The sequence below is a fragment of the Podarcis gaigeae genome (assembly GCF_964106915.1).
Source record: "Podarcis gaigeae genome assembly, chromosome: 1".
Classification (NCBI taxonomy): domain Eukaryota; kingdom Metazoa; phylum Chordata; class Lepidosauria; order Squamata; family Lacertidae; genus Podarcis; species Podarcis gaigeae.
This window is the reverse complement of record NC_139678.1, coordinates 3,096,638-3,205,475: the sequence shown is the minus strand read 5'-3', so window position 1 is coordinate 3,205,475 and position 108,838 is coordinate 3,096,638. Positions and strand designations below refer to the sequence as shown.

The 108,838-nt window shown below is 47.7% G+C and overlaps 3 protein-coding genes and 2 long non-coding RNA genes across 7 annotated transcripts; 1 reads left to right on the top strand and 4 right to left on the bottom strand.

The window, feature by feature from the left end:
• The first annotated feature begins 3,409 nt into the window (after positions 1-3,409).
• Positions 3,410-5,018, top strand: LOC310851750 (small ribosomal subunit protein uS14). Its single transcript, XM_083754425.1, has 3 exons — positions 3,410-3,566; positions 4,477-4,576; positions 4,875-5,018. Exons 1-3 carry the CDS (start codon positions 3,505-3,507, stop codon positions 4,881-4,883), a joined length of 171 nt encoding a protein of 56 aa, XP_083610551.1. The 5' UTR covers positions 3,410-3,504; the 3' UTR covers positions 4,884-5,018.
• A 1,122-nt stretch (positions 5,019-6,140) lies between these two features.
• On the bottom strand, positions 6,141-7,977 carry LOC310851757. Of its 2 annotated transcripts, XR_014567811.1 has the most exons (3): positions 7,597-7,977; positions 7,199-7,517; positions 6,141-6,672 (listed from the first exon to the last, which is right to left on the bottom strand). It is a non-coding gene; the product is annotated as an uncharacterized lncRNA (long non-coding RNA). The 2 variants fall into 2 exon arrangements; XR_014567810.1 differs by having other exon boundaries at positions 7,199-7,977.
• A 705-nt stretch (positions 7,978-8,682) lies between these two features.
• On the bottom strand, positions 8,683-14,280 carry LOC310851737 (uncharacterized protein). 2 transcript variants are annotated; one of them, XM_083754404.1, is made up of 4 exons: positions 14,194-14,280; positions 12,100-12,928; positions 10,915-11,044; positions 8,683-9,387 (listed from the first exon to the last, which is right to left on the bottom strand). In XM_083754404.1, the coding sequence occupies exons 1-4, from the start codon at positions 14,274-14,276 to the stop codon at positions 8,684-8,686; spliced, it is 1,746 nt and encodes a 581-aa protein (XP_083610530.1). In that variant the 5' UTR covers positions 14,277-14,280; the 3' UTR covers position 8,683. The 2 variants fall into 2 exon arrangements, with proteins under 2 accessions (XP_083610530.1, XP_083610531.1); XM_083754405.1 differs by having other exon boundaries at positions 14,062-14,196.
• Positions 14,281-20,030: 5,750 nt separating this feature from the next.
• On the bottom strand, positions 20,031-22,058 carry LOC310846436 (small ribosomal subunit protein uS14). The gene is made up of 3 exons (XM_083742899.1): positions 21,826-22,058; positions 20,452-20,551; positions 20,031-20,183 (listed from the first exon to the last, which is right to left on the bottom strand). The coding sequence occupies exons 1-3, from the start codon at positions 21,885-21,887 to the stop codon at positions 20,175-20,177; spliced, it is 171 nt and encodes a 56-aa protein (XP_083599025.1). The 5' UTR covers positions 21,888-22,058; the 3' UTR covers positions 20,031-20,174.
• A 10,949-nt stretch (positions 22,059-33,007) lies between these two features.
• On the bottom strand, positions 33,008-83,497 carry LOC310845035. The gene is made up of 2 exons (XR_014564431.1): positions 83,416-83,497; positions 33,008-33,301 (listed from the first exon to the last, which is right to left on the bottom strand). It is a non-coding gene; the product is annotated as an uncharacterized lncRNA (long non-coding RNA).
• Between the last annotated feature and the right edge of the window lie 25,341 nt (positions 83,498-108,838).

Genomic DNA, 108,838 nt, shown 5'->3' with positions numbered 1-108,838 from the left:
TAGAGAAATTGAGCAAATTGGCACGTTGATTTTCTATGAATTTTATAGATTTTAGTCCCTTTTGACATTGACAATTGGAAATAAATTGATATATTGTAGCAAAGAAGGTGAAGAAGACATGCCCCCCCTTCCGTATCAGTGATGAACCTCTGGAAGCAATGGCACAATCCTGGATGCATAACTTATCACTGAGAGATGTGCCAATCATTGCTTATAGTTGAAATATTGTTTACAGCCTCAATTGCGGGAATACTGATGTTGATATCTTGACTTCTGCTTGCTTCTGTATGGGACAATAATAATAGATTGTTGAACTGCATTGCCCTCTGCTGGAATCCCAGGTAAGATCAAAGCCGTATTTCCATCCGCAAGCCAGAAGCAACAGGGAACTTGTACGTCAGCCATAGTGACTTCACAGAATGACAGAACCGTACAGTTGGAGGGACCACAAGGGTCATTTAGTCCAACCTCCATCCTAAAACGCCTTTAACACCTGACATGCATGTTTTTAGGCCCCATTCTATTCTATTGATTGTAATTCATTTTGTTGTTTAGTCGTGTCCGACTCTTTGTGACCCCCTGGACCAGAGCACGCCAGGCACTCCTGTCTTCCACTGCCTCCCGCAGTTTGGTCAGACTCATGCTGGTAGCTTCAAGAACACTATCCAACCATCTCGTCCTCTGTCGTCCCCTTCTCCTTGTGCCTTCCATCTTTCCCAACATCAGGGTCTTTTCCAGGGAGTCTTCTCTTCTCATGAGGTGGCCAAAGTACTGGAGCCTCAGCTTCACGATCTGTCCTTCCAGTGAGCACTCAGGGCTGATTTCCTTCAGAATGGATCGGTTGGATCTTCTTGCAGTTCATGGGACTCTCCAGAGTCTCCTCCAGCACCATAATTCAAATGCATCCATTCTTTGGTGATCAGCCTTCTTTATGGTCCAGCTCTCACTTCCATACATCACTACTGGGAAAACCATAGCTTTGACTATATGGACCTTTGTTGGCAAGGTGATGTCTCTGCTTTTTAAGATGCTGTCTAGGTTTGTCATTGCTTTTCTCCCAAGAAGCAGGAGTCTTTTAATTTCACGACTGCCGTCACCATTTTATTCATTTTACACCATTTTATTTATCTTACACCATTTTTATTCATTTTACACTGTTTTTAACGTCTCAAAGATTGCTGTTACCTGAGATGGGACCTTATGATGAAGAGTAGGGAAGTAATAACAAGCAGGTGGATAACTTCTTAGTGACCCCACCTAGCAAGACGGGACTTAATTACAGGTGTGTGTCTCTTAGCAAGGAGGTGGGGCAGAGTGTCTCTCAGGTGCTGTCAGGAGCTGTGTCTGACCAAAGGACTTTCAGAGGCACTGGCCATGGGGCTAGAAGCCGGACTGGTGATTTTGCAAATGCTATATCCAGTGCTTTCTTCTTCTTGGGGGGGGGGGGGGCTCAATGGTACGCAGTACCGGCACCAACTCTTTTTTTTGTTAAAAAGTGCAACACTTACTGTAACATCTTCATGGTGAGAACCAGCACCTCTTTTTTTCCAGAAAAAAGCACTGGCTCTACTTCCTGCATACCAGCCAGGTTCCTTAACTGCATCCTTTTCTTCCGCCTCTCTTGTGCTTGTACCTCGCGCTCATTAAAAAGAGACCAGCCCACAACGATGTCTGTCAGCTTTACCTCTAGTAATGCATAATCATCCTGAGAGCGCAGTGCGCCTGGCAGATTGGCATCCAGTAGACTAGAGCAAGAGCGATTCTCCCTGTCCATGCACAGCTTTTGCGCCTCCGGAGCGCCGGTGCATTTATCTTTTGCATTTATGTTTCACAGGGTGTGAAAGAAGGGCTTTGCACCTTTATATGATATGCATGTGTGCTTGGGCCCGGGTCTTTTGCCTCACCATCCCCACCACTGACTCCCTGATGCTACTCAGCTTAAAAAAAAAATTGTCCCCGGATTCATTGACAAAAATCTGGTAACCATACCTTAAATCGCTCTCACAAAATATTGGCAGTCTCTGGGATTCCAGGATGCACCACGAAGACCAGGGCCCTGCAAGGGTGATGATCAGGGGTGATGGGACTTGTAGTCCCAAACATCCGGAAACCAGTTTAGGGACAGCTTCAATGGACCATGTCTGGGAATCGGAATATACATTGTGGGGGATCATGTTTTCCCCCATTTCTAAATGAAGCTGAGTTGCTCATTTACCCTGTGATTCCACTTCTGGAAGGGCTTATCTGTTTCCGCAGCTAAAACATCCTAAAAGCATCTTTCTTCCCACCTTCCTATGTCGGAGCGCTGCTGCACTGACCCCTGCTGGCGGCTGGGGGAAGTGCGCGCGGCCCGAGCGGCACTTCCTCGCTCTGGCCAGGAGGAGGCGGTCGCGCAGCGCAGGAGCCCATTGGGCTGTGTCCGGTCAGTGGAGAAGTTCTTTGCAGAAATGCAGCCAAGGAAAACAGCCGCGCAAACTCCCTTTCCCGGCCAACACTCCCCCCCAGCCCGCTCCCTCCCCGAGATCTCCGGGCCAGCGGGGCCCGTCGCTGTTCCTGCGGGCCGAGGAGTTCCTGCAAGCGGCCAGGGACCCAGTGTCGTCTTATCCGGGGAGCAAAGGCAGGGGGCGAGGTCCCTTGATGGAATCTATGCATTTGCCCTTGATAGAATAAATGCATTTCTTTCTGCAGCGTCTCTCTCTGAATCGCCCCTAATAGACAAATGTTTTATGATTATGATTTCTAGCAGCAAAAGAGTCTGTGTTTGGCTGTGTTGCCCGGCGAGGCTGCAGCGCCTCTCGCTCTTCTGATTGCCTTATTAATAATATTATGATTATTACTATTTGAATTATCAATAGAGTCTGGGTTTGGGTGTGTTTCCCCGGCGAGGCTGCAGCGCCCCTCTCTCTCTCTCCCCCACTTGCCCTTATTATTAATAATAATATTATTATGATGATCATTATTAATTCGGGCAGCAGCAAAAGAGTCTGGGTTTCGCTGTGTTGCCCAGGTAAGGCTGCAGCGGCTATTCACAGGCGCGGTCCCACTACTGATCGGCACGGGAGTTTTGACCTGCTCCGTCTCCGACCTGGGCCGGTTCACCCCTCCTTGGGCAACCTGGCGCGCCTCGGCTCCCCGGGGCTCGCCATATTGATGCCGAACTTAGTGCGGACACCCGATCGGCATAGCCCACAGCAGCCCCGAACTCCTGGGCTCAAGCGATCCGCCAGACTCAGCCTCCAGGAGTAGCTGGATTACAGGCACGCGCCACCGCGCCCGGCTGGGAAAGGCCAGCCCACGACAGGCTCTTGGCTCGGCGCGCCCTGACGTCACGGGAGAGGGGCGGGGCGGAGCTCAGGCGGGCGGGCGGGCGGGCGGGGGCGCGGCGTCAGGGAGAGGGGGCGGGGCTCGGCGGGCGGGCGCGGGGCACCACGGGAGAGGCTCTTCCTCCGCCAGCGCGTGCGCAGTGGGGCGCGGCCTTTCCCTCCTCGCCAGGCGCCGAGCAAGATGGGGCACCAGCAGCTCTACTGGAGCCACCCGAGGAAGTTCGGCCAGGGGTCCCGATCCTGGTGGGTGGGAAGGGGGGGAGGGAGCGGGGGGGGGAGAAGGATTAGGAGGGGGGGGAGGGAGGGAGGGAAGGAGCCCCGCCGCCACGAGGCGCCTCAGGGAGGGAGAGAGAAGGAGCCCCCACCTCCCTCCGAGGGGGACTGAAGCGTCTGAGGGGAAGAGCGGGGAATATAGGGAGGGGGGGTCCCTCCTGCCCCCCCGTCTGACCCACAGGCCTCTTCCTCCCCCCAGGCGCGTGTGAGGGAGGGAGCCCTGCCATGAGGCGCCTCAGGGAGGAAAAGAGGGCGTGGGGGGGGGGAGGAAAGAAAGAGCAGGCAAGCCCGGGGGGTCTTCCTCTGAGGGGAAGAGTGGGGGGGGGGGTCCCTCCTGCTGACCCCCAGGCATCTTCCCCCCCCCAGCCACGTGTGAGGGAGGAAGCCCCGCTGCCACGAGGCGCCTCAGGGAGGGAAAGTGAGCGAGCCCCCCCCTCCTCTGGGGCTCTATGAGGGCGGGGAGAGAAAGGGCAGGCAAGCCCAGGGGGGGTCTGAGGGGCGCTTCCTCTGACGGGAGGGGGGAGTATGGGGGTCCCCGTTTCCCCTGACCCCCAGGCCGTGGGAGGGGGACGGAGGGGTGCCTCCTCCGAGGGGAAGAGGAGGGATTAAAGGGAGTGTGGGGGGGTTCCTCGTGCCTCCTCGGGTGACCCCCAGGCCATTCTCTCTCTCCCCCGTGGGAGAGGAGCGCTTCCTCTGAGGGGTGGGGGGAGTATAGAGAGGGGGCTCCCCTGACCCACAGGCCTCTCTCCTTCTCTCCCCATTCCCCTCTGTAGGAGGGTGCTGAGGGGGCGCTTCCTCCGAGGGGGGTGGGAAAGAGGGGTCCCCGTCCCTCCTCCCCACCCCCGGCTGACCCACAGGCCTTTTCCTCTCCCCCCCCCAGCCGCGTGTGCTCCAACCGCCACGGCCTGATCCGCAAGTACGGGCTCAACATGTGCCGCCAATGCTTCCGCCAGTACGCCAAGGACATCGGCTTCATCAAGGTGAGATGGGGGGCAAGGGAGGATGGAGGGGCTCAGGGACGGGGGGGGGGGCGCTTTTCTAGGGAGAGAGGCCAGCGAGGGCCATCAGCTCTGCTCCTTGCGCTTGCCTGAGCCTAAAAGGCGGGCAGAAGGAGCGAGGAGCGAGTTGCTCCTTCCCCAGAGGAGAGCTGCCCCAGAGTAGAAAAAGGGGCCTTTGGGTCCTGGCAGTCTCAGGCCCAGAGGAAGAAGCCGCGGTTTGGGGGAACTCCAAGAGAAAGTCACACTAAAGGTCTTCGCTCTTCTCTCTCCCACTTTTCAGCTGGATTAAACATCTGTCCACCCACCTGAAGAGGACGGCAAACATGGAAGCTGCTTCGGCCAGTTGAGACCCTCTTGCCCCACATAAGATGCTTTTGTGTACAGAAAAATAAAAATAGGGACTTGTTTGCCCAGATTCTCAAAATCTGATGTGATGCTTGTGATTTCACATAGTTCTATAGTCAGAGCAAATAGCGCTTGGGAAAGGAGGAGATGGCAGGGGTTGGATCCAGCACCCAAAAGGGGCCTTGTCATCTTATGGCCCACATCCATGGTATGAGCAAGGATTTGTTCAAGAATCTGCACTTTGGATCTCCATGTACGCTCTTAATTTTTAAAGCAAATGGGGTTTCTTTAAAAACTTAATTCATGGTTTGGTTTATGTTCTCTACATGCTTCACCTTTGTAATTGTTTTTAGGATACATAGCCTGACCAATTTCATGTTTTCCTTCTAGGAGCCACTTTTTAAAAATGGTTTCCTGTGATGGCATCCAATATTTTTCAAAAGGAAGCCTTCCATTAGATGCCCATTTATAATAAATAATAAGCATGCTTCCTTTTGCAGCAGACATAGTAAAATTAAAATGATACAGAAAAGATAGGAATAAACATACTTTGCATATTTTTACATGGTGAAAAATGCAAAACCAGCTGGATTATGTCAACAACCATCTTCCAAATAAAATAAAAAAATTCCTTCCAGTAGCACCTTAGAGACCAACTAAGTTTCTTATTGGTATGGGCTTTCGTGTACATGCACACTTCTTCAGATACACACCTCTTCCAAATAATATACTCCCCCACATGTATAAAGTTCTTTTTATTGTTATGACCAAACCCACACTCCTCATTACTTGTTTTGTATGCCATATGGGTTGTATCTTACAACTGCTTAAGCAGAGCAGGCCCCTGCTTTGGCAGCAGGACTTTACTCTTTTGACAATGTTCCCAAGCTACATGGCTTAGCCATGGAGTATCATATGGCTCCTGTTAAACAAAATGGATTTGTAGAAAACATTTTCTGCAAGTGGAATATTCCTGGTTATGTTCCTGGCATCTAATGTTCAAAAAACGATCTTGTATAGAATGGCTCAGAAAAGTAGGCTGCTTTTGGAAACCCACTTGGAATGAGCAGGAGCAAGTGAGATGGTCCAAATATAAATGCTCAAATATGTGTTCAATTTGTAGATGAACACTGCTATAGATCTCAATTTGTAGATGAAAACTGCTATAGATCTCAATTTAAAGAAATTGTTCTCCTTGTAATTTAGAATGAAAGTGTGTTTATTCTAGTTTATAGCTGGGAATATAGAAGAGGAAAACACACAACCTAATCAGTAGGAGTAAATACAGTGATAATTACATAGTTATATACAGATGTTACTAGGTAATAGGATGCTTTAAAATAGCATCAAACGATCCTAGTTTACAAGTAAAAAAGCTTGGAAACACAACCTTAACTACTGATAAACAAAAAAGTTCATCCCTAAATTCATCTAAACCCAAATCAATATATAAAAACGAAGCCCTGCTGGATCTGACCCGGGGCCCCATCTAGTCCAGCATGCTGTTCTCACAATGAGATTCCTCAGTGGGAAACCTGCAAGCAGCACCTGAGCACAACAGGTACACAACATTCATTATCCCGACTTGTGGTATCCTCTTTCTGATCTAGTTTGCCCCTTGCTTCATTGTTCCGTCTTGGAAGCAAAAATTCCCTTTATTTCCTTGGGCTTGACTCTTTCTGATGAGATGCTATCCGGTTTCCCCTCGTTTCTGATCTTCCCTTCACCACCTGCTGGAATAGAGAGAGAAACCCAGTCAGAGGCCAAGGGGGAAAGAAACAATCAGTTCACTTCTAAATGATGTGTGTTGGTGAGTTGTCTTGGCCTGAGCATTCCTGCCATCAAAAGGGGGCAATTCACAGCGTTTCCCAAATGATGCTCTTCTAGGCAGCAAGCTGTGGATCTGTCTATCCATCCTCTTGCCCTTGGATTCTCCTTTAAAAGGATTGCTCCTAACTCTTGTACCCAGTGACTCACCAGACTCTTAACTAGCCTGTACATGCGTCTCAGGGTGCCATGGGTCATGGACATAGCCAGGAGGGGCCAGAGGGGGTAGCTGCCCCCCCAATCAAGTACTGTAACTAAAATACTTAACTGACCAATTGTGTTGCAAATAACTTGGTTTTAAAAATTCCTGGCTAGGTCCATGTCAGCAGCCTATTTTGGGTGTATCATAATGGAGGATTCAGTAACCCCTCTGCAGAAGCCTGATCATTCTCAGGTCATCAGAAGGATCCAAATGCACATTGAAAGAGCTACCTGAAAATTTCTCTCCATCGTCCAGGCCACAGGCAATTGCAACTTCTTCCAGGTATGAGAGCTGGTCAGTTGGGGGAATTTGAAGTCCTTCTTTGGAGAAAACAAATACGTAAACCAGTCATTTCAACTAATTCCCATTAAAATAAAATGGTCAGTGGTTCCATTCCGGGTTCATTTACCTGGGCTTTGTTGGTGCCTTTGCTCCAGAGATGGGATCACTCAGTTTGTGCTGGACCAATGAAAATGCCCCTTCTGGAGAAGAATCAGCTGTTTTGTAGGAGACAACCCACAGTCCCCCTAGTGACTTAAGGTTCTAGATCTAATCCATCACCCTCTTGAGCTCTGGCCCCCCATGTGCCCCCTGGGAAGTTCATTCCCATCAGAGAGTGCAATGGGACTTTTCTTCCTGCCCCCACCCCAAAAACTGGCTGGGGTGGTGGTAGGGAGGAGAGATCATCCCATCGGGCAAACAGAAATGCTACTGGAGTGAGCGATCTCCTTAGTTATGCTGAATACATCCCATAGAAATTATTGGACCTACCGTACTTAAGTCCATTAATTTCAATGGGATGGATACTCTGAGAATCAATTGGTTGGACACAAAAATAAATAACTAAATAAATGCACAACCTTCTGCCTCTCCAAGCAACCTTAGGAGATCCCTGTCAAGAGAATGCTCAACTTCACATCCAGAAAGCTTCCTGGTAGAGTCAGATACTAGTTCAGTGTCATCTCCCCCCGCGATTTCAGAGAGGGTCTTCTCCAGCCCTCCCTGGAGATGCCATGCTTTCTCTGCCTAACTGATGAAAACATTGAATTTGCTCCACTGCAAATGCAGTGACCGCTGGCTTTCCCTGTTGCTCTCTTCGTCTTATTGGTGTGATTCTCTCTCCTTAGCTCAACATGAAAGGGACGTGTTTAAACTATAAGCTGCCTTGGCTGAGATTTTGAGTAAAGGCAGTATTAAAAGAAGAAGAAAAAGCAAGGGGAGTTTTTAAAGAAGGAATGCAACTGAAATTATTTTGTGTTTACATTTGTCTCCTCCTTTTTTTCACATAACATACAATACAGTCTGTAATATTGGTCTTGCACTCAGAGCGAGGCCTCACTTCATAGGTAGCCTGTGCAATCGGATGCAGATGTCTTCATGCAAAAAGCAACAGCACTCTTGCCAGGGTCGTTCCCAAGCGCTCAGCATCTGCGAGCGAATGATGGGGAGCAGCCAGCGCACTCACAGTAGTGCCCCCCTCACCCCACGGTATCTTACACCTCATCAATGCACCCAGAACAGTTCCAAAAAGTCCTCTGGGATTTCTGGAGTTCGTGGAATCAGAATTGTAGGAAGGGACCCTTAGGGTCATCCAGCCCAACCCGCTGCAACACAGGAATTTCTGTGTCCTTTTCTGAAATATTCCTCTGAAAAGTATTTCTGCGCGATCCGTGGTTTCCTCCTGTGTGCACACATGTCACACCCACTTTGCGCTTTCAGCTCGTGCTGAAACCCTCCCGGCTTTTCCCGTCCCCCTGGTGGATTTTGTGGTGCTTATTCAGGTTGGCCCTCTGGATGAAGCTCTTCCCGCATTCCGCGCACTCGTACGGCTTCTCCCCGGTGTGGATCCTCTGGTGCCGATTGAGGTTGGAGTTGCTGCCGAACCTCCTCCCGCAGACGGGGCACTTGTGAGGCTTTTCTCCCGTGTGGATCCTCTGGTGACGGTACAGGACGGAGCTGGACCTGAACGTCTTCCCACAAGACGAGCATTCATAGGGCTTCTCTCCCGTGTGGGTCCTCTGGTGGATGATGAGCTTAGAGCCGGAAAGGAAGAACTTCCCACAGACCTGGCATTTGTGGGCTTTGGCTCCCGCTCGGCGGCTCTTGAGCACGCTGGAACCCGGGCTGAAGCTTTTCCCATAAGCTCGGCAGGTATTCCGCTTCTTCCCTGTGTCCACTCCTGCCTGGACAGTGGTCACAATGAGGGCTGTGTAATCTCCCCCATCAGGTACAGATGCGTCTCCATCCCCTCCGGGGTCAGTCCTCAGCTGGCCCTCAGGCCTCTCCTGACTGGCGGCAGCATTTTCCTGGAAGCGGCACTGGGGAACCACCTCTTCCGCTTTCCACAGGGACACCCCTGCTCGGCCCGAATCTTCCGCTGTGAACGTCTCCCTCTCGTGTGCGGCCATCCATTCTTTGCCTGAGTAAGAAATGAGAGAATCCCAAATGACTCTTTCCCTGCGCTAGAGAAAAGAAACAAGAGTTTTAAAGCAGAGGAAATATAAAGGGTGGAGAATCAGAACATTAGGGGGAGGCAGTGTGGTGTAGTGGTTCTTGCGACAGAGGGCTCAGCGTCTTCGCATAGAGAGTGTTTCAGTCTCTTTTGCTAATAAGCCTCTTTGCTATATTTATTACTGGAGGCAGGTTATTGAGCCTTGCTCAAAATGACATTGTGAGCCTTGTGAGGCTATAGAAACTTACAGAGTTTAATAATGCCTCTCATTCGGGGGGGGGGGGGGGCTGGAAGGGTCTCAGCTTCCTGCAGCCTCACGATGGAGGTTGTTAGTCCGATAAAATAGCAGGGTGGAACATAAATCACAGCTTTGAGAAGAGCTCTAATAAAGCATTAAAAGGTAGAACGGGGAGGCAGATAAACTGGTGCCAAGAGATAAATTAGCGTAAATCTTGCCTTCAGTTAGGGAGTAGACAAATTCACCTCCATCTTGACCGGAACCCAATCTTCCTAGTGGTTAGCGTGATGGGGCAAAGGACCTGGGAGACCAGGGTTCAAATTTTCCACCCCACTGGGCCATGAAGCTCACTGGGTGATATTGGGCGTCATTCACTCTCAGCCCAAACCCAGCTCACATGGCTGTGGGGATTAAATGGGGGAGAAGATAACAGCGTATGCCATTTTGAGCTCCTTGGGGGGGAGTGATATACAAATTTAATAAGCAAACCAACAATAACATGACCCATTCCGTAGGGGGAACAGCATTAGCAAGCTCACAGAAGGGAGTTGAGAGAGGCCCAAGCAATCTTTAGGTTTTTTACCTAAATAACTGCTGGACGTTTGGTTTAATGACGTACGCCTGAGGTATGTACCATCCTGCAATTAAGTTACCCGCCTCACAGCTACTCAGAGCAGGGCTTCAAGTATGGCTGCTCCTCTTCTGCGGAGCAGCTTTCCTGCTGAGATATGACAGGCACCAACTATCTGCACATTCCTGAAACAATTGAAGACATATTTGTTCCTACAGGCTTTCCCAGTGAATGAATGAACAAATCTTTGCCACAACGCCGCCTCCTCTGTATTGGGCTTGCTTTGTTTTAAATAGACCTGTTTGCAGTTTTGAAGGCAGCCCTGTTTAGGGAAGCTTTTAATGTTTGATGCATTACGGTATTTTAATATTTTGGTGGAAGCTGCCCAGAGTGGCTGGGGAAGCCCAGCCAGATGGGCAGGGTATAAATAATAAATTGTTGTTGTTGTTGTTGTTGTTGTTACACCAGCAATTATTGCATTGGTGAGGATAACAATGGGAGCCACCAGAGAGAAATACAAATTGCATCGAGAGAGTGTTTTTTCAGGGCACTGTCTCCACCTCCCACCCTTAGAAACCCCGGAGAGCCTGGATATTGTAATGGCAAGAGCATCTCCTGAGCTTTTCTACAGAGAAATGAGGAACTCAGACCAGCAGGAACTGGGGCGCAAGGCACCCCTTCTTACCCAACTTGCTGGCTTCCTGGTCCTCCTCCTCCTCCTGCTTTGTTTCAGCGCACAGGGGCCCCTCCTGCTCCCCAACATCAGGAGCAGTTTCTACCTCGGAGAAATTCACAGCCACCACCTCAAAGGCCACCTGCAAGAGCAGCAAGGAAGCCTTTCAGAACAGGGACCCCCTAGATCCTGATTCGCTATCCCAGTCTCGACTTAGCAGCCACATTGGGGGCTCAGATAGAGGCTGCCTGTCTCCATGAATTCGGAATCTGATTGTCGCCCGCCCACAGCAACTGGCCCCCAGACGGAGTGGAGCTCCAGCAGGACAGAGCAAAGGAACTCCTGGAGGCTTTCTGCCTGGGGCAATTGGCCAGGGGGAGGCCACAGAGGGAAGAGCAGGACCCTCAGGGGATGCATCTTCTAGCTAATGCAGAGGCCTCTCTGGGCAACAGGTGATGGGTTTCTCCAGCCTGCTCTGTGGGTGTGACTGAGAGAGATGCACTTGGGCAGAGAGAGGGAGGAGTGTGCAAGAGAGACAGAGGTACAATATGTGAGTGTTTGTAAGAGAGGCTAATGCTCGTCAGCGGTCTTTACATGCTGCATGTGTGTGTGTGTGAAATCAATATTGTGTGATGTCCACGGTCAGGACCAGCAAAACCTGGGTGACTGAATGGCAAGCGTAAGATTGTGGGTGAGAGAAAGAGCAATGACTATATTCTTTCTGGGACGCGGGTGGCGCTGTAGTCTAAACCACAGAGCCTAGGGCTTGCCGATCAGAAGGTTGGCGGTTTGAATCCCCGCGACGGGGTGAGCGCCCGTTGCTCAGTCCCTGCTCCTGCCAACCTAGCAGTTCGAAAGCACGTCAAAGTGCAAGTAGATAAATAGGTACCGCTCCAGCAGGAAGGTAAACGGCATTTCCGTGCGCTGCTCTGGTTTGCCAGAAGCGGCTTAGTCATGCTGGCCACACGACCAGTAAGGCTTTCCTACCTATATCGGAAGGAAGGGAAAATAGGAATGCAATGCAAACTTGAGCATCTAGATTTTGCGTGTCCTGTTATTTACTATGTGGGGCAACTGTGAGGGTCAGGCCAGGCCAGGCTGTGGGCACAGCTGTACCCAAAAACTAGACCTGGAGGGTGCGCTTTCTGGACCCAGATCCTTAAGTCCCACCGCAGAGGAACTTTGCGGAGAAATCACCTGGCTTCCGTCTCCTTCGGCCCCTTGCTGCCTGAGCAGAAAGTCCTCCGCCAGGGCCACTGCCTGGGAGCAGGTATCGGGGCCCCGTTCCCTCACCCAGCCCTGGATCTCGGGCGGCAGGACGGTCAGGAACTGCTCCAGGATCAGGAGCTCCAGGATCTGCTCCTTGGAGTGCCTCTCGACGGCCAGCCACTGGTGGCACAGCTCTTGGAGCCGCCCATGAACGGCCCGGGGCCCCTTGGCCTCCCCATAGCCGAAGCGCCGGAAGTGCTGCCGCCGCCTCTCCCGGCTGAGGGCATCTCTGCGCAAGAGGGCTGCCTTCACCTTCCCGTAGTCCTCCCGGTCGCTGCCCTCCAGCAAGCCAAAGGCCAACGCGGCTTCTCCTTGGAGGGCCGGCAAGAGCTGCGCCACCCACTCCTCCCGGGGCCAGCGGCAGGCGGAGGCCACTTGCTCAAAAGAGGCCAGGAAGGCCTTTGTGTCGCCCCACGGCGTGGGCTCCTCAGGCTGGGCTTCTGGGCCCTGGCAAGGGGGCTCCACCGTCCTCAGGAGGTCCTGCCACTGGGATTCCCACTGGTGGGAGAAGCCCTCTTCCGGCTCCTCTTTCACCAGCTGCGGAGTTGCTTTCTGAATGGATCTCATAGCTTCCGGGGGCTGCCATCTGTCCTCCATCTTGGGTTTGCAGTCTACAGTGTCCTGGTCACTTCCTGCCCCCTCCGGCGCCTCCTCTGGGGCACATCCTGTCGCGGCGTCTTCCTCCATCTTCATCTTCGCCAATAACTCCAGCAGCTCAGGAATAAACGACAGCAATCTGGACAGCTGCGCTGAGCACCTGTCAAGGAAGAGGAAAGGCAGAATTGGAACAAAGGAGATGTCAGCCTCCAGAAGACCCTTCGCCTTTTATTTCTAAACTGGCCATACAGCAAATAACATGGACATTGTGCCTGCTTTAGTGGGTTTCCGAAGGATTTTTTAAAAAACCCAGCCTATTTATTTTGTAAATGCACCCAGAACTTTACCTAACTACAGTCTCTTTTCTGCTGTTTGAGCTCTCAGAGTGAATTCGAAAGTAAACCCAAACCCAGTGTCAGTCATCTTGGGATCCTCAGGTTCAGGAGGGGCTGAGGATCAAAGCGGAGAAAAGGAGGTGAGAATGGCAGTAGTTGATAGGTCTCCTGTGGATGAAAGGTGAAGAAACCTTCCAGCTCAAATCCCTCAAAATCTTGGCTGCGCAGAATAAGATGGGGAAGATGAGATCATGAAGAAGAGGCTCACCCACAGCAACCAGCTGTTGCCTCTCCCGTTGAGGACTGCAAGGGCAGATGGATGCGCCCACTAGGGTTCTGGGCATGTGTCTCCCGGAAAGCAAGGGCTCTGATCGGGGGGGGGGGGACAGGAGGGTGCAGAGCTACCTCTGCTTTGCCTGGCATGGAGGGCGGGTCCTTCTGAGAGCGTGCCAAGCTGCTTTCTGCCGAGTAAAGTCAATGGTCTCCCCCCTGGCCTGCTCAACCTGCATGAGATGCATGGGTCAGGGCCACCCCTAACCTGCCCCTCTCCATGGAGATGCCTTTCTAAACACACACCCCACACCCTCTGCCCTGATCTTATTTAATCTATTTACCTTTCAGTACCACCCCATATCCGTAGGTCTTAGGGTGGTTCAGTACCCAATAACCCTCCCTCCGCTTGCATCCCCATAGCCAGGGCTAGCTGGACAGAGAAACAGCCCGTCTCTGCCCCCCTCCCTTCCCACCCCAATGGGGTCCCCAAGGGCCTAGATCCCTCCCCTATCGTTGCAAAGCGCCCCCTCCCCAGACAAATTCACTGATGCTGCACAGCTGCATCTTACATGCGGGGGGGGGGGTTGCAAGAAGGGCTGAATGGTGTGGGGGGGGGTCTTGCAAGGACCTGGCCACCCTCTGTCCTTCCCCCCCCCCTCTTTGCAATGCATCTCCTGCATCTCACCTCTGCACGTGCCCCCCCCCCCTCCTCCCCGGTCCGCCTCTTTCTCTGCTGCTGCGCTATTTAGTAGCAAACCTTCTCCATCGACGGCTTCGCATAGAGATAGGAAAACTCTAGAGTCACCGCAGGATTTACTGTGTGTATTTCTTTTTGTCTGGGGCTGAACTTCCGCGCTCGTTTCCTTCCTTCGCCCCGGAACGGAAGTGAAATCTTCCCATGGAGAAGAATGGAGAGATCGGAGACGTCTCCACGGCTGCTCTTTGTGAATGAATGAATGAATGAATGAATCTTTATTTGCGTCAGCCAGCGGCCATGGCAATAAAACAACAATAGGATATGCAAAGAATAGAAATTTAAAAGTCAGTTATATAAAATGCATTTTAGGGTTTTGAATCAGTAGTCAAAAAGTGCATTTTGTTCTGATTGCCCCAGCTAAAAACCTTGCAGAGTCCTCTTTGGCCTGCGAGGGATTTCCCCCCTTCTCTCAACCCTTTGCTCTGATCTCCTGTTTCGTATGCTAATGCTGTTTATTGCTTCTATTATCTTAACAATTATTTCCTCTTAAAAATTTTTGGCTTGCAACTTTGGGAGACAGCAGGGCATTTAAATGATCAACATAATTTATTGCCTTGCGCCCAACAGCAAAGGCAATGTAGGAGTATTGAGCTGTGATTCCTGCATTGCAGGGGGTTTGGACTAGATGACTCTCTGGGTCCCAACTCTACGGATATTAATCACGCTCAAAATGGGGCCTGTGGAAATGAAATGAATGGGTGGCTTAATTGGGTATCACCCAGTAATTTTTAGCATGGTTGGTACTGCACAGTATCACATCCACACAGAAACAAGAGGCAGGAGCTCATGAACGCGAGTTGTTGAGAGGAATCAGGAGTCAGGAGAGATTTGCTGCTGTTCTGGTCCAACTTGTGGGCTTCTTTCTGTTGGAGTGTCTGACTAATGTCAGAAGAGGATGGATCCAAAGCCAGAATTCTCTGCTCTTCTCTCCTGCCTGATCATGGGCTAGTTCTGCACCTGTCTGCAGCTGTTTCAGCAACCTTCGATGGCATATTCCATTAATGGATGCTATATTGACTTGATGCTCTGCCTTTAAATCCAGCTCTGGTCCCAGCTAGAGGAGGGTATAAGGATGTCTTGGAGCTGATAAAGTCTTTTATTTCTAGGCAATTCATAAAGTTGGCACAGGGAGCTATTTTTACCTGGCCAGACACAAACTAAAGATGTTACGAGAGGAAGTGAATGGAGTACTATTTTCAGAAGCTGAATTTAAAAGCACTTAGGAGACTGAAGGCCCCCCCAGCAGCAAACCATCATTCACCTATTTATTCATTTATTGCATTCATATCTCTCCTTTTCCTCCAAGAAGCTCTAGGCAGTGTGCATGGTTCTCTCCTATTAATTCTGCACAACAACTCTGCGAGGTAGGATAAGCTGAGAGAAAGCAATGACCGGCCCCTGAGATCACCTTGTGTAGTTCATAGCTGAGTGGGGGATTTGAACCCTGGTCTCCCAAGTCCCAGCCCGACTCTCCAACCATTTGGCCACATTGGCTCTCAAAAGCACCCCAAAGATCCCAAGGCAGTTCACAAAAGCAAAACACCTAATCAAATAAAAACAAACCAATAACCTCCCTCCCACAGATTTAAAAAGTCACAGATTAGCAGAACATAAAAGCTGCCTTATACTGAATCAGAAAATTCTGCTTTTCAACCTTCTTGAGTCCATGGCTCCCTTGACCTACTCCATTCTTTCTGCTGCATTCCTGTGGGGCTTAGCAGCCCAGTTAGGCCACCCCCTTGCCTCACCCATTTTTGAACACCCTTGTGGAGTGTTCCCTCAACCTCTCCTCTCCCCTCTGGGCAACCGCAGCTTCTGCCACTGGTCTTTGAGCTGCCCCCATCTGCCCCAAAGAGTGGCACCTCCTCACACTGCCTCACAGGGGCCTGGGAAGCAACCCCTGGCCAGCCCCAGAGGCACCTTTCACCTGCAGAGCTTGTAGCCAGGGCTGCTGCAACACACAGCCATGTAAGCCTTGGGGAGGCAGAGACACAAGAGGGCATCAGAGGAGGGAGGGAAGGAAAGAGGGACAGAGGCCAGTGTTGCCCACAGCACCCCTGACCATCCTTCAAGGCAACTGAGGGTGCCACGGCACACAGGTTGAAAACCACTGAAATAATTGATCTCTCTAGCACAGACTGGCTGAAAGCAGCTCTCCGGGTTCCGGCAGGCCAGGACTTGAACCCAGGACATCCAGCTTCACCCCCTCAATATGTGGATTTCTAGGGAAGACTCCCCCAATCTGTGGCGAGATTGCCCTGGTGAGGTCCTCCAGCGCAGTCTGGTATGGCATTCAGATTCGGAATTTTTTTTTAAAATAAATATTTATTAAAGTTTTTTGATACAAATGCACAAATAATAAACAACATTGCTTATATCAAAACGTGGTTTCATCATTTCTTTGGACTCCCTCACGTCTCCCGCTCCCACTTACATCGTTAAAATGTTTTTCCAAGCAAATTATCAACTTGTTTACAATCTTGTATCCACTCATTTAAATACAATCTAGCAATTCTCCAAAAGGTTTGTGTTTCCTTTAACCTCACTTATAATCAAATTCAAATCTAATTTAGTGGTGGCCAATTATTTATAATCTAGCATCCTTCTTAACATTCAAACAAATTACAATGTTTTTGTAAATACATCTTAAATTTCTTCCAGTCTTCCTCAATCCTCTCTTCTCCCAGGTCTCGGATTCTGCCAGTCATCTCGGCCAGTTGCATATAGTCCATCAGCTGCATCTGCCACTCTTCCAGTGTGGGTAGATCTTGCGTTTTCCAGTTCTTAGCGATAAGTATCCTTGCTGCCGTTGTTGCGTACAGAAAAAATGTTCGGTCCTTCTTTAGCACCTTCTGGCCGACAATACCCAGAAGGAAGGCCTCTGGTTTCTTAGTGAAGGTATACTTAAATACCTTTTTCAACTCATTATATATCATTTCCCAGAAGCCCTTCACTTTAGGGCAAGTCCACCAGAGATGAAAGAATGTTCCTTCATTTTCCTTACATTTCCAGCATTTATTATCAGACGAATGGTATATTTTGGCAAGTTTAACTGGGGTCATGTACCACCTATACATCATTTTCATTACATTTTCCTTCAGAGCATTACATGCGGTGAAGTTCAGCCCAGTGGTCCACAACCTTTCCCAGTCCTCAAACATAATGTTATGCCCAATGTCCTGTGCCCATTTTATCATAGCCGATTTAACCGTTTCGTCTTGTGTATTCCATTTTAACAGCAAGTTATACATTCTAGATAGTACCTTAGTCTTAGGTTCTAGCAATTCTGTTTCCAACTTCGATTTCTCCACCTGGAACCCTAACTTTCTGTCATTTTTAAAAACTTCTTTAATCTGAGCGTAATGTAACCAGTCTCGCACTTTATCCTTCATTTTCTCCAAACTCTGCAATTTCCAATTGTCTCCATCTTTTTCTAATATTTCCCAATATTTTGGCCATTTGGCCTCCATATTGGGTCTTTTTCAGGCCTTAGCTTCCAGAGGCGAAAGCCACCTCGGAGTCTTGTTTTCCAATAAGTCTTTGTATTTTATCCAGACATTAAATACTGCTTTCCTGACAATATGGTTCTTAAAGGCCTTATTGATCTTAACTTTATCATACCATAAGTATGCATGCCAACCAAAAGCATTGTTAAAACCTTCCAAGTCCAACACATCAGTGTCTTCAAGAAGTAGCCAGTCTTTTAGCCAGCAGAAAGCTGCGGCTTCATAGTACAGTTTTAAGTCTGGCAGGGCGAAGCCCCCTCTTTCTTTCGCATCAGTTATTATCTTAAACTTAATTCTGGGCTTTTTGCCCTGCCAGACAAATTTAGAAATATCTCTCTGCCACTTCCGGAAACACTCCGTCTTGTCCACAATTTGCAGTGTTTGAAACAAAAACAACATCTTAGGCAATACATTCATCTTAATAGCAGCAATTCGGCCTAGCAAAGAAAGCTTCAATTTTGACCAACTGTCCAAGTCTCTCTTAATTTCAGACCAACATTTTTCATAATTATCCTTAAATAGACTCAGATTTTTTGCTGTTATGTTTACCCCTAGGTACTTTACTTTTTTAACCACAGTTAGTTCTGTTTCTCTCTGAAACCGTTCTGACTCTGTATCTGTCAAGTTTTTCCCCAACACCTTGGTTTTCTGTTTATTTAGTTTAAATCCCGCCACCCGACCAAAGTCTTGAATCAGTTGTAATACTCTTTTTGTACTAGATTCTGGCTCCTGCAAGGTCAAAACTAGGTCATCTGCAAAAGCTTTAAGTTTATATTGTTTCGCTCCGACCTGAATCCCTTGCACCAACCGGTCCCCTCTAATCCTATTCAAGAGCACCTCCAGGACCGACAGATTCGGAATTTTAGTGGTTCAACTGGCATTTCATTGCGTTTTACAGTTTCTTTACCCATTCATTTTAGCACCTGCAAAATGCATTTTCCTTGTTACTGACTCCCCCCAAGTTTGCATTAGAGAAAATGGCTTCCTAGCTGCCTTGAGTTTCAGCAGGTCTCATTGCTACAACTCCACCGCTTAAAAATTCTAGATGTACATACATAGAAAAGGGGATATAATCTCTCTCTCTCCTGCCAACTACTGGCTGTTGCATAGATCACCTTATCAAGATTCAAACTCATGTCTGGAGGATATAAACCAGCTGGGCAAAGTGGCTCTGGCCTATAATTCTAGCTCCTTTGCAGGCTGAGGCTAGTAGATGCCTTGAGCACTGTGGGTCTATGGTCAAGTGGCATGCATGCTCAGGCTACCCTTTGGGACCTGAGGGGTACAAGGTTGAAAAAAGAAGGATGAAATCATGCCAGTCAAGAAACTTTGCCACACAAAATGGCAGTCCCATGTGGGGAATGTTATCTATAGTGAAACTGCAAGTGGTTTCAACCTCTCTTGATGTAAAAACACCCACAACAAACCCCTTTAGATCGTACAACAAATCTGCTTTGTAAAATTGGCAGCAATTATTTTTTAAAATAGAAATAAAATATAAAGCACAAAAACTTGGGAATTTAAACCTTCATTTAGATGGGAGTGTGAAGCTGATTAGGAAGACAACTTCCACCCCTGCGTGAAGAAAACAGGACCTTTGAAACCTATGTCCTGCACCCAACCTGACATTTTATAAACTTGCTGAGGTGACATCCGTGCTGCATTGCAGCTCTCCTGCTGAAGAACCCAAGAGGAAGTGAGGGCCAAAGACACCATGCTTCTGAAGTCAATTTGCTGGAAACAGCAGGAAGGTCCTGCTTAAAGGATTCCCATAGGTGCCAGTTTGCCCATGGTTAGGGATGCTGCCACTAACCAGCTGCAGGACTCTTTTATGTTGTTATGAAAGCAACAGGGTACAAAAGAATCAGGAAACAGGAGTCTTTCTGTAACTAAGACTCCTCTTCAGTTAGGCCCCTAACTCATACCATGGATATGAGCAGGCAGCTGACAAGGCCCCTTTTGGGTGAAGGAAAACATGAAATTTGTCAGGCTATGTGTCATAAAAACAAATTCAAAGGTGAAGCATGGAGACCACTAATCAATTGTTTTAATTTTGAGAACATAAACCAAACCATGAATCAAGCTTTTAAAGAAACCGCATTTGCTTTAAAAATTAACAGCGTATGTGGAGATCCAATGTCTTTATGATCCTGTTTGTTAATGCGTAATATTTCTGTATGGATCTAATTTGTGCAAGTAATTTCCACAAAAATAGGGATGGGAAAATTAAGTACAGATTCTTGAACAAATCCTTGCTCATACCATGGATACGGGCCATAAGATGACAAGGCCCCTTTTGGGTGCTGGATCCAACCCCTGCCATCTCCTCCTTCCCAAGCGCTATTTGCTCTGACTATAGAACTATGTCAAATCACAAGCATCACATCAGAGTTTGAGAATCTGGGCAAACAAGTCCCTATTTTTTATTTTTCTGTACACAAAAGCATCTTATGTCTGGCAAGAGGGTCTCATCCAGCTGAAGCAGCTTCCATGTTTGGTATCCTCTTCAGGCCCTTTCTGCGGGTGGACAGATGTTTAATCCAGCTGAAAAGTGGGAGAGAGAAGAGCGAAGACCTTTAGTGTGACTTTCTCTTGGAGTTCCCCCAAACCGCGGCTTCTTCCTCTGGGCCTGTGACTGCCAGGACCCAAAGGCCCCTTTTTCTACTCTGGGGCAGCTCTCCTCTGGGGAAGGAGCAACTCGCTCCTCGCTCCTTCTGCCCGCCTTTTAGGCTCAGGGAAGCGCAAGGAGCAGGGCTGACGAGCGCCCCCCCCATCCCAGAGCCCCTCCATCCTCCCTTGCCCCTCATCTCACCTTGATGAAGCCGATGTCCTTGGCGTACTGGCGGAAGCACTGGCGGCACATGTTGAGCCCGTACTTGCGGATCAGGCCGTGGCGGTTGGAGCAGACGCGGCTGGGGGGGAGAGGAAAAGGCCTGTGGGTCAGCCGGGGGTGGGGAGGAGGGACGGGGACCCCTCTTTCCCTCCCCCCTCGGAGGAAGCGCCCCCTCAGCACCCTCCTACAGAGGGGAATGGGGAGAGAAGGAGAGAGGCCTGTGGGTCAGGGGAGCCCCCTCTCTATACTCCCCCCACCCCTCAGAGGAAGCGCTCCTCTCCCACGGGGGAGAGAGAGAATGGCCTGGGGGTCACCCGAGGAGGCACGAGGAACCCCCCCACTCCCTTTAATCCCTCCTCTTCCCCTCGGAGGAGGCACCCCTCCGTCCCCCTCCCACGGGGGAGAGAGAGGCCTGGGGGTCAGGGGAGCCCCCTCTCTATACTCCCCCCACCCCTCAGAGGAAGCGCTCCTCTCCCACGGGGGAGAGAGAGAATGGCCTGGGGGTCACCCGAGGAGGCACGAGGAACCCCCCCACTCCCTTTAATCCCTCCTCTTCCCCTCGGAGGAGGCACCCCTCCGTCCCCCTCCCACGGGGGAGAGAGAGGCCTGGGGGTCAGGGGAAACGGGGACCCCCATACTCCCCCCTCCCGTCAGAGGAAGCGCCCCCTCAGACCCCCCCCCAGGCTTGACTGCGCTTTCTTTCCTTCCCCCCACCCCCTCTTTCCCTCCCTGAGGCGCCTCGTGGCAACGGGGCTTCCTCCCTCACACGTGGCTGGGGGGGGGGAGGAAGATGCCTGGGGGTCAGCAGGAGGGACCCCCCCACTCTTCCCCTCAGACCCCCCCGGGCTTGACTGCGCTTTCTTTCCTCCCCCCCACCCCCTCTTTTCCTCCCTGAGGCGCCTCATGGCAGGGCTCCCTCCCTCACACGCGCCTGGGGGTGGTAGGAAGAGGCCTGTGGGTCAGACGGGGGGGCAGGAGGGACCCCCCCTCCCTATATTCCCCGCTCTTCCCCTCAGACGCTTCAGTCCCCCTCGGAGGGGGGTCCCCCCCCCCCAGAGGGGGGTCTCCCTCCCTTTCCCTCCCTGATGGCGGAACTCCCTCCCTCACACGTGGCTGGGGGGAGGAAGATGCCTGCCCCCCTCCCTATATTCCCCTCCCCTCAGACCCCCCCCGGGCTTGGCTGCCCTTTCTCTCTCCCCCCCCCACCTCGCCCTCATAGAGCCCCAGAGGAGGGGGGCCTCCTTCTCTCTCCCTCCCGGAGGCGCCTCGTGGCGGCGGGGCTCCTTCCCTCCCTCCCTCCCTCCTGCTCCTTCTCCCCCCCTACACCCCCCTCCCTCCCCTCTTCCCACCCACCAGGATCGGGACCCCTGGCCGAACTTCCTCGGGTGGCTCCAGTAGAGCTGCTGGTGCCCCATCTTGCTCGGCGCCTGGCGAGGAGGGAAAGGCCGCGCCCCACTGCGCACGCGCTGGCGGAGGAAGAGCCTCTCCCGTGGTGCCCCGCGCCCGCCGAGCTCCTCCCCCTTTCCCGTGACGTCAGGGCCTCTCTTCCCCCTCTCTCTGCTGCCGGCGCGCCTGGAGGAAGAGCCTCTCCCGTCGTGCCCCGCGCCCGCCGAGCTCCGCCCCCTCTCCCTGACGCCGCGCCCTCGCCCGCCCGCCCACCCGCCTGAGCTCCGCCCCGCCCCTCTCCCGTGACGTCAGGGCGCGCCGAGCCAAGAGCCTGTCGTGGGCTGGCCTTTCCCAGCCGGGCGCGGTGGCGCGTGCCTGTAATCCAGCTACTCCTGGAGGCTGAGTCTGGCGGATCGCTTGAGCCCAGGAGTTCGGGGCTGCTGTGGGCTATGCCGATCGGGTGTCCGCACTAAGTTCGGCATCAATATGGCGAGCCCCGGGGAGCCGAGGCGCGCCAGGTTGCCCAAGGAGGGGTGAACCGGCCCAGGTCGGAGACGGAGCAGGTCAAAACTCCCGTGCCGATCAGTAGTGGGACCGCGCCTGTGAATAGCCGCTGCAGCCTTACCTGGGCAACACAGCGAAACCCAGACTCTTTTGCTGCTGCCCGAATTAATAATGATCATAATATTAATAATAATAATAAGGGCAAGTGGGGGAGAGAGAGAGAGGGGCGCCGCAGCCTCGCCGGGGAAACACAGCCAAACCCAGACTCTATTGATAATTCAAATAGTAATAATAATAATATTATTAATGAGGCAATCAGAAGAGCGAGAGGCGCTGCAGCCTCGCCGGGCAACACAGCCAAACACAGACTCTTTTGCTGCTAGAAATCATAATCATAAAACATTGGTCTATTAGGGGCGATTCAGAGAGAGACGCTGCAGAAAGAAATGCATTTATTCTATCAAGGGCAAATGCATAGATTCCATCAAGGGACCTCGCCCCCTGCCTTTGCTCCCCGGATAAGACGACACTGGGTCCCTGGCCGCTTGCAGGAACTCCTCGGCCCGCAGGAACAGCGACGGGCCCCGCTGGCCCGGAGATCTCGGGGAGGGAGCGGGCTGGGGGGAGTGTTGGCCGGGAAAGGGAGTTTGGCGGCGGCTCGCAAGCCCCTTCTCCCCGCGCTGGGCTGCATTTCTGCAAAGAACTTCTCCACTGACCGGACAGAACCCAATGGGCTCCTGCGCTGCGCGACCGCCTCCTTCTGGCCAGAGCGAGGAAGTGCCGCTCGGGCCGCGCGCACTTCCCCCAGCCGCCAGCAGGCGTCAGTGCAGCAGCGCTCCGGCATAGGAAGGTGGGAAGAAAGATGCTTTTAGGATGTTTTAGCTGCGGAAACAGATAAGCCCTTCCAGAAGTGGAATCACAGGGTAAATGAGCAACTCAGCTTCATTTAGAAATGGGGGAAAACGTGATCCCTCACAATGTATATTCCGATTCCCAGACATGGTCCATTGAAGCTGTCCCTAAACTGGTTTCCGGATGTTTGGGACTACAAGTCCCATCACCCCTGATCATCACCCTTGCAGGGCCCTGGTCTTCGTCGTGCATCCTGGAGTCCCAGAGACTGCCAGGATTTTGTGGGAGCGATTTAAGGGCATCTGAAATGGAGGAGTTGTAGTAGATGAACTATCTTTGTTGCCCTTGCCAGTGGCGTAGCGTGGGTTGTCAGCACCTGGGGCAAGGCAAGTAATTTGCGCCCCCTAACCCGTGGATTTGCGCCCCCTAACCCTAACCCCCAGATGTTGCGCCTCGTGCTGCCGGCCCCCCCTGCACTCTCCACGCTACGCCACTGGCCCTTGCGCAGTGTCAGGTACTGAGATGAATAGGATCCAGAATGCAGCAGTCTGATTGGTCCTAGAATAATAGGATCCAGAATGCAGCCTTCTGATTGGTCCCAGAGCAATAGGATCCAGAATGCAGCAGTCTGATTGGTCCTAGAACAATAGGATCCAGAATGCAGCAGTCTGATTGGTCCCAGAGCAATAGGATCCAGAATGCAGCAGTCTGATTGGTCCTAGAACAATAGGATCCAGAATGCAACAGAATTGCTAGAACCAAAGACTAAGGTACTATCTAGAATGTATAACTTGCTGTTAAAATGGAATACACAAGACGAAACGGTTAAATCGGCTATGATAAAATGGGCACAGGACATTGGGCATAACATTATGTTTGAGGATTGGGAAAGGTTGTGGACCACGGGGATGAACTTCACGGCATGTAATGCTCTGAAGGAAAATGTAATGAAAATGATATATAGGTGGTACATGACCCCAGTTAAACTAGCCAAAATATGCCATGTGCCAGACAATAAATGTTGGAAATGTAAGGAAAATGAAGGAACATTCTTTCACCTCTGGTGGACTTGTCCCAGGGTGAAGGTCTTCTGGGAAATGATATATAATGAGCTGAAAAAGGTATTTAAGTATACCTTCATTAAGAAACCAGAGGCCTTCCTCCTGGGCATTGTCGGCCAGATGGTGCCAAGGAAGGACCGAACATTCTTTTTGTACGCAACAGCAGCAGCAAGGATACTTATCGCCAAGAAGTGGAAAACTCAAGATCTACCCACTCTGGAAGAATGGCAGATGCAGCTGATGGACTATATGCAACTGGCTGAGATGACTGGCAGAATTCGAGACCTGGGAGAAGAGAGGGTTGAAGAAGATTGGAGGAAATTTAAGACTTATTTACAAAAATATTGTGATTTGGTGGAAAGTTAAGTAGGATGTTTGATCATAAATAATTGGCCACCACAAAATCGGATCGGAATGGGATGTAAAGTGAGATTAAGAGAAATTAATTTACAGAGGATTATATTTAAATAAGTGGTTATAAAATTTGCAAATTAGATGATAAATTGCTGGGAAAAAATCTATGATGATGAAAATGGCAGCGGGAGATGTGAGGAAGTTCAAAGAAGTTATGAAACTCTGTTGAGATAAAAGAAAGGTTGTTTATCTTTGTACTTTATTTTGTAAAAACCCCTAATAAAAAATTTATTAAAAAAAAAAAACAGAATGCAGCCTTCTGATTGGTCCAAAGGAGCCACTCAATCCAGCTCCAGGTGGAAGCGAATCCGGAAGTGAATTGGCCTACAGGAGAATCCTGGAATCAGCCAATCACGTGGGGCCCATTGTGTAAATAATGTAAATAAAGCAGGCATTTTGGGGGAACTGGCATTCCTCACTACTATGAGCTGAATAAAGAGCATGAAATCCACTCTCGACTCCGAGTATATTTCACACAGGCATCCCTAAACTTGGCCCTCCAGATGTTTTGGGACTACAACTCCCAGGGATGATGGGAATTGTAGTCCCAAAACATCTGGAGAGCCGAGTTTGGGGATGCCTGCCCTTGCGTAACGAATCCACTTTAGAGAAAAGGACCAGGGAGGGAAGTGATGGGAAGGACCTTCAAAAGTGGGGTGGTGGCGGAAGAAGGATGAGTAATGGTTCTTCAATGCATAAACACCCCACAACCGAATCAGGATGAATTTACATTGCAGAATAACTTCCCCATGAAAGAACTCCAAAGGAACGCTCAGTAAAAAAAATGGAGAATGTCTAACCTCTGCTTTGTGCAGGCAAATGAGTGCAGTTAAACTACGGAACTCTCTTCCACATGAGGCAGTGTTGGTCACCAACCATACCTTTAACTATACAGACCTTTGTTGGCAAGGTGATGTCTCTGCTTTTTAAGATGCTGTCTAGGTTTGTCATTGCTTTTCTCCCAAGAAGCAGGCGTCTTTTAATTTCATGACTGCTGTCACCATCTGCAGTGATCATGGAGCCCAAGAAAGTAAAATCTCTCACTGCCTCCATTTCTTCCCCTTCTATTTGCCAGAAGGTGATGGAACCAGTGGCCATGATCTTTGTTTTTTTGATGTTGAGCTTCAGAACATATTTTGCGCACTCCTCTTTCACCCTCAATAAAAGGTTCTTTAATTCCTCCTCACTTTCTGCCATCAAGGTTGCAGAATGTAGGCACCCTATATATAGAAAGGAGCAAACCAGTGATATTTTAGGGATCAGGCTAGCAGGCGGGGCCCATGACTTATATCATAGAAGCCTACACAACACAAAACACTGTTCTGTAGGTTCTGTTTTTTTTATTTGTTTTTTATCTTATATTTTGGAAATGTACATCCAGGTTTTTTTTCCTTTTAATTTTTTTGGGGCCCCCAAGAAAGTGGGTCCCTAACCTAGAGCTTGTTTAGGTAAAGAGACCCCTGACTGTCAGGTCCAGTCGCGGATGACTCTGGGGTTGCGGCGCTCATCTCGCTTTATTGGCCGAGGGAGCCGGCGTACAGCTTCCAGGTCATGTGGCCAGCAGGACTAAGCAGCTTCTGGTGAACCAGAGCAGCGCACGGAAACGCTATTTACCTTCCCGCTGGAGAGGTACCTATTTATCTAATTGCACTTCATGCTTTCAAACTGCTAGGTTGTTTAGCTTACACAGTGGTACCTTGGGTTAAGAACTTAATTCGTTCCAGAGGTCCGTTCTTAACCTGAGGTACCACTTTAGCTAATGGGGCCTCCCGCTGCTGCCGTGCGATTTCTGTTCTCATCCTGAAGCAAAGTTCTTAACCCGAGGTAATATTTCTGGGTTAGCAGAGTCTGTAACCTGAAGCGTCTGTAACCTGAAGCGTCTGTAACCCGAGGTACCACTGTACTTAAATCTGGCACTGTTTGGAATACAGTGGTACCTCAGGTCTTCAGGTCAGGATGAGAACAGAAATCGCACAGCGGCAGCAGGAGGCCCCATTAGCTAAAGTGGTGCTTCAGGTTAAGAACAGTTTCAGGTTAAGAACAGACCTCCGGAACGAATTAAGTTCTTAACCCGAGGTACCACTGTACCAGTTTCTGAAAACCACAAGAAGGGAGGGGCTCTTGTGCTTCGGTCTTGCTTTGTGGGTTTCAGCCACTATGAAAACAGGATGCTGAACTAGCCATTGGCCTGATCCTGCGGGCTTTTCCCATGATTAGGAGGTCCATAGTCACTGAAAAAATGAGTTACGTGGAGGCATTTGACAGAAGAAAGAGGAAGACCATCGCATTGTAGAGTTGGGACCCCAGGGAATGGTCCCCTATTCCAGCCCCTTGCAATGGCTTCATCCAGGTATTTGGGGAGACAGTACCAGGTGAAAGGGGTGGCAAGGGAATGAGGCATAGCTGTCAACTTTTCCCTTTTCTTGCGAGGAATCCTATTTGGAATAAGGGAATTTCCCTTAAAAAATGGGAAATGTTGACAGCTCTGGAATGAGGTCGGAATCTTTGGAGGGAACAGGAAACCTCAGAATAACTGGGGGTGGGGGAATGGAGCAGCCAAGGCCATAGCGTGGATCCGACCTTCTAAAATCCCTTTGTTGTTGTTGAGTTGTTTAGTCGTGTCCGCCTCTTCGTGACCCCCTGGACCAGAGCATGCCAGGCACTCCTGTCTTCCACTGCCTCCCGCAGTTTGGTCAAACTCATGCTGGTAGCTTCGAGAACACTGTCCAACCATCTCGTCCTCTGTCATCTCCTTCTCCTTGTGCCCTCCATCTTTCCCAACATCAGGGTCTTCTCCAGGGAGTCTTCTCTTCTCCTGAGGTGGCCAAAGTCTTCAGGATCTGTCCTTGCAGTGAGCACTCAGGGCTGATTTCCTTCAGAATGGAGAGGTTGGATCTTCTTGCAATCCATGGGACTCTCAAGATTCTCCTCCAGCACCGTAATTCAAAAGCATCAATTCTTCGGCGATCGGCCTTCTTTATGGTCCAGCTCTCACTTCCATACATCACTACTGGGAAAACCATAGCTTTAATTATACAGACATTAGTTGGTAAGGTGATGTTCCTTACCTGGCCCCTCTTGCCCCCACCCCCTGATCAATAAAGCCTAGGAATAGTTCCGGGAGGTGCAGTCAGTCTCTCCCCCCGCCCCCCGGCAGCATCTTAAACACTGCTTGGCCCTGGGATCTCGCACGCTCTGCGCTTCTGCGAATCGCTTTCAACAGCCGAATCAATATTCCGTGCAGGGTAATACAAACAGTAGGCTAATGGTCAAATCACTATTTTAATTTAAAACAGAGGAAAAGGAGACATCTATTATCTGTGGCAATAAATATTCTGCAGCCGCTGCGTGCTGGGTTAATAATCCCACGGACGCATATGTTGAACTGAAATTAAATGAGATCATCTCAAGAGGGAGAGTTTTTTGCTTTGATCCTTGTGCCGGATTTCCGAAGGTAGGTGGCAGACTTGTCACGCGGCTGAGGATGCTTTTTGGCTTCAGCATGGGGGGGGGGGCTTAAAAGGCCAAGGCCTTTGGCCAAGGCACAGTCTGACCCCCTCCTTCGGTAATCCACATAGAACTCTAGCCCAATGGTTGCCATTAATATGATTCTGAATTTATTTTAGAATGTATTTCAGTTAATTGATTGTGATTTTATGTAAACTGTGTTACTTTCACTGTTGTTAGCTGCTCTGAGCCCGGCTTCGGCTGGGGAGGCTGGGATATATATATAGGGAGGCATCCATATATTTAATTATTTTTATATATATATATATATATATATATATATATATATATATATATAAAATAATAATTAAATATATGGATGCCTCCCTTCTTTGGGGCTGCAAATGGGCAGCTTCGGGTTCAGTTAAGGGAGCCATAATGATCAAGGTGCTGGAGCAACTTTCCTAGGAGGAAAGGATTCAAGGTTTGGGGCTTTGTAGTTTAGGGAATCAAAGAACTTTAGTGTTGGAAGGGACCCCGAGGGTCATCTAGTCCAACCCCCTGCAATGCAAGAATGTCAGCTCAAGCATCCATGACAGATGGCCACCCAAGCTCTGCTTAAAAACCTCCAAGGAAGGAGGGTCCACGTGGCTGATGGAGAACATGGTTGAGGGAGGTGCATTAAATAAAAAGAAAGTGCTTTTTTCCACGTAGCAAAAAGTTAAACTGTGGAACTCTCTGCCACATGAGGGAGTGATAGCCAGCAACTTGGATGCCTTCAAAAGAGGATGAGACAATTCATGAAGGTCTGGGCTCATGAAGGCTAATAATTAATTAATTAATTAATTAATAATAATAAAATTTATTTATACCCTGCCCTCCCCGGCCAGAGGGTGGCTTGTTTTCTGCCTGTCAAGATCCCTGATAATGTTTGCTGGTTGCCTTATTCTTTTGAAATTCCTGAGTTCTTGCATCCATTGTCCCAGACCTCCCTTATTCCTGTGAGAAGGCTCTCGATTTACAGGGTTTGAAGGATTTGGCAAGTGAAAAGAACTATTGGGAAAGGTTTTCCCAAGATACCGTATTTTGCGCTCTATAGGACGCACTTTCCCCCCTCCAAAAATCAAGGGGAAATGTGTGCGCGTCCTATGGAGCGAATGCAGGCTCCCTGGCTTCAGCAATAGCAACGCAAAGCCTCCAAAGCGCAGAGGGAGCGCTCCCTCTACGCTCCGGAGGCTTTGCGTTGCTTTCGCTGAAGCCTGGAGACCGAGAGGGGATGGTGCGCACCGACCGCTCTCACTCTCCAGGCTTCAGGGATAGCTGCCTGAAGCCTTTGGAGCGCAGCGGGAACTCTTGCTGCGCTCCGAAGGCTTCGGGTTCCTTTTGCTGAAGCCGGGAGAGCAAGACTCTCCTGGCTTCAGCAGAGAGGGAGAGCTGCCCAGCGCCCCTCAGCCAAGCGGGAGGAGAAATGGAAGGGGAGATTTTTTTTTTCTTGTTCTCCCCCTCTGAAACAAGGTGCGTCCTATAGTCGGGTGCATCCTATAGTGTGAAAAATACGGTACTTTCTTCTACTGCAGAGAAAATATTTGGGGTCATTTAAGAGGACCAAGATGGCTTTGGGATCGCTTTGTGAACTAAAATAAAGTGTCTTTTTCCAGGGAATATTTCCTAATTTTTGAAGGGTGAAAGATTGGTTTTCTGGAGCGTGTGTCCACTGTGTGTGCACCATAACATTTGTGTAACACAATGCCTCATCCGTCTATGTTCTTTTTCAATTTCCTTTCCCTCTGATTTCGATATTTCGTTCTGTGATCAGGCCTCCACCAAGCCACTCTTACGATTCCAGGAGGCGTGTATTATGAGCAGCAGGCCTGGCAGAAGGTGCTAAATTCAATCCTCAAAGTATCGTAAGTGTGGGAATGTTCAGGGAGGCAGGAGAGGATATATTGTTTATTAATATCCTTCCTAACTTGCACTAGCAAGTTCTATAACTTAGCAGAGTTTTACATTCCCCTTTTAAACGCACAACTTCAAAAAAGGGGGGGGGGAAAGGGTTCCCGGATTCATTGAAAAAAATCTGGTAATCATATCCCACCTGCCCTTCGGCATAAGGTTTCAGGCAGGATCCAGCAATACAATCCTAACTCGGGTAAAAACAGGTAAAAAGGGATAATATTTTTTTAAATACATATAATTTTTATTCATTTTTAAACATATTAATTGTCATACATACCACAAAATTTCACATCTTATACAATCTTTTTGGACTTCCATCAACACCTCTGATGACCCCCCATATTTATCATTTCTTCTGCATTTCTTAAATTCATATTGCCTTTAATTATCTTAACTAATCTCTCCCTTTTTAGCCAGTTATGCAATAGTTCAAATTATTCACCTCACAAAACTTCTTGCAAACCTACAAATGTAATCTGGTCATCACAATTACTTTTCAAATAGTCCGTAAATTTACACCAATCTTCTGTGAATCTCTGGTCCCGCCGGTTTCAAATTCTTCCTGCTAGTTTGTCTAATTCTGCATAGTCCATCAATTTCATCCTCCAATCTTCTTTCGTCGGTAATTCTTCTTGCTTCCATTTTTGTGCCAATAATATTCTTGCTGCTGTCATTGCATATAAAAACAGCTTACAGTCCTTTCTGTTTATATCATCTCCTACAATGCCCAGTAAAAATGCTTCTGGTTTCTTAATAAATGTACATTTCAACATTTTTTCCTTCTCATTATATATCATTTCCCAGAAGTTTCCCACCTTTTTACATTCCCACCACATATGATAAAATGTTCCTTCTTTTTCTTTACATTTCCAACATTTATTGCTTACCTTATACATTTTAGCCAATTTAACGGGTGTAATATACCATCTATACATCATTTTCATCACATTTTCTTTTAAAGCATTGCATGCAGTAAATTTTAAACCTTCCTTCCATAATTTCCCCCAATCGTTCAGCTGTATATTATACCCAATATCTTTAGCACAATGAATCATAACTGACTTTACCTCCTCATCCTTCAAATGCCATTCAAGCAGCAATTTATACATTTTAGACAAAATTTTATATTTTTTTAAAAAAGGGATAATATAAGATCTAAACGGAACCCCAGCCATTGATCTGATCACTGCATTTTGGACTGGTGGACGTTTCTTTCTTTCTTTTTAAAAAGTAGTTTTTATTGAGAATTTCAACATAACATATTATCAAAACTTATCATCTTCTTTTCATCCCTGCCCCCATTTTTCCCCCTCCCCAAAAAGGACTGGTGGACATTTCTGAATCGCCTCCAAGGGCAGCCCCATGCGGAACGCATTGTAGTAGTCCAGTCTGGAGTTTTGCCAGAGCCTGAAATGTGAACCTTTGCGGTGCTGGAAGCAGGTTCTCTGAATCCAGCTTCTACTGGATTGTCCAAAAGGCCTGCCTTCGCCCCACCCTCCCCCAAAATGTGTTGCCTTGATGTGCCTGGATAACAAACTTAAGATAGTAGAAATGGAAAGTCCCCAGTTTGCTGCGGCTTTGCAGCCGGATAACGCCTTTCGGCAAAAATGTTTTTTTTTGTTTTGCTTCTGGGTTGTCACCAGACATCAGCGAGTCTTTAGTTCTCACGGGTTGTTTGAAAGGGTGTATTCATCCCCGACAACATTTATTTATGGCAGGCAAGAAAACCTACTTAAATCGCATCATTTCCATAACTGAATATTTATGGCTGCAGCGACTGGTTGCCGCTCCTTGATTAAACTGAAAACCCTTCACTCACTTTATATAAATGTTTACTTGTCGGGGACTAAAAATTGTCTTTAAACAAACTTGAAATCAAATTACGGTAGGATTTTTTTTTTTTTAATGGGGTGGGGGTCGTGTTTCCAAAAGGGACTGGTAGAAAAGAGCGAGTTCGATTATGTGCATGCAAACTGGCCACTGAGCTGCAGTTTATTTCAGTCACGCCGGCTTGATAGAGCCTACACATTCAGGCGCAGTCTACATCTGAACGAATTCCCAGGCCCCACAAATGGCCCAGAGATGCATTTTAAATAAAAGGACACATTCTACTCATGTAAAAATACGCTGATTCCTTGACTGTCTGTGGGCCGGTTTGAGAAGGCGATTGGGCTGGATCCAGCCCCCGGGCCTTCGTTTGCCTACCCATGCACTAAGTAATATAACCACACAATAAAATTGAAAACAGCAACCATTAATTGATTGCGCCCTTATTCAAAATCCCATTTAAAGCTATAGGTTCCCAGAAAAAACTAACTTATAGGCACGAGTGTGTGACACACAGATATAAATATATGCTGGGATCTAATCTTCTAGCTAAAAAAAAGAATCTACAGGAAAGAACATTGCATGGAAATTGTTTTTACTCATTCTTACTAATGAAACGATAAGGGCGAAGGAAAATCATAGCATAAAATATTTGTATATATGAGTACATGCACAAATTTGTATGAGAATCAATAGCTGTTACTAATAATTGACTACATTGTGACAACTCAGAACCACAGATACAAACAAACTTGACTCAAGACAATAGCTCTGAAAGCGATAAATTAAAGAATGAATCCAGCATCAGAACAGTGTAATTTGTACATTTACATTTGTAAGCCATTGAGAAATATGTGGAATAGAAAAAGGTAATCAAGGACTATATGACAGAGAAACTATAGGGTGCTGATGACAAACATAATTTATTCTAAATATTATTTCAGATTCCCTCCTTTCCTCTATTTTCTGTTGCATCTGTCTTCTTTCTCCCTGCCAGCTGGTCCCCATCGCATTTTCTTGTAATAAAATAATCAAATTAAAACACAATGAAGCCACAATTAAAATGACACTTGGAACCCATCAGACAATACAGTGGTACCTTGGTTCTCAAACGCCTTGGTTCTCAAACACCAAAACCCCGGAAGTAAGTGTTCTGATTTTTGAACTTTTTTCGGAAGCTGAACGTCTGATGCGGCTGTCGGCTATTGTTTCTGGGGCGCCTTCACCAATCAGAAACTATGCCTTGGTTTTTGAACATTTCGGAAGTCAAACGGACTTCTGGAACAGATTAAGTTTGGCGCTTTTGTTTTTGCTATTTATTTTGTTTTTGAGGCTTCTTCGGTTCATTTGTATTGGTGACTGTGTGGAACCCAGTTCAGCTACTGATTGATTGATTGATTGTGTGATTGCGGAAATGGATAAAAGCCCCCCATCCAAACAATGACTATAATCAGTGCAGGCCAATTCTGAATCCACACGTCCTTCCACAGTGGGGACGTTGGTTTCTGGGCGGGAGTTGATCATAGTGAGGGTTTGCCAAGCCTGCCTTCCTCTTAGGACATTTCTCCCTTGAGTCCTGAGTTTGAGCGTCTTCAAAGCCCCTGACACCTTTGGTCAAGGCTGTTCTCCAACTGGAGCGCTCGCAGGCCAGTGTTTCCCAGTTTTCAGTGTTTCTACTACATTTTTTAAACATTTGCCTTGAGACAGTCTTTAAACCTCTTTTGTTGACCACCAGAATTACGCTTTCCATTTTTAAGTTTGGAATAGAGTATCGGTAGTAGCTTTGGAAGACGAGAATCAGGCATCTGCACAACATGACTAGTCCAACGAAGTTGACTGCTTCTTCAAGTACACTGGTATTAGTTCACCTGTCTTCCCAAGTGATGTGTAAAAATTTTTGGAGACACCATTGATGAAATCTTTCGAGGAGTTGGAGATGATGTTTATAAGTGGTCCATGTTTCACAAGCAGACAGTAAGATTGGTAGTACAATAGCTTTGTAAACAAGTGTTTGGGTTTCCCTGCACATGTCCCAGTCAAATTGGGAGTTTCCTGTATAAGTATTCTTAGAAAGTCATTGGGGAGAAGAGGGCACTGCCCTCTGCCATCTTCAACCTGCCCTCTGCCAGCTCCTCACTTACCTGTTCATGGCCAGTCTAGGAGTGGCCCCTCTCTTTCTCCTCCGTAGCCTCCATGCTGCCCTTGCAGATTCAGGAAGGAGAAAACCTGACGAGGGCCTGCTTGTCATAAAATAATCAGTCTCACGCCAGAATGGATTGAAAGGGCCTAACCAGCCTCAAAGCTTAACTGCTCAAAAGCTGCTGCAGCCCAACATTTATTATGAACAGTAAAAAACTTACAACATTGTATTAACTCTGCAGATAAGTACAATACCATACATGGAAATCACCCCATTATCAGGCTACACTATGTGGACCAATCTATGTGGCCTAGCATGAGGTGTTCATGCGCTGATCATGCCCAGCACAGCCTGCCCTGCCAAAAGGTCAGGCTGCAGTAAATTTCCACCCATGCGCCCATTTTACTACATAGGCATTAACAACCATTTTCCTACAAAAGCCGGAATTAGTTAGCTGTGGTGCGTCTCATCGCCTCTGGTGCCCCCTGCTGCTGGGCTCCCTGCCTTCTGCCCTGTTAGTCCCAGAGGGCACAGCAGCCACCTTTCAAATCACCCCCCATCATTCTGCCTGGACGCCAAGGTCCAGTGCTGAGGGCCTTTTGGCAGTTCCTTCCCTGTAAGAAGCAAAGCTACAGGGAACCAGGCAGAGAGCCTTCTCGGTGGTGGCGCCCGCCCTGTGGAACGCCCTCCCACCTGATGTCAAAGAGATAAACTGTAGCACCCTGCTTGTGGTTAACGCTTAGCTGGAATGAAATATTCAACGCAGCAATAGAGAAATTAAAATAATAATTTATTTGTCAGACAAATAAATGAGAGGCACAGTGGTATATGGTTACCAAGCTCTGGCCTGGCCTCTTGCCATCCTGGCCAGCACTTATATTCCCTTAATCCAGCCCCCTTTGCTCCTCCTGTGGCTGCCTCTGTCCAATCAGCCTGGTTGAAATTCCTATTGGCTGTTTGGTAGAACCAATCACAAAAGATACACCCACAAAAGATACACCCACTTCCTTGCCCTTATAAGGGAGACAAAGAGCTATATATAAATGACAAATAAGTAATAATATATCTTACATGGAATCTTAATTACCAGCTCACCTCTTGCCCTCCTTGCCCTATTGCCTTCTAAAACAAATGTTTAATCTTACATTTTTATGTTCAACAGATGTCAAGGATCTTGAGTTTCACATCAATATTGAAAGATTTCCTTCATTTGAAAGTTTCTAAACAAATGCCTGACAACCATATATATCAAGAGTGCTTGGATGGCGTCTTCTGTCTAGCAGGGGGGCTAGGCTGGTGGCTGACTTAATTTCAGGATAAATACAACTCTTACAACCATATGAAATAAGAATCTAGCATTCCTTAAATCCTTTGCATAATTACATTTAAGCCAATATATTTAAGCTAATATATTTCATTCACTTATCATAGGTAGCCTTTTAAAAGAATAAAGCCTTTGTAAAGTAAAAAGGAACTCAGTAAAAAACAGCTTTTAAAAAGAAGCCTCTTCAGTTTACACCTCCCCCCTTTCCCCCTCCTTTCCCAGCCAGCTAGATGCTTCTCCCATTAGCTCTTCCCAACAGCTTTAGAAAATTTCCCAAAAATGCTCTTTTTTCTTCTAGCCAAGCCAGTTGCCTTTTTCACTGCTCTTGGCCTTTCAACCTTGGAAAGAAGATCTGGCTCATTTTACTGAGAGGCACATTGGTATTATTTTACTATTTACCCTTGCCTTTAATTGTGTTTTTTCAGCCTTGGGGCAGCATATGTAATTCTCCCTTTTTTATGACTTTGAGAATTGTTTTTCTACTATAAATCAATGGGGCCCCCTTGTCTTAGGAGAAAAACCTCTTGCCAAGGTTCTTTCTGCCTGGCATGAAACATTTGAAAATCCTTTTTTTTTAAGCTCATTTTTAAATACAAGCCTTGATTGCAATATATAAGCTTTGATAAAAAATGCAGGCTTATGATTAGATGCCTCATTCCCCCCTTTCAAGCTCAAGGACCTTCATCCCAAGTGTCCTTGATAGCTTGACCTTCATCATATTCCTGAGGTAAAGCTCTGTATAGGGCCATGATATGAGGTAGAGTTTCATTTGAAACCATCTTGCTAATTGTACTTCTAAAACATGAAATGATACATGGCATCATACACAAAACCATTACCACTACTGTCAAGAAAAACAAGCAAGACAATAGTATCCCTTTGAGTCCTGTGACATTAGGTAACCAATTGGTGAGCCATCCCATATCCCATCCTTCCCATGTTTGTACTGGGACATGTGCTATATTCTCCATCTTTGTGGCCAACACACGGATTGCCTCACCAGTATCTGAAATGTTAAAGCAACAGGCATTCCCTGTCAAGTTCAAGACTCCACATAGGCCTCCCTGCCTGGCAAGTACATAATCCATTCCCATTTTCAGCTGCAAAATGGCGGCTCTACTTTCATCCAACTGTTGTGCAATAAGTCTCAAACTCTGGGCCGTTGCATTGGTTACAAGTTCCACTACTGCTTGCAATCGAATTATTCTGTTTAGATTATAAATAGGATCCCGTGCCCCTTGTATGAGCTCACCAGGATTCCAGGAGGCAGGATCATAATAGGCTATAATGCGCTCTGGCGGCCAATCATCAGTACCGCTCCAACTTTGGGTACTTCCTCCTGCTATATGAGAAATATCAGCATTCCTTCGTGTTCGCCTGGCCGAACTAGTGGGCATAATCCACATTGGTGGTAATACCCAACCCAAGAAACAAGTCCCACTCCATTTGGAAGGGAGCTTTTTGTATGCCCATTCTCCACATATCCACCACAACCATCGGGTCTGAGGTTTTTGGTACGTGGAGTACAGAAGGCGAAATACCAAAAGAGGTAGAGAGTTCACAGTGCAGTATGTTAGATTGCCTTTTTCTGTCACAGTTATGTTCCACACCACTTTCCATGCGTGAATAAAAGGAGGTGCACAGGGCAAGGTATTCCGAGTTCGATAGGTAGTACCGTGTGCCCAGGTATGACTATTCTTAATATAATCCCAAGTATAGTGACAATGAGAAGAGCCTATCATGGGAGAATCAGCTGCATCTGATGATTTATGTACACAGAATTCCCCTTGTACAGGTATAACTCGTAATGGTTTAGTTGAGTTCCATCCGGGGAAATTCTGTATTTCTGTTTGGTGTGGCATTTCGCTTACCATACCAATGGCATCTAATGGTATCGGTAATAAGGGCATACCTCCCTCTGAATCATCTGGCCCAAGAGAGCAAACAAGGCAATTGGTCCTATTTGCAACATTGGCTACCATCTCAGCTAAGCCTACCCACATATTGTGGTCATGGCTGAATCCATATTTAGCCAATTTGGTCAGATTCAAGAACCCTTCCCCTTCCCAAGGGATCAGGATTAATAATAAAATCATGTTGATGTCTAGTATATGCATTCCTTCCACAAAAGATTACCTTATTGTGATAGCAAATAATTATTAGCCCCAATATAATTCCCCCAGTGACAGAAATGGGGAACCACCAAGACCAAAACATATATCCCGAGGATCCCCAATGAGTAATATCTCTGATAATTGTTCCACAAAGGGGCAGTCAATCAATTGTATTAGAGAATCTTTCCGTTCACAGTCGCTGGTTCAGACGCTCCTCAAGCTTCAGGCGTGCGCAGGTCAGCCAGCTTCCAGGTTGTGGCTGCAGCAGGCCGGTCGTCAAATGTTGCCCGTGACCTAGCCCGTTCCCGGTAGGGCTAGATACAGGGGTTTTTGGAGAGAGTTAGTTTTAAAGGATTAGAGGGGTCACCTTTGCACGTCCAACTGCCTTCGGACTTCTTCAAACGAGAGTGATGAATCCAGGGGGTCACCTCAGCTACCTTCACCGCTGTTGGAGTAGAGAGCAAGACGGTGTAAGGTCCACGCCATTTAGGTGCAAGTGGATCGCGTTTCCACTCTTTCACCCATACGCTATCGCCAGCCTGGAACTGATGAATCGGCTCGGCAATGCTGCACGGCGTGCGTTCGAGGGCCCACCTGTTAAGAGAAACAAAAACACGGGAGAGAGATTGCACTTGTCCCTGTGTCACATGATCTCCTATTTGTTTAAGGTCAGCTGGAATATCCTGAACAAAGGAGGGCGGTCTCCCATACAGGAGCTCAAAAGGTGACAACTTAAGTCTTTTTGTGGGTGCACACCGAACACGAAACAGTGTTATGGGTAACACATCTACCCATCCCAATCCCGTTTCCTGGGTTAATTTTGCCAATTGGGTTTTCAGAGTCCGATTCATTCTTTCAGTTTTCCCTGAACTCTGAGGCCTATATGCTGTATGCAGTCTCCATTTTACTTGTAGGACTTCCCTTCCCATCCTTCTGATTTCTGAATTTTCTTACGAATATCAGAAGCGCACTGGGCCACAAATGTAGCAGTAATCATTCTGCTGTTTTCAGGGGCTTCAGGGTCAAAAGGAGTCCATATACGATAGGCTTCTTGCAGCCTCTCTAAAAAGTCTCCTGGACTCTCATTTGGTTTCTGTTCTACTTCTGAGACTTTAGACATATTAGTGGGCTTCTGGCATGCCCTGCGGATACCTTGCACAAGCGTCTGGCGGTAGGTGGTAAGTCTGGCCAGATGAATTCCATTGTTTGGATCCCAATTAGGATCTTCCAAGGGAAAGTTATCTTGGAGATGACGGTCAATATTAAAAATATTTCCCACTCTGGCCTGCTCACGCAAATATATCTGTGCCTTTTCAATTATGTCTCTCCTTTCCTCAGTGGTGAAAAGAGTATTTAGGAGCTGGCGACAATCTGTCCAAGTAGGGCTATGAGTATTTACTATTGAAGTCACCAAGTCCATCATAGCCTGAGGTTTTTCTGCAAAAGATGGGGTGTGTGTTTTCCAATTCATCAAATCTGTAGTTGTGAATGGAATATATTGCAGGGTCGAAGTTCGAGGTGGCCGTGGTCCGGGTTGCCCATTAACCAGCGCAGGCTCCTCAAGTGCATCAAATACTCTTCTAAGAGGGGCTACTACGTGATCTTTCTCTTCACTTTGCTCTAGGGGCCTCAAATCATAGGGGATGGTATCTGTCCCAAGGCGTTCTTTTAGCAGCTTTATACGCCTGGCTGTATTGCTTGCTGACCGATTAAGGTCTCCCTGTAACTTCTGTAATAATTCTCTAGGACTTGGATGTACAGGGGTTTGGGGTGGGCAATCAGTTGTTCCACTAAAGGAGACTGTAGATGGAGGTCTATTAGGAGTCACAGGTGGAATAACCACTTCTGCTTGGGCTTTATTATAGGACTCCAATGCCTCCTGAAGATATTTATCATAATCTATCAAGGAATCAAGCTCTGTGACTCCACTCCCATTATTCATTCCACTTTCTTGCCTTGGGGTTACAACTGGCGGAGTGTTTGAATTAAGCTCCCTTCGATGTGGAGCATAGGGTGGAGGTGGAAGCACCTCTTCCTCTGGTCCCTCAAAAATGGGTTTGAGTTTATTTGGCAAGATTCCTTTCCTAGCTTCAGCTTTTACAGCCAATAATTTGCATCGTTTGACTTTGCATTCCCTTATCCATGGAGGATTTTTATTTAATGTGCTCAGCCAGGAATCTATATATGGAAATTGTTCTGGGCACCCTCCAGTTTCTTTGGCGATATTAGACCAAAGTTTGCTTACTAAATTTATATCAAAAGTTCCCTGAGATGGCCATTCAGTATTTTGTTTCGGCCATTCTAGTTCACATAACGTTCTCAAGCGCTCTGGCGTCATTTTGACTCCATATGCCCCTGAGAAGGCTTTCTTAAAATTATTTAACATACACTCAAGAGGTGTATTTTCCCCCTTTGAACCCCCAACTCCCATTGTATGGCCCTGTGAAGTATCCACTCAGTCACTCACACACACGCTTTGTGGGTTTCCTTGCCTAGTGAAGTCGCCTTACTAGGAACCGAAGTACTGCCCACTCCACACTCAGGTCAGCTACAGATTGCTCTGTACTTTCTCACACATACAATGCGCTAGATACTTCACCACACTCTACCTCCCAATTTTCCCTTTTCCTCCACCAGACCAACATCTGATGTACCCAACCACCTAGCGTACTCAGTTCCCCCTTACTGAGACGCAGAAGTTTGATCAAGACTTCTCTTCCTCCCAATTAATTGGAGGGCCAAAAATCCCTTTGTGCACTTACCCTTGGTTGGTTCCCTGTTTCCCCCGGTCCGTCGCCGCCAGTGAGCAGGGTATCAGACAGACGAGTCTTCTGCGTTCCCCCTGGAAAAATTTACCAGTGCGCGCTGGGTAAGCAGTTTAGAGATCCTCTCTCTTGTACTCTGCCCAGTAGGGCGAAGGGGCTGCGTTCCAGCAGACCACTTATCCGAGTCACAGTGGCACCATAAAATGTAGCACCCTGCTTGTGGTTAACGCTTAGCTGGAATGAAATATTCAACGCAGCAATAGAGAAATTAAAATAATAATTTATTTGTCAGACAAATAAATGAGAGGCACAGTGGTATATGGTTACCAAGCTCTGGCCTGGCCTCTTGCCATCCTGGCCAGCACTTATATTCCCTTAATCCAGCCCCCTTTGCTCCTCCTGTGGCTGCCTCTGTCCAATCAGCCTGGTTGAAATTCCTATTGGCTGTTTGGTAGAACCAATCACAAAAGATACACCCACAAAAGATACACCCACTTCCTTGCCCTTATAAGGGAGACAAAGAGCTATATATAAATGACAAATAAGTAATAATATATCTTACATGGAATCTTAATTACCAGCTCACCTCTTGCCCTCCTTGCCCTATTGCCTTCTAAAACAAATGTTTAATCTTACATTTTTATGTTCAACAGATGTCAAGGATCTTGAGTTTCACATCAATATTGAAAGATTTCCTTCATTTGAAAGTTTCTAAACAAATGCCTGACAACCATATATATCAAGAGTGCTTGGATGGCGTCTTCTGTCTAGCAGGGGGGCTAGGCTGGTGGCTGACTTAATTTCAGGATAAATACAACTCTTACAACCATATGAAATAAGAATCTAGCATTCCTTAAATCCTTTGCATAATTACATTTAAGCCAATATATTTAAGCTAATATATTTCATTCACTTATCATAGGTAGCCTTTTAAAAGAATAAAGCCTTTGTAAAGTAAAAAGGAACTCAGTAAAAAACAGCTTTTAAAAAGAAGCCTCTTCAGTTTACACCTCCCCCCTTTCCCCCTCCTTTCCCAGCCAGCTAGATGCTTCTCCCATTAGCTCTTCCCAACAGCTTTAGAAAATTTCCCAAAAATGCTCTTTTTTCTTCTAGCCAAGCCAGTTGCCTTTTTCACTGCTCTTGGCCTTTCAACCTTGGAAAGAAGATCTGGCTCATTTTACTGAGAGGCACATTGGTATTATTTTACTATTTACCCTTGCCTTTAATTGTGTTTTTTCAGCCTTGGGGCAGCATATGTAATTCTCCCTTTTTTATGACTTTGAGAATTGTTTTTCTACTATAAATCAATGGGGCCCCCTTGTCTTAGGAGAAAAACCTCTTGCCAAGGTTCTTTCTGCCTGGCATGAAACATTTGAAAATCCTTTTTTTTTAAGCTCATTTTTAAATACAAGCCTTGATTGCAATATATAAGCTTTGATAAAAAATGCAGGCTTATGATTAGATGCCTCAAAACAACTACCTGACATTTAGAAGACATCTGAAGGCAGCCCTGTTCAGGGAAGTTTTTAATGAGTGACATTTTAATGTATTTTAAATCTTTGTTGGAAGCCGCCCAGAGTGGCTGGGGAAACCCAGCCAGATGTGCAGGGTACAAATAATAAAAGAGTCCCATGGACTGCAAGAAGATCAAACCTCTCCATTCTGAAGGAAATCAGCCCTGAGCTCACTGGAAGGACAGATCCTGAAGCTGAGGCTCCAAGACTTTGGCCACCTCATGAGAAGAGAAGACTCCCTGGAAAAGACCCTGATGTTGGGAAAGATGGAGGGCACAAGGAGAAGGGGACGGCAGAGGACGAGATGGTGGGACAGTGTTCTCAAAGAGACCAGCATGAGTTTGACCAAACTGCGGGAGGCAGTGGAAGACAGGAGTGCCTGGCATGCTCTGGTCCAGGGGGTCATGAAGAGGTGGACACGACTAAACGACTAAACAACAACATTACTATTACACCTCTGATCTTCTTCCAGTGACTGGGAACCAGAGCTGGAGAAGGTGCTGCTGCTGCCCTCAGGTTCTGCTTGGGGGCTTCCGATTGGGGCCCCTGGGTGGCCACCATGAGGGCAGGGTACAGGGCTAGATAGGCTCTTTGGCCTCATTCCACAAGGCTCGGCTTGGGTTCTTCTGGGGGAAAGACATCTCCATCACGGATGGCGTGTTACAGGCCGGCTTTGAGCTCCCGCAGCTCCAGAGTCAAGTGGGGTATAACTGATGCTTGTCTGAGCTGATTAGGAAGGCTCGTCTGACAGAACATTTGTTGGTTTAATTGCCTGCAGGAAGATTAATCTGACTCTGAAGGAGACATTTGGGGCTTCCAGGCTTATTGACTTGAAATATTGTTATTTGCTCGTTTTCGCTCACAAATCTCATTTGGAAGAGATTTAGGTCTCCCCCTCCCTGAGCTTAATCTCCAGGTCACAGGTGGGCAACTCCTTGTCTGCATCCAGGTGGCTGAAGTGATGGAGGAAGCTTTCTGAGGACTAAATCAGAAAAGATCAAAACCAGGCTTTCCCAACCTAGTGCCTTCCAGTTGTTTTGGTCCAGAGGCTGATCTAAATCTTTAGAGTGATGGGTTTTGAGGACTGCTTGTATAGATGCAGTTCCCACATCTATAAGGTACTGATCTGTTATCAATAATTATGTTCCAAATCATCGTGTTCTAAATAATAGTTGCAAAATTGCAATCTGAATGCAGCTGCAATATATTGATTAGCGTTCAGAAAACCAGGAAGATATATCACCCTTATTGTGAACATTGGCTGCCCCTAATAGAGCCCGTAAGGCTTGAAGTTGCACAAAGTCTTCCTGGGATGGGATGGTCCTTTCTGAAGAATCAAGGAGGGACCACGAACTGCAACACAAGAAACACAGCCATCCTGGCTAGTAGTCACTGGAAGTCTTGTCTCCTATGAATTTGTACAACCGTGGCTACAAGTAGCCCAGGCATCATCACACTCAGAAAGTACATACCATATTTTTTGCTCTATAAGACTCACTTTTCCCCTCCTAAAAAGTAAGGGGAAATGATATGTGCGTCTTATGGAGCGAATGCAGGCTGCGCAGCTATCCCAGAAGCCAGAACAGCAAGAGGGATTGCTGCTTTCACTGCACAGCGATCCTTCTTGCTGTTCTGGCTTCTGAGATTCAGAATATTTTTTTTCTTGTTTTCCTCCTCTAAAAACTAGGTGCATCTTGTGGTCTGGTGCGTCTTATAGAACGAAAAATACGGTATGTCGAGATGCTGAAAACTCTGCATTACAGATTCCTGCAGAGTCTCCAGTCTTCTAGATTATCAACAGATGCATCTTTTCCTTTTTAAGAAAAGAACACTTGGCAAATGCATTCATCACCATCATGATTTTACACACTGCCATTGGCGAAGCAGCCAGATGCTGAGAGGAAGGCTTCAGGGTTCAGGTTCGAAAGGAGGAGCTGAAATCTGCCTCTGTTGCCCCAGTCTAAAGTGCTTTGTATTTTTCTTAGAATCCTAGAATTGCAGAGTTGGAAGGGACCCCGGTGGTCATCTAGTCCAACCCCCTGCAATTCAGGAATCTCAGCTAAAGCTTCCATGACAGAGGGATGTCCAACCTCTTATTTAAAAGCTTTAAGGGCAGAGGACCAGCAGTGAAAGGCAAATTTGATTACTTTAAAAAAGAAAGAACTACCACGAAGAAGAAAAGCCTGCTGGAATCAAACAGTCTTTATTAAGGAATGAAAACCAGCGAGGAAGGAGGCCATTTGTCATATGGCAGGATTTTTTTTAGACACCCCGTATATGATTTAAAAATAAATAAATAAATGGCCTGCGATGCTCATAAGCGCACGCTGCAATTTCCTGTACGCCTAAGAGCAGAGCAAGAGATTCCAGTTAACTGTTAATATTTCTAATGGCATTAATTGCGAATGTTTCAGAGGGGGAGGAAGGGAGAAGCCATATTTCAGGATTATAAAGAACCAGAAAGTTGTTATATCCCTTTTATAGGAGTGGGCTGGTTACACATATCCTCTATTATGTGTACGGTTTCCTGGGCCAAGGCGGCGAGGACGCAACTTTCATCCGCAATGAGCCAATTTCTCCTTCATGGTGGTGACATGCCGGTTTGAAAGCGAGATCCTGTACCCTTATGAAAACCAGAGCAAGCCTCCTTCCCATCTTTGGCATTAACTTCCTTGATCCATAATTTATGGGTTAGTGGTCGGATTGTCATTTCTGACGGAAAGTTGAATAAAGTGGAACAGATTAGATCACAGCCCGTACCTGTTGGGTTGAGCACAATGCGGTGCCAAGGACTGCCAGCCGACGGAGGAATTTTCTGAGGAAATAGGTAATCACTTGCTTTTCAACAGAACTGCCTTGTCCCTTCTCTTGCGTTCTGAGAAAGGCATTTGGATGCTATTTCTGCATAGAGAAAGAGCTTTGTTTCTCCTGCTCCAGAGGGAAGGACCCATGACACCGAGAGCGTAGTGTCGGAACAAGCCTGGGGGGCACCCACAGCCCCCGGACTGAGACAAACCTCTCCGGGCGTCTTCCTTGTGGAGCATAGCACAGGACATTCATAAATCTTCAGTCCTGGCATGTAGCAGGGACACATATCCAGAGATATGTGAACACTCAAACAGCAGAGTAAAGCAGGAACGCTTTGGCTCTGAGGTGTGGCATTCTAAGTAATTTATTCAGCAATATATACAGGACAAAGCGGGATGCGGGGGGCACTGTGGGTTAAACCACAGAGCCTAGGACTTGCCAATCAGAAGGCTGGGGGTTCGAATCCCCACGGCGGGGTGAGCTCCCGTTGCTCGGTCTCTGCTCCTGCCAACCTAGCAGTTCGAAAGCACAAAGTGCAAGTAGATAAATAGGTACCACTCTGGTGGGAAGATAAACGGTGTTTCCGTGTGCTGCTCTGGTCTTCCAGAAGTGTTTTAGTCATGCTGGCCACATGACCCAGAAGCTGTACGCTGGCTCCCTTGGCCAGTAAAGAGAGATGAGCACTGCAACCCCAGAGTCATGTGCGACTGGACCTAATGGTCAGGGGTCCCTTTACCTTTACCTTTACCTTTACCTTTATAGGACAAAGCAATCATGGCGTCCTCTCACATCTTCTCCAAGAGATTCAGAGCAAAGTATAAAAGTACAATACAGCGGAAGAGATAAGACTGGCTTCCGTTCTCACACTTTCCAAGCATGGAATGTAAACACAGACTAATAATAATAATAATAATAATAATAATAATAATAATAATTTATTATTTGTATCCCGCCCATCTGGCTGGGTTTCCCCAGCCACTCTGAGCGGCTTCCAACAAAGATTAAAAATACATTAAAATGTCACACATTAAAAACTTCCCTGAACAGGGCTACCCTCAGATGTCATTTAGAAATGTCAGATAGTTGTTTATTTCCTTGACATCTGATGGGAGAGTGTTCCACAGGGTGGGTGCCACCACCGAGAAGGCCCTCTGCCTGGTTCCCTGTAGCTTTGCTTCTCACAGTGAGGGAACCGCCAGAAGGCCCTCAGCTCTGGACCTCAGTGTCCGGGCAGAACGATGGAGGTGGAGACGCTCCTTCTGGTATACTGGACTGAGGCCGTTTAGGGCTTTCAAGGTCAGCACCAGCACTTTGAATTGTGCTTGGAAACGTACTCAGAGCCAATGTAGATCTTTCAAGACTGGTGTTATTTGGTCTGCAGCACATCCAGCAACGGGAGAATGAAATGTGCTGATATGTAGAAGTGTCAGGAGGCGCAGAGACCCGTTCAAAGTCAGGGGCCGAACTAGGGTTCAAAAGGGAGCCAGGCCCAGCTGCGTTCAAGCAGGCAGCCCTGGCCTTAATTTGTCACCTGCATGACGTGTGTGCCCAGGAAACATCTCTTTCTGGGCAGATGTTCCACAGATGCTCTCCGGGAGGAAAAAGGGTTCCTTTCCCCATCCGCAGCAGCCAGAGCAGATTGATTTATGATTTTTACCAAGCATGGGCAAGTAAGGGAGTCCTGCTGATATGGACTCCGGGAGATGAGAAGTTATTCATCATAATTAAGGTGCCTGAGCTGCTGGTCGGATGCCTGGCTAAGCGATTACACAACTGAGGCAGGAAGCTGTCTCTGCAGCTACTGCGACTCCAGAAATGGTTGGGACGCAGCGCCTGAATATATGAAGCCAGATGGGATGCAAGGATTGGAGCAGCGAGACTCAGGAGTGATGATGGAAGCCAGCATAGGAGGACTGCAGGCTTGTCTTTCCGCGCAAAGGGATAGGAAATTCTGGGACATCTTGGGAGGCAACATGGAAAATGCTGCCTCCCTACTGCTGCCTCCTCCTCTGCAGGTTGAGGATTGTGGGTGTGCTGGGCCCGGGGGTAACCAGTGGAACACAGTCCAGGACCAGTCCAGAATCTGAAGGTTCTGCTAGGAGTCAGTCCAACAGGGCCAAGGCAGGACATGAGGCAGGAAACCAGGCAAGGACAAGTACAGGATCTCAGGCAGGATCTAGCGTACAGCAGTGTTGCTCCCGCAACCTGGGGCAGGGTCTGGCAGCCTTTTCTCTCTGACGGGGTAATGGCTGGTCCTAATCCCCCAGCGACTCACCTCCCTGTCTCGCCCAAGCACTCCTCCTGCGAGTACTCAGGTCTCTCCTTCTCTCAGACCTCAGTCTCTGCAGCTCAGGAGACGTCGGTGGGTTACTAGACCCAGAGACCGCCTCAGCCTCCCCTGACCCAACCGGTAGTGGAGCAGCTATAAGTGATGGCCCAGCTGGAGGCAACGAGGTCATCCCCACATCTGGAGCCAGGGCAGGCTCAGGCCCCTGACTCAGCTGGTGCTTGTTGCAGGGGAACCTGTGCAGACTGGGGCTCTTCAGGATCAGGCCCCAGACTTGGTTCAGATGATGCCTGAGGCAAAGGAACCGGTGCAGGCTGAGACTCCTCTGCTTCTGAGTCTGAGCCCGAGTCCCAGGCCATCACAGTGGGAATGTTCGGGGTGGCAGTAGAAGATATATTATTTATTGACATCCCTCCTATCTTGCGCTAGCAAGTCCCTTTACGTAGCAGAGTGCATTCCCCTTTAGGCAGCAGATAGCTGGTTGCAGGCTCGTGTGAGCCTCTCACTATTATACAATTCAATTTGTCTCAGACTTCCCTTGAAGCCCTCTTAAAAGAATAAAGACACCACCAAAGATATTATTCAAAGATAATAAAAGAAGTTGTGCTGGTCCCGGGGGTAAGGTACCGTGGGCGTAAGCAGAGTCCACACGAAGAGGGGCGAGGTCCGAGGCGGAGAGCCGGGCGGGGAACAGGAACGCTGGAACAGGAGACCGAGCTGGGAACAGGAACACCGGATGGTCAGGAACAGGAGGCCGAGCAGGGATCAGGAACACAGGAAGGTCCGAAGCCAACAACGACGTTGCTCCCGCAACCTGGGACCGGGCTGACTAGGCTTTTATCCTCTTCTAAGGCCGGGGCGGTCCCGGCCCCCAGGAGCCCCGCCTCCTCTGGCCTTAAGGCAAGCACTCCTCCTGGGAGCAACCAGTTCCCTTCGCCTCTCTGCCCTAAGCCTCTGCAGATCAGGAGAGGCCGAAGGGTTACTGGGCCTTGGAGGAGGCTCACCTGACGCCACTGAGTCCTCAAGCACCTCTGGGGCCAGAAGGGTTTCACCTGGGGCCAGCTCCTGGTGCTCTGCCACAGGTGCAGGCTCTTCAGCATCTAGGCCTTGCCCCAGTTCAGCCGGCCCTGGAGGCGGGGACTCCTGTGCAGGCTGGGATTCCTCTGGCTCATCCTCCGAATCGGAATCCCAGGCCATCACAGAAGTTTACTCACATCAGTTCACAGTTGGATTCCTGAAGGCAGACTTAGTCACAAATATGTACATGTGGATCTACCCCATATGAGGGAATAATCCCAGTGCTTCTGCTAGCTGAGAGCAGAGCAGTCCCAGCTAGAAGCTGGTCAAACGAAGAAGGAAGTCAAAAAGAGGGAGGTGTGCTGTCTGACTCGTCCTTTTGTTACCTGGACAGGTGAGGTCACGCCCACCTTCTATCACATGCAAAAGGAAGGATGCTCCAGCCAGGAGGAACAGGAAGTTTCGACTGGCTGGACCAAACATTCCCTTGCATGTCTTCTCTAACATTACAAGGAATGTTGTACTTGACCGCTTTTCATGGAGCACATCCCACAAGAACATCTTCTGAGTGCGCACACACGACATTGTCATCTGTAGACTGAAGCCCTGTGACGGACGTTACAGTATCCTTAATAGCCCAAGTTTAGCCAGGTCGTTTTTGCATAGGCTAGCCTAGGAATTCCTCTGCAGCTTGTATTCTCCCTTCATACCCTAAATAATCAAAATCCTACCATTTATTAATTTCTCTGGGTTAGGGGGGTGTCCCCCCCTTAAATCTATAACACCATATATGTTTATATCCCCTTGCTTTGATATAAGCTAATTGGATACTAGACCCAAGATTTTTAAGAAACATGGACTAAAGTTGCTTCTGGGGCCCCTCCGGGAATAAAGGTAAAGGTAAAGGGACCCCTGACCTTTAGGTCCAGTGTGACCGACTCTGGGGCTGCGGCACTCATCTTGCTTTATTGGCCGAGGGAGCTGGCGTACAGCTTCTGGGTCATGTGGCCAGCAGGACTAAGCCGCTTCTGGCGAACCAGAGCAGCTGTGCTGGTCCCGGGGGGAAGGTTACCGTTGGCGTAGTCAAAGTCCAGTCCTGGGTCACTAGCCTGGAAACAGTTCACAAGGAGCGGGGCGAGGTCCGAAGCAGGAAGCCGGACGGGGACAGGAACACTGGAGGGTCAGGTCCGGGTCCGGGCAGGAACAGGTACTCAACAACGACGTTGCTCCCGCAACCTGGGACCGGGCTGACTGGCCTTTATCTTCTCTGAGGCCAGGGGTGGCCCCGGCCCCCAGGAGACCCGCCTCTCCTGGCCTTAAGGCGAGCACTCCTCCTGGGAGACACCAGTTCCCTTCGCCTCTCTGCCCTTCGCCTCTGCAGCTCAGGAGAGGCTGAAGGGTTACTGGGCCCAGGGGGAGACTCACCTGTAGGCACTGAGTCCTCAACCACCTCTGGAGCCAGAGTGGATTCACCTGGTGCCTGCTCCTGAGGATCCGGCACAGGTGGAGGCGCTTCAGAATCAAGGCCCTGCCCCAGTTCAGCCGGCCCTGGAGGCGGGGACTCCTGTGCAGGCTGGGATTCCTCCGGTTCAGCCTCTGAATCGGATCCCCAGGCCATCACAGCAGCGCATGGAAACGCTGTTGACCTGTCAGTATATGGAAACATCGCAACTGCAGACAACCAGATTGTTGACATCACATGATGCGCCTATCTGTGGGAAAGAAGAATTTCCCAGGAAGTTCACAGGCTGGAAAAGTCTCTGTGAAGAGTGTAATTTGAAACCTTCCGTTTGTGTATGCTCAGGGAGTTTATCAGACTTGCTAGAAGAACTGAACTGAAAGGACTTGTTTTTCTCTAGTGATGTAGACAGAAATAAAAGAATGTAAATAGACGTTTCTGTCTGTCTCCTTTTCCCTGCTAGGGAAGAAGCAGGAAAAGGGGGTGTGCATTTTACCCACGCTTGGGAAAATGTCACCTATCAAAATCTCCCTGGTCTGTCTGGATGTCAGCCGAGGACAGCCTCTGTGGAGGGGGCTTGCAAACCGACATGACCTTCCCACCAGAGTGGTACCCATTTATCTACTTGCACTTGCTTGACGTGCTTTCAAAACCTGAAATTTCAAAATTTAAGCATTGTTAGTTGCAAAGCAGATCTGCCCTGGAGTAATTGTCAAAGTTCAAGGACCCCCTCCAGGCAAGAGAATGTATCTCAAGGAGGACATGGAGCTGTGCCAGTGAGGGGCAATGGTCTTTGGGGATGGGGGGGGGAGTATGGCCAAGGGAAAATCCGGTGGGGGGGCAGGAATAGAGGCCATGGGGGGGCCAAGAGGAGATGAGAAGATGTATTTTATGATAAAGGACATATTTTGTTATGTGCAAATGGCTCTAGATACCTATTAGGTCCATAAATTACCATATAGCAGGCATAGGCAAACTCCAGCCCTCCAGATGTTTGGGACTACAATCCCCACCATCCCTGACCCCTGGTCCTGTTAGCTAGGGATGGAGGGCTGGAGTTCGCCTCTGCCTGCCGTATAGAATATATTCAACACAAAAACGGCGAGAATTTGTTGTTGACAAAGGACAGCTGAACATATAGCTTAGGGTCCCATCAACCTAAATCCAGCCCTGCTTTCAGTGCAGTCGGGCTGTGGAAGCTCTGTCAGGCTGTATCAAGAACAGGAGTCTCCTGTCTGTTTCTGGGATAAATGTGTGTCGTTTGGATCAGGGCCCCGCTGGAAGTTTTGTCGTACAGACCTATGTGGGTAACTTTAAAGATGCATAAATTATGACCGCACGGTCCCCTCCTGCGGACTCGAAAAATCAATCTTTATCGCTGGGTATCTTTATAGCTTTGCTTAATTTATTGCAGAGCTCGAAGAACATCACACTGGAGATGAGAGTTTTCTGAGCCCAGCTTCCTCAAGCGAAGCAAGGACATGAGTTTATGGGGGGTGGGTGGGAATTAAAGCCACCGACTGACCTCACCCCCAGGAATTGCACCAGGGGGAGGAGGACGGAGGGCAGAGGGGTGGGGGTAGGGCCTGGTCTTGCCCTCTGCTGCTGCTGTTCCTCCTCCAGGTCAGAGGGAAATGGAGTAGTCAGGTCCTTCTGCCTGTGATTTTACTACCTGCCTCCCATCAACCTGGCTATTAACCTCATCATTTATTCTAATAAGGTGTTTTACGCCCACACTTTCTGGCAAGAGGCTAAGCCTTGCTGAATTGCAGGAGGCCAAAGAAATATGAACTGCGGGCAGCCGAAATCCGCTTTGTCTCCACTGCACCAAGGCCCTCCTGCCTTTTTCTGTTTCTGCAGCAAGCGGCTGCTGTTAAGTTGTGGGTGAACATATCAGACAACACAGCTCTTGTTTATTCAGAGGCCAGAACAGAACTGACTGAAGGGCTCAGTCAGCCTGCTTATATAGAGCTCCAGTACAACGTTACTGTAGCAACTTTCTAAAACTATCCAATCACTGAACGTCACTTTCGATCCTTCATTTGCATAACTATCTACAGTATCTCCCTGCTGGTCCAGGGTGAGAACTTCAGTACATAACAACTGCAACCATCTTGGATATCACTTCTGTGCTTCTCCCTTGCTGACACCCGGCCAAGTTGAGTTGAGTCTGAGCTAAGGTTACCAGATTTTTTTCAAAGAATCCGGGGATCCTTTTTTTTTTTGAAAAGAGAAAAAAAATATGTTATTTTTTAAAAATCTTTTTTTTTTTTAAAATAAGAAGTAATATCTTTTCTTCTGGGTCTCCTCTGTCGCGTGGCCTTCCTCTGGGCCCTGGATCTCTTGGAGTGCTGCCTGCCGTGGAGTAGGCTTGGGTTGGGCCTGGACTCAGCCACGTGTCCTTGCCCTCCAGGCGCTCTCCTGCCTCTCTTCCTCAACTGCGGCGGTGGCAGCAGGTAGTCCAAGTTGGAGATAACTAGAGCATGCACCACTCTGGCAAGACAGTCCGCTGGCAGGGAGGGTCTCAGCCTGCGTACCAGATGGAGCTGGTAAACAGCTGCCCTGGACACAGATTTGACTTGCGCCTCCATGGACAGCTGTGAGTCCAGAATGACTCCCAGGCTGCACACCTGGTCCTTCAGGGGCACAGTGATCCCATTCAGGACCATAGAGTCCCCCACACCTGCCCGCCTTCTGTCCCCCCAAAACAGTACTTCTGTCTTGTCAGGATTCATCCTCAATCTGTTAGCTGCCATCCATCCTCCAACCGCCTCCAGACACTCACACAGGACCTTCACCGCCTTCACTGGTTCCGATTTGAAAGAGAGGTAGAGCTGGGTATCATCCGCATATTGATGAACACCCAGCCCAAACCCCCTGATGATCTCACCCAGCAGCTGCATGTAGATGTTGAAAAGCATGGGGGAGAGGACAGAACCCTGAGACACCCCACAAGTGAGAGCCCAGGGGTCTGAACACTCATCCCCCCCCCCACTTTCTGGACATGGCGCAGGAGGAAGGAGCGGAACCACTGTATGACAGTGCCCCCAGCTCCCCTGTGTGTGTTCTTTTTTTTTGCAGGGTGGGGAAAAACGTGCTTCCAATGTTCTGATGTGTACGGGGTTTATGCAGCCTTAGAGTATTCAAGGAGGAAACCAGCTTTAAGAAATATGAAGGGTCATTGATCCTCTACTCCATTGATCCTGCATTTTTGCTCACTAAAATTTATCACTCCGTGTGAAGGACGGCAGCTGATCCAAAACTTCAAATGAAGCATTTGGCATGGAGGGTTGCCAAATTTACACCCATGGCTGGTGTTGGGCTTTTAAATTTACTCGTATTGAGAAAATACACTTAGGTATAAACTCAAATATTGACCGGGGGTTCACATAGACGTGGGGGAACATATCCCATCTACAGGGAGAAATATAATTAATGGGATCATTAATTGAAAGTTTCAGGCTGACCGTTCCGTACGAGTTTGCTTTGCAATGCTGACAGCGAGGGAGAAAGCTCAATGGCAAATGAATTTCACTGTATTCAAGGGGAAGGAGGAGAAAGAGGAAAGTTCTCAGAAAGGCAAATATCACACACCGGGCATGAAGGATGGGCTGGGTGGAAATCAGGGCCAGATTTAGGTTTGATGAGGCCCTCAGCTCCTGAAGGTAATGGGGCCCTTTATATGCCCAGCTGTCCTTTGTCAACAACAAATTGTCACTGTTTTTTGTGTTGAATATATTCTATATGGTAATTTATGGACCTAATAGGTATCAAAAGCCCTTTCCACATAACAAAATATGTATTTTATCAAAGGAATTGTTGAACTGAAATATAGTTAAGAAGAAGTATATTAATAGTGAAATACAATTAAGAAGTACGATTAAGAAGGGACGCGGGTGGCGCTGTGGGTTAAACCACAGAGCCTAGGACTTGCCGATCAGAAGGTCGGCAGTTCCAATCCTCGTGATGGGGTGAGCTCCCGTTGCTCAGTCCCTGCTCCTGCCAACCTAGCAGTTCAAAAGCATGTCAAAGTGCAAGTAGATAAATAGGTACCGCTCCGGCGGGAAGGTAAAACGTTTCCATGCGCTGCTCTGGTTCGCCAGAAGCGGCTTAGTCATGCTGGCCACATGACCTGGAAGCTGTACGCCGGCTCCCTTGGCCAGTAAAGAGAGATGAGCGCCACAACCCCAGAGTCGGCCACGACTGGACCTAATGGTCAGGGGCCCCTTTACCCTTTACAATTAAGAAGTAGTATATTAATAGTGAAATAATTATTAAGCTCAAACTTAAAATGATTTTTTATTCATAACAAACTTAATAATGCAAACACATTGGCATTTGGCAATAACAAAAGTTACTTTAGAAACACAATTTAAAAAGACTCATAATCTAGTCTCTAGGAACTTGCTATAGCATGAAATAATAATAGCAAACCAGTGATATTTGAGGGAGCAGGCTAGCAGGCGGGGCCCATGACTTACATCAGAGGAGCCTACACAACACAAAACACTGTTGCTGTATGGAGGTTTTATTTGTTTTATATCTTATATTTTGGAAATGTACATCCAGTTGTTTTTCCCCTTTAACTTTTTTTTGGGGGCCCCAAGAGAGTGGGGCCCTAAGCTAGAGCTTGTTTAGCTTATATGTAAATGTGGCACTGCAAATATCGCACACCAGGCATGAAGGATGGGCTGGCTGGAAATAAACAACGAACAAATAAATAAATAGGTGCTGTGGTGCCCCCACAATTGCCAGGCCTGGGGAGGTTGTGTAGATGCCTCTGCAGCTGTGGCCGCTGGCTGCGGACCGCCTGATATGTCACAAAAGGACATGGTGGCTGAGGGGGAAAGCTGACTCCACAATCTTCCTGTGAGAAATAAAATAGCTAATCCTAAATCTTTGGGGAAAGACCAATTTAGCTCAGTGTTGGTGCAGCTGGCTTGCATGCAAATGTCCCAGATTCAAATCCTGGTGCCACTGCTGGTCAGTGTAGACAGAAACTGAGCTATATGAATTTGTGGTCTGACAGCTTCTTATCATAGCTGTCAACGTTTTCCTTTTTTAAAGGGAAATTCCCTTATTCCGAATAGGATTCCTCGCAAGAAAAGGGAAAAGTTGACAACTATGCTTCTTATGTTTCTGTGACTGTCCATCTAAATACAGATAGGTAGCCGTGTTGGTCTGCCATAGTCAAAACAAAAAAATTTCCTTCCAGTAGCACCTTAAAGACCAACTAAGTCAGTTCTTGGTATGAGCTTTCGTGTGCACGCACACTTCTTCAGATACGAAGAAGAAGTATCTGAAGTATCTGAAGAAGTATCTGAAGAAGTGTGCATGCACACAAAAGCTCATACCAAGAACTGACTTAGTTGGTCTTTAAGGTGCTACTGTAAGGAATTTTTTTTGTTTTGTCCATCTAAAGCTATTTTCCTTGCCCTTCGCTAACAAGCATTCGCACAAGACACAAGCAGATCCGCTTTTTAGCATCACACGTGAGGATGGTATCCTATAGGGTTTATGTCCTCTAAAGAACCGCTCCTTCCTTCCCCATATGCACCATTGGGGGCCAGAAATCCTTGGCAGGCTTTGGAGCAGGAGTCAGCAAACTTTTTCAGCTTTTGCAGCAGGGGGCCGGTCCATTGTCCCTCAGACCTTGTGGGGGGGGGGAAACTATATTTTGAAAAATAAAATAAAAATGAATGAATTCGGCAGCTAGACTGGTGACTGGGGGCGGCCGCCGAGACCATATAACACCAGTCTTGAAAGACCTACATTGGCTCCCAGTACGTTTCCGAGCACAATTCAAAGTGTTGGTGCTGATCTTTAAAGCCCTAAAAGGCCTCGGTCCAGTATACCTGAAGGAGCGTCTCCACCCCCATCGTTCAGCCTGGACACTGAGATCCAGTGCCGAGGGCCTTCTGGCGGTTCCCTCATTGCGAGAAGCAAAGCTACAGGAAACCAGGCAGAGGGCCTTCTCGGTGGTGGCGCCCGCCCTGTGGAACGCCCTCCTATCAGATATCAAAGAGACAAACAACTACCTAACATTCAGAAGACATCTTAAGGCAGCCCTGTTCAGGGAAGTTTTTAACGTGTGATATTTTACTGTATTTTTGGTTTCTATGGAAGCCGCCCAGAGGGGCTGGGGAGGCCCAGCCAGATGGGTGGGGTATAAATAATAAATTATTATTATTAATTATTATTATTATTATTATTATTATTATTATTATTATTATTATTAATACTATGCCCCACAAATAACCCAGAGATGCATTTTTAAATACTGTAGTAGGAGACATTCTACTCATGTAAAAACACGCTGATTCCCAAACCGTCCATGGGCCAGATTTAGAAGGTGATGGGGCCAGATCCGGCCCCCGGACCTTAGTTTGGCTACCCATGCTTTGGAGCATGTAAAAGCATCTCTGCTGACAATGGGCTGGTAATGTGGAGACGCAGGATCCTTGTAAAATGATGCCTAGGCAAAAATTTGGACCCATTCACCCGGGCAATAAAGTGTTTGCCGCAGCCCCCCCTCCCCACGCCGGCATTATTATTCCTCAGGCCCTCAGCCTTTCAAAAACAGATCACCGTTGCTGCGCTTAAAACTCCTGTTAGGAAACCAAATCAATTCCAAATGGCCCGAACAAGCGCAGGCTCTCAAGTAAATGAGACGTCACTGAAATGACAAGTGCCCATTAACGTCAATGGTCACTACTAATCCGGGATAATAGAAATGTCAAATTCAATTTATTTTCAAGGAACGAACTATTTAAAGCTGCCTTGGACACATTCACCGTGATTTGGGTTTCTTTTGCTTTTTTCCCAAATCTCTCTCTCCAGAGCGGTGGTTCTCAGCCTGTGGGTCCCCAGATGTTGTTGGACTACAACTCCCATCATCCCTGAGCTCTGGTCTTGCTAGCTAGCGGTGATGGGAGTTGTAGTTCAACAACATCTGGGGACCCACAGGTTGAGAAAGGCTGCTCCAGAGCAAACATGAGATGGGTTGAGAGCATGGGTAGGGAAACTAAGGCCCGGGGGCTGGATCTGGCCCAGTTGCCTTCTGGATCTGGGCCGCGGTCGGTATGGGAATCGCTGCGTGGATCTGATCCTTTGGGCTGCACCAGTGCGTGTGTTTGGCAGCACCTCCTCCTCCCTCCCTCCCCCTGGCTTCTCCCTGCCCTGCCTAAAGCAGAGAGGAAGGGAGCTGGGCTTTGTAGCGCTCCAGCAGCTGCCATTGTAAGCAGGCTCAATTCGGGTTTTGTTGCTGCTAGCCCCTCTCGGAAGCCCTTTCACACGCCACTCATTGTTCCACCAGCGCCAGCCCCTGCCACTCGCAAGACACAGGTAAGCAGCCACCGGGGCTTGTCCGGTGCTGTGGAGAAGAGAGGGGAGAGGTGGTGGTGGGGGGGATGGCTTACCCGAGTAGAATGTGTCCTTTTATTTAAAATGCATCTCTGAGTTATTTGTGGGAATTCGTTCGTCCCCCCCCCCCCAAAAAAAATATAGTCCAGTCCCCCACAAGGTCTGAGGGACAGTGGACTGGCCCCCTGTTGAAAAAGTTTGCCAACCCCTGGTTTAGAGGCACCTGTGTGGTGTAGTGGTTAAGAACAATAGACTCGTAATCTGGGGAACGGGGTTCGCGTCTCCGCTCCTCCACCTGCAGCTGCTGGGTGACCTTGGGCCAGTCACACTTCTCTGAAGTCTCTCAGCCCCACTCACCTCACAGAGTGTTTGTTGTGGGGGAGGAAGGGAAAGGAGAAGAAGAAGAGTTTGGATTTGATATCCCGCTTTATCACTACCCAAAGGAGTCTCAAAGCGGCTAACATTCTCCTTTCAAAGCCATCACAGCTAGTTGCTCAGTTGGGACAGCATGAGACCTTTGATCTCAGAGGGTTGTGAGTTCGAGTCCCCCATTAGACGAAAGATTCCTGCATTGATGGTAGGACTAGATGACCCTTGTGATCCCTTCCAATTCTATGATTCATCGATAGCCCTCTCCTCTCGAAAGCCATCCACACTGGTACCCATCATTGCTTCCGGCCAGAGAGAGTTTCATAGTTTGTGCTGCGTAAAGATGGTCTTTTCTCTGTCTTGAATCTTCCCACTTTCAGTTTCCCTGGGTGCCCACGGAGTTCTAGCGCTAGGAGAAAGGGAGGATAACTTTCTCTATGCACTTTCTCTGTGCCACACATGACAGCATCAAGGCTCCTCTTACTTTACCTTCTCCTGAATGTAAAAGTCCCAAACTCTGCAGCCTTTCTTCTAGGGGAGTCGCACTCAGGTTCTGTTGGCAGGTTTCCCACATGCATCTGTTTCACCACTGAGAGGCTGGACCAGATGGGACATCGCCAGGGCCGGATTTAGGTTTGATGAGGCCCTAAGCTCCTGAAGGTAATGGGGCTCTGTATAAAATAATAATAAATAATAAAAAAAATTATTTATACCCTGCCCTCCACAGCTGAAGCTGGGCTCCGAGCGGCTAACAACAATAAAAGTAACACAGTCTACATAAAATCACAATCAATTAATTGAAATTCATTCTAAAATCAATTCATTCTAAAATCAAATATGTCCAGCTGTCCTTTGTCAACAACAAATCAACAACAAATGGTCGCTGTTTTTTGTGTTGAATATATGCTATATGGTAATTGATGGACCTAATAGGTATTTCGAAGGGGCAGAGGAACCAGAGACCAAATTGCAAACATGCGCTGAATTATGGAGAAAGCTAGAGAGTTCCAGAAAGACATCTACTTTTGCTTCATTGCCTATGCAAAAGCCTTTGACTGTGTCGACCACAACAAACTATGGCAAGTTCTTAAAGAAATGGGAGTGCCAGATCACCTCATCTGTCTCCTGAGAAATCTCTATGTGGAACAAGAAGCTACAGTTAGAACTGGATATGGAACAACTGATTGGTTCAAAATTGGGAAAGGAGTATGGCAAGGCTGTATATTGTCTCCCTGGTTATTTAACTTATGTGCAGAATTCATCATGCGAAAGGCTGGGCTGGATGAATCCCAAGCCGGAATTAAGATCACCGGAAGAAATATCAGCAACCTCAGATATGCAGATGACACAACCTTGATGGCATAAAGTGAGGAGGAATTAAAGAACCTTCTAATGAGGGTGAAAGAGGAGAGCGCAAAATATGGTGTGAAGCTCAACATCAAAAAAACGAAGATCATGGCCACTGGTCCCATCACCTCCTGGCAAATAGAAGGGGAAGAAATGGAGTGAGTGAGAGATTTTTCTTTTTTGGGCTCCATGACCACTGCAGATGGTGACAGCAGTCACGAAATTAAAAGACGCCTGCTCTTTTGGAGAAAGGCGATGGCAAACCTAGACAGCATCTTAAAAAGCAGAGACATCACCTTGCTGACAAAGGTCCGTATAGTTAAAGCCATGGTTTTCCCAGTAGTGATGTATGGAAGTGAGAGCTGGACCATCAATAGGCTGATCACCAAAGAACTGATGCTTTTGAATTCTGGTGCTGGAGGAGACTCTTTAGAGTCCCATGGACTGCAAGAAGATCAAATGTATCCATTCTTAAGGAAATCAGCCCTGAGTGCTCACTGGAAGGACAAATTGTGAAGCTGAGGCTCCAATACTTTGGCCACCTCATGAGAAGAGAAGACTCCCTGGAAAAGACCCTGATGCTGGGAAAGATGGAGGGCAGAAGGAGAAGGGGAGGACAGAGAACGAGATGGTGGGATAGTGTTCTCGAAGCTACAAACATGAGCCTGACCAAACTGCGGGAGGCAGTGGAAGACAGGAGGGCCTGGCGTGCTCTGGTCCAGGGGGTCACGAAGAGTCGGACACGACTAAACGACTAAACAACAACAACAACAACAATAGGTATCTAAAGCCATTCGCACATAACAAAATATGTACATTATCAAAGTACATCCAGTTTTTCCCCCATTAAGTTTTTTTGGGGCCCCCAAGAGAGTGGGGCCCTAAGCTAGAGCTTGTTTGGCTTATAAGTAAATCCGGCACTGGACATTGCCCTCATCCAACAGGGCTGTCAAAAGTTTTTCAGAAGAACTCAAATGAGGGCGTTGTGCGGATGCTGGCAAAAGCTGGCATGCCTGTGGAGTCCTGATCCCACAACAAAGACCCAACTAGCAGAAGGTGAAATGGCAACTGTGCCGTGCAATTTGAGACTGGCTGGCAGCAGGTAGAGCAATACCTACAGGTAGATTGTAGAGCTGAGCTGACGTTTCTCAGAAGACTTTAGAGGACATTTCTCCCCACCTCCTTTCAGAAATGCCACTTTTACAGAGTTTCCTCCCGCAGGAAAATCCAGCCTGCTTATATTTGACTTCCAAGAGGAAACTTCCCCCAAATGAGAAGGCGAAGTCAAGAGGGTGAAGTCACTCCCAAATGCTCGGGATTTGTTTTTGTTTTCAAAAAATATTAGTATACCCTCCAAATAGGGACATCCTTTTCCATAATAATGATGATTTTATTATTTACACCCAGCCCATCTGACTGGGTTGCCGCAGCCACTCTAGGCACCTTTCAACATATATAAAAACGTAATAAAACATTAAACATTAAAAAAACCTTCCCTATACAGGCCTGCCTTCAGATGTCTTCTAAAGGTTTCATATAGTGACTCATTTTCTTGGCTCGGGGGTTGCGCAACTCCATACCCTCCAACATTTCTCTGATGAAAATAGATTCGTCCTAAAGAAAAGCAGGAGATTCCAGAATCAAATTAGAAAGTGGAATGGCTTCTGTAAATCCAGGACTGTCCCTGGAAAATAGGGACATTTGGAGAGTTTGTATTAGAAAGTACAGTGGTACCTGTTATGTACTGAAGTTCTCACCCTGGGCCAGCAGGGGGATACTGTAGATAGTTTTCACTCAGGTCCACATATGCAAATAAGGAATTGAAAGTGACGTTCAGTGATTGGATAGTTACAGAAGTTGTTACTGTTGCTTTGTAGTTGAGCTCTATATAAGCAGGCTGGCTGAACCCTTCAGTTCAGTTCTGTTCTGGCCTCTGAATAAACAAGAGCTGTCTGAGGAATTGCTGTGTCGTCTGATATGTTCACCCACAACTTAACAGTACCTCGTTTTTCGAGCATCTTGGAAGCCGAATGTTTCAGTTTTCGAACACTGAAAACCCAGAAATAATTGCTTCTGTTTCCAAATGCGTTTCAGAAGTCAAACGGCTTCCGCTGAGTCTCCCCCCCCCCAATTTTCTCCATTGAAATTGCAGACTACCCTTTGCGCCTCGGTTTTTGAACGTTACAGAAGTTGAATGGTCTTCTGTAATGGATTACGTTTGAAAACCGAGGTACTGCTGTATACTGGAGATCAGGACAGGAACCACCAGGGCCAATAAGAGAACAGAATAGTTACCAAGTAGAGAATTTGTTAGAGGTGTTACGGCTAAAATCTGGGTGCGAGGCTGCTCTGCCACCCAGCTCATCGGACTAAGTCCGTGGGTCCCTGCGGAGGAAAAATGAGCTCAGCCGTAGACAGGAGCAAACTGCAGAAGATCCAAGTTTATTGCGCAACAGGTTCAAGGCGAGATTGAACAGTGAGAAAGGGGTGACATGAGTTTTTGAAACTCCCTCCATGTCCCAGAATACAGTGCAAAACACGTCATGAATACATTAAAGAGAGGTTTGGTTACACAGATTACATCATGAATATATTAAAGGGAGGTTGGGTTACACAGATTAACATATGGAGGAGGGAGGGGGGAATATGCAGAGCTGGAGATATGCACAGATAAACAATTCCTGGGGTGAGAAAACAATGGTCCCAAATATGCATAGTCTGCCACCTGACATTGCCTGGAGGAAAGGCTGATCAGAGCGATTTGACAGGATTAGGGTCTTAACACCTTGCTTGAGGGATTATGCTGGACAGGGGAGGTGTGATGGAGTCCTAGAGAAATTGAGCAAACTGGCACGTTGATTTTCTATGAATTTTATAGATTTTAGTCCCTTTTGACATTGACAATTGGAATAAATGGATATATTGTAGCGAAGAAGAAGGTAAAGAAGACATGCCCCCCCCTTTCCGTATCAGAGGCAAGAAGGCTTCCTCCAAAAATGAAGTCTTATCCAAATGAACTTTGCCCCCCAATGTGCACGCAGACGGTAACAGATGTTAAAGAAATAATTTCAGGAAAACTAACACAGTATCCCTGTTAACGGAGAAATCTGAGGGCTCCCTTGGAAAAAAACAAGGACACCAGCCAGGAATACCAGAGCAAAACAGCAGCCAGTAGGCTTGGTCTTTATTGAAGACCCTCGCGACAGGACTCCCACCTGCCTCAAGGTGGAACAAGATGGAAGCCCCAAACAAAAGAGCCCCCAAACTTTTATTAGCTGCTAATCCCCATGTTACACCCCAAAAAACTACATCACTCATATATCATGGCTACATCATGAAAGGGGAGGTCTGGTGGCAGTAATCTGAGCATCCTGGACCCTGCCTCATGGTGCCCCTTGCCCTCCACCAAACACCCATCAAGTGTAACAAAAGAGATCTTTACATTTCCCTGTTTCCCAGCCAAGTTAATCACACCCTTTTGTCTTCATCTGGGTTTGTTATTTCTGGAATGGCTACCTGTCTGGCCCTCAGGTATCAGGATGCCAGGGATTATCAGTCAGACAGAGGGGCTGCTGAGGAGCTGAGCTCACATGTCTATATGAATTTCTGAAGTTTTCCCAGTGAGCCAGTACAGAGATACATTTGTCAGTGAATTCTTACATTTGGTATCGTGCAGCAAAGGCCCTTTGAATAGATAGGAAGAAACTGTGATGAAGTGTTTTGTGGGGACAAATCACAAAAGTGTTTGCGCTGATTTTGGTAGTGGGCTGCATGTGCAGGATATCTGCTGGAGGGGCAACCCCCCAACCTATACATAAATTCCTGCAACACCCCCCATGTCTGAATGCGCCCCTTGCCACATTAGAGCTTTGGCCTTCTGAAGGAGCAGTCACAATATGACAGGTAAGCATTAAGGGAAGAGAAGCACTGAAAACGACAAAACAAATGTTGGATCTCTCCCCCTCCGCATCTCCCCGTTTGGACTTAATGAGAAATTCACTTGCAGGTTTCTTCTCAAATAGCTCAACAGAGCAGAACAGCAGGATCCCCCATTGGATCTGGTCCCGACCCCTTTTACGGATGGAGGTTTCTGCCATTTGCGCACGCCCCAGGCGGCAGGCGGAGAGGATGTGCTAGATCAAATTAACGGCGCCATATTTTTTGACCAAACTGCACGGCAGACTGATTCCTGCCTTTATCTCCCAGTTTCTCTCCTGTGAGCCTGGAAGAATTAATGCTGCCTAATAATGCATAAGGCAGCTTTTTTTCATCTCCCCGCAGATATATGGCCATCCAAATGCCTAATTTCCCCATAAAATTCCAGTGGCAGCTGACGAACAGGGGGCCAGCTTTGAATTAATCAGATGTCGAGAAAAAGGAGAGCTCGGATGGGCGAGTTTGGAGGTGTCTGCAGCGATGGTCTTGTCGCAAATCAGCTCACATCCGTGTCACATACGTTTAAAAGCATGTTGATCTCCCCCAAAGACCTCTGGGAACTGTAGTTCACTCCCTTGTTGTTGTTTAGTCGTTTAGTCGTGTCCGACTCTTCGTGACCCCCTGGACCAGAGCACGCCAGGCCCTCCTGTCTTCCACTGCCTTCCGCAGTTTGGTCAAACTCATGCAGGTAGACAGGCGAACTAATACCAGTGTACTGGAAGAAGCAAAGATTGCCAGTGTTGAAGCAATGATTCTTCAACATGAACTTTGTTGGACTGGTCATGCTGTGTGGATGCCTGATGAACATCTTCCAAAGCAACTACTCTATTCCGAAATGGAAAGCGTCAAGCTGGTGGTCAACAAAAGAGGTTTAAAGACTGTGTCAAGGCAAATCTTTTAAAAAAGTAGTATGAACACTGACAAATGGGAAAAACTGGCCTGTGAGCGCTCCAGTTGGAGAACAGCCTTGACCAAAGGTGTCATGGGCTTTGAAGACACTCGAACTCAGGATGCAAAAGCAAAATGTGCTAAGAGGAAGGCACACTTGGCAAATCCACACCGTGATGAGCTCCCGCCTGGAAACCAATGTTCCCACTGTGGAAGGATGTGTGGATCCAGAACTGGCCTCCACAGTCACTTACGGACTCACGGTTAAAACTGTGTTCATGGAAGACAATCTTATTCGGCTACGAGGGATCGCCAAAGAAGAAGAAGATACTGCTGCAAATAAAACGTTTTAAGCATGTTGTAAAGGGCAATATACAAATTTGACACTAAATGGCGACGGTGAGCTATGGCAAATTCAATATGTTTTTCACAGTTTTTAAAGCAAAGTGTTTTCACAGCGTTTTTTTATGTGTGTGTAGATTCCACCATAGTCTCAAGTATCCTCAGGAGCATTTTCATTAGAACATATACTATATAGGTAAAAATATACATCATCTTAGGTGTTAAACCTCTACCCAACCACCTTCGGCCACCTGAGCACTACATTATTATTATTATTATTATTATTATTATTATTATTATTATTATTATTATGCCGCCCTATACCTAGAGGTCTCAGCACACATCACCATCTCTCATCTGACCACAGTCCTTGAAATTCAACTTACTCAACCCATTTTTTTACTGTGTGTGTCAGAACCCTCTTTGTACCTTATATGGAGTTGTTTTTCACTTTAACATCCAGCCATTCCTTTCCCCTTTCACTGATCCTTGCCAGTCTTGTTTATCGGGTTGCATTCTTGCATACGTGACACAGGCCTTCCTGATAATGAGTCTAACAATTGTCAATAGTCACCAACTTAAGCTGGAAATTTTTCATCTTATTGGACAAAAAAACAACCAAAAAAACAGTGTAATTGGGGACCAAAACATCGTCCAGATCTAAAGAAAGACCTAATAATAAAAATAAAAATTTATTATACCCCGCCCATCTGGCTGGGTTTCCCCAGCCACTCTGGGCGGCTTCCAACAAAATATTAAAATACAGTGGTCTGTTAAACATTAAAGGCTTCCCTAAACAGGGCTGCCTTCAGATGTCTTCTAAAAGTCTGGTAGTTGTTCTTCTCTTTGACATCTGATGGGAGGGCGTTCCACAGGACGGGTGCCACTACCGAGAAGGCCCTCTGCTTGGTTCCTACTACTTCGAGAAATTCGAAATTGGAAAGGTTTTTAAAAGGCAGCTGCAATCAGTTCTAACAGAATGAATGGTGACGTTTTCATTTTGTTCTTTCCTCCCAATCTTGTTCATTCCTTATACCACCTGCGATTAGATTTCCACGATAAATGTTAAAGTGTTGCATAACCGCAGCCACCGCCCCCACGTAGAATCGTGGCCCATCTCCTGCAAAAGGTCGAGGTTGGCATTTTTATGATTCACGAAACGTGCAGCTGCGGAAGGGAGGAAGGTGTCTGCCTTTCCATCTGGACTGAATAGGGAGAAACATTTCCATAATCACCACCTTCATAGCTGTTTATTATTGCTCACACACCCCATAAAGAAAGGTATTTCAGCATTAAAAAGGAAAATGCAGAAAAGAGAGCAGAAAACCCCGGGGAATACGTTCGAAGGCGCTATATACTGGTGCCAGGACATGATGGCAATTAAAGTAATTTTTAAAAAGAAACTTTATTCGTACAGAAAGAATTGAGATCAATACGGCAGAGTTTCTTTTACGGGGTGGGGGTGGGGAGAAGGTGTAATTGAAGATGCTAAACCCTCTCCCTGCTGCTTACCTTCCCGAAGCGTTGCAGCCAACTTGGCTGCAGGAAATGGTACCCAACTGAGAAGGAACATCAGGGGGGAGATTGTAGGGAGATAAACTGTGCCAGGGCCCCCTGGTTCAGGCATGCAAATTTGTCTTTTTTTTCCAGAAAAGGGAGGGAGAGAGAAGGTTCTGTTTCTCCATTTGCAGACTCTGTGGGCATGCAGAGAAGGGAAAGGGGGGGGGGGCGCTAAGGGGCTCCTGCAGAACTTCATAAAAGTAGGAGGATCATTTAACTAAACACAAAACACAGCAACAGCAGCAGCATGAAATCCAGTCTTTAAAAATTAAGGAGCACAGATTTTTATTTTATTTTAAAAAACACCCCCATCATTTACCGCTTCACAGTAGGCTCTGAAAATGCCTAGGTGAATTGCGTTTCGGAAGAGCTCAGTCGGTTAGAGCATAACACACCAAGAGAAACAACTACCGTATTTTTCGCCCTATAGGACGCACTTTTTCCCCTCAAAAAATGAAGGGGAAATGTGTGTGCGTCCTATGGGGCGAATGCAGGCTTTCGCTGAAGCCTGGAGAGTGAGAGGGGTCCGTGCGCACAGACCCCTCTCGCTCTCCAGGCTTCGCGGACCTCTCCGCAAGCGGGGGGAGCGCTCCCGCTGCTTGCGGAGAGGTGCCTGCATGCGGAAGCCTGGGCGCACTGAGCTCAGCGCGTCCAGGCTTCGCGGACCTCTCCGCAAGCGGGGGGAGCGCTCCCGCCGCTTGCGGAGAGGTGCCTGCATGCGGAAGCCTGGGCGCACTGAGCTCAGCGCGTCCAGGCTTCGCGGACCTCTCCGCAAGCGGGGGGAGCGCTCCCGCCGCTTGCGGAGAGGTGCCTGCATGCGGAAGCCTGGGCGCGCTGAGCTCAGCACGTCCAGGCTTCGCGGACCTCTCCACAAGCGGGGGGAGCGCTCCCGCCGCTTGCGGAGAGGTGCCTGCATGCGGAAGCCTGGGCGCACTGAGCTCAGCATGTCCAGGCTTCGCGGACCTCTCCGCAAGCGGGGGGAGCGCTCCCGCTGCTTGCGGAGAGGTGCCTGCATGCGGAAGCCTGGGCGCACTGAGCTCAGCGCGTCCAGGCTTCGCGGACCTCTCCGCAAGCGGGGGGAGCGCTCCCGCCGCTTGCGGAGAGGTGCCTGCATGCGGAAGCCTGGGCGCGCTGAGCTCAGCACGTCCAGGCTTCGCGGACCTCTCCACAAGCGGGGGGAGCGCTCCCGCCGCTTGCGGAGAGGTGCCTGCATGCGGAAGCCTGGGCGCACTGAGCTCAGCACGTCCAGGCTTCGCGGACCTCTCCGCAAGGGGCGGGAGCCAGCCCTGGGCTCCCACGGCTTGCAGAGAGCTGCCTGTTTGGGGGCTGGGGTCAGGGGAAGCGCCGGCGGGCCTCCCCCGCCCCAGCCCCATGCCTGGGGGGGAAATAATTTTTTCCCCTTTATTCCCCCCCCAAAAAACTAGGTGTGCCTTATGGGACGGTGCGTCCTATAGGGCGAAAAATACAGTATATGACTTTTAGAAGACATCTGAAGCAAGCCCCGTTCAGGGAAGTTTTTAACGGTTGATGCTTTATTGTGTTTTTAATGTTCAGTTGGGGGCTGCCCAGAGTGGCTGGGGAAACCCAGTCAGATGGGCTGCATTTAATAATAATAATAATAATAATAATAATAATAATAATAGCCGCTGGTTTGATCCCTGTATGAGAAGACAGCTGCATATTCCTGCATTGCAGGGCGTAGAACCAGATGACCCTCCAACTCTATAATTCTATGAATAAGAATGTCTTTGGCACCTGAATGGCATCACAGTTGGTGCCAGGCGACCCCCCTTTTAGGAGAGCATTCCATGAAGAAGATCTCATGGCCAAGAAGGGTGTTCTGAACAACCTCCAAAGGAGGAGAAGCCTCAGAGCATGGGTAGGAAAACTAAGGCCCGGGGGCCAGATCTGGCCCAGTTGCCTTCTGGATCCAGCCCACGGACGGTCTGGGAATTGCTGCGTGAATCGGCGTGGATCTGATCGTTCGGGCTGCGCCAGCGTGTGCGTTCAGCAGCGCTCCTCCCTCCCCCCTCCTGGCTTCTCCCTGCCCTGCCTAGAGGTGTTGCAGGAACCCCTCCAATCATTCAGTTTGTACAAACACAACACACACGCACACTCACACTCACACACTCACACACGACATTTCTGTTTCTGTTATAAATTCATAGTAAATCAACCGTACATTGGATTTACATCAGTCCACTTTTATTTTGCTCCATGAAGGAAGGACTATCAAAGGGGGATGGTTTGATACAGGATGGCCATAATCCCTTAACCGTACCAAGGAGCCCTACCCAGTTGGAATGGCAACCTTGATGGTCCCAGACAGAAGACCATCAAGGTCACAAAGGACTTGCATATGGGAGTGGATTCAACATGGACTGGAACAAAGGATAATGATCCGATCTTCCCTCTGGGAGCAGGAAACTGCCAGCTCCCCTTTGTCCCCTGGAAATGACTCATGGGGAGGGGGAAAGGAGGAACCAGCCAGGTGACAAGATACTCAGGTTACCTCCACAACTCCTCCCTCAACCCCTCCTTTTTGTGATGTGTCAATGGTGTAGTCATGATGTAGTTGTGATGTAGTTCTAGGGGTGTAGCTTGGGGGATTAGTAGCTAATAAAAGTTGGGGTCTTCTTTTGTTCGGGGCTTCCATAGAATCATAGAATCATAGAATTGGAAGAGACCACAAGGGCCATCGAGTCCAACCCCCTGCCAAGCAGGAAACACCATCAGAGCACTCCTGACATATGGTTGTCAAGCCTCTGCTTAAAGACCTCCAAAGAAGGAGACTCCACCACACTCCTTGGCAGCAAATTCCACTGTCAAACAGCTCTTACTGTCAGGAAGTTCTTCCTAATGTTTAGGTGGAATCTTCTTTCTTGTAGTTTGGATCCATTGCTCCGTGTCTGCTTCTCTGGAGCAGCAGAAAACAACCTTTCTCTCTCCTCTATGTGACATCCTTTTATATATTTGAACATGGCTATCATATCACCCCTTAACCTCCTCTTCTCCAGGCTAAACATGCCCAGCTCCCTTAGCCGTTCCTCATAAGGCATCGTTTCCAGGCCTTTGACCATTTTGGTTGCCCTCCTCTGGACACGTTCCAGTTTGTCAGTGTCCTTCTTGAACTGTGGTGCCCAGAACTGGACACAGTACTCCAGGTGAGGTCTGACCAGAGCAGAATACAGTGGCACTATTACTTCCCTTGATCTAGATGCTATACTCCTATTGATGCAGCCCAGAATTGCATTGGCTTTTTTAGCTGCCGTGTCACACTGTTGGCTCATGTCAAGTTTGTGGTCAACCAAGACTCCTAGATCCTTTTCACATGTACTGCTCTCAAGCCAGGTGTCACCCATCTTGTATTTGTGCCTCTCATTTTTTTTGCCCAAGTGCAATACTTTACATTTCTCCCTGTTAAAATTCATCTTCTTTGTTTTGGCCCAGTTCTCTAATCTGTCAAGGTCGTTTTGAAGTGTGATCCTGTCCTCTGGGGTGTTAGCCACCCCTCCCAGTTTGGTGTCATCTGCAAATTTGATCAGGATGCCCTTGAGTCCATCATCCAAGTCGTTGATAAAGATGTTGAATAAGACCGGGCCCAATACAGAACCCTGTGGCACCCCACTAGTCACTCTTCTCCAGGGTGAAGAGGAACCATTTTGCTTCATCTTGTTGTGGGTGGGAGTCCTGTCGCGACAGTTTCCAATAAGGGTCAAGCCTACAGGCTGCTGTCTTGCTCCAAATTGTCCGGGTTGGTGTCTTTGTCTTTTGCCCAAGGGAGCCCTTGGATTCCTCCGTTAACAGAGGTGAGCAGAAGGGGGCTGTTCTTTCTTGGTAACAGCAGCAGCTGCGTTAGCGCTCAAGCGGCCGCCATTGTAATTAGGCTCAATTTGGGCTTTGTTGCTGCCAGCCCCTCTCCAGAGCCCTTTCGTGCACCACTCATCGTCCCGTCAAGAGACAGACTAGGGTTCCCTCTTATATCTGAATTAGGGATGGAAAGATTTAGCCATTGTATTTTTCTCTGTTTCTCATTTTTCACGTTTCTGATTCAATTTTCCACATTTCTGCAGCAAATTGCAGATTTGTCTTTAAAAACCCCACAGAAATATACTTTTGCATTTTAGTGTGATTTTTTATGAGTTTTTGTCTAACATAAATATTTTTGCAAGCAATTTCTCCTAGTATAATGCATTCCTGTGTATTGTTTTCACTAATACATTCATTCTGACGCACACCTTTCCCTGAGAGATGCAGTTTTGTAAACACTGGTTGGTTGGAGAACCGAATCACTAAATTTGGTGAGCTGCAAATTTCCAAGGATAGCTGTGTTTCAGCTCTGGTATTGTTTCAGAAAGTGAAAACTTGCTAGATGTGCCCTTAAATGCAATGGTATCAAATCCCTCCCCCAGTCCTAATCGGAAGGGGGCTGTGGAGTTAAAAATGCAGCAACTGCTTCCTAGAACACGACGGTTTTTCACCAAGAGGTGATCATCACCGTAGGTGGCGATTGAAGCTTATTAAATTCAATTTGCCTCGTAACAAACCCGTCTGCAGCTGTCTGAAGCTGCTGGGTTCCATCCTGCTGGGATGCTTGAAAGCCCCGTTCCCTCAGATGTGTTGGCTGGTTTTGCCTCGTCCAGCTCCTTATTTCAAGCTGTGTTGGCCCTCTGGAAGGATCAGAGGAGGCTTTGAACTGAAAAGATTATGAGAAGTCAGTGGGGACAAATGAAGTCCTAGTCAAATGTGCCTCTGGTTTCACCTCTATCCCTGTCTTCAAACGGATGGGATATAAAAGCCCTCACCCAGCACAAGAGCAGCTTTTGATATCTGCCAAGTTATTGCAACAGTAAGTAACACCAAAGCATAGCCCTACCGTGGGAAAGGACCACAGAATAAGAGGGTTGAAAGGGGTCCCAAGAGTCATCTTCTCCAAGAATCACAGCTGAAGAATTCCTGGCAGATGGCTATCCAACCTCCAAGGAAGAAGAGTCTACCACCTTCCAAGGTCATCCATTCCACTTTCAAACAGATCTTCCCGTCAGAAAGTTCTCGCCGATTTTTAACTTGGAATCTCTGGAAGTCCAGACCCTGCCCTCTGGAGCAGTAGATAGCAGGTTTGCTCCATCTTCCATGTGTCAGCCCTTGAGATATTTGAAAATATCTCAAGATATCTCTTGAGATATCTCTTTTCCAGGCCTGAACATCCTCAACTCCCAAAACTGTTCCACATAAGGCTTAGTTTCCAGACCCTTGATCATCTTGGTCGCCCTCCTCTGCACATGTTCCAGCTTGTCAACATCCTTCTCAAATTGTGGTGCCCAGAACTGGATGCAGTATTCCAGGTGTGGGCTGACCAAGGCAGAAGAGATTGGGACTATGACTTCCCTTGACCTGGACACTAGACTTCTGTTGATGCAGCCCAGAATAGCATTATCTTCCTTTTTTTCTGCTGCATCACCCTATTGACTCACTGTTGCCTCAGGCCAGGTGTCACGGTCCGGTTTACAGGTGGTCAAAGTCCTGGTGGATGACGTCGGGACCGGGGGCAAGACGATAGGGTGGGAGCAGGAACGAGAGTCCAGAAGCCAGGAGTCAGGAAGTCAAGAGTCCAAGGGTCAGAGCGCCTGGAGTCAAGAAGCCAGGGGTCCGAGGATCAGGAAGCAAGGAGTGAAGAAGTCAAGGGTCCAGGGATCAAGAAGCAGGAAGCCAAACGCAGCAAGGCAGGAAGCGTGTTGCTGTGGCAAAGAGCCAAATGGAAATGCTGACCTTATATCCCTTCCAGCTCTTGCCCCCAGGTGCTGTGAGCTGCCAATCAGCCTCACTTGTGTGGCCGCGCCTTGCCTCTTCAGAACAAACTTAGGAAGGCCCCACTCCTGCAAAGACCTATTGGTCACAGGGCCTGGCTCCTGCACGCACACCTGACACCAGGCCTGTCCCAAGCTTGTATTTTCTCCCTCTGACCACACCAGAGTCTGCTCAGCAGCTATCAGATTTATTCATTCAGACACCAAGGTCACACCTACCTGCACCGAATTGTCCATTGAATGGTACTATTCCTTCCCTTGACCTGGAGACTAGACTATATTCTGTGACTCTGGGATGAATCTAGCTGCCGGTGTGTCTTTTCCTAGAATCCATGGGGAACATTTCAGATTGCCCCCGCATGGGCGCTGGAAGAAGATTGTGTGGGTCTTTGGATGACGAATGGCCAGGTTTTCTTTTTTGAGGGGGGCGGATTCAAGCTACTGTGTAGTTTGGAATAAACAGCCCCCTTGGTGCCAGCAATGAGAGGCATTTGATGATGCTGACATCTTGCTCCTTTGCTGGGGCTGCCTGTTTCCCTCTGGGCCCCAGAAGGCGGGGAGATGGAGGACTTGCCTTTCAGCGGAAAGAATAAAGCACATGGAGGAATGAAATTAAAAACAGCAACACCACCCCTCACCTTTTTGGGATTATTGAAATAGACCTGCAGCTCTAATAATAATAATAATAATAATAATAATAATAATAATAATAATAATAATTTATTATTTATACCCCGCCCATCTGGCTGGGCCTCCCCAGCCACTCTGGGCGGCTTCCATAAAAACCAAAAACCATAAAAACCACAAATGGAAGCATTTGTGTAGGACACACAAAGGGCTGAACCTAAGAGTGTCTCTGCTGGAGAATTCAATCTAGCCCAGCATTCTGTTCCCACAGCAGCCAACCAGATAAAACAATAGAATAATAGAACTGCAGAATTGTAAGGGATCCCCAAGGGTCATCCAGACCAACCCCCTGCAATGCTAAAGAATCCCTGGCAGGTGGCCACCAAACCTCAGCTTAAAATCCTCCCATGCAAATCGCTGCCCAAAGGTGGAGAGCGGAATAAAAGATCGGAAAAATGAGAAACGGAGGGAAACTAAGAGGCAGATTTCCCCCCTCCCTAGCTGTGCTCATGCACACGGTGGTTATGTGGTTCACATGAACACTGTCACGGTCCGGTCTATGGGCGATCAAAGCCCCAGCTGAGGACATCAGGACCGGGGGCAAGATGGTGGGGTGGGAGCAGGAACGAGAGTCCGGAAGCCAGGGGTCCGAGGGTCAGGAAGCAGGGAGTCACAAAGTCAAGGGTCCGAGGGTCGAGAAGCAAGGAGTCACATGGACTACATGGAACTGGCGGAAATGACTGGCAGAATCCGAGACCAGGGAGAAGAGTCGGTGGAAGAAGACTGGAAGAAATTTAAAGTTTATTTACAGAAACATTGTAAAATTAAGGAATGTTAGAAGGATGCTGGAATGAAATTATGTGGTTTTAGTGGAAATGTTATAAAGGATTAAGTAAAAATAGATTGTTAATTGGTGAAAGGAGAGAATGTAAAGTTACATCATATTAAGATAAATTATAGAACAAAAACTGGGAAAGATGGAAAGGATTTGCTGAAATAGCTAAGTGAACTAGAATACAAAAAAGGGAGGTGTGAGGAGGTCAAGGAAACAAGCAAATGAAAGATAAGCTATGGGAAGGTTCGATTTGTTTTTTAATTGTTTCTATTTTTCTGTTTTTTTTTATTGTGATGTGTTGCCTTGTTCTTGTTTAATTTGGTGTTTTTTCTTCTTTTCTTTTTGTAACCTTTAAAACTTTAATAAATATTATTTTTTTAAAAAAAAGAGAAGCAAGGAGTCACAAAGTCAAGGGTCCGAGGGTCGAGAAGCAAGGAGTCACAAAGTCAAGGGTCAAGAAGCCAGGAGTCAAGAAGCCGAGGTCCGAGGATCAGGAAGCAAGAAGCCAAACACAGAAGGCAGGGTGTTGCTGTGGCAAAGAGCCGAAGGGGGATGCTGACCTTATATCCCTTCCCGGCTCTTGCCACCAGGTGCAGTGAGTTACCAAGCAGCCTCACCTGTGCAGCCGCGCCTTGCCTCTCCAGAACAAACTTAGGAAGGCCCCAGTCCTGCGAAGCCCTACTGGTCACAGGGCCTGGCTCCTGCACGCATGCCTGACAAACTCATCCCAATATTTACAAAACCTTAAGCATTGACTTGCAGTAACCCAGTGATCTCACTGTGGCTTTGCCTCTCTCCATAATCAGTCACGGCTTCTGCGGTCTCTTTGAACCTGCAAAGAGGAAAGTCCCCTTTTTGAAGCCCCAGCACTCATATCTCAATGCAGAATGGCCATGTACCTTTATTAAAGCCATTTTCCCCAATGCGAGTTTTGAATCATGGGTGTGTTTTGATTGGTGGGTTGTTCCAGAGCGTGCAAACTAAATAGCTCCTCTTTAAAATGCAATTTGCACCAAAATTCTCCCCCATTGTTAATAAGACATAATTTCAACCAACATCAGAGCTGCATGGGATTTGAACCCTTGTCTCTCGCCTGCCACAACAGGCTGCTAGGCCCAATGAATTGTGGGTCAATATGGGAAAAATATGGCCCAACTTTTCCACCGGCAGTTGTTTGCTGCTGCAATGTGACTCCTTTTATTATTGCTGTGTTGTGAGGCCCTTTGCTTCGCACACCGAGAATCCGTAAAAAGAGCAGAGGCCTGTTTGCATCCGCGCCAGCTGTGAGTCCGATCTAAGTGTGATAAATGGAAAAAGACACAAGGAAGCGTAGACTCGAACCAGAATTGATCACCCATATCTGTCCCTGCTCCACTCCCAAACCCTGCCCAGATGCTTCCTATTTATCACGAGTTCCGAGCGCAGAGGAAAATGGGCTTGTATGAATTCATTTCGCACGCACGCCGAGACAGATCTATTTGGGAAGCCACCACAACTGCGGCCGCCACCGCATTAAATCTGAGAATTCACAAGCTGCATTCGAGCTGTGGATAATTAGGCTCCCGACAACAGCCTGAGAACCAGGAGGCTGTTCCTGGATGCCAGCGAGTAAATCAGAAAGAAGCCCCCAGACATTGTGGAAACGGCGATGGCTGCAAGCCGCTTATCTCCCGAAGCTTCCAGCTGTAATGAGATTTCGGTCCCCAGTACAAGATCCCATTTTGCTGGTATCTAATACCTTATCAGCGAAATAAGATGTATAAGGGTGGGAATGACGGGTGGTGAAAAGGCTCCCCTGCTCAAGGCCGATTCTCCTCTCGTTTGCTGGAATCGCCCTAAATGACAACTTTGGGGATGGAGGGACATGGAACATATACAGATGTAGATATCTATATAATTGAGGGCTGGAAAAGGTGATAGGGCAGATGTCCTGGATTTGCAGAAGAAGCGGAATGACGTTAACCCTGTGTGCCCATATGGAAATGACTAATTGTGGCCGAATATTTGTCATCTGCCCCGTGGAGATCTCTTGGCAAAACTGGTAATGTTGGAGGCGGGAGGATAGCTAAAGTTCTAATTGGGGCAGGTGAATCTGCCAATTTCCTGTTTCTTTCATTAGTATATACATTTAGATGCACACTTTATGCATTTCCACGGATGTTACTTGGGTGGAGAACTGCATTACAAAATTCAGAGAAATGTAACTTGTGAGAGTTTGGGTACATTTCGTTTAAGTATTGTTTTTGGGAAGTGCGAAGGTCGGCCTTTTGACATAAACTGAGCCATATTTGTCCCCTATTCCTTGTTCTGACCTACACACCATTAATTTTTTTATTCACTGAATGCTCTTCATGGTTTCAGAAAAAGAGTCTATCACAAACCTACTTGGAGATTGAACTCTCTGCATGCAAAATGGGTGAATAATAATAATAATAATAATAATAATAATAATAATAATAATAATAATTTTATATGCTACCCATCTGACTTGGTTGCCCCAGCCTCTCTGGGCAGCTTCCAACAAATTATAAAACCACACTAAAACACCAAACATCAAAAGAAGAATGGATAATGGATAATGAAGATGATGGACTATGCGGAAATGGCAAGGCTGACCGGGAAGATCAGGCACTGAGAGGATAACAAATTTAATAGAGAATGGCATAACTTTATAGAATATATTAGGGAAGTTTTTAATGTGTGACATTTTAATGTATTTTTAATCTTTGTTGGAAGCTGCCCAGGGTGGCTGGGGAAACCCAGCCAGATGGGTAGGGTGCAAATAATAAGTTGTTGTTGTTGTTGTTGTTGTTGTTGTTATTATTTTAAAGAACACTGTAAAAATTTAAAAACGCTAGCAGGATTGATAAAGCACTTGTAATTTAAAATGACAAAGGATAAAATTGAAGTGTAATAATTTAGATAAATGCAATTACATGCAGTAAAAAAGCAAGATAAATTTTGGAAGCCAAGGGAGGGGTGGGGGGGAAGTCTGGGGGTTCAGGGAACCCCATAAATGTACTGATATGGATTATGGTTTAATGTAAACGTGTGTGTGTGTGTAAAAAATTGTTGTTTTGAAACTTTGAAAATAAAAATTAAAACAACGTTAAACAACTAGTACTGAGATCACCCAATTTAATTTAGCCAATTTTAAAAGAGTCACAAAGGTGTCACATTTCCATCTTTTGTATTTCCCTCAAATGCATAGCTGTCAACGTTTCCCTTTTTTTAAGAGAAATTCCCTTATTCCGGATAGGATTCCTCGCAAGAAAAGGGAAAAGTTGACAGCTATGCTCAAATGTCCCACTTTGAATCGGACACCCCATAATTTCAGAAGCCACCTTGGCTTCTGATTGAATCCCAAGATGTCCTCTTTTGGCTCCTGGCAGAGCACGGCCCCAAAAGAGGCCCATTTTTTTGGCTGTGCTCTTGCACGAGTCGCGTGACTTGCACGGGAGTTCGGCCCCAAAAGACGTGCATCCCGATTTTCCTCCATGGACTGTTGGAGGGTCTGCTTGCGGAGAAGCTGTGTGTGGGGAGGCGAGTGCAGAAAATCAAAGACTGCCTTGGAAGGAAGCTTTGTCAAACGGTTATAGATTGCAGCATCCTACGGAGAAAAAAGGTAGAGATTTCTCCCCCTCTCTTCTAATAGTATTCATTTGTTGGCAAATTTATAGACCTTTAAACATTAGCAAACGTCACGGCAGTCTACAAGAATGCAATAAATAAGACAGATAAAACACAGTTTTCCAAAAGGAATCTGAAGCGGCCTGTGAGTCAACTCATTCTTCCAAGAAAACAGGTGTGATGGCCTGGGACTCGGACTCGGAACCAGAGGAGACTCAGTCTGCACCGGATCCTTTGCCTCAGGCATCATCTGAACCAAGTCTGGTGCCTGATCCTGAAGAGCCCCAGTCTGCACAGGTTCCCCTACAACAAACACCAGCTGGGCTGAGTCAGGGGCCTGAGCCTGCCCTGGCTCCAGATGTGGGGATGACCTAATTGCCTTCAGCTGGGCCATCACTTACAGCTGCTCCACTACCGGTTGGGTCAGGGGAGGCTGAGGCGGCTGCTGGGTCTAGTCACCCACCGACGTCTCTCGAGCTGCAGAGACTGAGGTCTGAGAGGAGGAGAGACCTGAGTACTCGCAGGAGGAGTGCTCGCCTTCGGGCAAAACAGGGAGGTGAGTCGCCGGAGAATCAGGACTGGCCGTTACCCCGACAAAGATAAAAGGCTGTCGGACCCCGCCCCAGGTTGTGGAAGCAACATTGCTGTATGCCAGATCCTGCCTGAAATCCTGTACGTGTCCTTGCCTGGTTTCCTGCCTCGTGTCCTGCCTTGGCCCTGTTGGACTGACTCCTCGCGGAACCCTTGGATTCGGGACCGGTCCTGGACCGCGTTTCACAGGTTACCCCCGGGCCCAGCGCAACCAGTAGAAATACAAGAGTGTTCAGCATCTAACAATATGTGCAATATGTGTCAGAACCTCTCTAGCGCATGGAAGCTGGCAAGTTTGCCACACCTTGGCGGTTATTGGCTTTTGGAGGCAGGCTTTTTCGCTCAGCACACCTGTGTTGCGGAGGACCCTCCCTTCTGAAATACAAGAGGCCCCAAGACTGCTGATGGTGTCCTCTGGCACTCCTCTGGTTTCCTGACTTCAACCTCTGGTTCAACTGCTGTTTTAACTGTTAATCTGTTTTTTTTTTAATTTGCATTTTATTTATTTGTTAACATTCTTATATTACATTGGTAAACGTTGTCATATTACATTACAGCACTTACTATAATTTCCAACATGTATACAAAAATTATATAAAAATTTTATATACCTAGAAAGAAAATGAATCAAAAAAAGTACAAAGAGAAAAAACAAAAACAAATCCCCCCCAAATCATATACATACCAACACACTAGGCTTTCTGTCTATCCTATTGTAGATTCCTTTTTTACAAATGAATGTACTCTTATTATTGTACATTTCTTTACGTTTTATCTAATACATTCCTATATCAATATGTGCTCTTAGTCTTATTTCTCAACTCATTCTCACTCCAACGTCAATCAAATGCTAGCATAGATAGTGAACCTTTACTGTTATGCTGTTTTAAGACTTACGTAGTATAAACACTGACAACTGGGAGTCACTGGCCTGTGAGTGCTCCAGTTGGAGAACAGCCTTTACCAAAGGTGTCATGGGCTTTGAAGACACTCAAATTCGGGACGCAAGGGAGAAACGTCTAAAAGGAAGGCACGCTTGGCAAATCCACACCATGATCAACTCCCGCCCAGAAACCAATGTCCCCACTGTGGAAGGACGTGTGGATCCAGCATTGGCCTCCACAGTCACTTACGGACTCACTGTTAAAACCGTGTTCATGGAAGACAATCTTACTCGGCTATGAAGGATAGAAGAAGAAGCTGTTTTAAGAATCACCTGATGGATCAGGCCCATCAAGTCCAGCATCCTGTTCTAACAGTGGCCGAACAGATGCGTGTGGGAAACCAGCAAGCACTATTTATGCGCAAGAGCATCTCTCATCTTCTGTGGTTTCCAGGCCACTGGCTTTAAGGGGCTTGCATGTTGCGCATTCCAATTGGGGTTTTTTTGTTGTAACATTTTGATGGAATAGTTTTATTGTGCATTTTAATTACACGTGGCTACGTTTTCTCTCATTTCGTAAAATTTATGCGCAGCTTGATTGTAAAAATAAAATAAAAATCAGAGCGGTTTACTTCCGAGCAAGAGCCTCCTTCTGCGGGCGATGGGTGGGAGCCACGAAGCAGAAATGCGTCTGTGTTTTTTACCGGCTTGGGGAGTCAGGATGAGCTTAAGAACGTAATCTAAAAACCATCCTGCAAGCGCAAGGCCGGCCATCTCAGACCTGGTGCCTCCCAGATGCTTCAGACTACATTTCCCATCATGGATGTGCTGGCTAGGGATGATGGGAGTTGTAGTCCCACACTCCCAGAGGGTGCCAGGCTGCGGAAGACTGTGCATTGCCCCTCCATGGCAACCCTGCCGCTGCAACTGTGGCAGAGCCATGCGCTGGGTGCTCTCCTCTTTGCACTCTGGCATCTCGTTCTGCTGGGGTACTGATCCCCCGCAGCCTTTCGTAACGGCTTTCTACAATTAGATTTTAGGAGGTGAAGTAAATGGAGGCAAGCTGCCCCAAGTGATGATGAAGCTTAATGACAGAGCTGCAAGGAACACGGCTTCCTTCCGTTAATAGTCGCACTGGGCATAATGTGCTGCTTTTGCATGCGGCAAGAAGATGATCTCTGAGCTGGTTTAATATACCTGTGAACCCTCCAGGCCACGACAGAGAAGCAACCAGGGGGGGAAATGCAAGAGTATTTTGGTGGGATGCGAAGAGAGATAATAAACTTGCATTAACATTCAGCAAACGTAGCTACGTGTATGTACAGCTCTGTAGTATTGCAAGTGCTCTTTGGTGATGTAAAGCGCCCCTGGACGGTTAAGTCCAGTTAAAGGCGACTGTGGGGTTGCGGCGCTCATCTCGCTTTCAGGCCGAGGGAGCCGGTGTTTGTCCACAGACAGCTTTCCGGGTCAGGTTGTCAGCAGGACTAAACCGCTTCTGGCACAACAGGACACTGTGACCAGAGCACACGGAAACGCTGTTTACCTTCCTGCTGTAGCAGTACCTATTTATCTACTTGCACTAGTGTGCTTTTGAACTGCTAGGTTGGCAGAAGCTGGGACAGAGCAACAGGAGCTCACCCCACTGTGCAGATTTTAACTGCTGATCTTCTGATCGGCAAGCCCAAGAGGCTCAGTGGTTTAGACCACAGCGCCACCCGCATCCCCTGCAAAACACACAACCAACCAACCTTCCAGGATTTTGCCTAATCTGGCATTTGATGGGAACAAGAGCCTCAGCAATGGACTTTGATCTTTAGTGGCCACTCCCAGCAACTGAAATGTGTGCCACATGATCGCATGCTGCTGCTTTACCTCTGACCCCCTGCGCCAGGGCCTGTGTTTCCGCTGCACGGCTTCTGCGACTGTGGATGTGCTTCCAGGTGCATCTGTGGCTGCAGCAGGCCCTGAAAGAGTCTCCGCGATGGAGGTGTAGCCCTGGCCCAGTCGCCACATGCAACGTTGCACCATGACATCATGATACCGGGTCACTTCCCACTGGGCGCCCACAGTCTGGGGCCAAAGCCAGTGATGCTGACTGCATGAATAAAAGATTAGGGGGGCACCTGGCTTAGTAGCAGTACATGGAGAAAGCATCTAGGGGTCTTAGAGGACCACAGGCTTAACGCTGTTACCCTACAAAGCGGGTCTGGAAATATGCCAGTTCTCTTTAGTCAAATAAAGACAACAGCGTCGTGGAAAGAATTCACAATTATTGTAGGCTGCAGAAAGAATAAATGATCCGGAGGAATTCTCCCATTTCTGGACCCTGACACTTTTATAACATTCTCTTTATGTGGTTAGCTTGGGAATGATCCCTTTCAGCAACATGACTGGATAACAGAATGCGTGGACAGCTTGTGGCACTGTGGTCTAATCCACTGAGCTTCTTGGGCTTGCTGATCAGAAGGCTAACAGTTCGAATCCCTGTGACGGGGTGAGCTCCCGTTGCTCTGTCCCAGCTTCTGCCAACCTAGCAGTTCGAATTCACCAGTGCAAGTAGATAAATAGGTACCACTGTGGCGGGAAGGTAAACAGCATTTCCATGCACTCTGGCTTCCATCATGGTGTCCCGTTGTGCCAGAACTGTGGATCCAGAACTGACCTCTATAGTCACTTACAGACTCTCTGTTAAGACCGTATTCATGGAAGGCCAGCTTACTCGGCTACGAGGGATCGCCAAAGAGAAGAAGCATGAGCCTACAACGTCCATTAAGCAGGGAGTGCGTAAGGTTTGGGGATGTGATGCCCTCCCTAACAACATGAACACAGGAAGGAAAGAGATTTGGATCATCCAGATCCTTTTACATCACAGTCCCTTATAAATACATTTAAACACAGAGCAAAATATAATGCAATATGTCCTTCCATCCATTTTAGCTTTTTTATCTATCCAAAGGACAGAGGCTGGTCCTGTGTTTCGCGTAACTTCAAAGCCCTGTAACTTCAAAGTCCCTTGGGGAAAGCGCAGCAGCGAACGAGATGAAATGTCCAAATTATAGAAAGGACTTTTGTGTGTGATTGCTGGGAATATATCGGATATTGTTTTCTGCTCCCTGATTCCCCCAAACAATAGCAAGCTTCAGGTGTGACCTTTCAACAGATTAGTTTCTCTGGGATGAGGAGCAGTGGAAGTGAGTCCTGGCTTTTATTTTATTTTTTTAAGTTCAATCCAAGTGCACTCCTTCCCCTGCAATGCAGGAATCTCAGCTAAATCTCACCCATGACAGATGGCCACCCAACCTCTGCTTAGAAACCTCCAAGGAAGGAGAGCCCACCACCTCCCAAGGGAGACCGTTCCCCTGCCAAATGGCTCCTACTGTCAGAAAGTTCTTTGTCATGTTTAGTCAGAATCTCCTTTCTTGCAACTTGAAGCCATTGGTTCGGGTCCTACGCTCCAGATCAGGAGAAAACAAGCTTGTTCCATCTTCCATGGGACAGCCCTTGAGATATTTGAAGATGGTTCTCATATCTCCTCTTCTCCAGGCTAAGCATACCTCAACTGTTCCTCATAAGGCTTGGTTTCCTGACCCTTGATCGTCTTGGTCGCTCTCTTCACACTTCCCAGCTTAGGATAGCATTAGCTTGTTTTGCCGCTGCATCATATTGACTCATGCATACTATTGACTCATGTTGCAACCTGGCTGTCATTACCTGGGACCCAGGTGAATGTCATGACTTAAGACTCACTGGAGCCAACAGAGCAGGGAGACATTTCTGAGCATACATTGCTCTCGTACGTTGCTTTCACAGCACTAATATTTCTGCTTTGAATCAGTTTCTGCTGAACAATAGCTTACTACTTTGGCGATCCCTCATGGTTGAATAAGATTGTCTTCCATAAAGCAATGGTTTTAGCAATGAGTCCGTAAGTGATTGTGGAGGCCAATTCTGGATCCACACGTCCTTCCACAGTGGGGACATTGGTTTCTGAACGGGAGTTGATCCCGGTGTGGATTTGCCAAGCGTGCCTTCCTCTTAGGACATTTCTCCCTTGAGTCCTGAGTTTGAGTGTCTTCAAAGCCCATGACCCCTTTGGTAAAGGCTGTTCTCCAACTGGAGCGCTCGCAGGCCAGTGTTTCCCAGTTGTCAGTGTTTATACTACATTTTTTAAAGATTTGCCTTGAGAGAGTCTGTAAACCTCTTTTGTTGATCACTAGCATTACACTTTCCATTTTAAAGTTCGGAATAGATTAGTTGCTTTGGAAGACGATCATCGGGCATCCACACAACATGACCAGTCCAACGAAGTTGATGTTGAAGAATCATTGCTTCGACACGGGTGATCTTTGCTTCTTCCAGTACACTGGCATTAGTTTGCCTGTCTTCCCAAGTGATGTGCAAACTCATGCTGCAATCCTGTGCACACACCATACTTACTCTGAAGGAGGACTGGGCTACTAACATTCCTCCTGAAATGGCTGCTTTGTCAACCTGCCCCCCCCCCCCGGCAAGGGCTATTTAGTGAGCACACTCTGCCCCATGGAGATAACACACCAGCCTTTCCAGAGGTTTCACTAGCAGTAAATGTGCACAGATGATAGCAGCCTGGTGATAAACTCCTCCTCTGGCTTTATGCACAACCACTTGTACAGTCATCCCACCAGGTGTCTTGGACTACAATTCCCATCAACCCTAGTTTCAGTTCAAAGCATACGGAGGGGGTCAGGTCTCTGCTCAGAACTTATGAGGAGCATTTGGAAGCTGGGTCTGGGGAGGTCAATTCCCAAGCCGCCTGTGCATATAGACACCACAGATACCTTCTCTCAACAGGACTCATGTGAAACAGAGATGCTACCCAGTTTGGAAACCTCTTTCCTGGGCTGAGACCCTACCTGCCTGTGGACTATCTCGCCAGAGTGGTGCATGCTCTAGTTATCTCCCGCTTGGACTACTGCCATGTGCTCTACATGGGGCTACCTTTGAAGGTGACCCAGAAACTGCAATGCGGCAGCTAGACTGGTGACTGGGAGTGGCCGCCGGGACCACATAACACTGGTTCTGAGAGATCTGCATTGGCTCCCAGTACGTTTCCGAGCACGATTCAAAGTGCTGGTGCTAACCTTGAAAGCCCTAAACGGCCTCAGTCCTGTATACCTGAAGGAGCATCTCCACCCCCCTCGTTCTGCCCAGACACTGAGGTCCAGCGCCGAGGGCCTTCTGGTGGTTCCCTCATTGTGAGGGAAATAAGCAGCTATCCTATCTTTAAAAGACATTTAAAGGCAGCCCTGTTGAGGGAAGTTTTTAATATTTAATGCCGTATTGTTTTTAGCACTTGATTGGAAGCCGCCCAGAGTGGCTGGGGAAACTCAGCCAGTTGGGCGGGGTATAAATAATAAATTATATTATTATTATTATTATTATTATTCAAATTCAGGCTTGCGATGGAGGTAGCCATTTTACAAATGGAGGCCCTCGATTCTTGCACTTTTTTGTGCCAGGAGTTTGCAACCTTTTTGGATCAGTGGGCACATGAGGAATTTTGCAGAAGTGCCACAGAAGTGCTTATCTAGTCACCAAAACCATTACACCACAACCAAAACCTGGTTCTCAAATGCCTTGGTTCCCAAACGCCAAAAACCCGGAAGTAAGTATTCTTGTTTTCGAACGTTTTTCGGAAGCCGAACACCTGATGCGGCTGTCGGCTATTGTTTCTGGAGCACCTGAACCAATCAGAAGCTGCCCCTTGGTTTTCGAACATTTTGAAAGTCAAACAGACTTCCAGAACATATTTAATTTGGCGCTTTTGTTTTTGCTGTTTGTTTTGCATTTTTGTTTTTGAGGCTTTTTCGGTTAATTTGTTTTTCTGACTGTGTGGAACCCAGTTCAGCTACTGATTGATTGATTGATTGTGTGACTGCAGAAATGGATAAAAGCCCCCTGTCCAAACAATGACTGTCATCAGTGCAGGTAAGATTTTTTTTTTTTAAAAAATCAATACTGTCTTATTTATTTTATAGTACAGTACGTTGATTATTGCTTTCATTTATGGATCAATGGTCTCGTCAGATAGTAAAATTCATGTTAAATCGCTGTTTTAGGGGTTGTTTTTAAAAGTCTGGAACGGATTAATCCATTTTGCATTACGTTCTATGGGAAAGTGCACCTTGGTTTTGGAACGCTTTGGTTTTGGAACGGACTTCTGGAACAGATTAAGTGTGAGAACCAAGGTACCACTGTACCTAGACCAGGGCAGTCTAACTTTTCATACCAAGTGGGCTGCAAGAATACTTTGACCCCGAACCCATAAGCCATGCACAGGAAACAGTATTCCAGGTGTGGTCTGACCAAGACAGAATAGAGTGGCACTATAACGTCCCTTGATCTGGACACTAGACTTCTGTTGATGCAGCCTGGAATAGCATTAGCTTTTTTTGCTGCTGCATCACACTGTGGACTCATGTTAAGCTTGTGGTCCACCAAGACCCCTAGATCCTTTTCACGTGTACTACCAGTAAGCCAGGCTGACACGGGGTGGCGCTGTGGTCTAAACAACAGAGCCTAGGGCTTGCCGATCAGAAGGTCGGCGGTTCGAATCCCCGCGACGGGATGAGCTCCCGTTGCTCGGTCCCAGCTCCTGCCAACCTAGCAGTTCGAAAGCACATCAAAGTGCAAGTAGATAAATAGGTACCACTCCGGCGGGAAGGTACACGGCGTTTCCGTGCGCTGCTGTGGTTCGCCAGAAGTGGCTTAGTCCTGCTGGCCACATGACCCGGAAGCTGTACGCCGGCTCCCTCGGCCAATAAAACGAGATGAGCACCGCAACCCCAGAGTAATCCGTGACTGGACCTAATAGTCAGGGGTCCCTTTACCTTTACTAGTAAGCCAGTTGCCCCCTAACTTGTATCTGTGCAGCTGTTTCTTCCTGCCTAAGTGCAGGAAAGGGCCTGGAAGCCAAGCCTGATGAGGAACAGTTGAAGGAGTTGGCTATGTTTAGCCTGCATAAGAAGAGACTGAGAGGAGATACGTGAGCCATCTTCAAATGTCTGAAGGGCCGTCACATGGAATATGGGGCAAGCTTGTTTTTTTTTCTGCTCTGGAGGGTACGACTCGAACCAATGGCTTCAAGTTACAGGAAAGGAGTTTCCAACCAAACATCAGGAAGGACTTTGGGACAGTAAGAGCCGTTCAACAGTGGAATGGTCTCCCTCTGGAGATTGAGGATTCTCCTTCCTTGGAGATTTTTAAGCAGAGGTTGGATGGCCATCTGTCATGGATGCTTTAGCTGAGATTCCTGTACAGTGGTACCTCAGGTTAAGTCCTTAATTCATTCTGGAGGTCCGTTCTTAACCTGAAACTGTTCTTAACCTGAAGCACCACTTTAGCTAATGGGGCCTTCTGCTGCTGCCGCGCCACCAGGGCCCAATTTCTGTTCTCATCCTGAAGCAAAGTTCTTAACCTGAAGCACTATTTCTGGGTTAGCGGAGTGTGTAACCTGAAGCATATGTAACCTGAAGTGTATGTAACCCGAGGTACCACTGTATTGCAGTGGGCTGGACTTGATGACCCTCAAGGTCCTTTGCAGCTCTACAATTCTATGATTCTATGATTCACTTTAGGAGAATAGAGGCCGATTTCAGCCTCCTCCATGCTGAATCCAATCCAAAGCTGTGACTAATGGAGAAGCAAGATTGTTTGGGGTGTGAATTCTGAGCCACTCCATCTTCTGCTCAGGTTGTGTATACGTGTGTAAATAAAAGGATATCTCTTAAAAACATCCTTTTCTCCGCTGACCTTTGCAAGGAAACCAAACCTGGGTAAGTGCCTTGCGAATCCCTGGAGTCTCTACCAGCTCAGAGATTGGGCTGGAGCGTTACAGTATTTAGCTTTCTGAAAACCCTTCTCCTTGCATTTCAGATTACAGCCGAAACGCCGTATCTGTGGCTAAGATGGAGTAACTCGCAGTTTTAGAGTACATTTCCAGGGTGCGCAGGCTGTCATATCCTTCTGTCTCTCTCCCGCCTCCCCAAATCTGCTTAGCATGAATGACTGAATTATTATCTCTTCTGTACAGTATTTAATAGACTTCTGGGCCCTTCTGTTCCCCAAGCTAAAGACACGTCTTTCAAATGGGAAAAGAAGAAGAAGAAATCAGCTAGAGGCTTTCAAACAGTTTGAGTCTTTCATCTCTCTGTTAAATATGTAGACTGTTTTTTTTTCCGTAAGGGAGACATGCACAATGCAGGCTCACTGCGGCTTTTAAAGCAGGGAAATTCGGAAGATGCTACCTTGCCACTAGGGACGCAGGTGGCGCTGTGGGTTAAACCACAGAGCCTAGGACTTTTTGGTTCGAATGCCTGCGACAGGGTGAGCTCCCGTTGCTCGGTCCCAGCTCCTGCCCACCTAGTAGTTCGAAAGCACGTCAAAGTGCAAGTAGATAAATAGGCACCGCTCCATCGGGAAGGTAAACGGCGTTTCCGTGCGCTGCTCTGGTTTGCCAGAAGTGGCTTAGTCATGCTGGCCACATGACCTGGAAGCTGTCTGCGGACAAACACCAGCTCCCTTGGCCAATAAAGCGAGATGAGCGCCGCAGCCCTAGAGTAGGTCACGACTGGACCTAAAGGTCAGGGGTCCCTTTACCTTTTTTACCTTGCCACTTGGCTACTGTAGGTCTGTGAGCTGAAGAAAGTGGCCAAACACACCCGTAAATGCCACCACCCTTACATTTGGGATGCGGAAAGGACCAAGCAGTAGCTGGTCTGCTGACAGGACCCAGGTATATGGTAGACCAGGGGTCAGCAAACTTACCGTGCCTCGGGCCGGTGTCTCCAGCACCGATTGCGCGGTGGGCCGGAGGGCAGGGACGTGTGTGCCCATACGCGTGCACACATGCTATTTCCGGTGCATTTCCGCGTCGGAGGAGCACCGGAAATAGCTTGTGTGCATGTGCACGGAACTCCTCCGACCCAGATGTGCACAGGAAATAATGCTTGTGCATGCGCACAAGCTGTTTCTGGTGCTCCTCCGACTTGGAAGTGGGCAGCCGTGCAGCAAAGTGCTGGTAAGAGGCGGGCGGTGGCGGCAGCGGGGGTCACTGTGGGCCGGATAAACGAGTCCCTTGGGCCTTATCCGGCCTATGGGCCTTAGTTTGGGGAGCCCTGTAGTAGACCCATAAATCATTGGGGGATTCGGGAGCCAAGGGCCATTAGGAGGCGCAGGTCAATTCTGTGTCCAGGGCAGCTGTTTATCAGCTCCATCTGGTACACAGGATGAGACCCTTTCTGCCCGCAGACTGTCTTGCCAGAGTGGTGCATGCTCTGGTTATCTCTCACTTGGACTACTGCAATGCGCTCTACGTGGGGCTACCTTTGAAGGTGACCCGGAAACTACAACTAATCCAGAATGCAGCAGCCAGACTGGTGACTGGGAGCGGCCACCGAGACCACATTGAAAGACCTACATTGGCTCCCAGTACGTTTCTGAGCACAATTCAAAGTGTTGGTGCTGACCTTGAAAGCCCTAAAGGGCCTCGGCCCAGTATACCAGAAGGAGCGTCTCCACCTCCATCGTTCTGCCCGGACACTGAGGTCCAGCTCCGAGGGCCTTCTGGCGGTTCCCTCATTGCGAGAAGTGAGGTTACAGGGAACCAGGCACAGGGCCTTCTCGGTGGTGGCACCCGCCCTGTGGAACGCCCTCCCACCAATGTCAAAGAGAAAAACAACTACCAAACTTTTAGAAGACATCTGAAGGCAAGTGCAGAACTGGACCAACCTGACAGCCAGTTTTGTCCCCCCCTCGCCCCATCCCGAATCTCTTGCCATTTTACAACTTGCTGAGTTCTCTGTCCATTTCAGCTTCCTCCCTTCCTCCTTGAAGGAAAATACACAGGAAAAATATACGCAACGTTTGTCACCTTCCCTATCCAAAATGTTATTTGACGAGAGAAGAAGAAGCCTTTCTGCGCCTCAAACTTTATCTGAATTCTACCTGAATTTCAATTAGTGGAAATTAATTAAATCTAATTTCATCTACTTGAGTGAAATGCAATATCTTTTGAATATAATAGTTTTTCCGAGGAGACGCAAGGCTCATTTAATTAAAAAATGCTTAAAAGGAAGTGAGTTTCAAAGAATGACGAGGAAGGACATGCGGTCTCGTTTACGTCGATGGGGAAATGGAGGTCTTGAAGCCACGAAACATCTGTCTTGGAAGCTGGCCTTGAGAAACGCAGTCTGCGAATCTCTGCCTGTGATTGAGAAGAGCCATCGGGCAGAAGTCCCGTGTCTGATGGGGGGAAATGCAAAACATGTCTATAGGGGGAGGGGGCTGTCCAGTGGGAGCGATCGGCTGGTGGATCTCTGGATGATTTGCAGAAGATTGCTTCTTCCCATTGTGCAGAGTCAAATTCTCTCCCCTAGGGAAGCAGCGATGGCCATCAACTAGGATGGTTTTATAGGAGGATTAGACAAATTCATGGAAGAGGACAAGGCTGAGGCCCTTGTATTTACGGGACCAACAGCATCTTAAAAAGCAGAGACAACACCTTGCCAACAAAGGTCCATATAGTTAAAGCTATGGTTTTCCCAGTAGTGATGGATGGAAGTGAGAGCTGGACCATAAAGAAGGCTGATCGCTGAAGAATTGATGCTTTTGAATTTTGGTGCTGGAGGAGACTCTCGAGAGTCCCATGGACTGCAAGAAGATCCAACCTCTCCATTCTGAAGGAAATCAGCCCTGAGTGCTCACTGGAAGGACAGATCCTGAAGCTGAGGCTCCCAGACTTTGGCCACCTCATGAGAAGAGAAGACTCCCTGGAAAAGACCCTGATGCTGGGAAAGATGGAGGACACAAGGAGAAGGGAACGAGAGAGGACGAGATGGTGGGACAGGGTTCTCGAAGCTACCAGCATGAGTTTGACCAAACTGCGGGAGGCAGTGGAAGACAGGAGGGCCTGGCGTGCTCTGGTCCAGGGGATCACGAAGAATCAGACACGACTAAACAACAACATCTCCTGGTATGTCCTGCAGAGGACCTTAAGGTCCATGAACAACCATAGTTTAGAGATCCCGGGCCCTAAGGAAGTCAGATTGTATCTTCCACCAGGGCCAGGGCCTTCTCAGTGGTGGCTCCGACCTGGTGGAATGCTCTGCCCCATGAGACCAGGGCCCTGAAGGATTTAACTTCCTTCCACAGGGCCTGTAAGACAGAGCTATTACGCCCGGCTTTCAATTCCTCCACCCTCTCTTCTATCCACCCAGGCAAAAGCGTTTGAGGTGTGAAGGAGGGCCAAGGAGGGGCGTGGCCTGGGGAGAGGTCTGAGGGCCAGATGGAGAGGTCCAGAGGTCCACATTCAGCCCCCAGGCCCAAAATTCCTCCCCATGGAGTCTGTTCTCAAGGAAGGTTGCTCAGAGCATATTTATGCCTGAAGGTAAACAGGTTTCCGTAGAGACCTGGACTTTGGAACATCAATAACGTTTGTTTCAGCTGAAAGGAATCATCATATAATTTCAGATTTGTGGCGTAGTAGTAAAGATTGAAAGGTAGGAACCTATTGTAGAGTGGGGTGGACTTGGAGCTGCTCTTTTCTGCATATTATTGGCGAGCATTTTGGGTTTTTGCTGCTATTATTTTTAATTTTTGCCTTCACATTCCTAATGATAGTTTGATTAGAAATGCAAACCATCTTGTAAAAAATTGTTGCCATTTAAATATAATAATAATATTTATTATTTATATCCTGCCCATCTGGCTGGGTTTCCCCAGCCACTCTGGGTGGCTCCCAACAGAATATTAAAAACACGATAAAACATCAAATATTAAAAACTTCCCTAAACACTAGATTGAAGTATGAACCTCAGAAAAGAACAGAAAAGAATTATCCAGGCTCCTCAATCACCTTCCTCAGACTTCCTCTGTGCTAATTTCATGCCTGCTTCAGTGTATGTGTTCATATACTGGAAGTCGCTTTGGGTTACCTTGGTTAAAAAAATGATGACCATTAAATGTAATTAATAATAATTTCTCACAAAGAAACTTGAAAGCCTTGTTATCGCCGTGTTCCCTAACCGGAGCAAGAAAGCTAAGTCAATTACCTAGGCCTCCCTGGAGATGTACAACACTGGTTTCCACATCCCAACGACTCCGTTGACAACCTTTATCGCTTTATATTGTTTCTTTAGATCTGTGAAATCCCACTTTCCTCAGCCTGGGCCTCTCTTGCTCTGATGCACAAAGCATTCCTGAAATAGCTCCCCACTCCTTTAAAATAAATAAACTGGCAGCTTTTGAAAGGAAAAGCTTCATTTGGGGAGCACTGTTATTTTTACTGCTCCCCTAACCGTGTCAGAATTCAGTTGCAGATTTATTTCCTTTTCAAGGTGCGGGGTATACACACACACACACACACACACACACACACACACACACACATACCTCATGTTACGTTTTTTCAGGTTGCGACCCGGAAGTACCAGAAGAAAGGGTTACTTCCAGGTTTCGCTGCTCGCACATGCACACAAGCGCCAAATCATGCTTTGCACATGCACACAAGCGCCAAATCGCGCCACACACCTGCACTGATATGGCACTTCAGGCTGCGGGGTTTTCATGTTGCGAACGGGCCTCCGGCACGGATCCCATTCGCAACCAGAGGTGCCACTGTATATACACACAGCCTCCCGCAAGGTGTTCTGGAGTGGAATGATGATTCTCCTGCATCAGACAGAAGAAGGAAAACCCTCCCCACCTTCTCTCAAGTAGCATTTAGGAACCTTGCTCAGAAACAGCGCTGCAAACAGTTTTGCAGCCCTTCTGGGGCTCAGGAATCCAGAAGGTGGCGCTGTTCCTTCACTTTTGCTCCAGAGCCGCCCTGATCTGGACTGACCAGGCAGGGGATTGCCCAGGGGTGGGTTCTTGTTCCATTGCATTTTAATTTGCTGACCAGGCAGCGGCTGAGTCAGACCACCAGGCTCTGGAATAATAATAATAATAATAATAATAATAATAATAATAATAATAATAATAATAATAATATTTATACCCCACCCATCTGGCTGGGTTTCCACAGCCACTCTGGGCAGCTTCCAACAAAAGATTTAAAATACATTAAAACATCAGTCATTAAAAACTTCCCTAAACAGGGCTGCCTTCAGATGTCTTCTAAAAGTCAGATAGTCGTTTATTTCCTTGACATCTGCTGGGAGGGTATTCCACAGGGTGGACGCCACCACCAAGAAGTTTCCTCTTGGTTCCCTGTAGCTCTGCTTCTCACAGTGAGGGAACCGCCAGAAGGCCCTCAGAGCTGGATCTCAGTGTCCAGGCTGGATGATGGGGCGGAGACTCTCCTTCAGGTATACTGGGCCAAGGCCGTTTAGGGCTTTAAACGTCAGCATCAACACTTTGAATTGTTCTCGGAAACATACTGGGAGCCAATGTAGGTCTTTCAAGACTGGTGTTATGTGGTCTTGGTGGCTGCTCCCAGTCACCAGTCTAGCTGCCACATTCTGGATTAGTTGTAGTTTCCAGGTCACCTTCAAAGGTAGCCCCACGCAGAGCGCGTTGCAGTAGTCCAACCAGAGCATGCACCACTCTGGTGAGACAGTCTGTGGGCAGGCAGGGTCTCAGCCTGCATACCAGGTGGAGCTGGCAGACAGCCGCCCTGGACACAGAATTGCCCTGCATCTCCATGGACAGCTGTGAGTCCAAAATGACTGCCAGGCTGCGCACCTGGGCCTTCAGGGGCACAGTTGCCTCATTCAGGACCAGGGAGTCCCCCACATCCGCCCAACCCGTACCCCCCCAAAACATTACTTCTGTCTTGTCAGGATTCAACCTCAATCTGTTAGCCGCCATCCATCCTCCAACCACCTCCAGATGCTCTCCTTTCGTGCGGTGTTCCTTCCATTGGTTCCCACCCTCGCCGCTGGCACTCCGCGCTCATCTGTGGCTCCTAGAATCTGCCATAGAGGGCCTCATCTACCTGGGAAGGGAGCCTGTCTAGGAGAAGGAAAGCTCTGACCCTATGCAGCCTTGCAGGCTATCTTCAGGGGAAAGAAAAGGCTCAGGAGTGCACCCTACACAAAACTGGAGTGGAGTCCCTAGGGCGGTTGGATGGCGCCTCCTTCCTTTGGACCACATTAGCCAGGCTGAGAAGGGGGTCTTGTCGTCTGGGCGGCCCAGGACCTCCAGACACACAGTCCAGGCTTACACCCACAGGTGCCGGCATCCACACTCTGGGAATGGCTTCATCTGGCTGGCTAAACCGGGCGAAGACAGACTCTAGCGGACATTGCTGCTGGGACCAAGAGTTGGGTCTGGCAGTCAAGAAGGCAGTTTTTGCTCCCTAGGGAGGCTCACTTGGTGCCTTCATTACATATCTATAGGTGCCAGGCAAAAACATTCCTCTTCTCCACGGCCTTTGGCTAATTAAACAATCTATGGCAGTGAGAGATTTTACTTTCTTGGGCTCCATGATCACTGCAGATGGTGACAGCAGTCACGAAATTAAAAGACGCCTGCTTCTTGGGAGAAAAGCAATGACAAACCTAGGCAGCATCTTAAAAAGCAGAGACATCACCTTGTCAACAAAGGTCCGTATAGTTCAAGCTCTGGTTTTCCCAGTAGTGATGTATGGAAGTGAGAGCTGGACCATAAAGAAGGCTGATCGCCAAAGAATGGATGTTTTTGAATTACGGTGCTGGAGGAGACTCTTGAGAGTCCCATGGACTGCAAGAAGATCCAACCTCTCCATTCTGAAGGATATCAGCCCTGAGTGCTCACTGGAAGGGCAAATCCTGAAGCTGAGGCTCCAGTACTTTGGCCACCTCATGAGAAGAGAAGACTCCCTGGAAAAGACCCTGATGTGGGGAAAGATGGAGGGCACAAGGAGAAGGGGACGACAGAGGAGGAGAAGGTGGGACAGTGTTCTTGAAGCTGCCAGCATGAGTTTGACCAAACTGCGGGAGGCAGTGGAAGGCAGGAGGGCCTGGCGTGCTCTGGCCCAGAGGGTCACGAAGAGCCAGACACGACTAAACAACTCAACAACAACAATATGGCCTTTTAAACTGTGTGTGGAGGAAGGGTTGTGGTTTCCGTTTGTTACTATGGTATGCATTTTTGTGCTTTCATATTGCTGTCCTGTGATCTTCTGATACAGGGTAGTATAAATTTAATTCATCATCATAACTTGCCAATTTCTGAAGTTCCAAGACCAGGACCTCTCCGTCTCCCGAGTATGTTCTGGACTCCTGGACGGATTGCGTCCTACAGTTGCCGACCGTCGAGCAAATAGCCTGAGATCCAATTTCCGTTCCTTGTCTCTCCGGCGAGAGCCACTTTTCAGTCTAAGCCCTGCCGCTGGAACGCTACAGGAAGCCACATTTCCAATTTCATACCTCATTTCACCTGGATTCCTTTTTCCAGGGCAAACTTTTGGGTTACGTGCGTGTAAACCACAGTTATCTCTATCAAATGCTGCTTGTGCGACAAGCCAGGGGAGGCGTCGCGGATTCGCCACGCCGCTTTCTGGAGCGCGTGTTTTCACTTTTGATGAATTGGAGCACCCCAGGCCTGGGAGGGACCGGAAGGCGGCAGAGCCCAGGCCAGGGGCTGCCAATTCTTGCTTGAAACAGCGACGCTGGAGTACCCACTGGAGACTTCTGAACTCCCCCTTTCTAGACAAATCAGTGCCAAGAAAAGCACTCTTTCCAGGAATAACGCTAGCAGAGGACTGAGGAGAAAGCCCTTAACAGCCTGGGACCAGTTTACCTACGAGATCGACTTGCCCCACATGCGTTCACTCGACCGCTTCGACTGGCACACCTGGCACTCTCACTGATGTCACTGAACGCCTGCCCTGCATTTGCTAGGACTCAGCCATTTAGTGTGGCAGCCCCTATACTCTGGAACTCCTTGCCTCATGATATTGGACAGGCAACTTCACTGCCGTCTTCTTGGAGGCTGCTGAAGGCCTTATTTAGATGAGCTCATTCTTTTTTTAAAAAAATATTTTTATAGGTTTTTTCACAATTTTATACGTTTTAACTTAACCATCTCAAACATTAAAATAAAAGGTTCTTTTGAACCTTCGGACCTCCTTCTCCCCCTCCATGGGTTCCATATTTAAGATTAAATTTACTCCATCTTTTACCATTGTCCATCTGTTATATATCCATAGTTATCATAATTGATTCCACATTAAGGTAAAGGTAAAGGGACCCCTGACCATTAGGTCCAGTCATGGCCGACTCTGGGGTTGGGGCGCTCATCTCGCTTTACTGGCTGAGGGAGCCTGCGTACAGCTTCCGGGTCATGTGGCCAGCAGGACTAAGCCGCTTCTGGAGAACCAGAGCAGCGCATGTTAATGCCGTTTACCTTCCTGCCAGAGTGGTACCTATTTATCTACTTGCACTTTGATGTGCTTTTGAACTGCTAGGTGTCATTGAAAGTGGTCTCAGTGGCATAGCGTGGGGGGTGCAGGGGGGGCCGGCCGCACCGGGCACAACATCTGGGGGTTAGGGTTAGGGGGCGCAAATCCACGGGTTAGGGGTGCAAATTACTTGCCTTGCCCCGGGTGCTGACAACCCACGCTACGCCACTGAGTGGTCTTTTCAATAAATTAAAAATTTACTCCAGTCTTTTAGAAATACTTGATCTTCCTGGTTTTGGATCTTCCCCGCCATCTCCGCATACTCCACCAGTTTCCTCGGCCAGATAAATAGGTACCACTCCGGTGGGAAGATAGACAGCATTTCCGTGAGCTGCTCTGGTTCACCAGAAGTGGCTTAGTCCTGCTGGCCACATGACCCGGAAGCTGTACGCCGGCTCCCTCGGCCAATAAAGCGAGATGAGTGCCGCAACCCCAGAGACGGTCACGACTGGACCTAATGGTCAAGGGGTCCCTTCACCATTACCTATTACCTATTACTTCCCTTGATCTGGACACTAGACTTCTGTTGATGCAGCCTGGAATAGCATAAACTTTTTTTTCTACCTATATGCTTTCTGCGTCTAGGGAATGATGCTACGGTACTGTTGGTGCTGACCTTTAAAGCCCTAAACAGCCTCGGTCCTGTATACCTGAAGGAGCGTCTCCACCCCCATCGTTCAGCCCGGACACTGAGATCCAGCGCTGAGGGCCTTCTGGTGGTTCCCTCATTGTGAGAAGTGAGGTTACAGGGAACCAGACAGAGGGCCTTCTTGGTGGTGGCACCCGCCCTGTGGAATGCCCTCCCTTCAGATGTGAAGGAAATAAGCAGCTATCTTCTTTCTAAAAGACATCTGAAGGCAGCCCTGTTTAGGGAAGTTTTTAATATTTAAAGCTGTATTGTTTTTAACACTTGATTGGGAGCTGCCCAGAGTGGCTGGGGAAACTCAGCCAGATGGGTGGGGTATAAATAATAAATTATTATTATTATTATATTATTACTCCAAGGAATGGGATTCTGGTTAGTCTTGCTATGGAGTGGCAATTACCTGCTGGTGCTGATGGCCGACTTTCCCACTGGTAGCACCAGTGCTACGGAACATCCTCCCTGCTGAAATTCGAGAGGCCCCGACTCCATTGACATTCCACCAGCTTCCGAAGTTGCACCTGTTTCCACATGCGCTCCCTTGTTCTCTCTTCCCCCGAGTCTCCTGTTCTTATTGCTGCCTTGTTGTAATGGGATTGCTTTATCGCACATTTTAATTATGGATGTTTATTTTTTAATGTTTGAAGGGGATTGCTTTATGGAGGATGTTAATCATGGGCGTTGATACTTTAGCATTTGTGCAACTGGCTTTTATATTTTGCAAGGTGATTTTTGCATTCAGAGGACTGTACATGAATTAAATGCTGCTAATAAACCATGTGCTTCTGTTCGCCTCTGTGTGCTCTCTGAGGGCTGGTGAACCCACTCAGCTGGGGATCAAACGCCTCTGGTGGAGAGATGCGCACTCATCATACGCCACCTATGACTATGATTACCATATTGGCACATGGCAGGGGTTCTGCACTGGCCCATTTGTACAGATGTAGGTGCAATTCCAGGGACGCGGGTAGCGCTGTGGGTTAAACTACAGAGCCTAGGACTTGTTGATCAGAAGGTCGGTGGTTCGAATCCCAGCGTCGGGGTTTGCTCCTGTTGCTCGGTCCCTGCTCCTGCCAACCTAGCAGTTCGAAAGCACGTCAAAGTGCAAGTAGATAAATAGGTACCGCTCCAGCGGGAAGGTAAATGGTGTTTCCGTGCACTGCTCTGGTTCGCCAGAAGCAGCTTAGTCCTGCTGGCCACATGACCCGGAAGCTGTACGCCGGCTCCCTCCGCCAATAAAGCGAGATGAGCGCCGCAACCCCAGAGTCGGCCACGACTGGACCTAATGGTCAGGGGTTCCTTTACCTTTACCTTTAAAGAAAAGCAGGAGATTCCAGAATCAAATCGTCTTCTGTAAATCCAGGACTGCCCCTGGAAAATAGGAACATTTGGAGAGTCTGTATTAGAAAGTACAGTGGTACCCTCGGCCAGTAAGGTGAGATGAGGCAGTAAGGTGAGATGAGCGCCGCAACCCCAGAGCCGGTGACAACTGGACTTAATGCTCAGCGGTCCCTTTATCTTCACTAGGTGGAATTCCTGTGATCCTTCTCCCTAATAACAAAAAAGGAGTGGAGCATGGAAGGCTATGTGTTTGGCTTGGTTGTGCATGACTTTTGTTTGCATAGCTTCCCTCCCAAAACAGGGATGTGATGGCCTGGGACTTGGGCTCGTAACCAGAGGAGTCTCGGTCCGCACCGGATCCTCTGCCTCTGGCAGCATCTGAACCGAGTCTGGGGCCTGATTCTGGAGAGTCTCAGTCTGCACAGGTTCCCCTGCAACAAACCCCAGCTTGGCCGAGTCAGGGGCCTGATCCTGCCCTGGCTCCAGATGTGGGGATGACCTCATCGCCTTCAGCTGGGCCCTCACTTACAGCTGCTCCACTACCGGTTGGGTCAGGGGAGGCTGAGGCAGCCTCTGGGTCTAGGAACCCACCAACGTCTCCCGAGCTGCAGAGACGAAGGTCTGAGAGAAGGAGAGACCTGAGTACTCGCAGGAGGAGTGCTTGCCTTCGGGCGAAACAGGGAGGTGAGTCACTGGGGGATCAGGACCGGCCACTACCCCGACAGAGATAAAAGGTTGTCAGACCTTGCCCCAGGTTGTGGGAGCAACATTGCTGTATGCTAGATCCTGCCTGTGACCCTGTGCCTGACCTTGCCTGGTTTCCTGCCTTGACCCTGTCAGACTGACTACTCATGGAATACTTGGATTTGGGACTGGATCTGGACCGTGTTTCTTGAGTTAACCCCCGGGCCCAGCACACCCCAGGTGCCCAAGAGAATTTTCTTGGCCGCTGGGTACAGTATCTGGGACTTTTTAATATGTGTGTAAGGCAAGATGAGACACGTTTATAACATTAGGCATGACATGAAAAGAGTGCCTAGAGAAAAGTTTTTCTCCCTCTCTCATACCACTAGAACTTGTTGACATCCAATGAATTCAGCCCAGAGAAAAGAAGGTTCTTCTTCATGCAGCACAGAGTTAAACTATGGAACTCACTCCCACAGGAGGCAATGAGACATAAGAACCTAAGAAGGACCTGCTGGATCCAGCCAATGGCTCATGTAACCCATCAGAGATAAAAGGCTGCTGGACCCTGCTCCAGGTTGTGGGAGCAACATTGCTGCTTGCTGGACCCTGCCTGAGATCCTGTGCCTGACCTAGCCTGGTTTCCTGCCTCGTGTCCTGCCTTGGCCCTGTTGGACTGACTCCTCGTGGAATCCTTGGATTCGGGACCGGACCTGGACCGCGTTGCTCGGGTTAACCCCCGGGCCCAGCACACAGGGGCACCCAAGGGCCATCTACTCCAGCCCTCTGTAATGCAGGAAACACAGCCAGTGGTGGAGCTTCATGCTCCCGCACCAGGGGTGGAGAGTGGGTGGGGGCATGGTGTGCCTCCGGGGCGCATGATGCGCTGCCTGCAGGGGTGTGGCACCCAGTGCGGGGGGCATCCGCGATAGCAGCCCACTGGGATCGTCTTAAATTAGTGTTGCTGATTCTTCCTATTGATAATTTTGTTGTTTTCCTCCCCCTCTTTCTTTTGTCCTTTCTCCTCCTGTGTTGAACTCCTATTTGGGGACTTCCCTGGCTTTTTTCTGGCCCATGTAGGACCAGTCTGGATAGCTAGCCTTGACAAAGATTTGATGTTTTCATTCCCCAAAAAGTTTTTGATTTGAGTTTCCATTGAAATGAGGCTGCATTTTAATGTTTTAAAGTTGATTTTTAATCTTGTTTTTTAAGTTGTATTTCAATCAATTTGTTTTATATCAGTTGTTAGCCGCCCTGAGCCTGGTCTTGGCCGGGGAGGGTGGGGTATAATTATTATTATTATTATTATTATTATTATTATTATTATTATTAATCTTTTCCATAAACCACATTGAGGGCTGTTGTCTTTTTGAAAAATTAAGCGGTGTATGAATTTTACAAAACCAAACCAAACAAACAAAAAAATTCCTTCCAGTAGCACCTTAAAGACCAACTAAGTTAGTTCTTGGTAGGAGCTTTCGTGTGCATGCACACTTCTTCAGATACCTGAAGACACTTCTTCAGATACCAGACACTTCTTCAGATACTTTCGTGTGCATGCACACTTCTTCAGGTATCTGAAGAAGTGTGCATGCACACGAAAGCTCATACCAAGAACTAACTTAGTTGGTCTTTAAGGGGCTACTGGAAGGAATTTTTTTTGTTTTGACTATGGCAGACCAACACGGCTACCTATCTGTAGCTCAAACAAAAAAACACTTTCTAGGGGAGACAAGTGCCCTCTCCCCGATTGCACAACCGTCCGAGCCTCCCCAGTCCTCTGCCTCCGTTTTCCAGTGAAGGAGCCACCATGACTTCTAGGAGAGAGACAGAGAGTGGCTTCTTTATAGCAGAGAACCTTGGTTTCCAAGCTCCTGCCAATTCTCTGAAAAAGAGCCTCTTCTTCCCTTCCCCAACCCATTGGCCTGAAACGCTCACATTTTACTGGCCTGAATATTCTAAAATAAAAAGACTATCGTCTTCCTCCGTTCCGTGTTTTGCCAATTCCCTCCCCACATTTTCACGCTGTGTTAACTATATTCCAGGATTGTCAATCGATTAGCAGATTAATCATCTGCTGCATTACCAATTAAAGATTTGATTAAATTTCAAATAGGCTTGCGGGTGATCAAAAGCTCAGCTATTGCAGCTGCTGCCATCGAAGATGGTAAAGGGAGTGTGCTGTGAACCAGTTGCGATGTCTTTTCCCTTCTCGAAATTTTTGTGGGTGGGTGGGGGCAGAATGGGTGTCAGAGAGTGTCAGGGGTCTGGATTTGGGAAGAGTTTTTCCAAAACCTCCGTGCCCTTGTGAAAGTTTGCCGACGTAAATTGCTCCCCAGCAGTCCCTGGACTTCATGGGCTTAAGCTCTTTGATGGGTACATCTGCTGGGATTGGGGCCTCAGGCTCATCATGGACCCGATCCACAATGGGCCCCTGGGTGATTTCATTGGCTACAATGCAATGGATAGTTTGACTCTGTAAGGTAATTCAGTGCCAAAGGCTTGAAGAATCACATTGTTGGGGGTTTGGGTGTTCATCAGTATGCGGATGATACCCAGCTCTACATCTCTTTTAAATCAAAATAAAAAAAATCCTTCCAGTAGCCCCTTAGAGACCAACTAAGTGTATTATTGGCATGAGCTTTCGTGTGCATGCACACTTCTTCAGATACACTGAAACAGAAGTCACCAGACCCTTATATCTAGTGAGAGGGTGGGGAGGGGTATTACTCAGAAGGGTGGTGGGAATTGGCTGATAGGCGCGGTAAACCTGTTGACGACTGTTAACAACTGCAATTGTTCTTACAGGAAAAAGCAAGGGGTGAGATGGCTAAAAATAGCTTTATCTTTTCTTTTTTAAAAAATAATATTTATTACTTTTCCAACAATTTAAACACTACAAAACAAAATAGACAATACAATACAATACAAAAACACCACACAACACTAACATATTAGACTAACTAAAAATAGCTTTATCATGTATAATGAGATAAGAATCCAATGTCTCTATTCAGACCAGGTCTCTCCATGGTTTTAAGTTTGGTAATAAGTTGCAATTCAGCAGCTTCTCTTTCCAGTCTATTTTTGAAATTCTTTTGTAATAAGACAGCTACTTTGAGATCTTATATAGAATGTCCTGGGAGACTGAAGTGTTCTCCTACTGGTTTCTCTGTCTTGTGATTCCTGATATCGGATTTATGTCCATTTATCCTTTGGCGAGGGACGCGGGTGGCGCTGTGGGTTAAACCACAGAGCCTAGGACTTACCGATCAGAAGGTTGGCAGTTCAAATCCCCGTGACGGGGTGAGCTCCTGTTGCTCGGTCCCTGCTCCTGCCAACCTAGCAGTTTGAAAGCACGTCAAAGTGCGAGTAGGTTAATAGGTAGCGCTCCAGCGGGAAGGTAAACGGCGTTTCTGTGCGCTGCTCTGGTTCGCCAGAAGCGGCTTAGTCCTGCTGGCCACATGACCCGGAAGCTGTATGCTGGCTCCCTTGGCCAGTAAAGCGAGATGAGCGCCGCAACCCCAGAGTCGGCCACGACTGGACCTAACGGTCAGGGGTCCCTTTACCTTTACCTTATCCTTTGGCGTAGGGTTTGGCCTGTTTGTCCAATATAGAGAGCTGAAGGGCACTGCTGGCATTTGATGGCATACATAATTGAGCAATTAAATAGTCCTGAGATGGTATATTGGATGTTGTTGGGGCCAGTGATGGTGCCTGGGTGTCTGTGGCAGCAAAGTTGGCATCTGGGTTTATTGCAGGCTCTGGTACCAGTGTCCACATTAAGTCTGGCTGTTGTATCATTGTGGGTGAGTTGTTTAAGATTGGGTCGCTGTCTGTAGGCAATGAAAGGTCTTCCTCCCAGAGCTTGAGAAAAGAGAACTGTCGTTGTCTAGGAGAGGTTGTAGATCTCTGATGTTGTGTTGAACTGTTTTAACTTGGGAGCTGTATGTGATTACTAGTGGTGTTCTGTTATTTTCTTTTTGGGGTCTGTCTTGCAGCAAATTTTCTCTGGGTACCAGTCTGGCTCTGTTGATCTGTTGTTTAACTTCATCAGGCAGACAGAACTAGTGAAGGCGGTGAAGGTCCTGTGTGAGTGCCTGGAGGCGGCTGGAGGATGGATGATGGCTAACGAATTGAGGTTGAATCACAGTCACTTACGGAATCATTGTTAAGACTGTGTACATGGAAGACAATCTCACTCGGCTACGAGGGATTGCCAAAGAAGAAGACTAGCTCTCCCTCTGCAGCTGGAGTCAGTGATGCTTCTGAATGCCAGTTTTGGGGATAGCTCCTCTGGCAAAGCAGGAGACGCTAGATTTCTGGGTGGCTGGGCAAAAGATTCCTCCATTGCAGGGGGTTGGAATAGATGACCCTCAGGGTGCCCCAACTCTACAATTCTAGGAATTATGTTCACATGTGGTGGGGGTGTAAATGTGGGAATGTTCAGGGACGCAGCAGAGGATATATTGTTTGATTATATCCTTTTCCAACTTGGGTTAACAACTTCACAATTTAGCAGAGTAACATCCCCCTTTTTAAACTTGCAGCGGATGCGTTTGCTCAGGCTCGCTAAAGCCTCCATAATAACTCTTCTGGTATTTTCCCCTTATTCCCTCATAAAAGATAAGACACGACACAGTCTTCTATAACAGTATAAAAATATTTTACTTACTCACATTCTGTTCACAATCGGATCCCAGAAGGCAGACTTAGCTTAGAAAAGTAACATACACCTGGAAACTATCCTATAAGGAGACAGTCCCTTTGTCCTCTCTTGGCTGGGGCCCAGAGAGCATCTTTGGCTAAGCAGATGTTGCTTCTTCGATGCATGTAGTCAAAGAGAGAGAGATGGCTGCCCTGCCCTGTGCTTTTGTCATTACCTGCACAGGTGAGGCCACACCCACCTCTAGTCACATGCAGAGGAAGTCTGTCCCAGCCCAGAAGGAAACAGGAAGTTTACCTGCTGGCTGGACAAACATTCCTCCCCATGTGTAAACATGTTCATTCTAGGAATGTTGTACTTGACTGCTCTTGTGTTTCACATCCCACATGAACCAGCCAGGCTGTTCTTACATTCTTAAGTAGCATTCAGAAGCATACAGTCTCCAACCAAGAAGGAAGAGCATTCAGGGTTCATAGCTGCTCAGAAATACCCATTCAGAGTAGACACAGTTAGGATAGTAGCCTTACTAAGGAGTAAGTCCCATGAACACAGTGGGACTCGAGCTGTGTACACAACATACATTTAAAGCACATCATTTCCCCCCAAAGATTCCCAGGAATTGCATTTTGCTACAAGGGTGCTGGGAATTGTAGTTCTGTTGGGGTAAACTACAATTTCCAAGATTCTTGGGGGAGGGTGTGGCTGTTAGATACGCAGTCTTACTTCTCAGTAAACAGGCATAGGGATGTCAAGCTGGGTCTGAAAGGCTGGGGCAGTATTTGTCCTTTATCTACCTATTTAAATAAAAAAGATTAAAAATTGCCCAGTAGCACCTACCTGTACCTATTTAAATGTTCTTTTAATCCCACTCTTCCACTACAAAAGGCTGCCAGAATAGCTTCCAAATAACAATGACAAAAAGACAGGCCCTCTGCTCAGGCCTTTAGTCTGAAAAGACACGACACGAAAGGAAGATGGATCGGGATGGAAGAGGAGGTACACAAACTCATGTTCCAGTCCGTACTTACAGGTGATTCCTGACATTTGTTTCAAGATTTGTCATTTCAGCTCTAAATTGATCTTAAATTGAGTGTGTGATGTATCGTTGCTCGCGCTGTGCTTTTAGGACGGGACAGGCGATCAATGGGAAATATGATAAAAGACCTTTGCGACCTCAGTTTAAAGCACCCCCTACCCTCCGCTTTGAAGCGAATCTCCGTTTGAGCAGAATAATAATGCCAGCAGAGCTATAAATTGTGGAATCGACAAAGCCTTTGCAGGGACGGAGCTCCAGAACAGCTACAATTAATTAGCCAGATATAAAAGTTATGGGATTATACAATTAAGTAGACACACAATTAATTAGCCAGATATAAAACTATTAACACAACAGATATCTGCTCATGTTCTTAAGCCAGGACTGTGTCCCTCCCAAGGAAAGGGAGGCCATTCCTCTCTGAGCAAGGCTGCTGTCGTCAACTGGTATCCACAGCCATAAGAAGAGTTCCTTGTCTGGATCAGGCCAGTGGCCAGTCTAGTTCGGCATCCTATTTTTTTTATTTTTTCCAAAAAAAAATCTTTTATTTTGGCAAAGTAATAATAATAAATAAATAATAAGAATCAAAATGTGCACCCCACCACTGAGACCATTCCATTGTAACTATGCAACCTCCCAAAATTTCAACACCTCTTGCGATGGTTTGACCTCTTTCCGTTTCAACAGTACAAATTCTACAAACACCCTCAACATCATTTCTCCTGCATATTCCCCATCTTACCTTAATGGCACATGTTAATTAATAGCTATATCCCACACCTCTTTATACCATTCTTCCATTTTATATCCTGCTTGCCCCTTCCACTTCCTGCCTATAATAATTCGCGCAGCTGTCAATAAATTTGTGATCAAATCTTTCCTAGCCTGCGAATCTTCCACCCCATTGTAAATTTGTAATAACGCGCCACCTCTGGACTTTCGGTCAGCTTTAACCCAGTGATTTCTGTCATCTCCTTAAACACCCTTTGCCAAAAAATGTGTACATGTTTACTGTGGGATGTGAAACACAAGAGCAGTCAAGTACAACATTCCTAGAGTGAACATGTTTACACATGGGGAGGAATGATTGTCCAGCCAGCAGGTCAACTTCTTGTTTCCTTCTGGGCTGGGACAGACTTCCTCTGCATGTGACTAGAGGTGGGCGTGGCCTCACCTGTGCAGGTAACGACAAAAGCACAGGGCAGGGCAGCCATCTCTCTCTTTTTTTGACTACGTGCCATAGCTGTTAACTTTTCCATTTCCTTGCGAGGAGTCCTGTTTGGAATAAGGGAATTTCCCTTTTAAAAAGGGAAACGTTGACAGCTATGCTACATGCATCGAAGAAGTAACATCTGCTTAGCCAAAGATGCTCCAGCCAAGAGAGGACAAAGGGACTGTCTTCTTATAGGATAGTTTCCAGGTGTATGTAACTTTTCTAAGCTAAGTCTGCCTTCTGGGATCCGATTGTGAACAGAATGTGAGTAAGTAAACTCTTTTTATACATTTATAGAAGACTGTGTCGTGTCTTATCTTTTATGAGGGAATAAGGGGGAAATACCAGAACAGTTATTATGGAGGCTTTAGCGAGCCTGAGCAAACACATCCGCTGTGAGTTTAAAAACGGGAATGTTACTCTGCTAAATTGTGAACTTGTTTGCACAAGTTGGAAGGGCTGTAATCAAATAAAATATCCTCTCCTGCATCCCTGAACATTCCCACAGATCAGGCCAATGGCCCGTCTCATCCAGCATCCTTTTCCATCGATAGCCCTCTCCTCCTTCATGAACTTGTCTGATTCTCTTTTAAAGCCATCCAAGTTGGCGGCCATCCCTTTCTCCTGTGGCAGGGAGTTCCATAGTTTAATGATGCAGAAGGTTTTCACATCTATGCCTGTCTATTGCCGGCATGCAGCCCTGCAGAGGCCTGCTAAGAGGGAAATATGGCTCTGCCTTATGTTCTTACCCTCTCTTGATGTTCCTCTGGGGCACCATTGTGTTGCTGGGGGTTGGGCTAGATGACCCTTGGGGTCCCTCCCAGTGCTACAGTTCTGTGTTTCCGCTGGCAGGGGAAGACTTTCCTGCTCCAACAGGCTTTGGGGAACTGTCTGCCTTTAATGAAAGGCCTGGTGCCGTGCTGTTTTTATTATTTGTATGGTTTTAAAAGGCAGGGTATAAATAAATAAATAAATATATAATAATAATATGGGTGGAATCTTCACACATATAAAAAAACGCTATGAAAATGCTTTTTAAAAAACGTTTTGAAAAATACGTTGCATTGGGCTTAGCTCACTGTCGCCATCTAGTGCCACATTTGTACGCTGCACTTTGCAACACATTTAAAAGATTTTATTTGCAGCTGTTTATCTCTTTCTCATGTAAGATGCACCTCAGTCCTGCTTCATGGGGAACTGTCTATGAGCATGTTAGCTCCAACCAGTCACCTAAATTGACTTTTAATTCCTGTGAGAGCATCTCTCTTTTCTATATACAGTACAGTGTTACCTCTACTTATGTGCACCTCTGGTTACGTAGCCTTCAGGATACGCATGCGACAAACCCGGAAGTGTTTTTCCAGGTTTCGCCCGGTGTGCATGTGCAGAAGTGCTCTACTGCGCCGCATGCATGCGCAGAAGCGCTCTAGCACACCATATGCATGTGCAGGACAGGCACCTCCGATTGCAAAAACCTCGGGATCCGACTGGAGCTCCGGAGCAGATCCTGTCCGCAACTGGAGGTACCACTGTATAACAATTGTAATGAACGTTTTCTAAGTGTATTAAACAGTAAAATTCAGATTCATTCATAAGAAATTACAAAACACAATTGTATAGAAAAGAGAGAAAAAGAATAGAGAAAGAACAACTAAAAAGACCCTTTATCACATTTATAATGTGCATATCTCATCAATTATCCACGCATAGAAAGGCATATTACTTCAGCTCTCACCTCTTCTCCTGATTTCACGCCCTGAGAGATCCTTCTTTCCAGGCTCTCTTGGACCCTGGCATACTGGAGCTGGCTTCAGGCGGACAATTATTCCTGGCTGCAACTATTCCAGTGCCAGAAATGCAACCCAAATGGTCAAAGGCCTGGAAACAATGCCTTATGAGGAACGGCTAAGGGAGCTGGGCATGTTTAGCCTGGAGAAGAGGAGGTTAAGGGGTGATATGATAGCCATGTTCAAATATATAAAAGGATGTCGCATAGAGGAGGGAGAAAGGTTGTTTTCTGCTGCTCCAGAGAAGCGGACACGGAGCAATGGATCCAAACTACAAGAAAGAAGATTCCACCTAAACATTAGGAAGAACTTCCTGACAGTAAGAGCTGTTTGACAGTGGAATTTGCTGCCAAGGAGTGTGGTGGAGTCTCCTTCTTTGGAGGTCTTTAAGCAGAGGCTTGACAACCATATGTCAGGAGTGCTCTGATGGTGTTTCCTGCTTGGCAGGGGGTTGGACTCGATGGCCCTTGGGGTCTCTTCCAACTCTATGATTCTATGATTCTATAATAATAATAATTTATTATTTATTATTTATACCCTGCCCATCTGGCTGGCTTTCACCATCCCAGAAAGCTGTTGCCCTTCAGTCCTGGGCTTCAGGGAGCTTCCCCATCTCTGGAGAAAACTTGCTGATCCAGTACGCCGACCCTTCAAGGTTGCACGGCACTTCGGGATGAGGACTTGGTGGCTTTTTGCAGCTCGCTAACAGGGTGTCATGGGACCGTATTTTTAGGGACGCAGGTGGCGCTGTGGGTTAAACCACTGAGCCTCTCGGACTTGCTGATCGGCGGTTCGAATCCCCACGACGGGGTGAGCTCCCGTTGCTCGGTTCCTGCTCCTGCCCACCTAGCAGTTTGAAAGCATGTCAAAGTGCAAGTAGATAAATAGGTACCGCTCTGGCGGGAAGGTAAACGGCGTTTCCGTGCACTGCTCTGGTTCGCCAGAAGCGGCTTAGTCATGCTGGCCACATGACCCGGAAGCTGTACGCTGGCTCCCTCGGCCAGTAAAGCGAGATGAGTGCCGCAACGCCAGAGTCGGCCACGACTGGACTTAAGGGTCAGGGGTCCCTTTACCTTTACCTAACAGGGTGGTTAAAGCTATGGTTTTCCCAGTAGTGATGTATGGAAGTGAGAGCTGGACCATCAAGAAGGTTGATCGCTGAAGAATTATGGTGCTGGAGGAGACTCTTGAGAGTCCCACGGGCTGCAAGAAGATCCAACCCCTCCATTCTGAAGGAAATCAACCCTGAGTGCTCACTGGAAGGACAAATCGTGAAGCTGAGGATCCAAGACTTTGGCCACCTCATGAGAAGAGAAGAGTCCCTGGAAAAGACCCTGATGTTGGGAAAGATGGAGGGCACAAGGAGAAGGGGACGACAGAGGACGAGATGGCTGGATGGTGTTCTCAAAGCTACAAACATGAGTTTGGCCAAACTGCGGGAGGCAGTGGAAGACAGGAGTGCCTGGCGTGCTCTGGTCCAGGGGGTCACAAAGAGTTGGACACGACTAAACGACTAAACAACAACAACAACAGGGTGGTGGTTGAAGAAGGTGGCAGCTTTTTCCTCCCTGTTTAAGGCAGGGAAGAAAGGCCAAGTCCTGTTTTTCATGAGCTGGCAGGTCCTGTAAGCCAGCATTGTACGGGAGACAAATCCAGCCGGTGGGAGCGATTGGACCTCCCTTGCAGAAATCCCCGTGCGGGGCTTGCACACTCCAGCTGGCAAGGAAATATATGTGCATTGCAGGAACTACAGTCTCGGCAAACCAAGTATAATAGGATCTCTGCAGGAAAAAGATGGTGAGGAAAGAATAACATTTCTGGGTTTTTCAGGGAGGAAGACCCCAAGGCGGCTGTTTGGTTTCAGCGGTGTCCTTGCAGGATCTCCTGGGATGCTTAATTCTCTACCTGGGTAATGACCTCCCTGCTGAAAAGGGAGAGGGGCTGCTGCTCAGTGGGTAGAGCGCAGGCCTTTTGGGGAGAAGGTCCATCAAGACATCAAGTTGCAGGAGAGCCCAGTGGGGTGAAGTCGTTGGAGCGGCAGACTAGGACCTGGGAGACCAGGGTTCAAATTCACACTCACTGGGGACGGACGGACGTTGGGCCTCCCAGCCTAGCCTACCTCACAGGGTTGTTGTGAGGATTAAATGAGATGGGGGAGAACTCTGTACGCCACCTTGAGCTGCTTATAGGGGAAAAAATGGATATCCTCTGGAACAACCTTGCAAGGTAGGCTGGGACACATGGACTGCATACCCTCCAACATTTCTCTGATGAAAATAGGGACACCCTATTCAACAACAACAACAGCAACAGCAACAGCAACAGCAACAGCAACAGCAACAGCAACAGCAATAACAATAACAATAACAATAACAATACAGTCATACCTCATGTTACGTCCGCTTCATGTTACGTTCTTTCAGGTTACGTCCTGCGGCGACCTGGAAGTATCAGAAAGGGTTACTTCTGGGTTTCGCCGCTTGCGCATGTGCAGAAGCACAAAATGGCATCACGCGCATGTGCAGAAGTGGCGAATCGCAACCCGCACATGCGCAGATGTGCTGCTGAGGGTTGCACTCTTTTCATATTGCGAATGGGCCTCCGGAACGGATCCTGTTCGCAACCAGAGGTACTGTAACCACTGTAACATACTATATCCCCAGCTTCCAACATATATAAAAACATAATAAAATATTAAATATTAAAAAACTTCCCAATACAGTGGTACCTTGGGTTAAGTACTTAATTCGTTCCAGAGTTCCGTTCTTAACCTGAAACTGTTCTTAACCTGAGGTACCACTTTAGCTAATGGGGCCTCCCACTGCCGCCACGCCACTGGAGCACGATTTCTGTTCTCATCCTGAAGCAAAGTTCTTAACCCAAGGTAATATTTCTGGGTTAGCGGAGTCTGTAACCTGAAGCGTATGTAACCCGAGGTGCCACTGTACAGGGCTGCCTTCAGATGGCTCGGAGGTCAGATAACTCCATAAAGGTAAAGGTAAAGGTACCCCTGCCCGTACGGGCCAGTCTTGACAGACTCTGGGGTTGTGCGCCCATCTCACTTAAGAGGCCAGGGGCCAGCGCTGTCCGGAGACACTTCCGGGTCACGTGGCCAGCGTGACATCGCTGCTCTGGCGAGCCAGAGCCGCACACGGAAACGCCGTTTACCTTCCCGCTGGTAAGCGGTCCCTATTTATCTACTTGCACCCGGAGGTGCTTTCGAACTGCTAGGTTGGCATGCGCTGGGACCGAGCAACGGGAGCGCACCCCGCCGCAGGGATTCGAACCGCCGACCTTTCGATCGGCAAGTCCTAGGCGCTGAGGCTTTAACCCACAGCGCCACCTGCATCCCTAGATAACTCCATACCGTCCAGCAATTCTTAAGTGAAAATAGGGACGTCCTAAGGAAAAGCAGGACTTTCTGGGATCAAATCAGAAACCGGGGCAGCTTCTGTAAATTGGAGACTGTCCCTGGAAAATAGGGACACTTGGAGGGTCTGGGGCTGGCCCCAGGTCACCCA

Excerpts from the sequence above, each read along its gene's own strand:
- LOC310846436 (XM_083742899.1), bottom strand. The coding sequence starts at position 21,887 with ATGGGGCACCAGCAGCTCTACTGGAGCCACCCGAGGAAGTTCGGCCAG. Across the intron at positions 20,552-21,825 it reads GGCCAGGGGTCCCGATCCTG|CCGCGTCTGCTCCAACCGCC; the intron begins GTGGGTGGGAAG and ends TCTCCCCCCCAG.
- LOC310851750 (XM_083754425.1), top strand. The coding sequence starts at position 3,505 with ATGGGGCACCAGCAGCTCTACTGGAGCCACCCGAGGAAGTTCGGCCAG. Across the intron at positions 3,567-4,476 it reads GGCCAGGGGTCCCGATCCTG|CCGCGTGTGCTCCAACCGCC; the intron begins GTGGGTGGGAAG and ends TCCCCCCCCCAG.
- LOC310851737 (XM_083754404.1), bottom strand. The coding sequence starts at position 14,276 with ATGGGAAGATTTCACTTCCGTTCCGGGGCGAAGGAAGGAAACGAGCGC. Across the intron at positions 12,929-14,193 it reads GACAAAAAGAAATACACACA|GTGCTCAGCGCAGCTGTCCA; the intron begins GTAAATCCTGCG and ends CTTCCTTGACAG. Across the intron at positions 9,388-10,914 it reads CCAGGAAGCCAGCAAGTTGG|GCAAAGAATGGATGGCCGCA; the intron begins GTAAGAAGGGGT and ends TTTCTTACTCAG.